Raw genomic sequence first — 144,179 nt, forward strand, 5'->3', positions numbered from 1 at the left:
CAGCAACCGGCCCTGCTGCAACCAAATCGACAAGCACAACCCAAAATCCCCCAAATCCAACGCAAATCCAACGCAAATCACCCGTCTATATCAAAAATCACCCACCTAAATCTCCATCCATCAGGAGACAAATGAGGCAAACTTCAGATCAAGAAAAAAACATCCAAATCTCGCGTCGTCGTCATCGGTGCTCGTCCTCCCATCTCCAACCCCATCGAACCCCGCTGCCCTGCTTACATTCCAAAATCCCACACCCAAATCTCCAATACTGACCACTACCCCAATCGCAGCCGCAAAAAGCACCAGAACTCAGCACTAAGCAGGGAGAGCAAACCACCGTTGTCCCAGCAGGGAGGCAAGCTGTCCGATGCCAGTCCTGCTCCCGGCGAGCAGCAGAACTTCCGAAACCCACAACAAAATCAAACAAGCGCAAAAACAGGGGAGCAAGCGGCGAACATAGGTACCTCAGAGCTCTAGCAATGGCAGACGACGAGCGAGCAACCGATTGATGAGGGCAGGTAGACGCATAGAGACAGGGAGGGGCGGAGCAGTGAGGTCGCCTCTCCTACCAGAAGAGCGTTGGAGGGGACAAGACGATGAGGAAATGGGGAAATCAGACTGATGCGACTTCCAATTTCAAGCAGTAACATTTCGAGTGGGCCCTACACAGCGACACATAGCGACCAGCACAGATCGGGCGTTCCATTCATCCTGCGGCCAGAAAATTCATGTGCCAACAAACCACAAAACACACATGTGTCCTATAGCATTTCTGAAAAAAAAAATAGATATAGCAAAATTTGTTTCAAGTTTTTTTCCCCGTAACAAACAGGGAGAGTTGCGTGCACGAAATACGATCACTGTCCCACACAAGTTCAGGTTGCTTCCACGCACAAAATTGTGCAGCTGGTTGCTTCCTCGCTCGGCTCCGCCACCAGCTGACAGCCAGTATCACTGGTAATGGCAACGGCGGCCACCCTGTTGCGCCTCCGCGCGCCGTCGGCCCAGCCTCTGATTTGCTCCGCGACATCGTCCGCAAAGACGGCGCTCTTGAACGAACTCCCCATCTGCAATGCATTATCATCAATTAGGTTGTGTGATTCAGATATCCACAGATCACTAGTTCATGGCTGCTCTTTCTGGCCGGCCAACTCACATGAGTGACGATGGCGTAGAGAGGGAGCGTGCTGTAGCTGCAGAGGACCTCCACGATGACACTGATGAGGAACAGAGAAAAGAGGCACAAAAGCAAGCGTTAGCTAGATCGCTGCACATTGATCTCGCAATCATGGATGACTGATAGTGATAGGAGGACAGATTAATAAGGTTCTTTACCATATGACAATTCTTGACACGCTGTATCCCGGTCCGTCCATCATGCAGGAGTTGACACCGAATGTCGCCTGCATAAAAACATAACCATGCGCCAAAATCCATCACCGACGCGAGAAACAAAAGAGTTACTCCATTGCATTGGTTGCCTGATGCTTGTGCTTACCAGCGTCCAGAAGAAGAAGGCGAACTCGAACGCGTTCTGGAAGAGGATGAAGTGGATGAGGATGAGCACCAGCCGGGGACTCCTGAACCAGAACAGGTCGTCTGAAGGGCTCATGACCATGCGCATGCCATTGCCACCCTCTTCGTCCTCGGCATCAGCAGCAGTGTGCTTCGTGGCGACCACGTAAGCCAACTTGTTTATGATGTGCTCCAGCTTTGCTCCGATCAGAAGCAGCAGCTGAAAATAGGACAGAAGTACTTCAGCATGCAGCAACAGTTGCAGCATCCAGAAGCTGCTTGTGCTTGGAATCGCACAGGTGGTACTTACAGCCAACGGGATTAGTGAGATCCAGAAGTTAGGAGTGCCATCCGAAACCCAAAAATTGATGTAAAATAAACGTCACCTTTTTGTGAATGTTATACACTTATACTAAGAAAACATAATACTGATAGGGACCAAGAAACTTTCTTTTTTTTTGGAAAATGATGGCAGGGACTCTGCCTTCCAATTAAGAGGGGAAGATACAGGACCAAGAAACATGTGAATCAATTAAATTATGGACAAGTAAGAAAATTTATCGTACCGGTGACATTGAGGAGCAGAAAGATCATCACAAATATCCAATGATACCATCTGCAGTAGAACAGATTGAAGGTATAGTTGTTAAATTGCCACTCAAGTCCTGAATAACAGCAGTCACATGATACCAACTTATATTACTTTATGCCAACTACTATCTTAAAATCTTTCTCGAGAGCTTTGATCAAGTCGTCGTAAAAGTTGAATTTTGGGTGGCCCCTCATGTGTTCCTGTTAATAACAATCAAGCGCAGATGACTAATAACAATCAAGCGCAGATGATTAAAAACAGTCAAGCATAATACAGAAAGAAGAGCGAACGATAATATGGCGTGAATGAATGCCATGTAGCATCATGATTACCAAGACGAAACCAAGCCTCATGGCATCATAGTCATCCTTTGTTAGTGATCTGTAAAACTGCTTGAAGAATGAACGCTGAAAGCCAAAACAAAAGTATATCACCTCTTGAAGTCCAAGCATTATATTCAACAGTAGTAATGTGCACAAAGAAGTAGGAGTAACATAGATGGGATGATCAGTGCTAGTGCAGACCATCCATATTATGACCATGGCGACTTTCTGGTGTCCCTTGCACCAGTCCTGTATGAACTTGATTTTCTGCACTCGGCTGGTCATCTTAGGAGCTGCAGTTGATTGATGCATGACATCAGTTAGTAATCTTAATGACTCTCTGAAGTAAAAAAAAAAAGGAATTCTGAATTTCTGATACGCAGGTTGGAATCGCTGTCCTACCACTGTCGCCCTCTTACTTGGATGGCGTTCTCCCAGTGCATCCACTTGCGCATCTGGACATATAAATCTTAGAGGAGCTGCAGGTTAACCTTGGAAAGATTCAGAAGGTTATGGAATAGGCTAGTAATAACCTGAAGAAGCCCCAGGAGCACGGTGATGGCGCTGAGAACAACATGAGTGATGGCCAGCACAAAAATGAAGACGTGGATCTGTTCCAACTCCAAGGCCGGAAGCGAGAGCAGTGGGACTTCTTCCTGAAAGGCCGAGGCATGTCAAAAGGCGGGCGGGTATGGGCCCAGAACTCTTTTCTCGGGCCTAAACTTGGAACTTGGAAGAGAACAAAGAAAGGCCATGGGCCCGTTTATTATACTGACGAAGCTGATGATGCTCATGTGAGCGTAACTGGATCATGATAATCTCGAGCTTATAGCATGCAAATCTGAACACTGAACAGCATGACGCGTATCCATTACTACCTTGTTTGAACAGTGCCCCGAGGCTGGCCCTCCTTGGAGCATCGTCCTCCTCGCGCCGGCGCCGGCGCCGGCGCCATCACGGGAGATGGAAAAGATGCTGCGGTGATGGTGTGCCGCCGCCGACGAGGCGCCCCGGCACGGTAACCAGCGTTCCATGAGGCTCTCGTCAATGCAGATGTCCTGGATCACGTCCTGGACTACCTCAAAGAGATTAACAAAAACAAGTTTGTTGGATCTAAGAGTTTAAAACTTATCTGAAATGATAAACAAATTCTACGTGACTCATTTTTGTGGTTGAGAAAAATCAAAATAAATATTGTTAGTTAATGCTCTTGGGAGCTCAAAAATCAAATTTGAAGTTAAGATAAGCTCTTTTCGTTAAGACGGCAAACACTTGAACTTACGTTTAAAGTACTATTTTTGGCTGATTTATTATGGACGAAATAATTAATTAATGCTTAAATATTTTGTTCCTATGGGTTAGTATGAAGTATGGACCATTGCATGAAATACTTGTGGGTTGGAGTTAATAGAGTTTAGGCCTTTTAAAAATTGTAACAAAAGTGTTAATGGCTGTTAGTTCTAACTGAACCTTAACTTTTCTAAGTATGGGAAAAGTAATAAGACAATATTATCTTGACATTTAATTTCTAACAAAAATGTTTAAACACTAGCCGCATGTTTTGGTATTGTTGATTGCATCAAAGTGAGTACTTGAGCATGACATAGGTGGTTGTTGTGTTGGGTGTCACGTTGCTCTCGTAAAAATTGCCCAAACTTCGTTAAAACACGCGGTGAACTATGTCGTTGACGTTCCGTTCATGAACTGGCACTTCAAGGATGAGCACAGGTTGGCATTTGTTTATCTCCCTCCATAACTGCTCTTTGATCTTGACTATTGCTTCGTTAGATAATCGGTAGTGTCGACTTTAGAGTAGTGAAATTGGTTGAGTTCCAGACGTGAGGATCAACAACTCTTGAGTCGCTTTAAAATGCGTATGCGACACCGGTGGCGGTAGATCGGCCTGAGTTCGTAGTCACCACGCGCACATGTTCCTGATGCCTGGCCGCTCCTGGCCACGATCGTGCTCATGGCCGGCCTTGCTGGCTGCCGGCTGCGCAGTCGGGCCAGGGGTTGGCCGCAGTCGCCTTCCGCGGCACCGAGCTGCTGCTACGCAGCCTTCGCTTGTGCGCTACCGTCCTGGACGTGCGTGGGCCAGACCGATGTCACGGCGGCCTTCGTCTAGCCGATGTGGCACTCTTTCCACCGCTCGAACCACCTACTCACCGAGCCGCTGCCTGCCTCCAGTAGTCAAGTCACACTAATGCCCTTGTCATGGTGTCACTGCCCTCCCTCGTGTCGTTTTGTTACACCGGCCCTACGAGACAGGCCCCCGCGCATGATCGCTGCTTCACTGCCGCCGCCCGCGTCCCATCATGGCGCTCCACGACAGCTCTCTCTCTCTCTCTCTCTGAGTCTTCCCCGTGCGGATGCCTCATTTCATTAACATAGCCTCGACCGAAACAAGTACAGCCTTGAAGAGCTGCCACCCCACCTGCCCTTGTCGTCGACGGAATTGCCCCGCTTCGCACGCCAAATACTTGTGGTTCGGGGCACCACACCTCAATTCGGCGTTTCAGTAGTTAGATAGAAAAGCCAGCTAGTAGCCCGACCCTCACCATGGCGCAACCGAGCACTACTAGCCGCCAATTTGGCGTTTTTCTCGCCACTAGCCAGGTTCGCCGTCGTGCTAGTAAAATTGGGGTAAGGTCCGAATGGGTTCAATTGTTTCTATCCACGAGCTTGCTTTGACCTCCTCTATCTGGTGCTAGCGCCATTTGGCCAGGGCGCCTGCCGGAGATGTGGTGACGCAAGGGTGTCCATCCTAGAGCACCGCTGCCCCGGCGGCTCGCACATGGCCAGGCCACCTCGGCACTCCTCCGCCTCAACCGTCACCGCAGCACAAATTTTGATGAGCTACTGGTGCTTACCCGCTATCTCTACCACCCCAATAGTATCTTAGGCCGCTGAAACAGTCACGCCGCCACACGATTCTGCCCGTCGTCGAGATCAGGCCTCGGTAGTGCATCGTTAAGCTACCAACCGCCGCCATCCTTGCGTATTTGGCCATAGAGCTTAGTTGACCCCTTGGTCTCACCAGAGCACCACTAGGTTGCCCAGCGAACCACCATATGCCATCGGTGAGCCGCGCCGTTGCGCACATGCGCCTAGGGGCATGCCATTGCAGAGACAAGTTTTTACTGGGTGGTAGGTGTGAAGCGTGTCTCTTCTGCAATAGTGCGCATAGTGCCACGTAATAACTTGTTAGACTGAGGACTCTTTTGCAAATGTGTCGGAGCGCTCGCGTAGCGGGCCAGTTAGGTTGGCCTGCTGGCGCACGGCCATGCTCTGCGTGGGTTGCAATGGGCTGCTGGGCCGAATGCTTGTCACCGGCCCTTTTTGTTTTCTAAAGCATTTTTCTAATTTAGTTTCTAAGCAAATTTGTAATTTCAATATCAATTTATGTACCTATTCAAAAATTTTGAAACTAATTTGTTAGGTTCCTAAAATCACGATCTATGTGCTAGTATGTTTTGTTCACATAGTTCCATAGTATTTTTAGGAGTTATCTAATTAAATTGAGATGCTTAATATTATTAAGATAGAAACTTATAGGAATTTTTATGATTAATCAGTGCTAGTGTTAATTCTGGAAATTTCATAATAACTTTCTAATATTACAAGGTGCTCGCTGTAATTTTTGTAGATCCATAATAATTAGTTTACTAAGATAGCTAAGGAGCCCTAGTTCGAATATATATATTAAATCAATGAAATAAAAAACACCTTGAGAGTTTAAAACTAAAATACTTGTTGGGAAATAACATCTTATTCGACAACGTGGACACTGTAGCCTAGTACGTTAGTCATTAGAGCTAGCTCAGTTAACTTGAGAGGCGTAATCGTATTTTAAGAGTTGCGGTTGTTGTTGATTAATTATGTCTCTGCGTTGCATCCACGTATATCATAATAGGAATAACAATGGATCACAGAGTCATCTGGAGTAGCAGAAAAGATGGTGCCTTGATGATCATGTCACCACATGATGGAATGCTAACTTTTGATTATATCTTAACCAGGCAAGCCCCGGTGCATAACCCCTATTATTCTGCACTTTTATTTTATGCTTGTGCATTAAGTTTTAAAGAGTTGAATGAAAACCACTTGCATATATATATCCTTACCCTATGAGTCCTACTAGTATGTTAGGATCGTGTAGATTGCTATGCTAAAGGATTCTGGTAGAAGTCGAGTGATTACCTGTCACTCACGAGAGATAGGAAAGATATTATTGTTGTTATTATATTACTATCCCATGGAATATATATGGAGGATAATTGGAGACCGGGCGGAATGTTACTTTGGATCTGGACTTGGTTAGGCATTCGAGCGAGGCTCAGATTGCGTTTGTTCCGCCTATGTCGATTGATGACCGTCCATTACTGTGGATGGTAGTTAGGTCACAGACTTATTATCCTGAGCACATACTTGCTTATGGGAGCGGAAAGGACTCATTACGCTCTTATCGGGGGTTCCAGCTCTTTCCGGACAGACTGATTGGAGGCGGGGAAAGATGGAGGTCTAAGCACAACACTGAGACTAGGTCTCAAGTGTGGGGGCTTGGAGTCCAAGTTTGACGAGGACTTGGACCCTTGATAGGAGTGGGACGAGTTGGTTCCATTTGTGTCTGGGGTACAAGCGGGGCGTGTGCTTTGGGGTACCCAGCTGGGATACATTGGTTCGTGAATCACCATTTCTTTGAGATGGTACCGACTTGGTTATGGTCTAGCATCGTAGTAAGAACTGGAATATGAAAGATGGTAAAATGGTTCTGATTGCTTACCGCCTTCTTGAAAGTAGCATAGGTGCTTACATAGAATGGTTAGTTAATGAACTAATGATGACTGCTAATAAAATTGAATATAAGGATGCACATTTGGTAATGCTTCCTACAGATGCAATAACCCACAAGCTAGATAGCCTTGCATATCCTTGGAGTCTTTTATTTTCCTCCTGTCAGGTAAGTCTTGCTAAGTACAATCGAGTACTCAGGGTTTTATTTCCCCTGTTGCAGGTGACCGATGGATGGTAGATGACTTTTGTGTGTGGAAACCTCCTGGTGGGCTCAGAGAGGATTCCTTCTATGCTACGATCGTAGTGTTTATTTATAACCCTCACTAAAAGTTTTTAGAAGAAAAGTTTTATGATCTGCCATCATATCTAGTTTATAAATGTTCACTATGTTAATTATTCACCATTAATCTTTATTTCCGTTGTAACTCTGATCATATGTCGTTCTCCACTGCAAGATAAAAATGTAAATCTAAAATGTATAAACTCTTTTACATGTAAAACTATCTTAATTCTGCTATTGCATTCAACTTGTTTAAGTACTCTAATGTTGTAATAAAGTGATGTAAGAAATGGTTAAGAATGTTGTAAGTTTTATTCTCTCATTTATGATTCTGATGGAAAAATATGGATTTTTGAGTTCTCCCTCGGGATGTGCTCCACAGAACTGCATAATTTTGTGTCCTTGCTTGGGTACTTAGTGTCTAGTAGAAGACAAGTACCCTTGAGAGAGCATTAGATTAGGCAGTTCTGCCATAGTCAACATCATCGGACCGCTACCACCAGCACCAGGTAATCTCCATTTTGCCGCCGTGGCCCTAGAATACTTCTCCAAGTGGATTGAAGCGAAAGCACTAGCAAGAATCACCTCAGGAACTCTGATAAGCTTTGTCTAGCAAAGAATCATATGTCGGTTTGGGGTACCAACCTACATAATAGTGGACAATGAGAAGCAGTTCGATTTCACCGAATTCAGAAATTTTTGTTCTGAGCTCAATATCAAGCTCGCCTTCGCTTCAGTCAACCATCCTTAGAGCAAAGGCGCCATTGAGAGGGCCAATGGCCTGGTCTTCACATCAATTTTCAAGGCACTCTTTGATGTCACGAAGGGAAAATGGGCCCAAGAGCTTGTGACATCGGTCTGGGGGCACAACATTTTGCGATCAAGAGCGACTGGCTTCACCTCCTTCTGACTGTTGTACGGCGAAGAGGCCATCACCCCAGAAGAGTTGAGGCTAGGGTCATTTCGAACGCAGAGAGAAGCCACAACTCCCATACAGCGATATGTCAAAATCGAAATGATAGAAGTATCCTAGCTTCACTGCCACCAACAACCTAGATGTATACCATGCAGAGACAAGAGCTTGGAGGGACAAGAAGGTAATCCAAAAGGACATCAACCTAGGCGATCTAGTCCTTATCCGCCATCCAGATAAGCAAGGAAAGCTACAATCACAGTGGTACGGCCCGTTAATCGTGGCAAGCATGATCAAACCAGGTACAATCAGCCGATGAACGATGAAGGGGTCAAAACAGACCATACATGGAACGCAGACAACATGCGTCGCTTTTATCCGTAGAACAATTTTTCAGTTTCCACAAACTTTCAATTCCAATGTAATTTCATCTTTTGCTTTTACTATTCGGAGATTGGCACTCTTTTTCCTCACAGGGGAAGCCCTTGTGAAAGGGTGTGAGGTTTTTTAATGAGGCAATCCTTTGTAACCCTTTCTTAATTAGCAAGTAAACTTATTCCCAAGAAAGCAAACTTCATCAAGTGTTGAAACAAGCCTGAATAGGACCTGGATATCGATAACTCTTTACAAAAAAAAGGTTGCTCCGTCTAGCATTCCACAATTAATTGTGGGAGTACTTTGCAACCATAAAAGCCCATGGGCTAGCATACATTTTGACTCTATGAAAGAGCGAGAGGGCGAAGTCAAAAGCCCATGGGCTAGCATACATTTCAACTCTCCGAAAGAGCGAAAGGGCGAAGTCAAAAGCCCATGGGCTAACATACATTCTAACTCTCCAAAAGAAGCGAGAGGGCGAAGTCAAAAGCCCATGGGCTAACATACATTTTGACTCTCCGAAAGAGTGAGAGGGCAAAGTCAAAAGCCCATGGGCAAGCATACATTTTGACTCACCGAAAGAGTGAGAGAGCAAAGTCAAAAGCCCATGGGCTAACATACATTCTGACTCTCTAAAAAGCGAGAGGGCAAAGTCAAAAGCCCAAGGGCTAATACACATCTCGGCTCTCCGAAAAAGCGAGAGGACGAAGTCAAAAGCCCACAGGCTAATTTGCATTTCGATCTTTCAAAAAACAGAAGCTGAAACAAAAAGGCCACAAGTACTCCTAAACACTACAAAGAAACGAGCTTTTTTAAAAAAGTCAAGACGCGTTCCTCGCCATCACGGAAACAAGAAGAGGTAATAAATAGCAAAATCTACCACAACCACCAAAAATTAATGAAAGTCAGCACACCTATCCCTATAAATAGCACACCTACAATTACCCTCGAACGCCAAGCATGAAACCAAGTGCATTCACTAGGGGAAAGACAGGGGTAGCCATCATCACTAGTAAAGCACCCAGCGCTTGGGATAAAAGGCTATACAAGAGCAAAAGCACGAAGTAGCAAAAGGGTGACAGCGTAAGAGAAAGCATAACAGCCAGGCAATATACTGTCCAAAACGAGCAAACACCCAATTTTCGTAGCGCACGGAGCTGGAAGACGATGCTGTAGAATGTGGATGATTCATAGCATCAAGCAAGCACAGGTGAGTAGTCGCGACTCAAAAGAGCAGTAGCTCTGCGCTAGGAAGTAGTAAGAAACAGCGAAGCATAATAATTTAGCGAATTCACCCAGCAACTCGGCTAACTCCCACCAACCCTCAATAAAGAATGACGAGGGTTAGCAGCGCGAAAGGAAGAAGGAAACATACCGATTGTACAATGTCTACCAATACACCTAGTACAAACAAGCAGGCGCCTATGTAAATCATTAAGCTTATAAGGAAAAACCCCTTAGCAAAAATTACATCACGCCAATGTAACCTTTTTGCACCCCTTCACCCTAAAAAGTTGGGGGACGGTGTCATTTCGAATCAAGTCATGCCGAGGGGCTAGCAATAGAGCCTCTCGTGCGTTCGCCTTTTTGCATCTCCTCGCCCTAAAAAGTTGGGGGGACGGCGTCATTTTGATCAAGTCACGCCGAGGGGCTTGCAACAGAGACTCTCGCGCGTTCACCCTTTGGCATCCCCTCACCCTAAAAAGTTGGGGGGACGGCGTCATTTCGATCAAATCACGCCGAGGGGCTAGCAACGGAGCCTCTAGTGCGTTCGCCTTTTCGCATCCCCTCACCCTAACAAGTTGGGGGGACGGCGTCATTTAGATCAAGTCACGCCGAGGGGCTAGCAATGGAGCCTCTCACGTGTTTGTCTTTTTGCATCTCCTCACCCTAAAAAGTTGGGGGGACGGCATCATTTCGATCAAGTCACGCCGAGGGGCTAGCAACGGAGCCTCTCTCGCATTCGCCATTTTGCATCCCCTTACCCTAAAAAGTTGAGGGGGACGGCATCATTTTGATTAAGTCACACCGAGGGGCTAGCAACTGAGCCTCTCGCACGTTCACCTTTTTGCATCCCTGAAAGCATCAAGATGCCCAAGAGGGGGGACGGGGTGAATTGGGCTAATTCTAAATTTCTTTGCAATAATTAAATCATATGGTTAGCCTAATTAACCCCTTGTGCCTAGAAAGTATTTCTAATTGTTCTACCGCACAAAAGACTTGCAACCTAAATTACAATCCTACTCTAGCATGGCAATTCTATGAATGTAAAGACAAGAATTGAATTGCTCAAAGTAAATGCTCAAAGTAAATAGAGAAGGAGGAATGCAGGTGATGTTTTGCCGAGGTATCGGAGAGTCGCCACTCCCCACTAGTCCTCGTTAGAGCACCCGAGCAAGGGTGTAGCTCCCCCTTGATCCGTGCAAGGATCAAGTGCTCTCTATGGGTTGATTCTTTGACACTCCATCGCGGTGAATCACCCACAACCGCTCACAACTTGAGTTGGGTCATCCACAAGCTCTCCGGATAATCACCAAGCTCCCAATCACCATCAAGCCGTCTAGGTGATGGCGATCACCAAAAGTAACAAGCACGAACTCTCACTTGACCATGACAAGCCTAATGAGAAGGGTGAATGCACACTTTGCTACTCTTGATCTCACTAATGAGGGCTCTCTTTAGGATTCTCAAATCTCAATCACCTCACTAGGACCTTGCTCTTCTTGGCAATCTCTAAGGTGTTTCTCAGCTGTTGGAATGAGCAAAAGTACCCACACACACGAGTGTAGGTTGTATTTATAACACGGGCTAAAAAACAAACCGTTATGTGCCTCTACAGGGTGACCAGACGCTCTAGTCAGTACACCCCAAACTCTAGTGGTTAAGTGTTGACCGGACAGCGTCCGGTCATGTTTTTCCCCTCACTGGAACCTTACTGTTGTCGACTGGATGCTGGACCCCTAGTGTCCGGTCACTTGCTGAGCAGCTGTTCGGTCAGTAGCCAGAACCTGATCAGCGTCCGGTCAGCATTGACCGGACATGTCCGATCAGGATTCTCCCTCTCTAGGACCTTATTGGAGTCGACTAGACGCTGGCCCTCAGCATCTGGTCACTTGACCTCTTAGTGTCCGGTCACTTCTAGATGCTTTCACCTTAGTCAAATGAACTGACCGGACCCTGAGCCAGCGTCCGGTCACACCAGAGCCAGCGTTCGGTCAGTATTTGACCCTCCATTCACTTCCAACTCTCTATCATATGTGAATGAAGTTTGCTCCATTGGATCAAAGGGCTATTTTGGAGCTACCTAGTGCTAGTTTTAACAAGTGTGCACCACACCTAACTCACTAGACTCACCAAGGTCAAGCTACCCATTCATACCCCTTAATAGTACGGCCAAAGGAAAAACAAAGTCCTAAACTACTCTAAGTGTCTCTCCAACTCCAATCGACACTTAGAACTAGTCCATCCTTAACCTTGTCATCCATCCTTTGAAAACCAAAACGATTTCCATCATAGGGGCATGACCACCTTGATTGCCCAATTCGATCGCCATTACCGTGACCTAACTTAATTGCCTCTACAAAACACACATTAGTCATAGTAATCATGTATTATCATTAATCACCGAAACCCAACTAGGGCCCTAGATGCTTTCAATCTTCCCATTTTTTGTGATTGATGACAATACTACCTCGAGTATGTCAAAGAGATGAGGTTTTTAGCATGCTTGGTTCATATAAGCTTTTGGCAATAAGAACAAAAGTGTTAGGCAAGCTTATATGACCCAAGCCAACATGATGTACTCAAAAGATATGAAATAAGCATGAGTACAAGTAATGAAGCTCATTTGCATCGGAGTAAAACACAGAAGCAAAGGCAAATGAGCATAGCACAAGTGATATGACATATAAATAATTCAAAGTAGAGAGCACACATGTCATATATCACGATCACGTAGATATCACTATCACATAAATATAGTTTAGTGTATAAATGTAAACACACGACGAATGCATAATAGTGTATCACATATAAAAACTCCAAATGTAAATAGATAAGCTAATAGAATAACTAAGCTCCCCCTAGTTATGTCACTCCCCCTAAGGCTATCATACTCGAACCCTCTCCTCCTTTGGCGTCAAACACCAAAACCTAAGGGTCGGTCAGCGGGGCTACAGCGGATGAGCCAGGCGCTGAGGTACGAGGAGCGAGGTGGAACTGGGTGCCATCATCATCTAATCCTGAGCTCTGAGCTATCTGACCCTCTATAGCTAGAAGTGATGCTAAAGCAGTCTAGGGTCAGATCAGGGACTGAAGCTGTTGTAGGCTATGCTGGTATAACTGAAGCAGCCGGCTCTGATGATGCCACTGAGGAAGGAAGCGTCTCTGTAGTCGCTATGATAGGTGCAGCTGTAGAAGGACCTAGAACATGTAGGTATGGAGGAGTAAGCTGCCCTATCAACTTGCTGAAGGTCGCTCCAAGACTCCTGGAGACTGAAGTGTCTAGCACTAGCAGCGACGATGTCTCAGCTAGTGTGAAGCCCATCTAAAGTGGTGTGAACTTGCGGGGCTATCACTAGAGAAGCGAACCACTAGGGACACCTGCTCTGTAGGTGAAGCATACTGTGCTGGTGGCTATCCCTAACTCTAAAGCCCACTAGGCTATAATGCTGGAGTCATCAAAGTGGTGGTAGGCTAACCAAGCTAGGGCGTAGGCTATGGCGGTGGAGCCCCAATTGCTTGTCACTACATGCTGCATGAATCCGAGAAGCTGCTGCTATATGAGAAGTTGTTGTTGATGCATGGCCTGCTGCTACTGCTGGATGGCCTGTTGTTGTCTCTAGGAACTCATCCTACCGAGTCTAAAACTGTGCGAAACATAGCAGCGATCTCCTAAACCTGTCGTGCCTGGTCCTGCCTCATCCGCTCAAGTATAGCAAGGAGAGTTGGATCTGTCTGCGGTGCAGGTGGAGCTAAACTAGAGCTACCTGGCCTCATGGTCATGTCGACATGCAGGCATCTGAGGAATAGGCTGGTAATCATCATCAAAGCTATCACTGGGGTCACTCACGACCATCCCCTCCTGCTGAGCAAGCTGCCTCCTCCTCTATAGCTGCAATACCCCTGATAATATCATCTGCTTGTGCTGTAGACTCTGGCACATCAGGACGATGATGTGGCTGGCTAGGTGTCTGTGGCATGCTGTGATGGATCATCTGAGTCATATTGTATGAAGGAAATTCCATCATAGCACCACTATACTCAGCAAGCATTCTCTGGTGGCCTCACAGTAACTGTCCTGTGAATAAGAAAAGTGATCCAGTAGGCATATGGCAGCTGCCTGTGACCTCTGAAGCCCTCTACAATAGCGTCCTCCATCTCTGATAGAAGAAGATCCTAGATGTCAAATACTGTCTGCTGCATTAGAGAGTTGATAAGCCACAACTGTATATGAGTCAAGCCCTCACGTGATACCCCCATCCTCGAAAGCAAAGTCCTCCTCATGATAGCCTCAAGCATGCGAGCAGTAGGAGTAAGATCACTAGGGGTTCCTGCGTGACTGCCTCGCCAAAGGGCTCTGTGAAACAGTGATGAACCAAGTATGTAGGGGGCACCATACCTGCCATGAGGGCGTCTGGGAGGCGTTGTCTGTCCATAGCAAACCTCATGTAACCTAACAGGCTGCTCCTGAAGCCTGAGTATCTCCCTGACCCTAGTGCTCATCAGCCAATAGTCTCTACCTCTGAATGCAAAGTGAATATAGTTATGCTGTAGGTCAATCTAGAGAGAAGCATAGAACTGACAAACCCAAGATGGAACATATAATTCGGTCCAGTCTAATCAAGTCTGTCAGCCCTAGCAGATATGCAAGGTACGGGCGAATGTGCTCTCCGGCTGCTGCAACAATAGACTCTATGTTACACACCCTTTGTGATCTGAATACTGCACCACTGTTAAGATAGGCATTATAGAAATCCTCCTGGAGTGGTGTGTAGAAGCCCTCTGATGGTCTCTCATCCCTCCTGGGTGGAAACCACACCTCAAAATCCACTGAACCTCAGCAGCTGTACCTGCTTGGCCGTGGCAGGCCCTCAGGTCAAGATGGGTCACTAGAGGCAGACCTTGTGGTCTAGGCGGTGGATGAGAACCCTCCTCTGAGTCTCTGGCCTTGGTGTAACTAGAGCATGGGTATGACCAGAGTGGCGTAACTGTGGCTGATGTGCCGGCTCTATCTCCTTGGCCTGCTCGGCCTGCTCACCCTCCTAAGTCTGCTTGTGCTAATTGTGCCTCCTGAGTCTGCTCTATTGCCTATGGCTACTGCTATGACTCCCCCTGAGGCTGACCCTCATCAATGGCAACATGCCGTCCTTCAATCATGAGAGTCCCAGCTAGACCACCATGAAGGTGCTCAACTCACTCAAGTGTAGCCCTCGCTTCTGGTGAAAGCTGATCTGCAATCTGGACTCTGTTGCGAGCACCTCCTCTCTCAGCATGCTCTGTGTCCTCTATAATTGCGGCAGCTCTTGCTGTCTCTACATCTGGATACTTGCGCTTCCTTACTACCATCATCTTTGTTGCCTTAGCCTTTTGGATCTATAGGCTGGCGAGGTGGGGGCCTTGGATCCTCGTCATCGGGACCACCTCCGACATTCTTTGTACTAGCCATCTGATGGATCTAAGAAGAATCAACTGCCACTAACAAAGATCAACTATCACTTTTGAGGCTTGGCCTCATTCCATACTCGTGAGCTTGGCCCCGAGTTAACTGACAGCTGCCACTGACACCTCAATGGCACTGACTCGCTGCACGATGGAATAGATAGGATATACAAATAATTTTAATTACTCATCTAGAGAAATGAAACCCTAATAGAGCAAGCAATTAGGTACGAAATTGAACCGCGGGCTTGCTACCTGACAAACTGGCGAAACAACAAGAAGAGGTATGAACGGGGAACCACCGGATCGGCTAGGGTTAGGGTTCTGGCTCGACAAAGATCGGCGACCGAGCAATGTAATGAGAGCACTCGAGCTTGGCTACAGCGAGGGTGGAGCTAGGGTTATGGCACTTAGTGGCTCTCCGGCAATGGATCAGTCAGCACTAGCACTAGTGCTACGTGAAGCTGGTGAAGGCACGACGCCATCAGCGCTGGAGCTCGGATGGCATAGCACGGGGACTTGGTGAGTGGTGGTGGATGGCGGCGCTAGATGACATGGCGGCATGGGGAGCTGCACATGCAGCGGACGCTTGGGCAGGTGCGGCGGAGCTTGCTATGCGGCAGATGGGATTGCGGCGGTGCTAGGCGCACGGGAGCACGGGGAGGCACTACGGCAGTGTGGGAAGGCGGCTCAGGAGAGCGAGGAGGTGCTATGGTGGCGTGGAGGCGGCGGCTGCTTGATGCTAAAGACGGTGGCTTAGGGCGACTGCGGTGAAGTCGACGGCTAGGGTTAGGCGCGGATGTGGAGCTAGGCATGATGGCACGATGGTTATAAAAGGGGTCCCCCATGGGATTGAATAGGAAACGGAGAAAGAGTTCTGATTACGCACGCTTCCTATTGACCGGACGCTCCGGTGCAGCGACCAGACGCTGCCACCCAGCATTCGGTCGATTTCAAAGAGGTCTAGTTCCTCTGGAATCATGACTGGACGCGTCCGGAGGACACCGACCGGACGCAGCCAGAGTCCGATCAATATAGCCTTCGTCTTCTCCACACGACTAGATGCTGAAATACAGAGTCCGATCACTCCTTCGCAGCAAGTTCACCTCCTATGAACTGACCAGACGCTGGACTTCAGAGTCTGGTGCAGCGTCCGGTCACTCTTTTTCCAGTAAATCTTCAAATTCCTTCGTGCTGCCTGTTCCCAATCAAGTCCCAACTTGAATAAGATCCAAATAAACACCAATTGGGACTAATGTGAGTGACCTCTCTCAAACCCTCAAGTTTTTCAAAATATTTTGCCTTAGGCTATAATTCTTTTTAAGAAAATAGGCAATAAGAGGGCAATTTGAAGACAAACGACAAAACAACATTTATGCGTATGCAATGCAATACTTGTAAGTAAATCTAGTTGCTTGTCAAGTTTGATCCAAGGTTAAGCTTCTTCACACACTTTTCGGCTGGTTATCTTAACCATGTTAGACAAGCCCTATATGCATTACGAAAGATTAAACATGTTATATTTTACAATGCAATGCAAGGGACAACACAAGCTCATCTTTTAGTGAAGTTGCTAAAATCAAGAACATTGAGCTCATTCCGCAATCTACAAAATGTTGCCTCATCTAGTGGTTTAGTGAAGATATCTGCTAATTGATCCTCGGTCCTTACACCTTCTAGTGATATATCATTCTTTGTAACATGATCTCTAAGAAAGTGATGGCGGATATCTATGTGCTTTGTGCGAGAGTGTTGAACCAGATTATTTGCAAGTTTTACCGCACTTTTATTATCACACAAAAGAGGTACCTTTTCTAGAACTACTCCATAGTCTAGCAAAGTTTGTTTCATGTAAAGTATTTGTGCACAACAAGCACCCACTGGCAATGTATTCTGCTTCGGCGGTGGACAAAGCCACACTATTTTATTTCTTGGAGGACCAAGACACAATTGATCTACCAAGCAAATGGCACCCTCTGGATGTGCTCTTTCTATCAACTTTGCAACTAGCATAATCCGAATCGGAATAGCCAACTAATTCAAATATAGCTCTTTTGGGATACCAAAGGCCAATGCTTGATGTGTGCTTAAGATACCTAAGGATTCTTTTTATGGCAATTAAATGAGTTTCCTTAGGATTAGCTTGAAATCTAGCACACATACACACACTAAACATGATGTCAGGCCTAGATGCGGTTAAATATAACAAGCTACCAATCATAGAGCGGTAGAGAGTTTGATCAACCTTGTTATCTCCCTCATCTAGGTCGAGATATCTATTAGTTGGCATTGGTGTCTTGATTGGCTTACATTCATCCATCTTGAATCTCTTGAGAAGATCTTTTGTATATTTCTCTTGAGAGATGAAGATCCCTTCTCTCATTTGCTTGACTTGAAAACCAAAAAAGAATGTAAGCTCTCCAATCATTGACATCTCGAACTCCTTCGACATCAATTCACCAAACTCTTTGCTTGAATCGTCATTTGATGATCCAAAGATGATATCATCAACATACACTTGACAAATGAAGATATGTCCATCAAGCTTCTTGGTGAATAGTGTGGTGTCGATCTTCCCAATGGTGAAGCCCTTCTCACTGAGGAAGTCCTGAAGGCGCTCATACTAAGCTCTTGGGGCTTGCTTAAGCCCATATAATGCCTTGGACAACCTATAAACATGATTAGGATATCTAGGGTCTTCAAACCCAGGAGGTTGATCAACATAGACTAGTTCATTAATAAAGCCATTTAAAAATGCACTTTTCACATCTATTTGATAAAGTTTCATTTCATGATGTGATGCATATGCAAGGAGGATATGGATGGCTTCTAATCTTGCAACCGGTGCAAAGGTCTCTCCAAAATCCAAACCTTCAACTTGAGAGAACCCCTTTGCAACTAGTCTTGCCTTGTTCCTCACAACAACACCTTGATCATCTTGCTTGTTTCAGAATACCCACTTTGTTCCAATGACTCTTGCACCTTTTGGCCGCTCTTCAAGAGTCCAAACTTCATTGTGGGTGAAGTTGTTCAACTCTTCATGCATTGCATTTATCCAATCCAGGATCTTGAAGAGCTTCTTCTACCTTAGTAGGCTCATAACAAGAGATAAAAGAGTGATGAGCAATAAATAAAGCAAGTTTTTGTGATCGAGTCATTACACCCTTTGATAGGACTCCCTATGATGAGATCTTGTGGATGATCTTGAAGTAAAGGTGTATTTTTTCTATTGACCACTTGAGGAGGAGGTTGTGGAGCATCAACATCTTGTGCTTGTACCACCATTTGTTCATGGGAGACATGAGTGTCTTCATTTTCTACTCTCCCATCTTTTTCACCATCTTGTGGCACACTTGATGAAGAAGGTGGATCAATCACTTGTACATCATCTTCATCATCTTTAGGCTTGATGTCTCCAACCAGAATGTTCTTCATAGCCTCCCTCAATGGTTCATCACCTACATCATCAAGATTCTCATGTGCTCCTTGGGAGCCGTTAGATTCATCAAATTCTACATCATATGTTTCTTCAACCAAGCTGGTGGCATGATTAAATACTCTATATGCTTTGGACTTTGATGAGTAACCAACAAGAAAACCAATATCACAATGTCTTTGAAACTTCCCTAGTGTCGATGTTTCACCACCGATAGCCTGCCACGGGGGTACCCAGGGCAGTTTGTTCGGGCTTCAGCGTATGTAGAACTCGACGGTTAACGCAAGAGACAGTCAATTTATCCTAGTTCAGGCCCTCAACCATGATCGAGTAATAGCACTACATCTAGTCAGTGTTAGCCTTTGCGTTGGATTGATTGTAAAGTGTTGCATTGTCTAAGTCTGTTCTCCAGGAACTCCACCCTCCTTTATATAGTCAGGAGGCCAGAGTCCTAGTCGGTTTACAATGAGAGTTTCTAGTAGGGTTATAGAATACTACTACTACTAAGATTACATGGAAAGAGTCCTAGTTAGACTAGATCTTCTTCCTTTCCTATGGGGTATCCCATGGGTCCCGTATTGACAAGCCCCCAAGCACTTCATGGTTGAGCTCAGGAAGCCTCATCTTGTTCCTTCAGGACTTGCCGAGCAGGAACAAGCATCGTCCGACTGCTTTCCTGAGTGAAACCGTGTATCGCTTCTTGGGATCTTCGAGTGGTGTGTGCTTTTTTGAATAAAAAGTACATCCATCTGGGTGTAGCCCCTAAGCCTCTTGCTATTTGGAACAAGGAGCTAGAGGGTCTTGTCTTGAAATTGTTCTGATTCTTCGTCGAAGGGCTCCCGAGCATATACCCGGGTTATTTACCAAAAAGAAGTTGGATATAGTTCGGTCCGGGTTCTTTTTGTCATGATGTCTTGAAGTGGTCTGACTTGAAGAAGTCTTCTTGGTGACGTGCACTTTTTCGAAGAAAAAAGTGCACTCACTGAGTGTAGCCCCTGAGCCTCTTGCTATTTGGAACAAAAAGTTAGAGGGTCTTGAATCTTATATTGTTTCAAAACTGCTGCCTTGAAGAAGTCTTTTGAGTGATGTGCGCTTTTTTTGAAAAAAAGTGCACTCACTGAGTGTAGCCCCTAAGCCTCTTGCTATTTAGAACAAAGAGTTGGAGGGTCTTGAATCTGAGTTTTTCAAAGAACTAAAAACCTCTCCTGTTGCAGCCCCCGAGCATATATCCGGGTTCTTTTATTCAGAAAGAACTCGGATGCAGGGTCTTAGCATATTCTCTGGTAGTCTGTTGTTATCAGATGTAGTTGTATGGTGGTGGTTGAGTGTAAATGTTGTTTGTTCATGAGTTGTACAGTGTTGGTATATCCTTTCGAATATGCTCGTCCTTGAGTACTGTTCCTTCACGCCTGAGTCCTGTTCCATTGAATTCTATCTTTTCACTGTGTCCTTTGTTAGGTTTGTTCCGTTGGTGCTTGTGGTCCATGTGCACCGCTTCTTTGGTTTATAAATACCCTCCTGGTGTGCTGTTTTGATTCATTGAGCATTTTGTTGTGTGGTCTGAAATCTCTGTAGTCATGAGTATGATAGTTTGTGAAGTAGAGCAGCCCCTGGGCGTATCTTGTAGTTCTTGTTTATCTTGTCATAGCTGGAGGGAGTCTTGTGATAGAGATTAGAGGTAGACTAATCTCGCAGCAGCATTGTACCAGGAGGTACGTGGTGATAGTTGGAGGAAGTCTTGTGATGTGGGATACGCTCCTTCATCTAGCAGTTCTGGGTAGATCCCCCTTGCCTATCCTGTGACTGTCCAGTGCAGATCAACGCCTGATCCGGTGTCACATCAGACTTGGGTAGATAGATGCCTGCAGGCCTTCCCTGGTCCATATTGTCCTACCGTGCTGCTGACTTCTGCCTCAGATGTACTATGTTCGTCCTTTGAAGAAAATAGTGTAGCCAAGTGCGGTTTGTTCTACCGAGTAGCAATTTGGAACACGTAGTCGTTCCAGAGCCTAGTTGTGTCCGGGTTCCTTTTTTCTACCTTGCTCGTCATAGTACCGAGTTTGTTGGGTCTTGTAAGATGTGTAATCTTGTATTTTTTGAAGCCATTTATAATGGAAAGAATCTTTTCTTCTGAGTTGTCATTCTTTTTTCTGCTGATGTCCTGGTTGTTTATGAGATTCCCGAGTTCTTTCTATAAGAACTGAGTTCTTGTGTTCCTTGTGAGGTAACCCTTCATTGCTTCATGGTTGATGAGTTCTTTTCGTAGCAATATAATAACTCTATCGTGGTGCTGGATGGATAAGTCTGAAATCTACCCGTTGAACTGTACCCTTGTGTACAAATGTGTCGTCCGTCATTTTAGCTGTGTTAGTTGTGTTGGGAAATGGACCGTTGCATTCTCATGCCATGTTTAAATGGGCCTAGTGGGCCGCATTTTTATTACTGTAAAAATCTATTTAAAGGACTTCTTTCTTCTTTTTATTTGCTGCCCTGCTTTTGCCTTGAAACCCTAGTCTTCAAAACTCCGCCGTCGCCATTGTCGCCATCATCTGAGCACCACCGTCTGAGCATCATCATTTCTTAGAGCTTTATTGCTTTTGCTAGTATATGGGTAGGAAGAAATCAGCGAGCAAGTCCCAGGCAACTTTTGTAGACAAGGAGGCATCGCTTTTTGTGATTGAAAATCAAGAATTCATGACCATGAGGGCTGCTTAGAAGATCTGGCCGGCTCTAACTATGACTGAGAATCAGTTGCGTGAGCTTGTCAGTGATTGCCTGATCCAGGACAAGGAGATTGCTGAATGGAGAGCTCTAGGCCAGCATCAGGTCCTAACTCCAGGCCCTGGTGAGATTGTTCTTTTTGTCTCCTTTATCCGTGCTGGACTTTGCCTTCCTGCTTTTGCTTTTCTTCATCGATTTCTCAGTTATTTTGGGATTAGCTTAAACCATCTTACTCCCAATGTTGTCCTTCATCTTTCTATTTTTGTTCATCTTTGTGAAACTTTTCTTGGAATTCCTTCTTCTGTTTCTCTCTTTCGTTACTTCTTCCATCTGAAGCCCCAACCCCACAGCGATGACACCCATGTTCTTGGTGGCTGTGGGATTCAGTTTCATCAGGGTCGTAAGAGTAAATGCTTTGATTATGACTTGGTTGATTCTGTGAGGGATTGGCGTGCCGACTGGTTTTATGCCACCAATATGATTCCTCCTCTTGCTGTTCATTCTGGTTCTAGTCCCATGGTTAATGACCGATGGGAAAAGAATTCCCTAATGGTGGATGAGCTCCAAGCAATCAAGCCTTTTCTTGAGAGGATATGTGCTTTGAAATAGCAAGGCTTGACCGGCTTCGAGATCGTTTCTAGTTTTCTTCGCCGCCGTGTCCAACCTCAGAAGGAGCAAGAGAATTACGGTTTTGAATACTCTAGGGCAGAGGACCCTTCTCGTATGGTCCCTGCCCTTGAGTTGACTAGTGAGGAGGTGCTTGAGCGCCTTCAGAAGTTGTTGAAAGGAGTAAGTGTCGTCCCGCATACTATCCCTGAGTATTGTGCTAACAACCTGCCTCCTCCTGTGAGTTGTTTTTTCTTATGCGGGTACTTTTCGTATTTCCTTTGTTGTCTCCACTTTTTGCTTAATCTTTCTCATCTAGTTGTTTTACTCTTTTATAGGAATTGGGGCGTAACTTTGTTGATCCAATCCCCCTTGATGACTGCCCTGCCATTGTGGAGACAGGGGAGAATCTTGCTGGGGCACCTTTAACCAGTAAGTTTCAAACCACCATGATGTTTCCTAGTGTTTCTTCTGCAGTTCTTGACACATATGTAGAGTATGTTCCTCATCTAGTTCCTCGAGCTCCTCGTAGTATCGGAAAAAGGGGGCGAGCGGATTGTTCTTCTTCTGGTTTGTCTACTACCAAGAAGTCTCGCTAATTGAGTACTTGTCTAGGTACTCAAGTTATAGGTAGCATGCTCCTAGGTGAGCATATTAATACGTTTTGTCTTTTTGTTATTTGTTTGTGCCTTTAACCGAGTACTTTTCTCCCTTTTCAGATGGCACTGTGGTTGGCTTGTTTGAGAGTGGGGAAGATGAGGGTGCCGATGCAGCCCTTGTCATGCGTCGGTGAGTTGTTTTCTTGTTTTTCTGTTGTTGAACACCTCTTTTTGTTCTAACTTTGACCCTGTTCTCTTGTAGTAAGCGGTCGTCGATCTCGAGTTCTTCTGGGGCTCCGATACTGACCATGCCACTCCTATCGCAGGGTGGTGGTAATATTTTGCTGCTATAGTTCCCCCTCTAAGGTCTTCTGTTGGTTTTATGAAGAAGAAGATAGCTGAGTGAGTGAATCCTCGTTCTGTTTCTTTGCTTTTGTTTTCCTTTTTTCTGATTCATATTCTTATCATCGAGTTTCCTTATCATCTTGCAGACCCTCACCTTCCCTTAACCATTAGTCGACCTCTTGTTAGTCTTTCGGTTTGCCCCGATGTACTGAGTCTTAGGATCCTGAATGTACGGTCGGTGAGGTGGCTGTGAGGGAGACAGGGTTCTCTGGTGATCACGTAGCTGCTGATTTGCTGGCTCCGGAGGTGACCGTGGTCATGGCAGTGGAGCCATCTGAGGAGGTGGCCAGGGCTTCCTAGGGTATGGCCCTAGTCTTGTCTTCTTTGCCTCGGCCGGCTTCTCCCTCTGCTCCTCTTGCTAGTGGTGTTCAACATTTGGATGATGATGTGGTGCAACAATTCGATGCTACTCATCGGTTGTCAGAGCTGACCGCTGCCTCAGGAACCTTTGCGACTTCTTTTGGGGAAAACTCCAGGTAAGTTTTTTCTAAAGTTCGTTCTTTGTATGTTCGTCTTTCTTCTATTCTTATGTCTTGTTTTTCTCTCTCTCCTTTGTTCAGTCTTTTTCTTGGGATCATACCAGCTTCTTTTTCTCATCTGAAATCGAGAAAAAGTTGTCTTCTGAGGTTAGTGCCCTAAAAATAGAGCTTGACCTCTGTCGGGCTAAGATGGAGACCGAGCGTCAAATGCACCAAAGGGAGGAAAAAGCTCTCCGTGCCCAGGTGGTTGAAGCAGAAAAGTGGAGGGATGCTGCTGTCTAGGAGGCCTTGAAGAATATGGAGGCCATGAAGAATGAGTGCAATGGTATTGCGGGTTCTTTTTGTTTCCTTTTGTATTCAAATTTCCCTTTCTGCTGACTTGTTTTTTGGTGTCTGGTCTAGCTCTCCAAGTTGAAAAATAGAAGCTCTCAGAGGGTATTAAGGAAATGAAGATACTTGCTCACAATAGTCACAACAGGGCTAAAGAGGTAATTACTTGTGCTGAAGAAGAACTCATGCTTGCCAAGTTGATTAGGCATAGAGCTGACAGGGATCTTGTGCAGGTCCAAAAAATGGTTAAAGTCTTGACTGGTAAGTTGGCGACGGCTACTGAGAATTGGAATGCTTTGTGGAAATCATTTCGGTCAGTAGCCGATCTTCTCCGGACTCCATCAGATGATGGTCAATCTTGGGCTCAGTTTATTCCCCAAGTTCTAACCCATTTCCAGGAGTTTATGAAGAGGTGCGCCCAACTATGTACCAGGAATGTTCTTGCCCAGGTCTGGGTTCTTGCTCCGGAGATGCCTTTGTCCAAGATTGCAGAGGAAGCCGAGAGTCAAGAATATCTAGATGCCATTGAAAAGGTGGAGCCTGAGGTCAAAGATTTAGCTAGGAGGATTGTAGATAATCTTAATATTGATATTTCTTCTCCTGATGATGATGCTTGATGTAATTGACCTTTGTACTCTAGCCTCTATAATAGGATATTATACTTCTTTTTGAATGAAGATCTTTTATTTTTTGATGTCTTCTTTGTCTTGATGTTTTCGCCTTATTTATTCTTTAAATGAGTTGTCCAAGTGATTGGAACTTTTTCTGAGTAGTTGCTTGTTGGTCATGTTGTTTATCCGTTGTAGGATCGCTCCTTGATAGGTCGAGCGTTTGTATGGCTTTTATCTGCGCCGTGTAATCAACTCGGTATATGCAGATCGTTGTCTTGTCAAATCTTCTTGATTTTGTCAAGTGCTTGTCAGGCTTTTGTCTGCACCGTGTAAACAACTCGGTATTTGTAGATCATTGTCTTGACAAACTTTCTTGATTTGTCGAGTGCTTGTCAGGCTACCATGTAAACAATTCATGGTAAGTAGATCTTTGTCTTTACAACCTTTTTGTTCTTGTTAGTACTAAAAAGACTTAGGACCAGCGATCTCAAGCATCTTCAGCTTCTTCTTTTTAGCCTTTTTGCTTAACTCGAGATGTGGCCAGCATCTGGCTCTTTCCCTGGTTGTAAAAACATCTTAGGATTAGTTCAGGGTGTTAGCTTATTAGCTACCCTCATCGGTGGGCTCAAGCATCTTTTCAGCTTTTTTGCTCTCGGCCGGTATGCTCAGGCATAGTTTCAGCCATTTTGTTTTTTTGGTTCGGGTGTTAGCTTATTAGCTACCCTCATCGGTGGGCTCAAGCATCTTTTCAGCTCTTTTGCTCTCGGCCGGTATGCTCAGGCATAATTTCAGCCATTTTGCTTTTTGGATCAGGTGTTAGCTTATTAGCTACCCTCATCGGCAGGCTCAAGCATCTTTTCAGCTCTTTTGCTCTCAGCCGGTATGCTCAGGCATAGTTTCAGCCATTTTGCTTTTTGGATCGGGTGTTAGCTTATTAGCTACCCTCATCGGTGGGCTCAAGCATCTTTTCAGCTCTTTTGCTCTCAGCCGGTATGCTCAAGAATAGTTTCAGTCATTTTGCATTTTGGTTCGGGTGTTAGCTTATTAGCTATCCTCATTGGCGGGCTCAAGCATCTTTTTAGCTCTTTTGCTCTCAGTCGGTATGCTCAGGCATAATTTCAGCCATTTTGCTTTTTGGTTTCGAGTGTTAGCTTATTAGCTACCCTCATCGGCGGGATCAAGCATCTTTTCAGCTCTTTTGCTCTCGGCCGGGATGCTCAGGCATAATTTCAGCTATTTTGCTTTTTGGTTCGGGTGTTAGCTTATTAGCTACCCTCATCGGCGGTGCTCAAGCATCTTTTCAGCTCTTTCGCTCTCGGCCGGTGTGTTTAGTGAAAACAACTCGGGAAAAGCCATAATAAGACATGTTGTCGAGGAACACCATCTTTATTGATCATGAATGTTTACATGCTTATTGAAAACAACTGGGGGAAAGGCATAATAAGACATTTGTTGTCGAGGAACACAATCTTTATTGATCATGAACGTTGATCTCTTGTGGCTTGTATATATATTCTTCCTTGAGTTCTTTTTCATGCGTAGAATCTTCTAAGTTGGCTAATGTGCCATGTATTGTTGACTTCTTTTCCTTCTTCAGCTATCAACTTGTGCGTGCCTGGTCCGGTGACTTTTGTGACAATAAAAGGACCTTCCCATGGACTGAGTAGTTTATGGCGTCTGTCAGTTTTTTGTATTCTTCTTAGTACTAGATCTCCGATTTGTAGTGATCGAGGCTGGGTATTCTTGTTGTAGTGACGTCTTAAACCTTGGAGGTATCTAGCTGATTGAAGGGTAGCATTTACTCTGACTTCTTTCGTACTGTCGAGTTCTAATCTCCGGGTGTGTTCTGCTTCTCCTTCATCATAATGTTCTATCCTTAGGTGACGTCCAGATCAAGTCGGTAGGTAGTACAGCTTCTAATCCATAAACTAGGAAGAAAGGTGAGTATCCGGTGGCTTTGCTTATTTGAGTCCGTAGCCCCCATACTACTTTGGGTAATTCTTCAACCCATTTGGATCCATAGTCCACTAGTTCTTTATACAATCTTAATTTTAATCCGGCTAGTATGAGTCCATTAGCCCTTTCTACCTATCCGTTGGCTTCTGGATGTACGACTAATGCATAATCTATGTCGAAAGCACAATCCTGTGCCCAACTTTAGAATTCTATAGCTGTAAAGGGAGAACCCAAATCTATGATGATTTGATTGGGCATGCCGAAGTGGTGCATAATGTCTTGGATGAACTCGACTGCTTTGGTTGCGCTGTATTTTGCGAGTGGTTTGTATTCAATCCACTTGGTGAACTTGTCAATTGCTACAAAGATGTACTCAAAACCGCCCTTTGCTTTCTTGAGAGGTCCTACTTGATCTGGCCCCCAGCAGGAGAAAGGCCAAGCAGGAGGGATGTAGATGAGATTATGAGCTGGTACATGAGCTTGTCTTGTGAACATTTGACAACCTTTGTATTTTCTGACGAGTTCTTCTGCATCTTTCAAAGCGGTTGGCCAGTAGAATCCGGTGCGGAATGCTTTACCGACTAGTGTTCTTGAAGCGGCATAATATCCATAGCAACCTGAGTGTATTTTATCTAAGATCTCTTTGCCTTCTTCAAATGAGACACATTTTAGGAGTACTCCTAATGATGCGGCTCTTCTATACAGCTTGTTCTCTACTAGGACGTAGTTCTTGCTTCTATGAACAACTCGGGTAGCCTCCGCTTTATCTGCTGGTAACTTATTCTCTTTGATATAATCGATAAAAACCTAGGTCCATGAGGTGGTGATTACCAAAATCTGGGTGCCTTTAGCTGGGAGTTCAGGGGTTATCTCACCGGGTTGTTCGATACAGGGAGTTGATAACTCCTCTATGAATACGCCGGGTGGGACCTTCGCCCTGTCCGATCTGAGCTTAGCGAGGACGTCTGCTGCAATATTGGAATCGCGCAGGACATGTAAAATTTCTAATCCTTGAAAATGTTTTTTGAGTTTTTGTATTTTAGCATAGTAAGCGCCTATGTTTTCTTTGGTGCAGTCCCAATCTTTGTTGACTTGGTTGATGACTACTACCGAATCTTCGTATACGAGTAATCGCTTGATTCCGAGGGTAATTGCTACTCGGAGCCCGTGGATGAGGGCTTCGTATTCTGCTTCATTGTTTGTAGCTTGCCATAATATCTGAAGGACATACTTGAGTTGTTTTCCATCTAGAGAAATGAAGAGAACGCCTGCACCGGCTCCGCCTAGCTTGAGCGATCCATCAAAGTACATCTTCCAATGGTCAAGGATGGTATTTGACATGGGTTGTTGAATTTCTGTCCACTCGGCAACAAAATCGGCAAGGGCTTGAGATTTAATTGCCTTCCATGGGGTGAAATCGATATTAAGAGCACCAAGTTCAACTGCCTACTTAGATATGCGCCCTGTTGCATCTCTATTGTGTAGGATGTCTCCGAGTGGGAAATCTGTCACCACGGTAATCTTGTGGCTTTCAAAATAGTGGCGAAGCTTGTGTGAACTGATCAGGAGGGCGTAGAGTAGTTTTTGCACATGCGGGTACTGGGTTTTTGATTCTGACAAAACTTTCTGATGTAGTATATGGGGCATTGTACTTTATATACGCGTCCTTCTTCTTCTCTTTCTATGACTATCGCTGTGCTAATCATAGTAGAAGTTGCCGCAATGTACAACATCATGTCTTCGTATTTCTTTAGAGGTGTGAGAACGGGCGAGGAGGTGAGGTATGCCTTAAGTCTTTTGAAAGCTTTGTTGGCTTCTTCTGTCCACTCAAACTTGTCCGTCTTCTTTAGTAGTTTAAAGAAAGGTAACCCTTTTTCATCGAGTCTTGATATGAAATGATTGAGGGCCGCCATGCATCCTATTAGTTTCTGCACATCTTTGGCACTTCAAGGACGGCCCATCTCTGTTATGGCTCGAATTTCCTTGGCGCTAGGCTTCGATTCCATGATGACTAACCAAGAATCTGAGTAGTTGTTCTAAAGGAACTCCGAATACACACTTGTTTGGGTTCAATTTCCACCTCCACCTTTTTAGGTTTTCGAAGGTTTGCTTTAAGTCTTCAATTAGTGTGTTCGGGTTCTTTGTTTTTACTACTACGTCATCCACGCATGTCTCTATGTTTTGTCGATCTGATCACCAAGGCATGTTTGGATAGCTCTTTGGTATGTGGCACCAGCATTCTTGAGTCCAAACGACATGGTCTTGTAGCAGTAGGCACCGAACGGAGTGATGAAAGATGTCTTGCTCTGGTCTTGTTCCTTTAATGTGATTTGGTGATATCATGAATAACAATCAAGAAAGGATAATAGGGTCGATCCTGCCGTTGAATCAACTATCTGATCAATGCGTGGTAGCCCGAATGGATCTTTCGGGCAGTGTTTGTTGAGATCTGTGTAGTCGACGCACATGCACCACTCGTTCGTATTCTTTTTTTTTTTGTACTAGAACTAGGTTTGCTAGCCAGTCTGGATGAAGGATTTCTCTGATAAATCTGGCTGCCATTAGCTTTGTGATTTCTTTTTTAATTGTTGCCTTCTTGTCAGGTGAGAATCATCAGTAGTCGTTGCTTCACAGGCTTGGAGCCTTCATTGATATCGATTATGTGCTCAGCCAACTCTCTCAGGACACCTGGCATGTCGGCCGGCTTACAAGAGAAGATATATTTATTGTCCTGAAGAAAGTTGGTGAGCGCGAGTTCCTATTTTGCCGAGAGGTGGGCGCTGATGGTTGTCGTCTTGGAGGGATCACCGGTGTCCAGGTTGATTTGCTTGACGTTGGCTTCTTTTGGTGGTGTGAGGATGCTGGGCTTTTTAGCCGGTATCTCTAGTTCTTCTGGGCTCATTTCTGCGGCAATAGTGGCTATTTCTTTTCTACCATTGGTGGTCTATGCTTTGGCTGCAATTTGAATTGCCTAAACGTCGCAGTCAAAAGCGCGCTTCAAATCACTTCGAAGGGAATGGACACTGTTAGGCCCTGGCATCTTAAGCAATAGGTACGGATAATGCGGTATCGCCATGAATTTTGCTAATGCTGGGCGCCCGAGGATTGCGTGATATGATGAATCAAAGTCTACAACTTCAAACTTGATGAACTATGTTCGGTAGTTTGAGGGAGTTCCAAAAGTAATCAGTAGAGTGATTTGTCTAAGTGGCAGGGCTGCCTTGCCGGGTACTATCCCATAAAAAGGGGTGTTCATTGGAGTAATCGTCCCGGCGAGTTGTAGTCCCATCTTCCTTAGCGTTTCTGAAAAAATGATGTTGAGTCCGGCTCCCCCATCGATTAGTACTTTTGTGATAGTCATACCAGCGATAGTTGGATCTAGAACCAGTGGGTAATGGCCTACGTTTCCTATGCTAGTCCATTGGTCTTCTCTTGAAAACTGGATTGGATACTGTGACCAATTGAGATATCTTGGAGTAGCCGGTTCTGCTACCATGATGGTTCGTAGAGCTAGATTTTCTTGATGTTTGCTTTTGGAATCTGGGGCCCCAGCGAAGATTACTGCTACTGTACCCCTGGATTTTTGGAATCCCTTGTCTTCATGGTTGTCTTCATCTTTTTTCTGATTGTCTTCTTTAGTGTTTACCTTATTATCTTTTCTTGTGTATCGATCATTGAATGTGTAGCAATTTCCGATGGTGTGATTTCCTTTAGGGTGCCAGATACAATGCATGTTTTCAATGTCGTCATACCTTCTGGGTTTGGAAAACTTCCTTGATTTGTCAGCCATCGCTACGGTGTTGTCAGGTGCATGTTTTCTTTCCTGATGTCTGATGTTTTGATGATTTTGCTTGTCCGGGTTGTCTCGGTTGTTTCTATCCGGGAACCTTTCTCGTGTCTTCTCCTCCGCAGTAATCATCTTTTCTACTATGCATCTGAATTCTTCATTGTTTCTCAGGTTTTCTTTGCAAAAGTCCTAAAATTGCCACCTGGACATGATTCCGTGAGAGAAAGCTTCGATTACTTCTCGTTCGGTGATGTCATGTACTTGAGCACGTAGTTCGCCAAATTGTCGATAGTAATTTATGAGACTTTCGCCTCCTTTCTGCATGAGGCCTTTTAATTCTGCGTGGGTGATGGGGTGCGTAATGATACCCATGAAATTTTCATAAAAAACTCTTTGTAAGTCCTCCCAATTTCTGATTGACCTTGGATTTAATTTGTCGAACCATTGGAGGGGCATGGTTTCTAGGGCCATGGGAAAAAATAAGGCCTTGATATCATTGTCTCCTCCGGCTAGTTCAATTGACTGTGTGTAAATCCTGAGCCACTGCCTTGGTTCGGTCTTGCCATCATATTTAGAGTGGTTGGATGGCTTGAACTTATGAGGTAGTCGTATTGAAGCAAGTTTGTTTGCAAAACAGGGGAATCTATCGTGCGTTCCAGCTTCTGTGTATTCTAATTCAGCACCTCCTTCTAGCCAACTGTTATCTTAGTGAGAGTAGTTCTGTAGGGCTGTCTGAATAGGTACTTTGCTTCTAGTCTTTCTTGGTTGTTCGACTCGGTAGTTTTGACTATGATCCCTTCTACTTTCTCTATTGTGACTTCCACTTGGTCTGAGTCTCTCGAAAGCAAACTTCCTTTGATTTTGATCTTCCTATCTATGAGACATTGACCTAGCAGGTAGTCTTGAGTGGGTCTCTCCATCAGTGTACCCTTAGTGCTATTGACTGGAGAAGGTCCCAGAGTTGTTCCTGTTTTTCACAGGGAAGTGATGTCGCTCTGAGTTCTTCTAGTGCTTCTCGGATTCTATTGTAGGGTGTATTCACCACGCATCTTTCTTCGACTTCTTGTTCTAATTTTCTTCTATTGTACTTGGCCAGATCTAACTCATATTTGACCCAAGCTTCCTTGCGCTGCCTAGCACGGCGTTGGCGTCCTTGTTTCAATTTGTTTCTTCTTTCTCTAGCTTGCTTCTGATTCTTGGTCTCACCATTGTGCCCCTGGATAAAGGGTGATATGTTGGACTTAGATTCATCCAATGACTTGATGTCGGGTGCTTCTAGGGGGACTAGTGGTGATCGAGGATGGTGAACCATGAATACTTCTCGTGCATGAATTGTTCTGTTATTGGCGTTGGTTTTCATACTATTGGAGTCGTTGATAACTTTAGTAGAGGCTTCAAGGTCGCAGATCGAGTCTCCTTCTTGGTAGGGTAGAATTGCTATCGTCGTCGTGCCAACTAGTCGGGTTCCGCTATCCTTAGGAACAAAACCTAGACAGTGGACGATGCAGTCTTGAGATGTTATAGTTAATACGAGACCTTCCTGAGCTCCTTTCGATGGCATTCTAAGCATCGAATCGAGGGATCCTTCGGGCCATGCCCGATAAGTTTTTGCCATGTTCTGGAGTCCGAACAGAAAAGGACCCAACTTCTTGAAAGGATTCTGAGTGTACTCCAAGTTGTATTCTTGATAGGCTAAAGCCGCGTTCTAGAACGCTACCGAAAAAGAACTTGGTTTCTCAAAAGAACTCAGGTAAGACTCCATCTCGGATGCGGAGCCTAAGTTTGAGTTGGATGCGCAAAGCCATGAAATCTGAGTTGGATCGGACATCACGAGCTACGCGAATCTTCCAGCGAGTTGATCTATCTTAGTCACCAAAATAGAAAGGTCTTCATAGTGATCCGAATCTTCAAGGAGATGGCTTTGGAGCTTACCATCATCGCCTACCTCGAAGATCCATGAACCGAAGATGAAGGTTGATCCCATCGAGAAGATCATGTTGTCGAGGTCCGTTGAGCTCTTAGATGCAAATTCACCGAAAGCCCCTACCTGGCGCGCCAGCTATCGATGTTTCACCACCGATAGCCTACCACGGGGGTATCCGGGGTAGTTTGTTCGGGCTTCAGCGTATGCAGAACTCGACGGTTAACGCAAGAGACAGTCGATTTATACTGGTTCGGGCCCTCGACCGTGATCGAGTAATAGCCCTACATCCAGTCAGCGTTAGCCTTTGCGTTGGACTGATTGTAAAGTGTTGCGTTGTCTAAGTCTATTCTCCAGGAACTCCGCCCTCCTTTATATAGTTAGGAGGCCCGAGTCCTAGTTGGTTTACAATGAGAGTTCCTAGTAGGATTACAGAATAATACTACTACTAAGATTACATGAAAAGAGTCCTAGTTAGACTAGATCTTCTTCCTTCCCTGTGGGGTATCCCGTGGGTCCCATATCGACACCTAGGTGTTGCCGCTTCTTGTAGATGTAGCATTTGCTACCAAACACCCTAAAGAAGGAGACGTCCGGTTTCTTCCCATTGAGCAACTCATAAGGTGTCTTGCCAAGGAACTTTTGAAGGAATAGGCGGTTGGATGCATAGCATGCGGTATTGATAGCTTCCGCCCATAGAGCTTTGGGGGTGTTGTACTCATCAAGCATTGTTCTTGCAAGAGTGATCAATGTCCGGTTCTTCCTCTCAACTACACCATTTTGTTGAGGAGTATATGTTGCGGAGACCTCATGTTTGATTTCAACTTCATCACAATAAGCTTCTATGTTTGTGTTGTCAAATTCCTTCCCATTGTCACTTCTAATCTTTTTGAGCTTCACTTTAAATTCATTTTGTGCTCTCTTGGCAAACTTCTTGAAGCAAGATGCAACTTCAGATTTGTCATGAAGGAAGAATACCTATGTATACCTTGAATAATCATCAACAATCACAAGACAATAAAGATTTCCTCCCAAACTCTTGTATGTTGTTGGTCCAAATAAGTCCATATGAAGGAGTTCTAGCACTCTTGTGGTTGACATAAAAGCTTTGGTTGGATGAGTATTTGCAACTTGCTTGTCGGCTTGACATGCACTACAAAGCTTGTCCTTCTCAAACTTCACATCCTTCAACCCTCTCACCAAATCATTTGTCATTAGCTTCTTGAGTGAGCTCATCCCAACATGAGCATGTCTTCTATGCCATAGCCACCCAAGAGTTGTTTTGGTGAATAGGCAAGTCTTCAAGTTAGCATCTTTGGAGGTGAAGTCCATTAGATATAGATTATTGTATCTAAATCCTTTGAATACCACTTGATCATCATCCTTCTTAGATACAACAACTTCCTTCTCGGTGAACAAGCATTGGAAGCCAAGATCACACAATTGTCCAACGGATAGCAAGTTGAAACGCAATGAAGCTACATATAGCACATTTGAGATGGAATGATCATTTGATATTGCCACTTTACCCAATCCTTTGACCTTGCCCTTTGAGTTATCTCCAAATGTGATTCTTTCTTATCCATCTACTTCTTCATCTAGTGAGGTGAACATATGAGGATCACCGGTCATATGTTGTGTGCAACCACTATCAATAACCAATGACTTCCACCGGTCTTGTAGTTCACCTACATACAAGAGATTAAGCTTTAGGAACCTAAACTTGTTGAGGGCCCTTCACCTTCTCAACAAGTGACTTAGCAACCCAAATTTTCTTAGGCCTATTCTTGTTGGGAGGTCCTAAGAACATCACTTTCATCTTTCCACTAGAATCCTTTCTAAGCATGTAGTGAGCATTGAAGGTAAAAGGTCTATCATGCTTGGGCAAGGGTTGTGGTGGTGGAGTTTGACACTCATGAGCAAAGTGGCCTTCTTGTCCACACTCAAAACACTTCTTTGGCTTTGGCTTTTGTTGTTGTTGAGCTTGAGCCTTCTTCTCTTTGTTTGCCATGTACCCAATGCCACTTCTATCCATCTTCATGACGATGTTCATTAGTAGCTCACTTTGAAGATACTTGCCTCTTGTGAACTTGCTCAATCCAATCTTGAGATGCTCTTTCTCCAACTTAAGCTTCTTGTTTTCTTCCTTAAGAGCATCATTGTTCTTCTCTTCCTTGAGCTTCTTGTTTTCTTCTTTGAGCTTCTCATTTTCAAGCATCAACTCACCATCATGATCAAGAGTTTCTAGCACAATGGTGTTGTAGCTTTTGATCTCTTCAAGATCTTTCTTGAGCTTTGCATTGTCATTCTTGAGCTTGACAAACTCATCATAATCATCGGCCTCAACCACTTGCTTGCCCTTGCTACTAGAACTTTGCTCAATGCTCTCAATAATCAAGTCATCACATGATGTAGCTATATCAATCTTAACAACATTGTTAGTAGCATCATGTGACTCATTGGATAAGAATTCTTGAGCAATAACAAGATTATCATGATTAACCTTAAGAGTAGTATATTCTTCTCTTAGCTTGCTGTGGCTAGTGATGAGCTCATTATGTGTCATCTCAAGTTTATCATGTTTTTCTTTAAGCTCTTTCTTAGAAGATTTGAGCTCCTTGAGTTTGGATGATATAGCATCATTTGCTTCTCTAAGCTCAACACTAGCCTTTTTCGCTATATCACATTTGGCTAAAAGAGAATCATTTTTAGCTTCTAGCTTTTCATTTTTAGCTCTAGTTATTATAATGATCTTGGTGTATTGTTTTAGCAACCTAGCAAGATCATCATAAGAAGGTGATTAATATTCATCATCATCACTATCGCTATCATCATCACTAGCATGCTCATCATCACTACTATCATCATCATTAGATACCTTGCGGTCACCCTTGGCCATAAGGCATAGGTGTGTAGAGGATGATGGCGGTGGTGGCGGTGAAGATGATGAAGAGTCAATAACAATGGCGGCCACCTTCTCATTGTCACTATCATCATCGGATGAGGCACTAGATGAATCAATGTCTGTGAGCCAATCACCGACAATGTATGCCTTTCCACTCTTCTTCTTCTTGTGGAAGTCCTTCTTCTTGCCATCTCTCTTCTTGTATGGCTTGTTCTTCTTCTTCTCTTCTTCTTCTTCATTACTTGAGTCATCTTTCTTGCCCTTGTACTTGTCTTTCTTGGGCTTAGTGCATTGGTGTGTAAGATGACCAAGTTCTCCACAATTGAAGCAATCCATCTCAAAGATTGGCTTTCTTCTAGAGCTAGTGAAGAACTTCTTCTTCTTACCATCAAACTTGATGCCACTCTTGTTGAGCTTCTTTAGCATCTTGGCGGTCTTTTTCACCATGAGAGCTAGACTTTCATCATCACTTGAGCTCTCATACTCAAGTCTTGCTTTGCCCTTCTCTTGGCTAGCTTTGAATGCTAAGTCCTTATCTTTCTTCTTGGTAGAGGATGAGCCATCTTGTGGCGTGATGTGCATGTACATCTCATGAGCATTGATCTTTCCCAAGATTTGTGTCGGTGTAGTGTTGGAAAGATCACCTTGATGTAGCACGGTCACAATATGCCCATATTTGTCAATGGGGAGGACACTCAAGATCTTTCTTACAACATCGGATGGTTGCATTTGAGTGAGTCCAATCCCATTGACTTCCTCTATAAGAACATTCAAACGTGAATACATTTCATTAGCACATTCTTTAGGAAGTATTTCAAAAGAGTTGAGCTTTTTCATGACAAGATGATAGCGTTCCTCACACTCACTCTTAGTTCCTTCATGGAGCGCACAAACATCCGACCATAGTGCATGGGCGTCTTTGTGGTTTCTCACCCGATTGAACACATCTTTGCAAAGGCCTCTAAAAATGGTGTTTCGAGCCTTTGCATTCCACTTCTCGTAATTTACCTCATCGCCTTGTAGGTGAGTAGCATCCCGAGGTTTTGGGAAGCCTTGTGAGATAGCTCTAAGTATACCAACATCTAGAGCTTCTAGATACGCCTCCATGCGAATTTTCCAATAAGGAAAATCATCTCCCTCAAAGATAGGAGGAGGTCCATCCCCGTGAGACATCTTGCTCTAGGCGGTTAAGCCTAAATACATGAGCATGAGGCTCCAATACCAATTGAAAGGATCAAGATGCCCAAGAGAGGGGGTGAATTGGGCTAATTCCAAATTTCTTTGCAATAATTAAATCCTATGGTTAGCCCAATTAACCCCTTGTGCCTAGAAAGTGTTTCTAATTGTTCTACCGCACAAAAGACTTGCAACCTAAGTTCCAATCCTACTCTAGCATGATAATTCTATGAATATAAAGACAAGAATTGAATTGCTCAAAGTAAATAGAGAAGGAGGAACGCGGCGATGTTTTGCCGAGGTATTAGAGGGTCGCACCTCCCCACTAGTCCTCGTTGGAGCACCCACGCAAGGGTGTAGCTCTCCCTTGATCCGTGCAAGGATTAAGTGCTCTCTACGGGTTGATTCTTCAACACTCTGTCGTGGTGAATCTCCCACAACTGCTCACAACTTGAGTTGGGTCATCCACAAGCTCTCTGGACGATCACCAAGCTCCCAATCACCACCAAGCCATCTAGGTGATGGCGATCACCTAGAGTAACAAGCACGAACTCTCACTTGACCACGACAAGCCTAATGAGAAGGGTGGATGCACACTTTGCTACTCTTGATCTCACTAATGAGGGCTCTCTTTGGGATTCTCAAATCTCAATCACCTCACTAGGACCTTGCTCTTCTTGGCACTCTCTAAGGTGTTTCTCAGCTGTTGGAATGAGCAAAAGTACCCACACACACGAGTGGAGGTTGTATTTATAACACGGGCTGAAAAACGAACTGTTATGTGCCTCTACGGGGTGACCAGACGCTCCGGTCATGTTGACCGGATGCTCTGGTTAGTACACCCCGAACTCTAGTGGTTAAGTGTTGACCTGAACGCTGGCCAGCTCCCGGTCATGTTTTCCCCTCACTAGAACCTTACTGTTGTCGACCGGATGCTCAGACACGTCTGATCAGCATTGACCGAACACGTCCGATCAGGATTCTTCCTCTCTGGGACCTTACTGGAGTCGACCAGATGCTGGCCCTCAGCGTCTAGTCACTTGACCTCTCAGCATCCGGTCACTTCCAGATGCTTTCACCTTGGTCAAATGAACTGACCGGACCCTAAGCCAGTGTCCGGTCACACCAGAGCCAGCGTCCGGTCAGTATTTGACCCTCTATTCACTTCCAACTCTCGATCATATGTGAATGAAGTTTGCTCCATTGGATCAAAGGGTTGTTTTGGAGCTACCTAGTGCTAGTTTTAACAAGTGTGCACCACACCTAACTCACTAGACTCACCTAGGTCAAGCTACCCGTTCATACCCCCCTTAATAGTACGGCCAAAGGAAAAACAAAGTCCTAAACTACTCTAAGTGTCTCTCCAACTCCAATCGACACTTAGAACTAGTCCATCCTTAACCTTGTCATCCATCCTTTGAAAATCAAAATGATTTCCATCGTAGGGTCATGACCACCTTGATTGCCCAATCGATCGCCATTACTGTGACCTAACTTAATTGCCTCTACAAAACACACGTTAGTCACAGTAATCATGTATTGTCATTAATCACCGAAACCCAACTAGGGGCCTAGATGCTTTCAATCCCCTCGCCCTAAAAACTTGGGGGTGTCGACAGAATATCGTCGGCAGTCCTTCGAGGGGTATCCCATGAAGGTAGATTGATGGACAGAGAGGCGTGTAATCAAGAACAAGATGGCAACAAAGACATACGAGTTAGACAGGTTCAGGTTGTCAGTATGATGTAATACCCTACTCATGTGGTCTGTTGGTTTGTATTAGCTATTGTATGATATTGTGTGTGTTTGGAGGGGGTCCCTGCCCGCCTTATATAGTCCGGGGGGCAGGGTTACAAGTCGGTTAGATTTGAGAGATAACCAAAAAGTACTAACAGATTATAGGAATCTTGGGATCATACATATCCTAAAAAATCTCGTAGTATCTTTAGGATATCTTCCCGATGTCTTGTGGGAGGCGCCGAGCAGAGTCATGCTCCGCAAGGCTTCATCTTGTGGGTTGGGCCACCCCTAGGGGCGCAGCCCATGTGGTCTGCCATGGGTATCCGGGGTCGTACCCCCCACAGCTAGTCCCCGAGTGCCTTGTACCCGTTGTGCAACGCCGTCTTGAGCTTGTCCAAGCAGGTGCGAACAAAGCCGAGCAGTCAAACTCATGGTCCAACCACCGTGATGAGTTGGCGAGCAGTTGTGAGCAGTTGCCGAGCAGCGTGAACCATCGCCGAGCAACGTGAACCATTGTCGAGCAGCATGAACCATTGTCGAGCAGTGTAACCCAAGTACGGCTTGCCATAATAAGGGTGTAAGGAGCTCAAGTTCATAATCGAAAATTTCTTCACAGTGGACCAAGTGTGCCCACTTAGAGTCTGACCACAAGAAAGGGAAATAGTCTTCTTTAGCTTCAAGAGGCGTGGAGTCTTCTAGATTAAAGCAAACACATTAACTGCAAGGTGAAGTGTGCCCACTTAGTCCCGAACCTGACAGTAGATGACGTAGTCATGTGGTGCCAGGGTCTAAAGTAGAAAATAGTAAAAGACTAGCCGAGCAGGCAGGCAGTCCCTAGGCATAGCCTCGAGATGAGAAAAGCACATTCACCATAAGGTGAAGTGTGTCCACTTAGTCCCTAAGCCTGACAGTAGGTGACGTGGTGCCAGGGTCAGAAATAGCAGTCTGAAAGCTTGCCGACGTCGTCTGACATGCGTGTATCAAGACCCCAGACGTGTTGCCCAAGATCAGTACCCTAATCCGAACAGCATGGAGCAGCTTGATAGCACACCGATGAGATGTAGCAAGATCTGACCACCAAGGGAGTCCTCAGCGTAGCTGGCGTTGTCTGAGCACTGAGGAGTCCCTAGCATAGCTAGCGATGTCCGAGCACCGAGGAGTCTCCAGCGTAGCTGGTGATGTTTGAGCACCGAGGAGTCCCCGACGTAGCTGGCGATGTCCGAGCACCGAGGAGTCCCCGGCGCAGCTAGCGATGTTCGAGCACCGAGGAGTCCACGGCGTAGCTGGCGATGTCAGAGCACCGAGGAGTCCCCGGCGTAGCTGGCGATGAAGCACGAGCGACGAACGGTCCGGACAACTGGTCGGCGGCGAAGTGAGCATCGAGTAGAAGTGACCGGCGAACAGTCCGATCAACTGGTCGGCGACGAAGTCCATGAACCTAGCGGTCCGACCAGTTGATCGGTGGAGAAGTCCGAGCACCAGGTGGTCCGATCACCTGGACGATGATCCTGCAATACAAATATGTAGAACGGGTAGTACATGATGTAAAAATATATGAACTCCGAAGAAAAATCAGCAATGGCGATGAAATAGCGTATACAGCTCGGGGCGATCAATTGGTGTGAAGATGTATTTATATTTAATATAAACCACCCGACTAGTTAGTGTGTAGCTGAGTCTCCAGCCCTAGCTAGCCCGTTAACCATAACAGTGGACCGCGGAGCCCGTGTGAGTGTAGGAAGAACAAAGCGTCGCTAAGGAGCTGCTGCCGACCACCCATAACGTAGAGGGCAGACGCTCATGCACGTGTAGGGAGGAGCCGAAGACAGGGCCGTCTCTAGAGGCGTCCTGAGCATGAACATGACTGTTCGGGGGTTCGGAAAATCGTTTGGAGAGCAAACATAAAGAAAACAGTTCAGAGAAACATTATGGCGATTAACGAAGATTGGAGAATATTTAAAAAATATTAAATCGTGACTTAGCTTTAGACAGAACGCCTGGTCGGCGAGGGAGCAGGCGGTGAATTGTCAGCGAAGGTGACCCCGGAGGCAGGTTCTGAGATCGGATCTGCAGTCGCAGGTGTTGGGGTGATCGACGCAGAATCGATCTGCGCTGGCTCGATGAGCTCTCCGACTCCATCAGCGTTGGTGATCCACGAGATCGATCCGACCGTGAAGATCTGGCTGAGCTGCGGGAGGGACGAAGAGCCTGCAGAATGTACCATCTTGTTCGATATAGAAACAGCACGCACTCCCCTATCTAGCACGCTAACTATTGATAGAATATTGTCGGCAGTCCTCCGAGAGGTATCCCACGAAGGTAGATTGATCGGCAAAGAGGCATGTAATAAAGAACAAGAAGGCAACAGAGACACACGAGTTAGACAGGTTCAGGCCGTTAGTATAACGTAATACCCTACTCCTGTGGTCTGTTGGTTTGTATTAGTTATTGTATAATATTGCATGTGTTTGGAGGGGGTCCCTACCCGTCTTATATAGTCCGGGGGCTAGGGTTACAAGTCGGTTAGATCTAAGAGATAACCGGAAAGTAATAACAGATTACAGAAATCTTGGGATCATACGTATCCTAACAGATCTCATAGTATCTTCAGGATATTTTTTCGATGTCTTGCGGGAGGCGCCGAGCAGAGTCGTGCTCCGTAAGGCTTCATCTTGTGGGCTGGGCCACCCCTGGGGGCGCAGCCCATGTGGTATGCCATGGGTATCTGGGGTCGTACCCTCCACAGGGGGGACGGCGTCATTTCGATTAACTCACGCCGAGGGGCTAGCAACTGAGCCTCTCGCGCATTCGCCTTTTTGCATCACATCGCCCTAAAAGGTTGGGGGAGGACGTCATTTCGATTAAACCACACCAAGCTTCTCACGCGTCTGACTCCCCACATCCCTGGTAAGAGGATCTCGTTCAAGCAACTTCGGAAAGGCAATGGCGAAACATTTCACTAAGCGTCGTCTCCGTAGTAACCCATAGAGGCATGGAGTGCTCCGTCAGCGAAAAAGGTGGTACCACTCAGTAAATACCGTCAAATACGCAGTGCGACGTTCGTATTTCAAACTTCACCCACCTCACCTAACAAAAATAAAAGCCCCGACACTGGCACAAGCCCTATAAAAAGGCGCCCAAGCCTCGAGGGCATCCAAATCATAGGAATCTGGAGAGCATATATGTGGGGAGGAGCAAGAGCAAAACAGTATAGCGCAATGAAGGCGAATGAGCAGGGGTCAGGAATTAAGAGCGATAGCTACTTACTGGCCTTTTCGCCAATGGAGTAAGAGGCTGCACAAGCATAGGATAAAGGGCTGTAACGATGCGATATTGCAAGAGACCACGTAAGAGCGAGAGCACAAGCAATCTGAGAGAGACAAGCACATGATTATTGCCATGCGCCAAGCCCATGCATCACCAAGCGAGCCAAAAGTGACCCACAGCGAAAAGGGCAGGATGGGAGATACCGCAAGAGAAAACGTAATGTCCCCCATTCTACCAGAAACACTGTTTGCAGCTTCACAGCTCCATCCATCCTCGATCGAGAAGCTGCAATGGTTCAAGACGTGCAAAGCCACTATAATGTGGTGTCAATAGTTCGCCATCATCGAAAGGGCAAGGTACAGTTACCCGCTCCTCAAGATCTCAAAGCGCAGGGCTTTTCGCTCAGGCAAAGGAGTCGGCCCAAGAAACAGCGAACAGCGACTCTATCAATACACCTATTCGTCAGATACCTCACAGTACATTCATCGAATGACGCTATGTAATAAAAGCAAAAAAGTACCCATAGAAGAAAGAAAAAGAGCGAACTCCTTCAAATTAACTCCGCCTGCTCAAGCAGCTTTAATTTGCAGTTTCGCGCAAGTACAAAGCGTTTGTGACGCTCCCGTCGGAGTCAAAACACAACAATCGAGCACGTATACTCCGGTGGAAACGAATCCCTCAAAACTCATTCTTTCTCACGCATCCTGTCATATTGCATCAATATAAAAGACGACAATCGCGAGTTTGGAAATTTCTGCCGATGGCGCCTCCACGAAGCGCCACCGACGACGAAGTCCCCACACCTAATCATCAGGGGCCAAACTTCAGCGGGGTGCGCAGGCTCCGCGCCCTATGCACAAGCATAATTTAGCCAACAAATGTATCAAACCTTACATCCAACAAGTCCAACTCCAACAAACAAAAGTATCTCCATCCCCCAAACAGAATGTCAAAGGTTTTCGAAATCTAAACAAGACCTAAGCATCTACCCGGTCTTCGGCACTGGCGCGCGCCGCCCTAGCAGCAGGACCTTTCGGGCGCCGGGCTTGGAGAAGCACCGTCACCATCAGCTGCAGCCTTAGTAGCTTCTCGATGGCGTTTCTCCTCCAGGAACGCTAGCACAGTTTATTTAATCGCCTTCTTCTCTTCAGTGCTCTGATAAAGTAAGAACAAGGCATCAAAAGCTATTCAGTCGAATCAGAAAGGGGACGGTGTCACGAAAGGTACAGCATGAGCGAAAACGTAGCAGTCATGATACCTGACCACGGCTACAAGCGCCTTGCATTATCGCCATCTCATTCCCCCCGGCGGCCAGAACTCTTCGAAGAATCTTTTGCCCAGGGCCTTGGCCTCCGACGGGGTTCGCCAGTAATAGTTAGACTCTTTGATGGCCAGCCCAGACAGATGAGTGCACCCGGCGACGGCGTCGACCAAACTGTGCCCTATCGCCTTAAAAGCGGTGATAGCGTCGAAGTCATGCCCCGACATCATATGGCCATCCAGGGCGTCCATTTCGCCCTAGAGCCAAACCATGAACTCATCCATGGTGCACTCCCCGGGGAACTCGGTGTCGGCACCAGCACCGCGCAGGCATTCGCGGTAGCGTTCCATCACTTCCCGGGAGCGAGAGGTAAAAGCATCCAGCTCCTTCTGATGCGCCTCTCGCTCCCTCTCAAGCTCTCTCTTGGCCTTAGCCGAGGCCTTGTCGGCCTCCTTTCGCGCAGTGCATTCGTCCTCCAGCTTCTTCTCTAGGGTGGAGATTTTCTCCTCAAGCTCCTTAATACGCCGGTCCTTCTCAAGCTTTTCAGCCTCAAGCTTCTGGCGAATAGCCCCGCCTTAGCGATAGAGGCTACTACTCAGCACCATAGCCTGCAGAGAACAAGAAAAAGTCATGACCCAAGCAAAGCGAAGTAAAACCAAAACCGGCAAAAATGGCGGGGAGGCGAAAGGCACTCACACTAGCAAGATGAAAGGAGGCGGCCTCTACCAGAGCTGAGTCCTCGACCTGCAAGAGGTCTCGCTCCATCTCAGGTGCGACCAGCGCCTTTTGGCAGTGCTCAGCAAATTTCGAGGCGTCGGAGTTTTCGCCTGGTAATATCCCAATCTGGCGAAAGTCAAAGCCGCAGGCCAGGTTCGCCTCCAACGGTCCACCTAAAGAACGAGCAATTGGATAAGACTCCTCCCTCGCAGGGTCCATCTCACCCGACGAACTTAACCCTGAATAGAAATGGGGCTCACCGTAGTCCCCCTCCTTTGCACCCAAAATCAAAGGGCCGTGGCCCACAAGCAACCCTTTCGCCAAGCTAGGTAAAGATGGTAATGGGCCCCAATACCCAATACCTGACGGGTATTTGATCCATTAGGGGACGAGAAAGGGATCATATCTTTACCTGCGGGCATCTAAATGGACAAAAATCCATCCCCGACGGGTATAGCGGGTACGGGAATGTTCCCTGTTTACCCGTCCCCGTTACCCGTTGGGGAACCCGACTATGCACAAAGAAGCTCAACATAGGTATTTTGGCCCAAATCTGAACAACCATATATATAGTTTGTGTGTTCTAGGAACCCTAGTTCAATTTTTCCTCACCATCTCCGCCAGCAGCACAAGCACGCCTGCCTCACGAGCGCTCGTGCCCCTCGCTTCCTCAGTTCGGTCTCTCTGCCACCTTTGCTCGTCCTCCTCGCAACCTCGCTCCTTCTCCTCGGCATCTCCGAGACTCCGACATTTATACCCGGGTGAAGAAGAAACGTCTCCGATTGCAAAGCTGCGACCCCAAGTGTCCTTCTTTATCGGGTATGTAGTACCCGTCGGGTATCTGTTATCCGACCAATGCCCGATGGGTACGGGGATGGGCAAGAATCTATACCCGAGACAGTTAACGAGGACGGGGACGAAATGAATTCTCCGTAGTGGGGAAGAGAATGTTCCGACGATACCTGACAGGTACATCCCCGTTGCCATCCTTAAAGCTAGGAGTTAGCCGGACTGCCTCTTGATAAAAACAGCTCTTACCTGTCTCAAGCCCCTGACCATCAGAACGTTTCGTCAGTTCAACTTCCTTCTCGCGCCCTTCCTGGCTGCCTCTTTTCGCCTTCTCAATATGGGAAGACGTTTGCTTGCGTTTTTTGAGCCATCGTCGCGGGGGCACTACCTCAGCCAACTTTTTCCGTGACGGCCAAATCCGTCAGGGAAGGTACTAAAAACCGTCAGGGAAAACTTTTTCTGACAGGTACCGTCAGGGATGGCCCGTCAGGGATGAACTGACAGGGAAAGTCCACCTTCCCTGACGGAAAACCGTCACGGAATGGTTCCTGACGGTTACTGCCGTCAGGAGAGAGTTTTCCCGTCGACTTTTTTGTTTCCGTCAGGAGAGAGTTTTCCCGTTGGTTACCATACCGTCAGGAAAGGTTTAAACTTACCCTGTCAGTTACAGTACCGTCTGGGAAGGTTGAAACTTACCCTGCCGGCCATCTCCCGTCAGGGAAGGATCAAACCTTCTGCCAGCCAACCACCATCAGGGAAATCACAATTTTAATATCGATAAAAGCTCATTCAACTATTCAAATCATTGATTAGTCGATCCTTTTAATTTAACTATGCATCCACACACCAACCAACATTAAATGTTACACTCAACTGTTTGATACATATAATTATTATTGAAGTCGTTTATACAATGTCAGCAAATCTTATGCTACATTCTAAAGGCCTTGCAAAATAAAGCAAACCCAAGTTGGAATGCTATAGTTCATGCAACCAACATGTAGAAAATAGAAGTTTAATTCCTACTTCCTACAAGCCCTTTGACAGCAATACACATTATCTACTACACATCCATTCATCTCCATATCCTACATTCAAAACAAGATAAAAATAACCATTAGCAAGAGATCATGTCACAATGCTTATGAAAAACTTGTGCTTTGTTCCTCATGAGTAAGTTAGCAATGTCTTTCTTGGTTAGTAAAGCTCTCTTTACAAGCAAAAAACATCTACTAGATCGCAGGTACATGAACAAGTGATAATGGCATGATTGCATCAAAGTAGACACCTGGTGACTAGGAATTCATGAAAAAATGTGTTGTCTACTAAAAGCACCCCCCTAGTTAGAAATAAATAACAGAGCTCAACAATCACAAAACAAGGAGTTACCTCAGCAGCTAACTAGACTTCACATATATTACTAAAAGTTCAGTCCCAAATATATTAGTTACATACTTGCTGATCACAATCCAATTCCACATGAGATGCATACATAAGGCAGCTTGTTAAAAGTTCCTGTAGGACAAAAGTTTAACTGGCTAGATCTCACAAGTTATTTAGCTAAATGCCTGAATCACATATGAGATTTCAGCAATGCTACTTCATCTAAGCAAAACTATCTTTAGAAACAAAAGTGAACATGATAATATTTTTAGAACCAAAATTGCTCAGATTTCTATGCAGGAGTACTTGCCAAATGTAAATTCACAAAGGTGCATGAAAATGTTAACACAATTTATTCCTATATGTATGTATTAGGCACAGCTCAGTGAGGACAAATAGACTACATATCTGTTCTGCGAATCAATGAAAAATGCAGCTGCCCAATAAAAATCCAGTGCTTATTGTTCAAATCAGTGTTCTAGCACCTCTACAGATGGGTAAATAAATTGCCTAAAACAATCTAAAAGTATTTTGTACTTCTACCAATCTAGACAGCTCCTTGCCGCAGGGAAAGAACTAGTCTGGGGCAACACAAAGTCATTTTCTTAGAGGGTTGCATTGTGGTCATCCTTGAAGTAAGAGAAGAAGTTAGTAGTCACAAAGAGAAATAAAAAGACTTAGGACTTAGGCTAAAAATTATATAGATATTCTGCTTGTGCCAATGAATGCCTTAACGATCATGAGTACTACAGTTTAGAGAAACAAAACAGTACCTTCATCAAAATAAAGCAGAATGTACTGCCAAGTCTGGATGAAAACTGGCCACATGAATCTGTGTGGCAATATTACCAAGCAGCAATATATCAAACTTAAAGCATAAAGCTAGAGTGAATTAATGTGAAACCAAAAAAATGTAAGAACAATTAAAAACCATGATCCTGCTTCCATATATGCATGATAACAGTCTGTACTGGCATACAAGACAGATTAATTGTAACAAGCACATAATAGATTAATTCCCTAGCCAGTGTTCATGTGTACCATAGATAAACAAAGCCATGAAAGAAATATCTACAATGGTTTGGACAATCTAAAACACTGATGGATATGCTCCTTTTCAGAATAAGAAACGTGCTGTTCTATGTTGGACAAAAATAATCAGTATGTACAACGAAGCATATGGAGCTTCTTCCCTAAAAAAAGTATATGGAGCTTCTTGTAGTTCAGAAAACTTCAACAAGATAGTGCACTAGTATAGAACCTATCTTTAAAACCACAATGTTCAGATTTAAAATATTGGCTGGATAGCAAAAAAGAGGATGTAGCGTAACAAATTAGATCGAAAATTAGTTGTAGAAAGGCATTATCTATTCAAACAATAAAAATACTTGCAACTATCTTCAAACTATGCAGATCTAGCCTTTTCAAACAAGGCATATTAAGACAATAAGCAAGCTTTTAGGTGGTACATATTTAACTTTTCCCTCACGTATATGGTCAGATACTTAACTGTTGAATAAGGAACATTGGAGATAGATCTCGCGGGGGTTGTGGTGCCTCCATATCATGGATCCGCCGGATCCCGGCATCTTCCTCCATGTGCAAGTATCTTGTGCGCGGCTGCAACGCCATGGACCTACGCGGGGAGGAGCAGGGGCTCACCTTGCTGGATCCCACCATAGAGATGCGAGGGGAGGACTGGAGGAGCAGGGGCTCACCTCGCTGGATCTAGGGGGAGTGAAGCCGCTGTGGACCTTGCCTGTGTTGTGCCACCCTTCGTTGGAACCTCGCCGTCTCATGGCTGATGGATCTGCCACATCCGGAACCTCTTCCATGACCGGCGCAGTGACGCATGACCCTGTGTGGAAGCAAATTAAAGGGAGAAGGCGTGAGAGGGAACAGAGAGAGGGAGCAAGGGGCTTACCTCGGACACGCATCGGCTGCGGCATCGCCTGCGTTGCGTTGTGCTCCGCCCGTCCATCGCCGTCTTTCGGAGAGAGAGAGAGAGAGAGGGGGGAGAGGGCAAAGAAATTGGGAGATAGGAAGAGTCCGCCCAGGTGAAAGGATAAGGGTAGGGGATTTTTTTCACTTGCGCGGGGTGCGCGGCCGCCGTGGCCCCTTTGCGCGCCATTCTTTTCGTCCCCTCTCTCTGACACGTGAGCCATACCAACGCTGAAAGCGCGCGGGTCTGATTTTTCGGGGGCGCCTAAGTGTCCCTGATGGTGCGGATGCCTTCCGCTTCGGTTTTGCTCCACACGTCAGAGAAGGAGCAGCGCCCGTGACGGGAGGTCCGGACGGACGGGAGTACTCCACGCCGCAGGGAAAGAATTGGTCTGCGGTAGTGGGGGCTGGCCTCTTTGGCGCAACCTTAGGGAGCGATGGCATCAAAGATAAAGGATGTCACAGCAACAGGCCTTTTCAGCGCCATTCGTCCGGATGTCGAGGTACCCTGAAGCGAACTGAAAACAAAATCAAATACAAATCAGAAATGCAGCAACAAGCATCAGTCAGAAAACATGATCGGAAATGAAAGCTTTTTCGAGTCAAAGATGGAAACAAGGCCCGAACCCTCACGTACCCCTCCTGCGTTAGTCGTGCCACTATCGCGGTCCGAGCCTCTAAGAGTAAATTTCTGGCTCTTTTTCGAAGGCCTCGCCATCTCGCGACCCAGTCGCACGTCACCGGGCTCCGAGGCCTTGCGCTTCCTGACAGCGCACCTCTACCCCTTTTCCTTGACAGGGCCCTTCTCCTTCACAAGGATAGGTTGTTTGCATTTCGCCTTTTCGGCAGCATCATCCTTCGGTTTTGCCAGCAAAGGGCGATCTTCATACTCAACCCCATCAAATCGAACATGCAATTGATACGTCTCTGAGAGCCCAAGCTAGTAATCTTGGCTTCCTCCTCCTTTTCCAAGTATGGGCCACAAATTCCAATTAATAGCTTTCCCCTCGACAAACTCGACGAAAACCTGGTCATTTAAAAATTGTTCAGGTCACGCTTTGTCAAGGGTGGGGCCGCGATAATCACCACGTGGAACTATATCCCGAAAGCGGGTGTAGGTCTGCAACGGCCTCCGCCCCAAAGCCACCCAATCTTCAACCAGGTCCCGGCTTATTTGAAACTGGGACCTCAGCGCGAAAGCATCTCCACTAAGGGCTTCTTCTTCGGTGGTCTTGGAGAAGATCGGTAGGCGATTGCCCTCCCATTCGGCAAGAGTAGAGACAAGCGGAGAGGCCTGTTCCCAGCTATGCCTTGGCTTCTTGCACATCGCATCGGGGCAAACTCGGTGGTAAAACCAATACTTGGTCCACTAGGGCCACTTGTTCCGGTAGGTGGGTACAAGGTCGATAGTGCCCCGTGTCTTCTTTGGGACGAAGTTAAACGCACCGAACTCGAGAGGCAGCTTCTTTCCAACAATGGGGTCCCAGACCTCGCCCCTTCAGCGTTGCGTCTCGTAAAATCATATAAAGGTATCGGCATTAGGTGCATGGCCCAGCATCTTCATGGCCATAGCGAAAACGCTTAGCCGGGCGAACCCATTAGGGGTCAACTGATGCAATTGGATCTCAAATCGCCTCAACACTTCGCTGACAAGCCTGTTCGTTTGGCTGTGGCTTATCGTAAACGATCGTAAATTTTCAGCCGGAACAGTATTTTTCTCTCACACAAACCAACCGGCAGTACTTCTTCACGAACCAGCAATGATACGAACCAGCCAACCGAACAGTCTGAAAGCCTTCCAAAGGAAAATCCAAGCCCGCAATGAAGTAGTCGCAAAAAAACACAGCCTCGTAAGGTCTTGGTTTCAGTATCACCTCATCGCCAGGAGGGCGGAAGGAACTAGGAGTAAGAGGCCTTAAATAATCCCTGTTCACATACTCTTGGATCAAATTGTGGGTCACTTTCGACCAACCGAGATAAAATGAACAGTTAGTAGGCAGCACGATCAGCGGGGTCCCCTCAGAATCGACAATGGAGACGTGTTCCGATTGGTCAGAAACTGACAGGCGAGGCAGATCATCCCCCTCATTGCCTTTTCGCCCTGTCGACTCGGTGCTGTCCTCCGCAGCAGCAACATCCTCCCCAGCAGATCGTCTTTCGACGTCATCGGCAGGTGAACCTTGAACCTTTCGCTCAACTCGGGAGCTAGTAGAGCTGCCGCTTTCGCTCGAAGATTCAGAAGGCGTGGACGCAGTCGAAGAGCTCTCAACCGAGGGCGCCATCTAAAGTGGAGGCAAAATTAACAAAGAGAAAAACGAAAGAGAAACAAAAACATGCGCAACAAAAAACGCGAATAGTGGAAGTAAAGGGGATAAAGAAAAACATAAAGAAGTTACCTCAAGCGAAAAGGCAGGACGAGGCCAGCAAAGCAACCGGAAGGAAACGTGTCACCACTCGCCAAAGAGCGAAAAAGACAAGTAGGCAGGAACTCTGAGTAAGAAGCAAAGGACGGCATGGCCTCTCCAAATGATGGGCGGGGTATTTATAGATGCCCCCGGGCACTCCCAACCGTCGCGCAAGCGCGAATCCCCAAACAGCGTGGATTCTGAAAACCAAGCCAACGGCCAAAAGCGACGGTTTGCCTAAAAAAATGCGACCAAAAAGTGTCGCGAAAGCGATGGCAGGAACCAAGAAAAAAACCAGCACATCCTTTCGCACCTCAAGGGGACGGCGCAGGAGGATCGACAAAGGAGTCCTAGAAAGTGAAACAAGGCCATCGCTGCCGCCGCCGCAGGAGGAAAAAGGGGTATCCTGTAAATTCAAGGGGAGGACTTGCATTCTGATAATACTGAATCAATTCAATATTATGAATATTGGATCTATCAAATCAATTCATGGTTGATAGTGGAATAATATAACATAGGAAGATCTCTTATCCATACCCCTTGTGGATTGGAAATTTGAAAAGGATATTAAAAGAAAACAATTGCTTAATTATAGTATTGATTTCGGAGTTTGTATATTTTGTGGTAACTGTGTTGAATACTGTCCCACAAATTGTTTATCAATGACTGAAGAATATGAACTTTCTACTTATGATCGTTATGAATTGAATTACACCTCCAGGCCCAGCGGCCATGGCTGGTGGTCGGGACCACCGGCTCACGACGAGGGCAGTTGAAGCCCAGGAGAGGCGTAGGATGAAAAGACCAAGCACTACTGGAAACTCACATTCTTCCGTGCGTGCGAAAACGCACAGAAAAATGCGAATACCGTCAGAAAAATATTTTTCTGACGGTGAACGCTCAGAAAAATACACACAGAAATATGATGTCAGAAAAATTAATATTTTCTGTGTGTTCACCGTCAAAAAAATATTTTTCTGTGCGTAGTACACTCACAGAAAAATGTGACAGCCCAGATTAAATATATTTTTAGTGTGTGTGAAACCACACAGAAAAAAGTAAAAACCCGCCAGAAAAATAATTTTTCTGTCGTTATCATCCCGACAGAGTTGTAGCTGCCCACTCACAGAGAAAAGCTTATTTTTCTGACGGGCACGGCTAACGCACAGAAATATAATATTTTCTGACGGGCATTTACAAAGCACCGTCAGAAAAAACACACTTAAACATGCAGAAAAATTAGATACAATAATTATTTAGGAACAGTACCAACATCATATTAAAATAGAGATTGTCCATACAATAATTTCATTACTGCATAATAAATAGCACACATGTAAACATCCAAATGTTCAACACATTCATTCATAGCATCCAGGCTATAAGTAGATGATGTCCAAATGGTTCGGCATCGATACATTCAAAGCATTATCATCTCATCTCAGTAGTTCAAGTTTTAGCTGAGATGCATCATCGGGTAAAACTAAAGCTAACGGATAAGAGGCAGCTACTAGTTCATGTGCATAAGCACAACTCTACAAAAGAAACTACCACCACATCCATGTTTTGCAACTAAACCATCAGATTATCGATGCATGATCTCCATTGTTGTCGGAACCTTGATTGTTGCCAATGTTTACAGCATGGAGATCCTCATTGGTGTGGCAAACATCATTAGCATTGTTGTCAGATTCTGAGGCAGCATGAGAAGAACCAGTTGCCTAAATGTGAACAAAGTTACAACAGTAAGTGGAATTGTCTCCAAACAATATAACACTTTTAGCAAAGCTTCTAAATTGGACAAGGTTACAGGAGTAAGTAAAATTGGACAAAGTTTAAAGTGTTCCAACTGTAGGTTTTCAAGGAGGTGTGAAACATTACAAACCAACATAAGGCCACTTCCTCATTGCAATAGCCATACAAATTCACTGCAGTAGCTATACAACAATCAAGATGAGGCCACTTCCTCACTGCTGTACTCTGTGTTGCCATTCTAAATAGGACCCCACAAAATACTAATCAGTTTGTAGTTCCTTTCCATCTTAAAATCTCTAAGTCATGGATCTGACAGCTAGAAAACATATTGATTGTGGAATGAAGATATACTCACAATTGCTTGCGTAGCGGACAAATGTCGTAACGCTTCTTCTGGCACAGCCCTTCCTGTCTCCCGATAAAGATTCTACAAGTGTATTGCAAGCATAGATACTTCATATCAACTATTAGATAATTCACATATAATATTGGTGAAGTATTTACAAGAGCATAGCACATACCAGTACCAAGCCTACAAGAACGTTGCTTTGCTGCAGTGCATTGTCCTTGTCACGATTCTCTTGTTCTAGCCTTCCATTTGCACGACGTAGCTCTTCCATTTCACGAGATATGTTTTGCGTAGTCGCTGAATTTGATGGACGGACGCTTCTTTCCCTTCCGGCTGCCCTCACATCTGAATACTTAACCGCACCATGTGCTATGGCAAGACGCCCATGCTTTCTCGGGGCACCACTAGACACATCATATAGTGCCTTCTCATTTAAATATTGTTGTTGCTCAACCTCATGCCCATCCACTTCCATGTCTGCACCGTCTCCATCCTCTTCGTTTGCACATTCTATCCTCTTAACAGCAGCAAAGTAGTCATCCTACAAAGACCAGAACAAGGAAACATGTTCTAGAGATGTACAAATAGCCAAAATATGCTAACTTTGTATTCTGAATTTTTTGGACAGCAGCAAGAAAGTCACTTCAATAAATCATAACTAGAGATCCAGATCACAGAAAAATATGTTCTTTAACATTTTGAAAATCTTAAGAAGTTCTCCACATCTTTCTAGTTATAACATAGACTTGATTCTTAAGTTAACAGGGTGAAAAATGTAACTCCCAAACCTGATGACCTGAAGTCATGAAATTTTTCAGCACACATGTCACATACATACCATGAGTTTCTGTGCTTTCTGGTTACTGACTGGACCACATCTACCAGTGCTATCCAAGCTTTTCATGCCAGATTTCATCGCAGCAAATGTATTAATAGGGGTTGCTTTCTGTGGTCCAAAGTTAGCTTCCTAAAAAATAGTAAATTTTCCAATGAGATATGAATATACAATAGGCTACTAAGTTTCTACAAAGAGATGAAAGAATATACACATGCATACCAATACTTGTTGTGTCTCTGTGAATGGTCTAGATCCTCCTCGGTTTTGAGAAATATCTTCATTACTTGAGCGAGATGTTTGCCCTCTCTTACGTTTTACCTTGTAATCATCTGAGCACCAATAAGCACAAAGGAGGGGCCACACCTCATCACTGAACCCCTCAAGCTTTCCTTGCTTGTATTGCTCATACTCGAGGTCAATGTGGCATGCTACGGCCTTTTTTATGGCTAAGTGTTTTATTTCCCAGTAGTACTTCTTGACAGCATCAACACGGACTTGATACATCATGTTCCTCACCCTTCTCTTCAAACAAGCTTCTAGAACACAGTCAGCAGCTTGTTGATCTCCTTCTGGAACTTGGAACAAACGCTGCACGTGTACAGAACCATGAACATAGGTTTCAGATTGCATAGATGTTGCTCAGAAATTTCAGATTGAACATATCTTACCCAAAATTCGGAAACCACTTTTTCTCCCCTTGTCATTCCCGTAGCTTCAGGATTTTTATGAAAATAATCAGACCAATCTAGAGCTGGGCGCTTGAATTCATCACCGTTCTCATCCACCTCCACAATCACACCTGGATATTCTCTTCTAACTATGACCCCAAGCTGAGTAGTGTATTTGTAAGGTGCCGGGAAGTAAATATAACTGAATTGCCTGTGAATAAATATTATATAGTAACAGGTCAGCACAATCATTAGATCAGTCAATCATAAATATTTTATGAACCTTGCTGCTATGTTGCTTCCTCCATCCATACTTGTGGAAACCTTGTACTTTTGGATGGAGGATGGACAGGTGGGTGTGCTTGCTTATTAAGTGTGTTAGTGCTAATGCATGGTCTGGATATATGATTGGATTGTTGGGTCCATGTGGAAGGCTAAGTCTTGTGGACTCATGCATACATACATCCTGTGATATACTATGTAGGTTGTATGTATGCACAATAAACTCCTGATAACAGCATGCTGTTGCTAGCAAGATCTCAGGTGCAGAGTCAAATACTAGCAGCAGCAGCAGCATAATAAAGGCATTATTAGTTACATGCTTAGTGTCCATTCTACAATCTTCTGACGCTGCAATTTAGCCATACTAAAAATATCACACAGGAAGGATCTGCTCATGAGTCTCCTCCCCAACCACCCTGTGCTTCATATTCTTTTAGATAGATACAAAAACAACAAATTGGACCTTTAGTTTGCTTGTACTTAAACCACTGCAGCAAAACAAATCAGGCTGCAGGAACCTATCAGTGAAGTGAAGAAACTAAAAAAATAAATGGCAAATTGGACAACAAATTGGACCTTTAGTTTGCTATGAGAGAGAGAATTGCTATGCAAAGAGAGAATTGCTGCAAGAATATACTCACTCGTCACCACTTGGTTTAAGAGCCACTTTAAAACCACGTGCAGGTAGTTTAAATTTTGTTCGGGACCCTGCCTTCCTTCCTCTTTTTTTGGGTGCCTCTATTGGGGGAGCTTCAACAATTGTTGTCGTTTGTGCGGCATTGCCTGCAGTTGCAGTTCCAGAACCTTCATTTGTTTGGGCTACACTGCTGTTGGCTACACGGCGTGTGTGTCGAATGGAACCGCCTGCACTTTCAGAGCCATCATTCCTTTCAGCGGGACGATAACGACTGGGTACACGTTTGTTGCGTGTACTGACCATCTGCAGTTAATATAATATGTTAGAACCATCTTAAAACAAATAGTGCATCAAACAACAAATTATTGGAGGGGCAGCAAACTAGGAAACTGTGATATTAATTGTTATATCAAACAACAAACTGCAGTTGATATAATATGCATTAGATAAAGGATTGGAGACAAAACAACATGAATTCAGATTTAGTAATACTCAAGCACACATGCACACATGCAAACTGCTACATTAATAATACTGGATTGTTTGTTGCATATTCAAAAATAGTTACATAGGATCTTATGCATAACAAATATCATAACTAAAACATATATTTTGGACTGCATATTCAAAAATCATTTGGATCATAAGTTTCTTCATCTTCTTCATCTATTGCTTCATCATCCACTTCAATTTCCTCCTCTTCCTCAATAGCTTCTTCATCATATTCCTCATCGATAACAACTTGTTTCTGTATTGCTTCCAAGTCTTTTGGGTTAGTAACAAGATCTGATTCCGTTGCAAGTATGGAGTCCAAGGCATCACTCAAATCAATGACGAAGGTTCCATCCAAACCATCAGCTTGGTACACATCCTGCACTACCCCTTCCATATTCATAGATTCACTACTGCTTTCATTCATAGGCACACATCCATGTGGAGCAACATGGTAGACAACCCACCATGGAGACAACTCCTTGTTCTTACACGGGTATGACAAATAGTACACTTGAGTAACCTGACTAGCCATCACAAATGGGTCAAAATTTGATAATCCTAATGTATGATTGATCTCTACCAAGCCTAGATCTTCAGTACGCCTTAATCCATTGGGTGTTGGATCGAACCAGGAGCAACAAAACAGCACCAACTCTAGTTTCAGGCTGCCTTCCCACTCAATTTTAATTATGTCTTCTATGATTCCATAAGACTCTAGAGCATTGTCTGATTCATCAAAAGAAGTAACATAAACACCACTATTGGTGGTTGTTAACCCTACTCTTCCACTCTCATATTTGTTTGAACGGAATCTATAGCCATTGACATCATAGCACCCATAGGACCTAACTCGAGGGCAGTAACCATAGGACATTTGGCTCAGAGCATTGTGCATGCTAGCTGATTTCAAGCACTGAAAAACACAAATTATGCGATAAGTTTTTTATCATAATTCAAACTGTTGGAACAGAACCAAGGTTGAAGTGTATGAGAAAATTACTTGCTCTTTGAACCAATCAAAAAAATTTGGACCAGATTGTATACCACGGCTATTTTTCCAACCATTTAACCTTAAATCACGACGTTGCTGTTCTGTGGGAGCTATATGACTCTTCCACTGTTCATTATCAAAGTGTCTACATGAACAAAATTCTTGTTATGCCTAGATAATAAAAAAAATTAGAACAGAACAGTAATGATGTTTCTTGCAGAACATACAGGAAGAAAGAATCCATCTCCGGCATGTTTGTCGATATGTATAGAAAAGCAACCTTGTACTCCTTGTTTGAGAGCTCACGAATACCTCTAGGGCTCATGCAACGACCCGGGCATTTAAAAATATCAAGGTCACATGTACTTTGAAATGAAGATGCACAATCATCATAGCGAGGCACCTTATTTCTCACAGATGGAGCATGTGGTCTAAAATATAGACTTAGTGTATTTGCAGCCTCTTCAACAAGAAATGCCTCAACAATGCCAGCCTCAACACGAGCCTTATTTCTTACTTTTTTCCTAAGTTTTTGGATACACCTACGATGAGAGAGCAACGTATTACAGATAGCAACTTACGGTCAGTGACATAAATAAACTAGTTATTTCAATATTTCTAGATTTACCTCTCATATGGATAGCACCAACGTGCTAGGACAGGACCACCTAATCGTGCTTCATAAGGCAGATGTACGATGAGATGTTGCATAACATTAAAGAAACCAAGAGGAAATATCTTCTCCATTTTGCAAAGAAGCACTGCAACATTCTCTTCCATAGAGCGGACAACATCTTTTCTAAGCTCTTTGGCACACAATTGCCGATAGAAGAAACTAAGCTCAGCCAAACAACGCCACACATTATCTGGCAAAAACCCATGAAACACTACAGCGAGCAACCTTTCCATAAAGATGTGATAATCATGACTTTTTAGTCCAAAAACTTTCTTTTGCTGCAGATTCACACCACGCTTCAGATTGGATGCATATGAGTCAGGGAACTTCAAATCTTTGAACCATTGCAGGATGGTTGGCTTAACATCTTTGTGAACGCTAAATGGACCTCTAGGCCTATTCCACTACCCATTGCTCTTTTGCACCAAATGCATGGAAGGACGATTACATATAATAGCCAAATCTAGCCTAGCTTTCACATTATCTTTGCTCTTTTCAGCTATGTCAAAACATGTGTTCCATATGGCTTCACCCATATTCTTTTCATTATGCATCACATCAATATTGTGTGGAAGTAGCAACTTGTGGAAATATGGAAGCTGCCTAAAACAAAGTGCATGTGTCCAATTGTGCGATTTACCATAGGTTAGTGTATCACCAGCAAACTGGTTCACATGGGCTTGCACTTCCTCCCCTGTTAAGTACCTAGGAGCCTCATCAAACACCATGGTGTTCTTGCGAAAAGCATTAGCGTCATATCTAAATGGATGATCTTTAGGCAAGAAACGCCTATGGGTATCAAACCAGCAAGCCTTACGACCATTAGGGAGTAGGAATCCTCGACAACCACACCCATATGGGCATGACAACCTACCATGGGTGCTCCAGCCTGCAAAGTCCCCATAAGCCATAAAGTCATGTACTGACCAAAAGTAGATTCCTCTCATTGTAAACTCTTCCTTCAACGAAGCATCCCACGTTGTGACCCCATTCCATAGTTCTTGAAATTCATCAACTAAGGGCTGCATTAAAATGTTCAATTTTCTACCAGGATGCTCCGGACTAGGAATAACAAGGGCGAGAAAAATATACTCAGACCTTAACAGTGTGCCATGAGGGAGGTTCAGTGGGGTCACAAAGACTGGCCAACATGAGTAAGGCGCAGCATTCACATCAAATGGTTGGAAACCATCTGTTGCTACTACAAGGCGCACATTTCTTTTTTCCTTTGCAAATTCTGGATAGTCCACATTAAATTGTTGCCAAGCCTCTCCATCACAAGGGTGCACCATCTTACCACTTGTTGTGGGACTATATGATCTCATTAACTTGGCTGTGTCCCCATGTAGATATAGCCTTTGCAGCCTATCTGTGATTGGAAGATAGCGCAAAACTTTGCGTGCAACCTTTGTTCGCCCTTCCTTATACCGATTTTCAGCACAAAAATCATATTTTTCTTTTTCCTTGTTATCTTTGTAGAATAGCATGCAATTGTTATAGCAAACATCAATTTTGATATATTGCATACCAAGACCCTCTAATAATTTCCTAGATTGGTAGAAGTCATTAGGTAACTTGGAGTCAAGAGGAAGGAGTTCATGTACTATGCCTAGTATATCATCATATTCTGCGACGGACATGTTGTACCGAGACTTCACAGCAATCAAGCGAGCTATGGCTGACAAGCGTGAGTGTGTGGTTCTATCATGCACTAACTCATCTGCACTAGCAACCATCCTATAAAAAGCTTTGGCATAGGCTGTTGGTTCAGCATCCAGTATAGGTGGATGGTGCCCAGCAAGGTCAACCAATATTTGATCCATCTGATCAACTTCATCAGTGCCCTCTCTATTGCCCACACCATCATATCCATCATGTGAAATAAGCCCCTCATCATGCTCAGTCCAAGTTTCATAGTCTTCCTTAAAACCATACCAACACAAATGCATCTCTACAGTGAATCTTATATGTCTAAAGTAGTTTCGACATTGTGCACAAGGACACTTAATAGTATCATTTTTAGCTACACCAGGAATTGAAAATGCAATGCAATATTCAAGAATCCATTGCTTCCATCAACCCATTCATTTGAGGGAGCTTTGCCACGTTGCCAACCATTATACATCCATGTTCAGTTTGACATATTAACTAATTTTGTTTCAAATATTAATATATTAGATACCACAACAAAGGAAGCTCAATTATTTTTAGAGCAAGAAGGGACATTCTAAACTCAAACAAGTGGGCACACAAGTAGAATTTAGCATAACAACATACAACAATTTTATGTAGTGAAGAAATAAGTGTACCTTGAGTCTCAATCAGAGGTCCTCAACAATTCTTTAGTCTTGAAAGTAGTACACAGCAAATCCAATAGGAAGCTTCAGTCCTTGCCGCCCAAAGACTTCACTGCAGCACTCCTTCATTATCCCAAAATCTTCAATGCAGCACTCCGCTTAGCACAAAATCTTCACTGCACCAAGGACACGCAAATAAATAGATGTCACAACAATGACAACTGCATTATTTTGGATGAAAGGACAAATATTCCGAAAATCATACAAGTAGACACTCAAATAAACCGTAGAATAACAGGACATCATATTCCAAAAATCATACAAGTAGACACTCAAATACAACTGCATTATGATTCAATCTCATTTGTTGTACGGCGTTTCCTAAAAAAAAAGGTCGTACAACGTGGCCGTGGGTTAGGCGCAAGTGCACAACTGAGCAATATATGTATCATATATATCTTAGTTGTTATGCTTATGCACTGCTTTTAATTGTATTTATCTCACATATATCATACACTAGCTCATTTATTCTCAAATTGGCATATTAGTTCTTTTATATCTCTTGCATATGTTGAATTAATGAATTATATATTATGTCACTACAAACTGCTACTGGACATAAGAAAACATCCACCTAAAATTTCTAGCGAGCTCCGTCACTGGACATATCAATACATCCACAGCAGCACAGCTCAAAGATTTTATTTGTCAGCTAAACATTTTCACCTAGAACACTTCAGTCTTCAGTCTTCAACATCCAACAGATTATAAAGCTCAAATCAAAAAATTTCCACACAAATCTAAGCTCTCAGGAACCCTACCGCTACGGAGCCTGCATCTAAATCCTCTTACGCGACGAGACGAGTCTCACTTACCAGGACAGCGTGGATCGACGGGTGACCGGAGCCGAGCTCACCTGAAGGTTGTAGCACGGGACCCCAGCGGACCTAGGCCAGAGCACGGGAGAGGGCGCGGCCGCCGGCGAGCTAGGTAGAGGGAGGGCGCTCAATCAGTGGCAGTGGCCGGCGGGGAGCTTGGAGAGGCGCGGATCTAGAGGCGAGGAACTTCGGGAGACGTTGAATCGGCCGACGGCATGGTTGCGGAGGTCCTGCGGCGGCGCTACGGCGGGGCGTGCGAAGCGGCGGCGGCTGGGTGTGTGCCGCAGCGGCGGCGGGGCGTGTGCCGCGGCGGGGCGTGCGGAGCAGCGGCAGCGGGGCGTGCGGCGCTGCGGTGGCGGCGGCGGGGCGGGCGGCGCGCGTGCGTGACGAGCCGCGAGCGGGCGCCGCTTGCGTGCGGGCGGGTGTGTGGCGGAGTTGGGGGCGGGCGTGTGCGTGTTGGGGGCGGCGGGCAGCAGGTTAGGGTTAGGAGTCTTTTGCTTTTTTTTATTCATTAATGTATTTTCATTTCGTGACAACGCGCCAACACCGAAACGAAGAGCGCGTACGCCAAAATGAGAGCGCGAACCCCAAATCCTAGTGGTCGTTTCAATTTTTCTGTGCGTGTGTATGTTTTTTCTGTGTGTTTTCAAAAAAACCGACAGAATAATATAAATTTTACTGTGCGTGAACATAATTTTTCTGTGCGTATCGAGACCACCGACAGAATAATTGATATTTTTCTGTGAGTGTGAAGTTTTTCCGTGTGTATATTTCCACGCACAGAAAAAACATATCATTTTTCTGTGTGTTATTGTATTTGTCTGACGGGATTATTTGAAACGCACAGAATAATTTTAATTTTTCTGTGCGTATCGCCAAAAACGCACAGAAAAAATAATCACACACAGAAGAAAATGAGTTTCCAGTAGTGAAGGTGCCCTCAGCGAAAGGGAATATCCCCTCGGATCAGGGTAGTTGTAGGGGCATTTGTGTCCATGTTAATGTTACGGACGAGTATAAATAGTGCCCCCGCCGGGGTTGTAAAGAGAGGAACTCGTCTCCTGGTTAATGAGATCAGGTTAAGCCGCTTCCAGTGGCCTTTTCGCCAGGTTGTTCTTTGTGCCTTTGGCGTTTGTTGTTCTTCGTGCCTTCGACACTTTCTAAGGTTATGGCCTAGAACAACAAGCGCTAAGTTAACATTTTGGTTCAAGGGTTTTCTCTACGGCCCTTCGAAAGTACCAAGAGATGTCACAATTTACAACTTTTATTCAACCATTTTTTTAGGACGGCAAGAATTTTGCTATAAGTTTATTAGACTAGAGAAAACCAAAAGAGTAGTACAAAACAGCTAGTTCAACCTGACCGCCGTTCCAGGTCCCAAAGGAAAAATAAAGAAATTATAAAGAATTGGAATACTGTAAATTTCCTATGAAGCTCTGTGAAAAGTATCAAGAGATGTCACAATTTATAACTAGAGAGGTACCATTTATAGTAGCTAATATACCAAATTCATTAAATTATAATTTTGATACAACCTTTTTTTAAGACAGCAAGAATTTTTCCATAAGTTTTATTAGACGCGAGAAAACCAATAGAGATCCAATGCTCACAACCCTTTTGGACAAAGGAAAAATAGAGGAATTATAAAGAACTAAAATAATCTAGAAAAAAAATTCCTATGAAGCTGTTTCGGATTTGATTCCATAAATTCTATGAAATTCCTATGGATAGCTTGTTTTATACGAATTTTTGAGAAATTACCAAGATGTTCAACCTCGTGGTTTCCTCTGTATCATCAAATCTCTTTGTTGGTCCATCAAACGTTCGATCTTGTAATTTTCTGTATTTTGTCAATCCAAAGGATCGGACCCTTTAATACGCAAGGCTTTTTACTGAATCCTATACATTTTCCTGTGACTTTAACTGGTTCCAGGAACATTCCTATTCGGTTCTTGTGAGATTCGTGCGTTAGGACCCAAAATTTTCTAGACTTTGTCTACTTAATGTGGTAATTTCTAGATCTTGGGAATTAACGTTGGTTTTTTTTTTGTTTGCCAAATACTAATAAGATACTAGATGAATCATGTTTGAGGAAGAAGATACATAGACGAATTGTTATGATAGAATGGACTCACCTGTAGAAGTCCCAGGAGGACGGTGGCGGCGCTGAGAATGACTTGAGTGATGGCTAGGACGAAAGATGAAAATGTGTACCTGCTCCAACGCGTGAAGTGATAGCAACGGGACTTTTCCCTGAAACACACAAAAAAAAACAATTGATTATGCGCTAAATTATGCACTAAATTACTTGAGCATGCAGTTGAGTTATTGCATATGGTGACTCTCCAGTCAGAAATATCCTAGCGAATATATGCATCGTCTTTTGAAAAAAAATCTTTCAAACTTTAATCCGTATATCAATCATGATATAATATTTTTCTCTTATGATAAAACAGCATCAGCCGACCTATCAACCGCAGAACTGAACGGCTCGATAGACTACGCGCTTTTAGTCCCACATCGTGTAGCGATGGTAGGGGAGCACAACATATAAGGCGGAAGAAGCCATCACCTATCAGGCTAGTCTTTTGGGTTGAGTAAGGCCCCAAGGTCTTATATGTTGTCAGCTTCGGTGGACCTGGGACCTGTGGGAGCGAGCCAGGCCGGCTGTAAGCCAGCTCCAAGATCGTGAATTCGGTGGTCATCACCGGTTCCAACAATGGTAGAGAAGGCCCAAAGGCCTTATATGTTGTCAGCTTCGGTGGACCTGGGACCTGTGGGAGCGCAGGCTCGTGGTAACGAGCCAGGCCGGCTGTAAGTCAGCTCCAAGATCGTGAACTCGGTGGTCACCACCGGTTCCAAGAATTGGTATCAGAGCCGGTACCCGAGGTCAGAAAAAGCTAAACCCGATAAAAAAATCTCGAGCGTCACATATGGCGGGGGCAGCCCGATGTGTGACTAAGGGGGAGATTGTTGGGGTTTAGTCCCACATCGTGTAGCGATGGTGGGGGATCACAACATATAAGGCGGGAGAACCCTCACCTATCAGGCTAGTCTTTTGGATTGAGTAAGGCCCCAAGGTCTTATATGGTCTTATATATTGTCAGGTCCGGTGGACCTGGGACCTGTGGGAGCGCAGGCTCGTGGTCCACCGACGACTGCAGAGGAGGAGACGCCGTGATGAGCCGTCGCCGTCGCCGAGGTGGTGGCGCTGGCGCCCCGGCACGGCAGCCAGTGCTCCATGAGGCTCTCGTCGATGCAGATCTTCTGTATCAACTCCTGGAAGACGACGAGGAGTAGCGAGACGAACCCCAGCAGCATGAGCTCCACAAATTGACGGAGATGAGCCACCGTTACAGCCTTACAGGCAAGCATATCGAGATGCACAAACGCAGAGCACACGATCGACGATGACCACCACCAAACTAACCTTCTTTGAGCTTCAGCAGCGCCTCGTACAGGGTCTTTCTCCGGCGCTGCAGTGCCTGCGCTCGCGACACGTGCGCGGATCGGACTCGTCAGCTTCCATTGCCGGCGGTGCTGCGTGGATATACATGTGGAGCTGTTCAAGGAGGGCGGTTGGGTTCGTTTCGTTCCTCACCTTGCCTAGGTGATGAAGCGCGCGCTCGAAGACGAAGGAGATGAGGACGATGACGGAGCACACGGTCGCCACGATCCATGTCGGCGTGTCCTCCAGCGCCGCCTCCGACATGGCCGACGTCGAAGAACTTGTTGACGCCGAAAATCAACACGGGAGTCGCCGATGACTTGATTGCTTCACTTTCGTAGAAATGCCACTTATCAACAGAACTCCCTCTACAGCTACTGCCCTGAAAGGCTGAAATGAAGTGTGGTAGCTGAACACAGCTGAGCTCTTCAGTGTTGCATTGCTGCAGTCTCTTGTTCATACATATGCACAGGCGGCCGGGTGCTTGAGCCACTCATCAACCGGCTGCTTTTCACACCCGATCCCAGAGCTCGCATACGATTCTTTTCGCTGTTCTTTTTTTCAAGATGCTTTATCTGTGTATTAGTATGCTCCATACAGTATTTTAACGAACACTGCCTAAAGATATAATGTGAGAGTAGACCTAAAATAATTTGAAGATTTTAATAATAATTTATATAAAAGCGGCTGTACTGTGTGGACCGTTGCTTAGATAATTGACATGAGTGCACGATTATATTCATGAAACCACACTTTTTTTTCTTCAATTCAATCCTTGTGTCTTTGCGCTGCATGCCAGCACAGCGATTACTTCAAGTGCAAGCTAAGGATGTAATGCATGCAAGCTAGGAGCACATAGGTTGTATTTGGAACTTTGGATGTTCGTGTTACGGGAAAGAAAAAAATTCTATGCGGCAGAGCCCAGCGTGCGACACCGCTCAAACCTCTAAAAATTTTCAAATTTTTTTTTAAAAATATTTAGAGTCTAATAAAAATACAAAAAATATTTCTAATGTACCCAGAAGGACTGAGGACCGGCCACAACTCACAAGATTCATTTTTCACTTGTTTTGAATAAGTGCCGACACCCGGTATTTAAACCCACAAACCTCTCTTTTGCGCGATCCCTCCCCTACCACCACCGCATTACACAGTCACTTGTATCTAGTTTTACGATGCTATCTATTTATATTAATATGTACGAATCTTATAATTAATATTTTAACTCATAAACAATCTTAAATGAGAAAACTTTCAACTACAAAGTTTTAGATCTCGTCGAGCACTACAACTTTGATATAGAACATTTCTCCATCCAAGGCCATTTGAAAATTTCAAAAATTTGAAATTCAAAATCTGAGACTTAACTTATATATTTGAAACACTAAATGATCTCAAACAAAAATTGTATCAACTACAGAGTTTTAGATCTCGTCGAACTCTACAATTTTAATATAAATTTTGTCATCATCTGACTTCATTTAAAAAAGATATGAATTTATTTGTGTTGTAGCTATTTTTAAGGACAATTGACTTAGTCAACCGTCCTTAAAAATTGATTTTTAGAGGTTGTTGACTTAATAAAACTGTCTCTAAAAATCACTCATTTTCAGAGACGGTTGACATAAGCAACTGTTCTTGAAAATAATATTTTCAGAGGTGGTTCTCTTAACGAAACCGCCCCTAAAAATTAATTTCTAGCAACGGTTGTATAGCTACAGTGTCTCCCGTGAAGGTTAGCGATGGCATGCTAAGATAATTATTTCTGTTAGGAAATAGAGGCGTCTCTAAAAATCATTTCGGTACTAGTGGGCAACGCTCAATGAGGATTACATATGGTTGGAGAAGTTTCAAAGCAAGCGTTATGTTCATTTGGCTTATAAGCAGTACTTTTTCAGCAATGTATAATATTTTTTTCTCACAATAAATCAGTCAATAGTACTTTTAGCTATGACTTATCAGCCAAGCAAACAAGGCAAAGAATATTCAAGGACTGCTGGGAACTGAATGACTGCTCAAATCCCTCCACGCTTTCTAGCAGTTTTATGTTCAATTTATTGGAGAAGCCGAGAAGGTAGTGGACGGAGGAGGTGGTCACGTAGTTGAAGATCGGTGAATCTGAACATGTTTGGATCCTCGGTGGGGTGAGTGCATAGGATGTGAAAGAGTTTGATGACGTGGCAGTATGAGAAGCAAGATAAATACATTTCAATATCCCTCGGGAAGGAAAGGAATCAACGGTGAATGGGTCTGTATTTGATTACACCGTATCTGATTCGGCCCTGCTAGCGTCCGGATGTCTTGACGGGACGTCCGCGATAGCAGTCCGTTTTCGCACGTCCACACGTGGGCCCGTGTCGCCCGGATGTCACTCGACCATGCCTGCGTCACCCGTGCCCACGTGGGGTGCTGCGACGCGCGCCCCCTCCCGCTTTCCATGCGTATCTTAGGTGTAACACCCGGTATACTTTTGAAACATCTAGATACAACACTTGCAACATAAAAAAAACAAAAGAAACACTTGAAACATGCGCCTGAAACATATAAAAATACTTGAAAGATATTGCAAACATACGTGTGGCAGAACCGCCCGAAATAACGCCCTTACGGAGGTGTTCGTCTTCCACCAGACACTAAGCACCCCGTAAGCAAGCTACAACGGCGGTTTTCGTCGGGCACACCCCAAGGGAGAGCCCAAAATATCCATATTTTTCCTCAAGGATCCAATAATGAGAACGAGTTACAATATTTAATCCATTACATACATCCAGAGTTCTTAAAAATTACATTATTACATTTCCAAAGTCAGAGTGCGGAATATTAAACAACGGAATTAAAAATAAACATCTATCGATAATAAACAAGGATCCGTCTGTGCCCACCAGAAGAATCCTTCACACAACGGTATTCCTCAAGCATTACCTGCAACAGGGATAAATAAACCCTGAGTACACAATGTACTCGCAAAGACTTATCTGACTAGTGGGATTAATTCCCCGACTCCAAGGAATATGATAAGTTTTATGGGTTGCTGGGTTCCCTTTTTTGCAGAAACCAACACTAATAGTGAGTCCTTATTTATATTATTATTAGCAGCCATGATTAATTTATTCTCTAACCATTCTATGTAAGCACATGTTCAACTTTCAAGCAAGAGTTGAGCAATCAGTTCCATTTTCTCACATTTCATCTTTCAGTTCTTACTACGGTGCTAGACCCCAAACAAGTTGTACCGGATCGCTCGGCGATTCGTGAATCAATGCCCCCAGCTGGGTACCCTAAAAACACACGCCCCGCTTGTATCCCAGGCACAAGCAGGATCAACCCATCACCCTCCTATCACGGGGTCCAGGTCCCCGTCCAAACATGGACTCCATGCCCCCGCTCCTAAGTACTGGACTTAGTGCGGTGCAAGGATCTCCACCATCCCCGCCTCCAATCAGTTGGTCCGGAAAGAGCCAGAACCCACGACAAGAGAGCAACAAGTCTTCCCTGCGTTCATACCCAAGTATGTGCTCGGGATAATAAATTTGTGACTTGCCTAGTGACTTATGCAACGGCCGGTCCTTAACCGACACGGATAGAAAAAAAGTATAACCAAGTTATACCCTATTGGCCATAGGACACAACCTCTTACACCCACCGATACCCAAACCATATCTCTGTCCGGTCACTAGTTTTCTTTCCACCATTTTATCATGAGTGATCATAACTATCACCTATTATGAGTAACGACAGGTTACTCACGCTACCAAAATTCTGAGCATAGCAGCTACTCGACCTACACTAGTAGGGCTCATAGCTAGATATTTTTATGCATGTAGTTTCCATAAAATGTCTGTAACGTAAATGCACATCATATGTATATTCATTAATCATTCAAAAATAGGGGATATGCACCGGGGCTTGCCTTGGACAGGCGGTGGGTCAACAAAGTCAACATCAAATGGCTCCAGGGCTCCCTCCTGTACAAGAATCTCCTTCTCGTACTCCTCAATGACCTCCTCGTAGTCCTATTCGTTCACAGGCACGAACTCTACCAACTCATGATCTACATGCATGAAATGATGATGCAACACTTAATAATACGGCAATAATAACTCTTAAAATAAAAATACATCTATCTAGCTACTGAACTAGCTCTACCGACTAAGATGCTAAGTTACCTATTGTTACCACTAACAAGTATGAAGCATAGCATATATTATCTTAGCAACTAAAGGTATTCTTACTTTTAATACCAATTTACTCTATATATGATTCAATAGGGAGTACTAGCTACTCTATTTATCAACCTACTCTAGGGCTATAAAAATTACAGTGAGTGCATAATAATCTAATGAGCCTACTGTAAAAATTTCAATACTAAAGCTATCATCGATTTACCATAAAAATTCCTACAAATATTAAGCTAACTAATACTAAACTTTCTAAATTGAATTTATGAATCTATTGCCATCATAGATAACTGTAAACTAACTACACCAACAGATAGATAGCATTTTTGTGAACCTAACAAATTTTGTTTCACTATTTTTGGACATCTATAGAATTTATTATTATTTTTCAAAGTTCAGCTCAAAACTAAATTGAATAAACATTGCTAATTTCACTGGGGATTGAAAAAACAAATTCCTCACCGTGGCCCGCGAGCGAGCGGCTCGGCCCACCCCAGCGCCCCGTGCGCGCACGCGCAGCACACCGGCGCGGCCCATGCGCGACAGCGGCCCAACGTGGGGAGACCCACACGCGCGCCGGTGATTATGCAAAAGAGACCCTAGCTTTCAACTAAATGAACCTACAGTCCCTTCAACTATTTTCCTCTCTCACTAACGCTCTCACTAACCCCCTGGCTTGCTTCGAATTCACATTTCAAAGTCCCTGGCCGGAACTTAACAGAGGTCGCGGCAACACCGGCGCCGGTGAATTCATCTAGCCCAGCGCTACCCTCACTACCTAGACTTCATGCCTAGAGTACTGATAACATTCTAGAGGTCCTAGATGTACCGGTTCTACTCCCAATCAAACTGGACATGGACACAGCAGCAACACCACGTCCACCGGCGGTGGCCATGCGCTCCAGCGAGCCTCGGCCCTAACCAACTCAGCCATCTACCCTAGGAGCAGGAGGGCCTCACCAGAGACATGACAGACGGGCTAGACAAAGTCACGAGGCTTAGCAAGGTGGTTGGCCATATGCGCGGGGTTGCTCCGGTTCACGCCGACTACGGTGAAGGCATTCCCGACGACTTGCTACTCCGTCGGCGAAACCGCTGCACGGGTGAGTCAACCAAGTCAAGGAGACGCAATTGCATCGCTCAATTGAGACAAAGGATCAAGGAGCGATGCCCTAGCCAAGCACCCGCCTCAACAACCATGGCGGACCGCTGCGCGGAGAATGCCCCGTATTACCTCACTGTAGGATGAAAGCTCGTTGGGTCGACTCCAATCGCGAGATAACTACCAGGGCTAGTTGGGTGCATAGTTAATTGGACAGAGGTAGACTATGCAAGGCCAATTAGATGGACGACGGTGTTCGGACTTAAGGGGGTCGACGGTGGGGAAAACTCCAATTGAAGCCCCGACACCGTATGGCTGCAACAGTGGCATGCTTGGCGTGAAGCTAGACTCCAACTCGACCTCTAGACATGCGCAATTACAAGGATGGGGCCAGCTTTGTGGGTTGGTCTTGGCGCGGCTCGGTCGGCCGGCGTGACGCCATTCAAGGCGACGTGATGGAGAGCGTGGCGTGGTGCGGTCACTAAAAGGGAGAGGACGACAACGCAACGGGTGAAGGCTCCACGTGCAACCGTAGAGCCATGACTTTCAAGACGACGGCGGCCATGCCACGCGATGGCATAGCAGGTGTGCGCAGCAGCGGCAGCGACATCGCAACGCAAGTGACATGACAACACAATGAAGAGGCACACGCGAGTGCCGACGACGTCGGTAGTGGAAACAGAGCGGCCAGGCTGATGCGACGATGGTGGCAGGTCGGTCAAGCGAACGCGACAGTGGTGGTAGGACGGCCAGGCCTGCCGGTGCGACACGCTTGCGTGCATGAGTGTGAGCGTGAGCGCGTACCAAGGCGCGGCAATGGGGAGGCAGTGGACCGCAGCGTGGAGCCAGCGGCATGCCCCGCCAGGAGGGTGGCACGCGTGCGGCGTTCGTGCACGTGCGTGTCGGCGAACCAGCGCAGCGCATCGAGCCAAAGCAGAGGGTGACCACGTCCAAATGTAGCAACCGACGGTAATGTGCCATGCACGGTTTTTAAAGCGCCCAAAAAATTCAACCCGATGATCCAATTGCTAAACCACCTATTTTATGCTCGAGATGGTATGTCCAACTACTAAAACCGAACATGAAATTACACTACCTCTTAATCCAATTCGCCTACAAAAATTGCCAAACCTAGCCTCGTCAAAGCGTTGTCCAACTTAGGAATTTCGGCTAAGTCTTAAACAGTTTCGCGTCGAATGTGATTTCCACGCTATTAAGTAAGCTATCTAACAAATTCCGTTCTCGACCGTAAGTATTTCACCGCCACCTACGAAGCTTACACTATAAACTTTATTAAAGTTTTGTATATGCGTTCTATAGCATTCTCGTTCAATAAAAATTCATTTAGAACCCTAAGTGACATAATGCGACATGAACTATAACATTCGTTTCGCGTTTCCGATGAACGTTTCGAGTCACAGAAATTGATTTACACATTATATTTCATACATTTACACATAAGTATGATGCTCATACAGTGTTTTAGCAAAAGACTGTACAGTGTAACATCGAGGGTGTTACAATACGCAACATCCAGATAAACACTTCCAACTTATGTGTGGAACATATGCAACATCCAGATAAGACGCTTGCAACATACGTCTAGAAAACAGACTGGGGACATGCGCTTGCAACATACTTGTACAACCATTGCAACATATGCAACATCACAATCTAATTTTAAAAAATTCATATGAAACACTTGCAACATACCTCTAAAACATTTGAAACATTTAAAATATATGCTTAAACATGCATCGTATCGCGATGCGGCCTCCTCCGCCGTTTGCATAGGGTGCCGCAGCCGTAGCAGAAGGCAAGGCCAGAGGGCTTTCGTGTCAGGGCTCGGCGCTTCTCCTTGCGCTAGCGGCACCTATTGGCATCATCGAGCATGAGCACACATGCAACGGCTTCAGTGGCCAGCTGGCGAACACAGCGCGCGCGTGGCAATGGTCACATCATCAGGCGGGGCGAGCGACGGAGCACGCGGCTGGAGCAGCGGTAGGAGCAGGAGCAGGAGCAACGTGGGGTGATCGTCAACAGCGAAGTAGAGCAGAGCTGGGGAGCGGGCAGACGACACGATGGAGGCATCCGTGGCAGTGGGGAGCGCTGTGACAACCGATGCGAGACGGGGAATGTCGCTTTGTATTTTTTTATTAGTGAAGGAATGAAGGTTGATAGGAGGCATGTTGAGCCACTTGGATGAAGCGTCCGGGACAGGAGGCCTCACCAGAGTATTTCCATGGCTTTCCATTCTCTTCCATAATCCCTAATAATCTGATAATGTTACATAGTATTCACGAACCAAACGCCACGGGAAAAAAAGAATGAACCAGTTTCGTGGGCCGCTCTCCCTTGCGAACCACCGGAGTCATCATGCGCGTGCACCTTCAGAAAAAGAAGGAATCGACCCAATAGCCCAGGAAGAATCGCTCTCCTAAATTGATGAAATTCACCACAAGTGTTTTCTTCTCCCGTTCACCGCACCTGGCCGGAGACCGAGACACGCCATTGTTTGGGACCACTGCCGCCCTATTCCCAGCTGCCCAGGCCTCGTCGGGCTCGAGCCCTTTGCCGGCGATGAGCACTCACCACAGCAGGTATGCCTGCCCCTTCTGTTCCCTTCCGTGCGAAACTGAGCGCCCGAACGGCCGAACCCTAATTTAAGCTATTTGGCTATCTGTATTCGATCGGATATGATCTAATCACAAGTGTATGCATGTATTATGCCTACTAACTTGGTTTTTTTGGTAAAATTGTTGGGTGTACACCCATGACCTTGCCCCCCTGCTGCGTGCTAGAGTAGCCGATTGGATTTTGTTGGTAGTGGAGCTGCCAGTTCAAGTCTTTTTCATGTCTTTCTGCTACTTTAATTTGGCTAGATGTGGTTTAGGGTGCTTGATTATGGCTTAGGTTTAGGAATTTTTGTGAAAATCAGGGTGATTATCCCCTGTACTGATGTCTGGTGGTTAGATATCTCCTATGATTCCCGGGATAATTGAAGCATTCCTGTTTTGTGGGACGTTGATTCATTGGTCTTACTATCTTTTAATTCTAACTAGTAGTATATGTTTATCTGTCAAGGCAGTGTTGAAATTTCCTATGACTCAAAGTATTAAGTGACGTGTTTCGATTTAGTGATCTCTCGATGATAATTTATGTGCTTTCGTGTCAAACTTCCACTTACAGGAACTAGATAATTGATCTTCGCTAAATTGATAATTTCTTGCAAGCATCAAACCGGGTTATGCTCTTCTTCTTTCTGAGTGTGTAACTTTGTTGCTGCCAATTTTATTATGATTTAAGGTTGTTAATGGAATGTATGCTTGTTTTTCCAGATGTTGCATTATTTAGTCTGATGTGTAATTAAAGGATTCCCCCCTTTTGTTCTGGATGATTCTTAGCTCATTTTCTAACAGTACCGTAATGTTTGTTATGTTGGTATGTAGGGAGTAACCTTGTCTTCTTCAATGGAATCATCATACCTTCCTGCGACAACTGAGTCATTAGCCAAGGCTCAAGAGGCTAAGGATGCCACAGAGTCCATTGCAATCCTTTACCGTGTCATTCAGGACCCATCTTCTTCTGCTGATGCACTGAGAACAAAAGAAGTTGCAATTACAAATCTTACAAACTACCTCACTAAAGAGAACAGAGCTGAGGAGCTGCGTAATCTTTTGACCCAGCTCAGGCCATTTTTTGCAGTTATTCCCAAGGCTAAGACTGCAAAAATTGTCCGTGGAATAATTGATGCTGTCGGTAAGATACCTGGAACATCTGATCTTCAGATTTCACTCTGCAAGGAAATGGTGGAATGGACCCGTGCAGAGAAGCGTACTTTCCTCCGGCAGCGTGTGGAGGCGAGGTTGGCGGCTCTCCTGTTAGAGAATCAGGAGTATACTGAAGCACTTACCCTCCTTACTAGTCTTATCAAGGAAGTCAGGAGGCTTGATGACAAGTTACTTCTTGTGGACATTGACCTTCTGGAAAGCAAACTCCACTTCTCCCTGAGAAATCTGCCAAAGGCCAAAGCCTCCCTAACTGCTGCTAGAACAGCAGCAAATGCCATTTATGTTCCACCTGCCCAGCAAGGCACTATTGATCTCCAGAGTGGAATCCTCCATGCTGAAGAAAAGGATTACAAGACTGCTTACAGCTACTTCTTTGAAGCATTTGAAGCTTTCAGTGCACTGGAGGACCCAAAGGCCATCTTCAGCCTGAAGTACATGCTGTTGTGCAAGATAATGGTTAACCAAGCTGATGATGTTGCAAGGATAATCTCATCTAAGGCTGGCCTAAAATATCTAGGTCCTGATGTTGATGCTATGAAGGCTGTTGCTGATGCATACTCTAAAAGATCTCTCAAGTATTTTGAAACTGCCCTTCGCGATTACAAGTCCCAGCTGGAGGAGGACCCTATTGTCCACAGGCATCTTTCTTCTCTGTATGATACGCTCTTGGAGCAGAACCTCTGCAGGTTGATTGAGCCCTATTCAAGGGTGGAGATTGCGCATATAGCGAAGATGATTGAATTGCCGATTGACCATGTTGAGAAGAAGCTGCCGCAGATGATCCTCGACAAGAAATTTGCTGGGACTCTAGATCAAGGTGCTGGCTGCCTCATTATCTTTGAGGATCCCAAGACGGAGGATATCTTCCCTGCCACTCTCGAAACCATTTCGAATGTCGGGAAGGTTGTGGACAGCCTTTACGTGAGGTCGGCCAAGATCATGGCTTAAAAGCAGCTAGTCTTACCTGTTTGCTCTGATTTCATTTTCAGTTCTGTCGATGTCCTCAGACATTTAGTCCTTCATCAATATTTGACAGTTTATTGTGCATGTTTGCCTCTCAATTTAGTTTAACAAAACATACTCTTGCTTGCTACATACTGCTAGGAACAAGACAGTTTGCTGTTTCTGCGTGGTGGAAGTACTGTGAACACTCGCTGGTCCCAGGCATAAATTATACTTAGGCCCTGTTTGGTTCTTTAGGCACTCCTAAAATTCTGTTACATCGAATGTTTGGATACATGCATGGAGTATTAAATATAGACTAATTATGAAACTAATTGCACAACTTGCGACTAATTTGCGAGACGAATCTTTTAAGCCTAATTAGTTTATGATTTGACAACATTGTGCTACAGTAAACATGCGCTAATGATAGACTAATTATGTTTAAAAAATCATCTTACAAATTAGCCTCCATCTATATAATTGGTTTTGTAATTAATCTATATTTGATGCTCCTTACTAGTATATAAGCTAAACTAAAGAACCAAATACCCCTTACTGTGCTACTACGATATTATTGGCCCAATGTCGGGCTGCCTTACTCTTTACCGCTACAGGCTCATATGACCAATGGCTGACTATTTTGATGGTTGAGTCGGATGGATGTTATTGTGTGTGTTAATTAATCTACTACAGTACTGAGTAGAGGATGTTAGTGTTCCTGCTCATGCTGACAGTTACCGATTAGCGATTACTGTTTGAACTGTCAGGCCATGCCCATCAGTGGCGTAGTGCCACACCAAAAGCAGAAGTACCGACTAACGCAACGGTTGTTTCATTGTGCTGAAGAAAACCATCACGCTGAAAGAATTAGCAGGGAATGCCACATATGCGTAACTGATCAAGTGGAGGACGTGATGAATGATCAACTTTGTGTTGCTGTGAACTGTTGATAGCAGCAGACAATGTCCTAGAACAATTAACACTGAATTATTTCATGAAATGTTTAAGAATCTTCTAAATAAATTTTACCACAATTTCGCGGGTACTCTCACCCCGTCTGCAGTAGTATATCTTTCTGGACAGCGTGACAACAATTAATTTCACGGCCAGATAAAGCTTGACAGCAAATCAAAGAAAGAACCCAACAACAAACGCATTACCAAATGAAACGGCGCCCCGACAGGGAGGGAGATGCTCAGGTCATGTCATGGGTTTCTCGAGCAGCGCCGACACGTACCACTCGTTCCTCTCGGCGCCGAGGTCGAGCTTCCGGCCGGCCTTCCACCGGATCCGGCGGAAGCCGACGCGGTCGAAGATGGGCACGTAGGTGGTGTTGAGCTGCGGGCCGAGGCAGAAGAAGTGGTCGAGCCAGAAGACGCCGCCGGGCCTGAGCACCCGGTAGATGTCGAAGAGCGTGGACTCGAGCACGGCGTCGGGCACCCAGTTGCTGAGCACGTTCATGGAGTGCACGATGTCCAGCACGCCGTCCGCGAAGGGGAGCCGCTGCATGAGCGTCAGCTGCAGCGGCACGAGGCCCCGGGAGGCCACGAAGCGGTTGAAGGGCGCGTCCAGGTCCAGCGTCGTGGTCACCACCGTCACGTTCCGCTCCCGCATGCGCGCCGCCAATGTGCCCGTGCCGCCGCCGATGTCCAGCCCGATCCACACCGTGCCGGGCGGCCGGGACCGCAGCACGCTGTCGACGCTGAACCCCGGCCCACCGTTGTCGATCTGCCACCGCCGCCGCTCCTTGTAAAGTAATATGACAAACGTGATTGCCTCATCACAAATACGTGTTAGCATATATATAGATGTACAAACTTACATTATAAGAAATTCGGTTGAACTAAATATGGATCTAACAAACTAAACCTATCTCAACCGAACATAAGATTTACATGCACACACAACCACGTTTATTGACGTGTTATACTTGTGTGTCACGTTTACAAAGATTGCTACATATCTTAACACCCCTGCTCAATCTATGTTTGTCTTCTCTACAAGATTTAGATTGTTCTTGAATTCTTCAAATTTCCTTTGCGGCAGAGCCTTGGTAAAGTCGTCTGCAACTTGATCTTCTGTTGGTATAAACCTCACCTCTAGTTGTTTTCTTGCAATCCTCTCTCGGACAAAATGGAAGTCAATTTCTATATGTTTAGCTCTGGCATGAAATACTGGATTCGCAGACAAATACGTAGCCCCTAAATTATCACACCAGAGGCGAGGTCTAGACTTCAATTTTACTCCAAGCTCACCAAGCAACTGCTCCACCCATATCATCTCGGCTGTAGCGTTGGCCATAGATTTGTATTTGGTTTCTGTGCTGGACCTTGACACCATGGGTTGCTTCCTACCACTCCATGAGATAACATTTGATCCAAGAAACACAACAAAGCCTCCTGTGGATCTTCGGTCATCTCTACAGCCTGCCCAATCTGCATCTGAAAACGCGCTCACCACCAATGGAGACCGCTTGCAAATCAGCAAGCCAACATTCTCTGAGAACTTTAGATATCTAACAATTCTTTTAACTGTCGTCCAATGTGCTATAGTTGGTGAGTCTAGATATTGACAGAGCAAATGCCAAATCTGGACGAGTAAGAGTGACATATTGCAGTGCTCCGACTATGCTTCTGTACCTAGGACAATCCTCAGGCCCGAGTGGATCACCATCATACCGTGACACTTTCTCTGTTGACGACATAGGAGTACAAACAGGCTTGCACTTCAACATGCCCATCCTAGTCAAAATATCCCTAGCATACTTCCTCTGAGTCAAGAGCAGATCACCACTTGGTTTCTTTTCTACTTCAATGCCCAGAAAGTAATGCAAGTCACCGAGATCCTTCAGTGCAAAGTCTTCTCTCAGAGCTTTCAGCAACACATTCACAGCATCTTGAGAGGAACTAGTAACAATAATGTCATCAACATATATATCTCCACACTACCTTTCCTGTAAATGAAGAGAGATGCATCTGACTTCGAAGGAACAAAACCAAGGTCAACAAGCTTTGTACTTAGCCGAGAGTACCAAGCTCTTGGAGCTTGTTTAAGATCATAAATGGCTTTCTTGAGTCTGCAAACAAATGATGGAAATTTGTCACTTTCAAACCCAGGTGGTTGTCTCATATAAACCTCCTCTTCCAGAACACCATGAAGAAACGTGTTCTGAACATCTAGCTGCCTAAGGCACCATCCCCTTGCCACTGCTAATGACAATACTAATCTCACTATTGCAATTTTGACTACTGGACTAAATGTATCCTCATAGTCAATTCCATACCTCTGTTTGAAACCTTTAGCCACTAAGCGTGCCTTGTAACAATCTATTTGTCCATCGGCTCTTCTCTTGATTTTGTACACCCACTTACAGTCAATGAGATTCTTCCCTTGAGGCGGTGGAACCAGACTCCAAGTGCCATTGCGTTGCAGCGCATCATACTCCTCTTTCATGGCATTTTTTCATTTTGACGACTTCAGTGCTTCATCAACAAAGGTCGGTTCACCTACTGCACAGAGATTTGCATATCGAACAGTCCCGTCAGTGTATACTTTGGGCTTAGTAATACCACTTTGCAGTCGTGTATGAGGACAGGTTGCAGGTTGCTCCGGTTCAGCCTCATCAGATTCCGCAGCTGATAATTCTGGCGTAGATGATCCGGATGCAGCCACAGAAGATCCAGTGGAAGACGACATCCGGGGCACTGTGGAAGACGACAACGACGGTGATCCTGTCCCCCCACGTGGCGAGCCGGGAGACGCCCCGACCACCTCGGACACGGGCGCAGACGGAGTCGGAGGATCACCTCCGGGATTTGCGACGGGATCGGATGCGCCAGCCGGATCCGTAGCCTGTTCGTCCGGTATTTCATGTACATCCTACACTTCATCGTTTTCCTGCATTTCAATATGACCACTCGAACCAGCGGGATTAGTAATAAAAGGCACATGGTAATCTACACCCCCAGAGCAAGCAGGAGCTATATTGACAGGAAGGAGGGAGATTTCGTTTCTTAGCCGAGCTCCGGCATTAGAATGCATGGAGGCAAACGGAAAGGCCTCTTCATAAAAAACTACATCTCGCGATATGTAGATACGACCTGTGGTCGGCTCAAGGCACTTGAAGCCCTTGTGAAGAGAGCTGTAGCCTAGGAAGACACATCTTGTGGAACGGAAGGATAATTTCTTGGTGTTGTAAGGTCTCAAATTAGGCCAGCATGCACAGCCAAAGACTCGTAGAGAGTTGTAGTGAGGTTTCTCTTTCAACAAGAGCTCAACTGGTGTTTGATTATCAAGAACTCTGGATGGCAGGATGTTTATGAGGTATGTGGCTGTAAGAAAAGCTTGATCCCAGAATTTGAGAGGCATTGATGCTTGGGCTAAGAGAGAAAGACCTACTTCTACAATGTGCCGGTGTTTTCGCTCAGCTCTCCCATTCTGCTGATGAGTATGAGGACAAGAAACTCTATGAGCGATTCCTAGTTGATTAAAGAAGGAATTCAATCTCTCATACTCACCTCCCCAATCGGTTTGCATGTGAATAATTTTTCTGTTGTATTTTCTCTCAACATGACTCTGAAAATTCTTGAAGACATGAAAGACTTCAGACTTGTGTTTGAGGAGATAGATCCACGTATATCTACTGTAATCATCGATAAAGGAAACGTAATACGTGTAATTCCCAACAGATATAGGAGCAGGACCCCAAACATCAGAATGTATCAAATCGAGGGGAGCACAACTTTTATTTTCCAAGCTAGAATAAGGAAATTGATGACACTTTGCCTTTTGACAAGAGTCACACACCGACTCAACATGATGACTAGTAGACCTTGGAAGCAAATTGTTTCTAATAACTCTCTCAACAACAGGAAGCGACGCATGACCCAGATGACTATGCCATATCCATGTGGATGGCCGACTAACACCACACGCCTGCTTGTGGTGGTGTGCTCCAACCTCTTGAGGCCTCAAAGGGTAGAGACCACCCTCACACCTGCCTCGATGGATTGTTTTCTTCGTGTCTTGATCCTTGATGAAAAAATGGTGAGGGTGAAATTCAACATAAGTATTATTGTCTGAAGTAAGACGATGGATCAATACTAGATTTTTGTTGGCACTTGGAACATGGAGGACATTTTGTAGATGGAGATTTTTATTTGGGGTATGTAGAATTGCATGGCCAATATTACTAATCGGCATACCTGAGCCACTTGCAGTGTGGACTTGATCAGCACCCTTGTACTTGTCCTTGACTGTCAGTTTCTCCAATTCAGCGGTGATGTGGTCAGTCGCCCCACTATCGACGTACCAATTGGTGTCGTAGCCGTAGTTGGTGGTCGCAGATCCAGCAGACTTGGTATAAGGCTGGAAGTCCTCCTCAAAGCGGTGCCAGCACACATCGACCTCATGTCCTTTCTTCTTGCACACTTGGCAGATTGGTTTGGACGACGCCGGTGCACCTCTCTTCAGAGGTAGAGGAGAGTTGGCATTGCCGCGCCCACCTTGGCCACAACCAATACCACCACCGCAACCACGGCCGCGGAAACCCCCATGCCCGCGTGAAGCAGCATTGACAGATGAATTTTGCCCGGCGTTGTAGTTCTCCTGGAGCATCTGAAGCCTTGTGTCATAGGCGAGTAGCTGAGCGTACAGATCGCTCAGGGATATAGGCGTCGCACGTGCCAGGACTGACGACACGAGGGGATTGCAGTCGAAGTCGAGTCCAGCCAAGATGAATGTCACCAGCTCTTCATCTGGTACTGGCCTCCCGACGGCGGCGAGTTCATCACCGATCGCCTTCACCTTGGCGTAGTATGCAACAGCGGTCTGGCTGCCCTTCTTGGAGGTCGCCAACTGCATGCGCAAGTTGGTCACCCGTGCATGGGACTGCGCCGAGAACATGTCCCCGAGCGCTGCCCAGACAGCCACCGAGGTGGTCTTGGTCGTCACTTGCGCCAAAACCTCCCTCGACAGGGAGTTGTTGATGTGGGACAGGAGCTGCTGGTCCTCCTTGAACCACTTTTCATACTCAGGATTGCTGGCGGTGATCTTCGTCTTATCATCCTTCACCAGATCGATGGTCTTGGGCGGGGCGGCGTTGGTTCCATCTAGGTAACCTTCAAATTGTGCCGCCCTAATGCCAGGCATGATTTGTGCCTACCATAGAAGGAAGTTCTCCCTCGTGAGCTTCTCAGAGATTGCTGGGCCGAAGGGTGAATGATGGGAGTGGTTGGAGGAAGAGGATGACACCATTGCTAGGGTTTATGGAAGGTAGGCTCTGGTACCATGTAAAGTAATATGGCAAACGTGATTGCCTATCTTGGCTCATCACGGATACGTGTTAGCATATATATAGATGTACAAACTTGCATTATAAGGAATTCAGTTGAACTAAATATGGATCTAACAAACTAAACCTATCTCAACCGAACATAAGATTTACATGCACACAACCACGTTTATTGACTGTGTGTCACGTTTACAAAGATTGCTACATATCTTAACACTCCTTCCCTTCCAGGTCGAAGTTGCAGAAGTAGGACCCGCCCCTGGTGCGCGCGCGCTGCACGAGGCAGGTGTAGTTCTTGCACGTGTACGGCGCCCAGCGCACGGTGGTGTCCGGCGGGACGGACCACAGGCTCCGCGGGAGCGGCGCGGGCTCCACGTACCTCGCCGGCTCCCTCGGCCTGCAGCGGCGGCGGGGCAGCGGCTCGCACCCCTTGAGCGCCAGCTGCAGCGCGAGCGCGTCGTCGTCGGGGCACTCGCCGCTGACGTTGTACGTCATGTACTGCGCCAGCTCCTCCTGGAAGTTGCGGCAGGCGAACCCCAGCCCCGGGAACAGCTCGTCGGTGCCGAAGTTGGCGTGGAAGCCGAGCGGCAGCCGGTGGGGCTCGATGGCGAGCTTGAGCTCGCCCTGGGGCTCCTCGGGCCAGCCGCCGAAGTCCCTCGCCTCCGGCGTGTCCCCGTGCACGGCGCCGAGGCCCGCGAGCACGGACTCGAGGAGGTACGACGACGCGTTGCACTGCGCCCGCAGCGCCGCGAGCTCCGCGCGGGCCCCGGCGAGCGCGGCGCGCGTGGCGTTGAGGTCCCGCAGCAGCGCGGCCGAGTCCCACAGGTGGATCCTCGCCGCGGACGCCGGGATGTGCACGGACAGCGACGCGCCGGAGAAGAGGTAGACGGAGACGTGGTGGCGATGACGACCAGCAGGATTTTGAGCTTGGCGCGCCGAGGCGCCGGCCGCGCCGCGGGCCGGTGCCCGTGGCCATTGGCGGTACCACCCATCCCCTCGTCGATACTGTGCTGGTGCGATGAGTGGCCCCGGTGCTTGGCCGCGTACATGGCGGCCGCGCGCGCGCGCCGGCTAGCGGCGACAGCTAGCTAGCAGCGATGATCGATCAGTTCACTATACGCCGATCAACAATTCGACATGCGGGATGGTTTTTCCAGATGTGAAGTGCAGCTGTGCTACGCGTGTGTTTGACTTTGGATATGTGTTTGCATGTGTTCGTGGATTGCAGATTACACATCGTCTTGCTTTGCTTTGCGAGGAGAAAAGCGCACAATTTTGCTTCGCAAGTCAAAGCTGTGCTACGCTCTTGTCCATGAGTAGCTATCGCTCGGGGAGCGAGCTGCGTGGCCGACTTGTGGGCCCTCCAGCGCAGCGATTACGCGTCCTCGGGCACTGCTCTGCGGCATAGAAAAGGGAACTTTGCCATTGTTGGGGGTTAAAGAGTGAAGGCACGAATGGATGGGGCATGGGGGTGAGTGGGTGACTGACTGATCTTGAAGAAGCAAGAGTACATAACATTGGCAGTTCATTTCTCCGAAGTCCGAAGTTGCTCGAGTCGGGCAATACAAGAACCGTCTGTATCTTACCAAGAAATTGTAGCAGTGATGCAGTATATAGCGCTCTGTTCGCTTGTCTTATAAGCCATACTTTTTTAGTCAATGAACAGTATTTTTCTCTCACAGCAAATCAGCCAACAGTATTTTCAGTCATGGCTTATCAGCCAAACGAACAGGGCATAGGTGAGTGAGCGTCATCCTCCATTGAGATTATTATTTTATTATTAATTGTTATTAAACCTAGACTAGGAACAGCCAAAAAGACATTGGTCGGGAAGAGAGAGAGAGGAACATAGAACGGGCTACCACTATGTGCGTCCAATTGATTTTAGCAGGCCAACATCTCAGCAGCCCATGTACAAAACAAAACAAAAGAGAGACACACCGGCTTCTAAAACTGGTAGCCCAGAAACCTTCCGCAACAGCCCGTTCTGCTCGACGATTCTATCCGGAGGAAACAAAACAAAAATAATAGAGGAAATTATTTCCTGGTCTAAAAAAAATGTTGCTTAGTTTCTTGATTTTTTTCTCGAACTATTTTGACCCTAAAATGAATTCCTTTTGGTTTCATGGCCCTTCCGTTAGTTTGATGGGCTAACGGCGTTAAGTGATACGCGAATTACTCTTTTACCCTTGGCGTAGAAAGTAACAATTCAACAACCTACAGGTGTGCTATATAGTTTGTTTAGGTGGCCTACTATCAATAATTTCCTAAAATAAGGTATGATATTTTTTGAAACATAGAATCATTATTTTTATAATATATTTGCATGTGACAACATCACACCGTTAGCCTATCAAACTAGAGAAAAAAGGCCAAGAAACACCATTAGCTTATAGTACACCGGAGGGTTTGAGCGTCCATGTAAAACTCATTGACTCTAAGGACGTTGCTAAGACGTGTTGTAATGAACTTTTTCTCTACCTTAATACAGAGACGTACAAACATTTTAGGTGATCGAGAAAAAAGGTAAAAAAAAACTAAGCAGCACTTTTTTTAAATAGCCATGGTTTTCTCAAAATAATAATATCTCCAGGAAGACTAGTGGCCCAGGAGAGATGGCAGACGTGCGGCTGAGAGCCTGAGCGCACTGATGTTCATTTGGCAGGGCCCCAGCGAGAGCTATGGCCCGGGCCCACCCGTCCTCGTCTCGCCCCCTCATTTTGGATTGGACTACCTGATCCCTGTACTCTCTTGTGGGCGGTTCTGATCGCCGTGATGTCGAGAGGAGATTCCCACGGCGCTGGGATGCGAGGATAAGCAGCGGCCACCGCGCAGCGCTGTCTCCCCGGCAACGGGCAGCCACCTTAATTTCCTTGGTTGGAGTTTTTTTCCCCCCCTATTTTGGAACTCGGCTGGGGTACTGTGGTCTACTGGTCTTTATCGGAGGATGAATGCGATGTTGCTAGGCAGAAGGGTCCTAGTCCAATCTCAATGAAAATCCTTCGTGGGATGAAGAATGATAAGAACAAGGAGGATGAATGTGATGTTGCTAGGCGGAAGGGTCCTAGTCCACTCCAATCGATGAAAAATCATCGTGGGATGATAAGAACAACTAGACGAGGAACAACGGCAGGTAAATACTGATTATCACAGCTCGGTGAATCCTGGTAAAATTGTTTTTCCATTTGAATTTCTGTGGCACTCGTCAGCGCGCTTGTGCCTACAAGGTACTCCGTCAACATTAAGCACACCTTAAGATAGTCCCTCTGAAATACGAGGTATACAAGCATTTAAAATTTATTCTAAATAAATTATAAGAAATTAGTAGTACATGTGAAGTAACCATTATTCAGTTCAAAATATAGTATTCACATGTATACCATTAATGTCTATCAATCATCTAAATATAGTAATCACAATCTATTTTAATGATCAAGGAAATGTTGCTTTTGCATACGACATTTGCTTTACCTCTCATAAGATGTTTTAGAATTCTTATTAGAATATGTTTATTTCAGGACAGGAAAGATGGAGTAAAATTTAAGATCACCAGTTTGAAAGACAATTGTTTGTAAAGTTTTCTCCTAGCTATCAGCCGCTTATGTAATAGGGTGTTGCTAGGTGAAATGGTACACTCTGATATGAAAACATGACAATAACATTCAGTGCCAATGAGCATGATAGATAAATACTGGTTACCGCACAGCGCTGTCTCCCCAGCAATATACGGCACCCACCTTAATTTCCTTGGCTGGAGATTTCTTTTCTTTTCTTTTTTTGTAACTCGCCTGGGGTAACTGTGGTCTACTGGTCTTTGTCGGAGGATGAACGCGATGTTGCTAGGCGGAGGCTCCTAGCCCAATCAATGAAAATCCTTCGTGGGATGATTAGAACAAGACGAGGGACGACGGCAGGTAAACATTGATTATCACACCTCTGTAAATCCTGATAAAATTGTTTCCATTTGAATTTCTGTGGCACTCGTCAGCGTTAAGATAGTACACCTTAAGATAGTACAAGGTATACAAGCATTTAAAATTTATTCTAAATTATAGTAATAAATTACATGTGAAGTAACCACTAACTCAGTTTAAAAATAGTGTATTCCATTATTGTCTATCAATCATCTGAATATAGTAATCATGCGAACCGGCGCAGCGGGCGCTCCCGGTCGTGCTAGTACTAATATGTATTCCCTCCGTTCCTAGATTTTTAAAGAAAATTCCAAAATATAGGTACATATCAGCTCCCACGTCGATTAGTTTAGAAATCTTCCTACCATACATAGCACATGCCCCAACTAATCCCTTAGATTTAGGAAACAATCTGATTGGGATAGAGAAGATGACCTGATTATTCTTTTTTTCCTCGGTCTCACATCCTTCTCCAAATCGTGCGTTAATATTAGTACTAAAAACTATATGGCTTATATTAAGGAACGGAGGGAATATTAGATATAATGCTTATTAGGATTTTTTTTTTGTATTTCAGGACAGGACAGACGGAGTAACAATTAAGATCACCAGTTTGAAAGACAATTGTTTGTAAAGTTTTCTCCTAGTATCACCCGCTTATGTAATGGGGGTGTTGCTAGGTGAAGAGGTCCACTCTCATATGAAAATCCATCTCCGAATGATAATAATTCAGTGCCAATGAGCATGCTAGATAAATACAGGTTATCTCACCTCAAAACTAAAATAGAGAACTTTCCTTTCTATGTACCTTGAGTTTTTTTTTAAAAAAAAATATATGGCAATCGTTGTTTGGTCATACTCCGTAAATCCTTAAATTTTTAGATAAGATTTTATGAAACTATTGTAACTTTAACTCTTATGTAGAGTCTTCTTGATAGGACTAGATGCCCTACCGGTGTTACTGCGTGGCGAGCAATGCCCTCGCAAGGGAGCCGGTCGCCGTCGGCCATGGTGACACAGAGCTGCTCACCGCCCGTCGGGGCGAGCCGTAGGCGGCGCATCGTCGCGCCATGGAGGAAGTTGTGCGTGGAGCTGGTGTCGAGTAGCGCCAACAGCCGCTCCCCTTTAACCATCATTGGGAGTAGCATCGTATTGTCCGTGCGCATCCCTGCAAGTGCGTGTAGAGAGACCACGAAAGCATTAGCGGCCACAGGCTCCTGGGCGTCCGGAGCCGCGGGGTTGGCGAAGTCATCCATCGCCGCGGCATCCCCCAGCCCGTCATCGATGTAGTCGTCCAATTCGATGTAGAAGAGCCATGGGCACACGTGGCCGCGGACGTAGGGCTCATCGCAGTTGAAGCAAAGCCCTTGTCGACGCCGCTCCAGTTGCTCGTCCGGCGTGAGGCGGCGGAACTGGCGCACCGGGGGCGCCCCGTTCGCCGCTGCTGGTCCGCCCCCTAGGGGCATAGGGGCTCCAGCTAGAGGAGCACCCGCGCCTGGCACGCGTGGGGGAAGGCCAGGCCGCTGAGGAGGTCGGGCTGCAGAGGCGCTGTAGGCATGGCCGCTGCGCGACGCTCGAATGCCCGGGCTAAATACATGGCGGTCTGAAAAGGTCGGGTGGATCCCGCATCTCGACGTCGACCTTGATGTGCTTGGGGAGGCCACCCACAAACAGTTCCGCCTTCTGGCGAGGATTGAGGTCGCGAGCATGGCAGAGCACGGCATTATAGCGGTCCGAATACTCTTGGACCGATGACTGGAAGGGTAGCCGGGCGAGCTCGGCCAGCCGTGTGCCGTGCGTTGGCACAGGTCGCGGAAGCGTTCCCAGGTTGGCATGCCTTCATCTTGTTTCAGCGCATAGTACCAAGTTTGAGCAGCGCCGCGAAGGTGGTACGAAGCTAGCCATGTGCGATCCGAAGCCAATGTTCGCTGGCCGCGGAAAAACTGCTCGCAGTGGTTGAGCCAATTGAGCGGATCAACGGCGCCGTCGAACGTCGAGAACTCCAGCTTGTACAATTTGGGAGGGGCATGGGCGCCGTTGGGAGCAGCGGCAGACGAGTCCTCCGCGTATAGGGCGCCACCGGAGTACCCGCCTCCACCGTAGACGAGGGTACCGTCTGTCCCTCCATAGCCGATGCCGCTGGTCGGGGGCGGCTGGCGCGCCCCGGAGGACGCCGCGACCGCGGCTGCTGACGGTGTAGGGGTCGTGGGCATTGTGTTGATGGGCGGAGTCATCAAGCCCATCGCCCACGACGGGATGGGAGACGGCGAGGCCGGCCACCGTAGCAAGTGGAGGGGCACCCCCGTCCCGCTGGTTTGGGGCATGCCGTAGGGGAAGATCACCTGCGGCCACGACGGCTGTGGAGGTGGTGGTGGTGCCGGCTGTTGTGGAGGGGAAGGTGGTGGGATGAGGGCAGCCAGGGTCGCCTACATGGCTGCCATGCCGCGGGCAATCGCAGCCACGTCGGCGGCCAAAGATTCCAACGTCAGGGGCGCTCCCGAGGATGTGGACGACAACCCCGAAGCGGCCGACGGCGCTGGCGCTGATGGCAGGGACAGGGAGGCGGAGGTGGACGGCGGCTGCGTGGATGTGGATGGAGGACCTGACATCTTTGATACCAGACTAATAGGACTAGATGGCCTACCGGTGTTACTGCATAGGTTATAGGGGTGGAAGAGAGGAGGACGTGGTCTGTATTCTTGACGTCGGCGAGGGGCCGTGGCGGCGAGAGCGTGGCGGCTGCTGCTACAGCCTAGAATTCCCGCAGTGCTACAATAGCGGCGGCACTGTTCACGCGAAACATAGCAGGAGGTGGCTAGGGTTTGGAAATCCCGGTTCCCTTCAGGAAGCCGGAAACAATTCTTGTTTCTGCTTAATTATAACTGATACAGGGTTCTCTTTTTATAGAGACCCTTAAGAAAATATCCTAACCGAATCAATCTAACATATCTCTTTCCTAAAAAAACCAAACCAATCTAATCTTTACACGCTACGGTACCGCGTGCTACAGTACCACATGGCCCCTGGGCCGGCTCCACTTGCCAAAACATGGCCTACACCTTGTATAATGAGTGCCGGTCATAACACTTCTACAAGATACTCCTATTTTTATTTTACAATAGGTTATGTCTCAACAACATTTTTCTATTTTTAAAATATTTGCTAACTCTGCATTAGAGACTATACAATTTTCTTTTAAAAAAACATCAAGTGTTTTCTTATATTCTAATAAGGCACTACTTTATAAACATTTTATTACAGCTCATGCTGCGAGGGAGCTAAGGAAACGGGGCGTAGTTTGACTATATTTGTTTATTTGCCGGCAACGCGCTGGTTGATAGTGATACCTGATCCCACACGGGTGGGGCCTTCCGAAGCACACGTTGGTTGTGTGGCTCACTGGCACTGCGCCACTCAGCAACGACGCAAACCGCATCCCCTGCGCGCCCACGGCGGCTCGGCGCTCCTCGCCCGCCCATCGCCGTCGGGGACGAGCACCTATACCTAGTAGCCGTATAAAGGCGGCAGGGCCTAGCCCCACGGGACTGCACAAGCTAGTGGAGGCTTTCCCCCTAGATTCTCTCTCGCGCGCGTCCGCTTTCCCTTCTCCTGGCCATGGCCCACGAGCGGGAGCCGCTCCTGCAGCAACGACAGACCGGCGCCGGCAATGCCGGCGCTCTGCCGTCGCTGGCTAGGACCGTGCTCAAGTTCCTGATGTGGGCGGTGTTCCTCACCTGGGCCGCGGGGATCTTCCTGTACCCGACCAAGCCCGTGCAGGCAAGTGTTCAAGAAGTGGGTCGGGCTCACCAGGGAGTCCATGTTCGGCATGGCCGGTACGGTCTCGACGAGAAATTCTCCTCCTTTTCACCTCACTCTGAAATTAAAGCAGGTTAGAGTAAGTAACTGGGGTTCTTTCCCCTTTTCTTCTTGTGTTCCTAAATTCTTGCAGGGGGTATTTTCCTGACCTTCAGCGCGCCCATTCTGATCATTGCGCTTCTGGCATATGTGTACATCTCCTTCTTCCGGAGTGAGCATGTGGTGGAGTAAGTTCCTATCCCCCGTCTTCTACTACTAGTTTTCAGAATTTAGAAGACTACTTCCTGAATTGTGGGAACTGGGTAGTTTAGTATGTTATTTAGTTCTGAGAGGGTGACCAGCTGGCACTGAAAATTCAGAGTCACAGATGTTGACTATTTTATAACTAGTATAGTACTTGAATTCTTTTGATAACTTGAACAAGATTAGGCATGTTAGTCCAATTATTTAGGTGTTATTTCAATTACATAGTTGCTCTTAATTGGCTACAGAACCAGCACAGGACGATAGGTTCAGATTCGAACATTATAAGTTCAGGATAATCTGAACATTTTGAGTTCAGAGCAGAGCCTTGCATAATGTTACACAGATTTATTTAATAGTTGCCTGCTCCTGCTTCTTGTTCATGTCCATTATTCATCTCTACTTTTACTTGTGTGCCAGAAAAAAGAAGCTGCGGTCACTGAGTTTCAGGCTCTGGACTATCCCTGTTCTCGTAGACGGCCCCTTTGGAGTTGTCTCTGCAGTTGAGTTCATCGGAATTGTCTTGTTTATAAGCTTTTGTTGTCTACTCAATGACCTATTATGCCGTGGAGAGCGTGAGCCTTGTCTCAAAATTTGACCTTCCATCAATGACTGAGAGGTATGTTCTATAATGAAGGACTGTTTGACTGAAACCCACTTTTCTTTCTTTTTTATAATATATAAAAAAACAGATTTAAAGCCTGCAAAGTCAGCAGTGTTTCTCGTTTATTTAGAATATAACAGTGTCATACACGCCAGTAAACTATCTAGGCTGTTCATAGGAAAATCTTTATGTAGATGATTATATATCTACTGCAGTGTTAGTGTTGCTGCTTAAGTTGTAGAAAACGTGCACAAATAGTTCATCGATGTAAAGATCCTCTGTATGAAGTTATTTATATTACGATACTTCTGTCTAATCTACCTTGTAATGATTCGTACACAATCAAATTCTTCTTGTCTGCAGGTACTGTAGATTTAGCCTCATAGGCAATCACTGCAGAACTTGTGTACTTGTCTTAATTACTCATACCACTGTTGAAAATTAAACAACAGGATTTTAGTCAGTATCATGAATTAGTTTGATATCTGAGCAATAAAGTTCTAAGGTACTATAAATTTTTCCTTGCAGTGAATTGATCCTGGATGTCATTGGCGCCCGTTTAGGAGCGGTTGGGTTGTTCTGCATGCTCTTCCTCTTCCTGCCAGTCGCGAGAGGCTCAGTTCTCCTCCGGCTTATTGATATTCCATTTGAGCATGCTACAAGATACCACGTCTGGTTGGGGCATCTCACGATGGCTCTCTTTACATTGCATGGCTTGTGCTATGTGATCTCATGGTCCATGGAAGGGCGCCTCCGTGAAGAAGTAAGTGCAAAGTGATTTAGACCCACTCAGGGTTAATGATTTGCGACAATTAAGGAAAACACTGTCTACTAAATCACACAATTGAAAATTTTGAAGGGTAAACACTGAATTAGAATTATTCTCGATCTGTGATCAAAGATGGCTTAATTTTTGGTTGACGGCATATAGTAATTTGTTGCTACACGTGTCATTTATCTCAGAACACTAGTAACAAGCCATGTTGGCCTTTGTTTTTCTATAGATGAGAGAATGGAAGGAAATTGGAGTAGCAAACCTGCCTGGTGTGATCAGCTTGGCAGCCGGCCTACTTATGTGGGTGACGTCACTTCAACCAGTGAGGAAGAGGTTCTTTGAGCTCTTCTTCTACACCCACCAGCTATACGTCATCTTCATCGTGTTCTTGGCATTCCATGTCGGAGATTTCATCTTCAGTATTTCGGCTGGGGCTGTGTTCCTCTTCATGCTAGACCGCTTTTTAAGGTTCTGGCAGTCAAGGGCCAAAGTTGACATCATTTCAGCCACCTGCCGCCCGTGTGGGACGGTGGAGCTAGTATTCTCCAAACCACCAGGTAGAGAGCCAATTCCCTTTGCTCTGTATTAATCACTGTTCCATTTCTGTTGTCGCAGTGAACAATTGCCTCTTGTGTTCTACAGGCCTCCGCTACAATGCTTTGAGTTTCATCTTCATTCAAGTGCGCGAGCTATCGTTCTTGCAGTGGCATCCGTTCAGTGTATCTTCAAGTCCCATGGATGGGAAATACCACATGTCAGTTCTCATAAAAGTACTCGGTACATGGACTGAAAAACTGAGGAGCATCATCACCGATGTCCAGGAGAAGAACAGGGGTGACTCTGAGTTGCAATGCGGACGCATGACAGCCTGTGTGGAAGGCCCGTATGGGCATGAATCACCCTACCACTTGACGTGAGTTCTCACTTGATCCGAATACTCCCTAGCAGTTGATGCCACTGGATAAATTTTAAGTTCATGACTTCTGCTTGATACGTGTTCAGGTACGAGAATCTCATCTTGGTGGCAGGAGGCATTGGAATATCGCCGTTCTTGGCGATCTTGAGCGACATAATCCACAGGATCGAGGAGGGCAAGCAATGCATGCCCAAGAACGTGCTGGTCCTTTGGTCAGTTAAGAAGTCCAAGGAGCTTTCTCTCTTGTCTGCTGTTGATGCTCAGACCATCAGTTCATCTGTCTCGGACAGGTTGCAACTGGATATCCAGGCATTCGTGACTCAAGAATCCCTGCCCCCATTGGTAAGAACAAGCCATCAGTTAACAGCTCTTAAAGAATCTTCTTCTCCCTTTTCATATACAACCGCAGAAGTAGTAGCTCACTGTTCCACACTTGGAAATTGGAATTGTAGGAGGACGGCATCGTCGGGGACGACCAGAAAGTCCCTGGCATGTTCGTCAAGAACGGTTCGACCATGTCTGGGCTGGTCGGCACCGGGGACAACTTCTGGGCGGCCATGTACTTCCTGGCGTCCACGCTCGGCTTCCTCCTGGCGTACACCCTTGTGCAGGTGTACTACGTGAAGCCGCACAACATGATGGCGTGGTGGTACCGGGGCCTCCTGTTCATGCTATGCATGGTTGCCGGCGTCGCCCTACCCGGCGGGCTCGTGGTTCTCCTGTGGCATCTGTCCGAGAAGCAGAGGTTGGAGGGCGACAAGTGGGACGCCGCCGCCGCTACCCAGTCACCGCGCGCCGAGCAGACAGGGCCGGCGGGTGGTGGTGACGACGACGCTGTTCCCAGCGTCAGCCTCACCGCCCTGCGGACGACCCGGTACGGGTGCCGGCCGAACTTCAAAGGTAACTGACTGTTCACACATGCAGCATGCAGCCCTGAACTGCAGCTGATCGAGACGAGCGAACTAACGGCTGATCGAGTTGTTTGTGGACTAATTTCAGCGGAGTTCGCGGCGTTCGCGAAGCGCGCCGGGGACGCGGCGGACGTGGGCGTGCTGGTGTGCGGACCGCAGGGGCTGCAGACGAGCGTGGCGAGGGAGTGCAGGGCGCGGAACCTCCGCCGCGGCGGCGGCGCGGTCTTCCATTTCAACAGCCACAGCTTCGACCTCTAAACGAACTCTAAGCACACACGTCTCGATCGGTCGGTTCAACGAGCACGTACATCAATACATGTTTTTTTTTACAACTACATCAATACATGTTGCACAGCGCGCGCGCACACACGGTAGTTGGATATACATGTAGATCCTGTATGATATCATGTATACGTATATACTAGCAAACATGCCCGTGTGTTGCAACGGGAGAAAAAAAAAGAGTATTAAACACTAATGAAAAACGAATATTACATATCTATTTGGTTTTCCCTTCCTATAAAATTTGCATCTAAATTTTTTATGATGACTATGACATCTATATCAATTAAAGTACAACCTTGATATTTTTCTCCCATTGTAAGCTCCAAAAAAATTGTACTCATAAATTTAAGCTTCAATTTTCATAATGTCCATGTGTTGGTGAGTTAAATATTGAGTTTTGTGATTCCTTTTGAGGACCCGTAAAAATAAAAGTCAACAAAGAGTTAGGGGGACGTTTGGATCCCTTGCCGGCCCTTGCCTGGCTTGGCTGGGCAAACACAGGGACGTTTGATTGGCTTGCTCGCTGCTTCGGTTCTTGTGTTGTCAAACCTTTTCTTCACCAGGTCTAGCAAGCCAAATCCACTCTCCAGCCCTGGCAAAACTAGCTTCGCTGGGCAAGGCAAAGCGAGTCTATCCATTAATGAGACCTCTCTCGATTTTTACATGTCAGCTCTCATTGTTTTATCGAAAATTGTACTGATATATATGTATAGTTTGGAGATATATTTCTTTTAATTAGGTTGGATGACAAACTGCTCAAGATTTGAGCCTACGGTTTAATTAGTTGAACCATCAGCTGATCTAGGTTCTAATAGTAATAAATTTTATTTTGGAAATCAAAATTACATCAATAATTTAGTGGTGAAATATTTATGTATCATGGAAAGATTGTTATAATATTTTAAATACCCATAATAATGTATTTATATTTTATTTTTAAAGTTTATAAGAAAAAATGGGATAAAAAAAGAAGAAAATAAAAAAAATCAACTTTAGACGGAAAAAACATACACGCGAGATAAAAAAACATGGAAAAGGACAGGAAACGTTGGACGGGAGAACGGGCGTTTATTAATTTGCACCAACGCGGAACGGATGGTTAGCGAACATGGAAAAGAAGAGGGTTTCCGCGTGGGGCCGCCACACACCAGATTCACATCTTCGTGCTTATCTATTCCCGTTTTCCCTTGCGTTTTTTTTTCGACGAGGGGAGATTCCCCGTTTTCATTCATATGAACGGAAATACAGAAAGTTTAGATGTTTGCAGAAGCATCAGAAAGCAAGGGGACAGACTACGCTTGACCAGCCCGCGCAAGAGGAGAGGAGACTAGACAAAGTAAAAGGAGCATACCTTTTTTGAAAGAAAAAAGTCTATTTTTGTCCTCTAATTATGGTTATAGTTTTGTTTTAGCCCTCTAACTCAAAAACCAGACACACGCAGTCCCTTAACTCCCAAAACCAGTTAAAATTGGCCATCGCGCCCATTCGAAAGCGGTTTCCGCACAGTAAACCCGCCACGACCCCGCCTGTCAGGCCTTTCCCTCTCACCGCCAGGTTGGGACCACCTGTCATCCCCCTCCCTCTCTTCACGGCCCCGCCTGTCAGGCCTTTCCCCAACCTCCCGCCCTGTACGGCTGCGCGCTCGCGCGTGTGGGTGCGTGTGCCGGGGAGTGGCGCAGGGGCGCCCGTGGCCTGCCTCGGCAGTGCCCGGAGACGGGGGTCGCCGGAGCTTTCGGCAGTGGCGCAAGCGGCGGCGCCATGGGTGGGATTGGGGAGACCTCAGGGGCGCTCTTCTCTGTTTGACCAAGCAGAGCTCGCCTGCCGCCATAAAGTGTGCATGACGTTAGACTGCCATCATCAAGCTAACAAGAGCAAAGCAGAGCACGGCCGCCTGCTGCTTGCTTCGTTGTGCGTGCGCGTTGGGAGGGAAGGGGTGCCGAGCGTGCGCTGCAGCCTGCTCGACGAGCTAGGCATGGAACCAGAGAGAGTCGTGGAGGGATGGGGATGCTCACCGTGTGATCTGTTTGGTCGGAGAACTGGTGGAGGTGGTGCGGTGGTGACCGTCCGTGGCAATGGCTACAGCGGCAAGTTGCTCGATTGTGCTGCTGGCTTGGCATAGAAAGGGAAGGGAGGATGGAGACAAGGAAGCACATGTCGCGTCGTAGAGGAACTCGGCCGAGCTAGTGCCGAACGGAGCGGCCGGGTCCGGGCTGGTCTGCAGCGATCGTGCGCTGCTACTCCTCCGTCGACCCGCGCTGCCTCTTCCTCGGTGGTAAACTGGTTATGGCGTCGGCCACGGACCCCATGCAGGTCGTGGTGAGCCCTTGAGTTCTCCCCAATCCCGCCCATGGCGACCCCCGTCTCCGAGCACTGCCGAGGCAGGCCACGGGCGCCCCTACGCCCCACCCCGGCGCACGCACCCACGCACGAGCACGCAGCCATATAGGGCGGGAGGTTGGGGAAAGGCCTGACAGGCGGGGCCCGCGAAGAGAGGGAGGGGGATGACAGGTGGTCCCAACCTAGCGGTGAGAGGGAAAGGCCTGATAGGCGGGGTCGTGGCGGGTTTACTGTGCAGAAACCGTTTTCGAATGGGCGCGAGGGCCAATTTTAACTGGTTTTGAGAGTTAAGGGACTACGCGTGTCTGGTTTTCAAGTTAGAGGGTTAGAACAAAACTGCAGCCATAGTTGGAGGGCCAAAAATGGATATTTTTTCCTTTTTGAAACTCTATCCTGACAAGCAGCGCTTGACCATCCAGCGCAAGAGGAGCCATCAGAACAAACACAGGCTAAACTGGAAACTACTTGAATAATCGTACCAGTCCTCAAACAGAAAACGATACCTCGAAAAGTGATCCGGCAACACTAATCCAACCAACAAGCTTCTATCACAACCTTGCACCATCCTCATCATACAGTTTTCCCTTGAGTTGATTCAGGACATGGTGTCAATGGGATAGGTTGGGACTCTTGACTCCACGGTTGTAAACGGGATGGGTTGGGACTCGGATAAAACAAACTAATCGAGCGGGCTGACTGGATGGGGACGTAGCAAAAGCTGCAAACAAAGAAACTCTTTAGCGACCGTGTGGATAGGATTTTTTAGGCATGAGTATAGACAGGATCCAATATGGATTGCAATCGGACTCTGTATCGATACTTGCTAGATAAGATATATTCAAACTCGTAGGAGCGCGTGTCATATAAGTCGTGACAGAAGAGGGGAGGTAAAAAACTCTCCATTATTTGGTAGTTAGATGGACAAAAAAATAGACGTACCAAAGAATAGGTGGAAAAAAGTTTTATCTCTTTATTATTAGGTATAGATGTATAGCTGATAATTACTACATTCACTACTATACTCGCACCTTTCATAGCCACGTCGTAACCCATATCGTAGTCCAATTTCGGCCTCGGCAGTAAGCGTTCGACAGTGATGGTTATAGCCTTCACCGTCGGCATCTGGGACCGACTACGGTGTACACTAACACCGCCGATTGGCTTATGACCCATCCGTGATTAGGTCCTTACTTCAGTCGTGTTGGAGCTCGAGCCAGGTGAGGATGTACACTAACATCATCGTATTAGCAAATGATCTAACTGTGTCGAGGCTATCAAAATCGTCGTGTGGGTATATCAACCACATGTGTAGTGGTTACCAGCAACGTTGCCATGTACTTCAACCCGACTGTCAGCGGTGCAGGTTCACTGTCGGTTCGACAGCTGAGACGCCTGTGTAGAGGTTAACACCACCATCGCTGCAGCGTATGATACGCCGGTGCAAAGTCATGGTCACCGTCGCCTTGCACCACAATCCACCTTTGATGATCGTTTAGTCGGTGTCGGGTTACTAAATGATTCGGTGGTGATACTGTGGCAGAACCACCCAAATTATATGGCCCATGTGCATCTGTTATTGTCCTAAAGACCTCTGACTGCTGCACACGAGAGCCAGATAACTCCAGTAATCTATCAGGTGTCCTCAGAAAACCCCGAATCATCCATATTTTACAACTCATACAGGATCAACACGCAGTTACCACAACATTACAACACTTGGTACAAAAATAACTTACATCGGAGTGCGGAAGATTCATAGAATTAGATTACAAGATATGTTTAAGTCAAAACTTAACTTAAGTTTTAAAAGATGAGTAGAACTACAGAAGCAACTTAGGTGAGGCACCTAAGGTAGAAGAGACAACCACATCATGTCGAGCCCACCGACAAACCTCGATTATCAACACAAGTTAGAACCTACAACAGGGATTAACAAACCCTGAGTACTTGAGGGTACTCAACAAGTTTTACCCGACTAAAAGAAAAGACTCCAAGGGTATGTAGGCTTAAAGAAAAGTTTAAAGCAAGAATAACTTTTGCAGAAAACTTACTATGAGTGGATCCTTACTTTCAATGTTTTAGCTTCGTATTAAGTTATTAGTAGTTTCTAGTTTGCACCTGATCTAGCTCAATCACTTCATTACTCATCTCATCTCATTTCATCTTATATCCATAAGTAACCATGTTTCATTGATTAACTATGATGTATGGTCAGAGGGTCGAGTCTCCATAATCGAGGAGCACGATGGTTCGAATTGATTTGGCCTAGCTAGGGTTTCCTTACCACATGACATATGCAGGTCGTATACCTACATATATCAACCCTAACTCGGATCCTCCAAAATGAAAATGGGTTCGCGCCACCCGAGAATATAGTACTCCACCTCCCTGCGCTGACCCAGCGATTTCATAGGATGGGTACACGATACTCTCGCCATCTCTCCACTCCTAGTGCGTGGTTGTCCTTTCTCATAATGGAATAGCCGAGGTAAGGCTTACCGAAGTATGTGGCCAATACTGCAAAGTCTCTGAAAGCATCTAGGCCCCTAAGTGGATTTTGGTGATTAATGTTAATACAAGATTACTATGACTAACGCGTGTTTTGCAGAGGCAATTAAGTTAGGTCATGGTAATGGAGATCGATTGGGCAATCGAGGTTGTCATGCCCCTACGATGGAAATCGTTTCAATTTTCAAAGGATGGACGACAAGGTTAAGGATAACTAGTTCTAAGTGTCAATTGAAGTTGGAGAGACACTTAGAGTAGTTTAGGACTTTGTTTTTCCTTTGGCCGTACTATTAAGGGGGGTATGAACGGGTAGCTTGACCTAGTTGAGTCTAGTGAGTTAGGTGTGGTGCACACTTGTTAAAACTAGCTCTAGGTAGCTCCTATGAATGCCTAAGATCCTTTGGAGCAAACTTCATTCACACATGATCAAGAGTTGGAAGTGAATGGAGGGTCAAATACTGACCGGACGCTGGCTCCGGTGCGACTGGACGCTGGTCGTAGGGTCCAGTCAGTTCATTTGACCGTGAAGAACAAGTCTGGTGTGACCGGATGCTGGAAGGTCGTGTGATCGGATGCTGAGGGCCAGCGTCCGGTCGACTCCAGTAAGGGTCCAGACTTGAGAAAGTGCGACCGGACGCGTCCGGTCAGTGGTGACCGGACCCTGAGTATCCAGCGTCCGGTCGTTTACAGTAAGCATCCAAGAGCGATCGGACGCGTCCGATCGGTACTGACCAGACCCTGACAGCGTCCGGTCATCACTTGAAAACTATTCGTGGGTTGAACTGACCGAAGCGTCCGATCAAAATGATCGGAGCGTCCGGTCATCCCGCAGAAGCTCATAACAGTTTGTTTTTCAGGCTGCCTTATAAATAGAAGCTCCACTCATGAGTGGAGCTACTTTTGCTTATTCCAACAGCTGAGAAACACGTTTGTGAGTGCAAAGAAGAGCAAGGTCCTAGTGAGGTGTTTGTGATTTGAGAATCCAAGAGTGAAACCTCATTAGTGAATCAAGAGTAGACAAGTGTGCATCCATCTTCTCATTAGGCTTCGCGTGGTCAAGTGAGAGTTCATGCTTGTTACTCTTGGTGATCGCCATCACCTAGACGGCTTGGTGGTGATTGGGAGCTTGGTGATCACCCGGCGGAGCTTGTGGGTGACCCAACTCAAGTTGTGAGCGGCTTTGGGTGATTCACCGTGACGAAGTGTCGAAGAATCAACCCGTAGAGAGCACTTGATCCTTGCGCAGATCAAGGGGGAGCTACACCCTTACGCGGGTGCTCCAACGAGGACTAGTGGGGAGTGGCGACTCTCCGATACCTCGGCAAAACATCGCCGCGTTCCTTTCTCTCCCTATTTACTTTGAGCAATTCAATACTTGTTTTACATTCATAGAATTGCCATGCTAGAGTAAGTTTGGAACATAGGGTGCAAGTCATTTGTGCGTTGATTTAATAGAAACACTTTTCTAGGCACAAGGGGTTAATTGGGCTATCCGTAGGATTTGATTATTGCAAGAAAATTTAGAATTAGCCCAATTCACCCCCCCTCTTGGGCATCTTGATCCTTTCAGTCTCAACCACACATATGCCTACAATGAACGGTCCTCAATCGACACAGGCAGAAGCACTACATAGAGACTCCATTCTCGATGCAAGCCACCCACCCGGTCTTAATTTAACATTATCATAACCATGGTATTCACAACTGAAAGCTCTAGTTTGGTTTTGGTTAATTGATGAAACCTAAAGTGCTAACCTAGTTTATCAAAGTGATTATGAGATAGGTAGCACTACTCCAAGTGATAAAGCAATGGCGAAGACCATGACAATGGTGATGGCATGGTGATGATCAAATGCTTAAACTTGGAAAAGAAGAAAGAGAAAAACAAAAGGCTCAAGGCAAAGGTAAAATTGTAGGAGCCATTTTATTTCGGTGATCAAGACACTTAGCGAGTGTGATCACATTTAGGATCGATAGCCATACTATTAAGAGGGGTGGAACTTGTATCAAAATACGGTTATCAAAGTGCCACTAGATGCTCTAACTCATTGCATATGCATTTAGGATCTAGTGGAGTGCTAACACCCTTGAAAAATGTTTGTGAAAATATGCTAACACATGTGCACAAGGAGATACACTTGGTGGTTGACACATTTGAGCAAGGGTGAAGAAGATAGAGTTGAAAAGGAATTAGTCACGTTGTTTACAGAGTGACCGGACGCATCCGGTATGGTGACCGAACACGTCTGGTATTTGGCGATGAACTCAGCGACTGGACGCGTCCGGTCACCACACCAGACACATCTGGTGTGAATCAGCAAACGCAATGCTCGGCAGTTCAGTTGATCAGATGCTAGCAGCGTCTGGTCCGGTGTGACCGGACACGTCCGGTCGTCGGTGGGTGCTTACTGTACTCGACTGGACACTAAGGCTCAGCGTTCGGTCGGTTTTTAACTGACGTGTCCGATCGGCCCTAGAGGCTTACTGGACTCGACCGGACGCAGCGGCTCAGCGTCTAGTCGTTTGTGTTTGTGCGTCCGGTATGAGCGTCCGGTCATCGGCAGAATGGGCAGCAATAGCTAGGTTGGTTTGAACTAGACACGTGGCAGTCTGGGAGCTACCAGACACATCCGGTAGGCTGATCGGACGCATCCGGTATTCATGGTCGGAGTGTCTGGTGCTGCGTCCGGTGCATTGTGGCCGAAGCGTCCGGTCGATGCGTAGTCAGCCAAATAATTGAGCCAACGGCTCTATTTCATGGGGGCTTCTATTTAAGCCCCATGGCCAGCTCAAGCTCACCTTCTTGCACATTTTTCATAGACATAGCAACCTTGTGAGCTTGGCCAAAGCCCTCCCACTCATCTCCATCATTAATCCATCATCTTTGTGAGATTGGGAGAGAATCCAAGTGCATAGCTTGAGTGATTGTATCTAGAGGCACTTGGTATTCGTGTTGTGCTGCGGGTTTCGCTTGTTACTCTTGGTGGTTGCCACCACCTAGATGGCTCGGTGCAGCGATGGAAGATCGACACGAGTTTGTGATTGTTCATGGCTGTCTCCAGTGATTGTGAGGGGAGTTGTACCTTCCTCGGCGGAGTGCCAAAAGGTAACTCTAGTAAATTGCTCGTGTCATTGAGTTACCTCACTCGTGGGTAGGTTCTTGCGGTGTCCAATCATGTGGACGAGGTTTGTGAAACACCTCTTAGCCGCCGAACCACCAAGTGTTGGTCGACACAACGGGTACTAGCGTGTTGGCAAGAACGTGAACCTCAGGAGAAAATTCGGTTGCCTCTTGCCATTTGATATTCTCCTGGTGATTGGTTTCATATTCATCTTGTGATTGGTTCTTTCCTCTACATGGCGGTATAACCATCCTACTCACTCGTTTATATTCTTGCAAACTAGTTGTAGCAAGCTCTTTAGTGTAATTAGATTTGAGAGCTTGCTTTGCTATTTAAGTTTGCTTAGTAGAGCTCTTAGTGAGTAGTATCATAGCAAGTTGTGTGTCTAGCTATCATTGCAACTAGAATTGTTGGATAGGTGGCTTGCAACCCTTGTAGAGCTAGAGCAAGTTTGCATTTCACTATTTGTCATACTAATCAAATTGCTCTAGTTCATTTGTAGAATTTTAAATAGGCTATTCACCCCCCCCTCTAGCCATATTAGGACCTTTCAAGTGGTATCAGAGTCGTGGTCACCATTTGATTGAAGGCTTAACAACCTCAGTGTCAAATTATGGCTCAAGTTGTGTTCAACCATGTGGGGGGTAAACCACCGTTCTTTGATGGCACATGCTATGATTATTGGAAGAGAAAGATAAGGATGTATCTTGGTTCAATCAATGATCAAGTATGGGAAATGACCGAGAATGACTATGCTATCATTGATCCCGATGATCCAACCAACCAAGATAAGATCAATAAGCAATGCAATACAATGGCTCTCAACACCATATACAATGCCATTGATTCCAAGGTGTTTGAGCAAATCAAGGATTGTGAAAGAGCAAATAAGGTGTGGAAGAGATTGGAGGAAACATATGAAGGCATACCGACGGTGAAGAGTGCCAAGTTGTATATCCTCAAGGATAAATTGACAAGCTTCAAGATGAAGGAAGATGAGAGCATTCTAGAGATGTTCCATCGTTTGCAAGTGATTGTCAATGATTTGAAGGCATTGGGAGAGAAGATCAAGGATGATGATGTCTCTCATCGGTTCTTGATGTGCCTACCTCCAAGATTTGAGATGTTGAGATTGCTCATCATAAGAGGAGGATTGAAGGAGATTACCCCCAACCAAGTACTAGGTGATGTCATGACCCAAGAGACATACCATGTGGAAAGGGAGGGGGATGACAAGGATGACAAGAAGGAAGAAGAAGACAAGAAGAAGAAGAGTATAGCATTCAAGGCTAGCTCATCATCATCCAAGAACAAGGGCAAGTCCAAGAAAGAATCAAGCGATGATGATGATCTTAGTGATATTGATGATGAAGCTATGGCCCTATTTGTCCGCAAGATGGGAAAATTCATGAAGAAGAAGGGCTATGGTGCAAGAAAGAGAAGAGATCACACCAAGAGCAAAGAGTATGTAAGAAGATGCTACAATTGCAAGAGCCCCGATCATATTGTAGTAAATTGTCCCTACAATAGTGATAATAATGAAGATGAGAAGAAGAAGCACAAGAAAGATAAGAAGGAAAAGAAGGAGAAGAGAATGACCTTCCAAAAGAAGAAGAAATGTGGAGGCTATGTAGTCACTTGGGATAGTGATGGTTCCTCGGATGGTGATAGCTCTAGTGATGATGACAAGAAATCTATCAAGAGAGCACTAGCAAGCATCGCCATCAACAAGAAGCTCTCCATCTTCGACACTCCATTGACATGTCTCATGGCAAAGCCTACCAAGGTAATATATGATGAAAGTGATGATGATGAATGTGAAAGTGACTCTTGTAGGAATGATAATGATGATGATGAGGATGAGGAGTACACCAAGGAGGAACTCTTGGACATGTGTGAGCAAGTGCACGCTTGCAATGAGATGAAGAGAAAGGAGTGCAAAGAATTGCGCAAGAAAGTAAAATTTCTTGAGCAATCCTTTGATGAGCTCAATGCTACTCATGAGAGGCTAATGGAAGCCCATGAGAAGCTTGGCAAAGCTCACTCTAAGCTTGAAAAGGCTCACTCCTCTCTTATTGAGCAAGTCAAAGTGGAGAAAGCCAAGAAGGAGCAAGTGATCATATCATGTTATGTGGGACTAACATATGATCTTATTGATGAATCTATTTTTGTTGCTCCCACTAACACTTCTTATAGCACTACTACTTCCATTTCACCCTTGAGTAATGGTCTCACTTGTGGAAACTCACTAAAAGTGGAATATGAGACCCTCAAGAAGGAGGTGAATGAGCTCACTCGTGTCTTAGGCAATGCCTATGGTGGAGATGCCCGCTTGCTAAAGTGCTTGGGTAGCCAAAGGTTTTCTCTAAACAAAGAGGGATTAGGCTATACCCCCAAGAAAGGCAAAGCGGCCTTTGTCACTCCCAAAGTTAGCTTTGTGAAGGGCAATGGTCGGTTTTGCAATAGATGCAAGCAAGTTGGGCATATAGAGCAAAATTGCAAGATTAACAAGAACAAGCTACCTAATGTATCCTCAATTAAATTTGATTCTTGTTACTTGCTTTTCAAGGGTGCCAATGGTGTGAAGGCTAAGTTCATTGGTACACCAATTGTGGGCCCAAAGAAGAAGGCCATTTGGGTACCAAAGACCTTGTTAACTAACCTTCAAGGACCCAAGCAAGTTTGGGTACCTGAAATGAATTAATCCTCTTTTATAGGTCAATTATAAAGCCAGAGGAAGGCATTGGGTGCTTGATAGTGGGTGCATACAACACATGACCGGTGATCCAAGAATGTTCAATTCAATCAATGAAAACAAGAGCAATGGGATTGATAGTATCACATTTGGTGACAATGGCCAAGGCAAGGTCAAAGGGCTTGGTAAGATTGCAATATCCAATGACTTGAGCATTTCCAATGTGCTACTAGTAGAGAGCTTAAACTTCAACCTATTATTGGTAGCTCAATTTTGTGATCTTAGTTTCAAGTGCATATTTGGTGTGGATGATGTAGAGATCATAAGTGTAGATGGCTCTAACTTGATATTCAAAGGATTTAGATATGAGAATCTATACTTAGTTGATTTCAATGCTAGAGAAGCTCAATTGTCAACATGTTTGATCACTATGTCTAGCATGGGTTGGTTATGGCATAGAAGGCTTGGTCATGTTGGAATGAAACAATTGAACAAGTTGATTAAGCATGACTTAGTTAGAGGCTTGAAAGATGTCACATTTGAAAAAGAAAAGCTATGTAGTGCATGTCAAGCCAGAAAGCAAGTTGGTAACACACATCCTAAAAAGAGCATGATGAGCACATATAAGGCATTTGAGTTAATGCACATGGACTTGTTTGGACCAACCACATACACTAGCATTGGTGGAAACAAATATGGATTTGTGATTGTGGATGATTTCACTAAATACACATGGGTGTTGTTTCTTGTTGACAAGAGTGATGTGTTTGCAACATTCAAATCATTTGTCAAAGGCATTCACAAATTCATTTGAAACAACAATCAAGAAAGTTAGAAGTGACAATGGAAGTGAGTTCAAGAACACTAGAATTGATGAGTTATGTGATGAATTTGGAATTAGACATCAATTCTCGGCCAAGTATACTCCTCAATCAAATGGGTTAGTTGAAAGAAAGAATAGAACCTTAATTGATATGGCAAGATCAATGTTGAGTGAGTACAATGTGAGTCATTCATTTTGGGCTGAAGTAATCAATATGGCTTGCTACTATAGCAATTGACTCTATTGTCACCCCATGATGGAGAAAACACCTTATGAGCTATTGAATGAAAGAAAGCCCAACATAGCATACTTCCAGGTTTTTGGTTGTAAATGCTATATATTGAAGAAAGGCACTAGATTGAGTAAGTTTGAAAAGAAATGTGATGAATGTTTCTTGCTTGGTTACTCCACTACTAGCAAGGCTTATAGAGTTTGGAATTTGGCTAGTGGTACTCTTGAGGAGGTTCATAATGTGGAATTTGATGAAACCAATGGTTCCCAAGAAGAAGATGAGAATCTAGATGATGTAAGAGGCACTCAATTGGTCAATACAATGAAGAACATGGACATTAGTAATATAAGGCCTAGAGAGGTGGTTGATGTTGAAGATGACAAGAACCAAGTGCTCTCTAACTCAAATGTGCAAGCTTGTGGTTCACATGATCAAATCCAAGCAAGCACTAGTGATGGCAATGTGCAAGATCAACAAATGGCTAGTTCATCATCTCAACCAAGTGATCAATCAAATGCAAGCAATCAAGTGCAAGTGCTTTAACCAACCAATGTTGCAAGAGATCATCCATTGGACACTATCATTGGTGATATTTCAAGAGGTGTGCAAACAAGATCAAGATTGGCTTTATTTTATGAGCATTTCTTATTTGTGTCATCTATTGAACCTAAGAAGATAGATGAAGCTTTGAATTATGTTGATTGGGTCAATGCTATGCATGAAGAGCTAAACAACTTCACAAGAAACCAAGTATGGGATTTAGTTGAGAGGCCTAAGGATCATAATGTGATTGGAACCAAGTGGGTCTTTCGGAACAAGCAAGATCAAGATGGGATAGTAATAAGGAACAAAGCAAGATTAGTGGCTCATGGTTACATTCAAGTTGAAAGTCTTGACTTTGGAGAAACATATGCCCTGGTTGCAAGATTGGAAGCAATTAGGATCTTGTTAGCTTATGCTTGTGCCCACAACATCAAGTTGTACCAAATGGATGTGAAGAGTGCATTTCTCAATGGGTACATCAATGAGCTTGTATATGTTGAGCAACCTCCCGGTTTTGAGGATGAAAAGAATCTCAACCATGTGTACAAGTTGATAAAGGTTTTGTACAGATTAAAACAAGCACCTAGAGCATGGTATGAGAGATTGAGAGATTTCCTACTCTCTAAGGGATTCAAGATGGGAAAGGTTGACACCACTCTCTTCACCAAGAAGCTTGGAAATGGCTTGTTTATAATGCAAATCTATGTTGATGATATCATTTTTGGATCAACAAATGAAGAATTTTGTGAGGAGTTTGGCAAGATGATGGCAAGTGAGTTTGAGATGTCTATGATTGGAGAGCTTAGTTACTTCCTTGGTCTTCAAATCAAGCAAATAAAGAATGGCACATTTGTGAGTTAAGGCAAGTATATCAAGGACATGCTCAAGAAGTTTGAAATGGATGATAGTAAAGCTATTAGTACACCAATGGGGACTAGTGGAAGCTTAGATAGTGATGCTAGTGGCAACATGGTGGATCAAAAGATGTATCGATCCATGATTAGAAGTCTACTCTATATGACCGCATCAAGGCCGGATGTGATGTTTAGTGTATGCATGTGTGCTAGATTTCAAGCCTCACCAAGAGAAAGTCATTTGAAGGCAACTAAGAGAATATTGAGATACTTAAAGCATACACAACATGTTGGATTATGGTATCCCAAAGGAGCAAGATTCGAGTTGATTGGATATTCGGATTCTGATTATACGGGATGCAAAGTTGAGAGAAAGAGCACATCGGGCACATGTCAACTATTGGGAAGATCACTTGTGTCTTGGTCATCAAAGAAGCAAAATAGTGTAGCACTTTCAACCGCCGAAGCAGAGTACATTTCGTCCAGTAGTTGTTATGCTCAATTACTTTGGATGAAGGCTACCTTGAGTGACTTTGGAATCAAGTTCAAGCAAGTGCCATTGCTATGTGACAATGAAAGTGCCGTAAAGCTCACCAACAACCCGGATCAACACTCAAGAACAAAGCATATAGATGTCCGTCATCACTTCATAAGAGATCACCAACAAAAAGGGGATATTTGCATAGAGAGTGTGGGCACCGAAGATCAACTTGCCGACATATTCACCAAGCCACTTGATGAGAAGAGGTTTTGCAAGCTAAGGAATGAATTGAGCATACTTCACTTCTCCAATATGTGTTGATGCACCCCCACTATATGACATGCCTCTCCTTCGAGCAAAGCAAGGTAAAGTTGATTGACATGTCATCCATTCATTGCTAAAGACTTGTTTAGTGCATCTAGTCATTCCTATCATGTCCTAGGCTCATTCATGAAAATCAAATGAATTTGATGCTTGTATGTTACCACTATTGCTTGTATGTTTGAAATGATCTAGTGGTAGCATATGACATGTTTGTGGGTTTGTAAACCTAGTGTTTGATCTATAAAATGAGCTATAAGTGTCTCACTCAACATGGTACAAGATAACCCTTCTTTGGAGGTGTGAAGAAGCTTGTCCTTAGATCAAACCGAGTTAAACATCTTTTGCAAGTAATCTAGATTGAACCAAATTGAAAAATGATCCTCATTTCACATGGTTTCACCCCAACCTATCTATAATTTGAACCTATCTATACCTTACGCCTTTGTGGTCATTGATGACAAAGGGGGAGAGAAACAAAGATAAGTGATAGGGGGAGAAATAGTGTAGAGAGATAAGATATGACAAAGGTAGGGGATCAATTGATCAATTAAAATCTTGAGCACACAAGTAGGGGGAGCAAGCTCATGAACTTGTATGGTGCATTTGAATGTGCATTTCATATGTTTGCTTGCATGGCACGAGTTTTAAATTTCAACATCCATGCTTGTATGGTGTATGCTAATTGTAATTTGCATGATGAAATGTAAATCTAGCATGTATAGGTCATCTAATGATTTCATTCCCATGTATTTACAAGTGGTATCTAGCTATCAAGTGGTATCTAGCTAAAGCAACTAGACTTATGTTCATCATATAGAAACTAGACCCTTACTTGTAATATTGATCTCATGGGGTATTCTAGTTTTTATGTATGTCTAGTTACTAATGGTGCTAAGGATGGTATAATGGTGCACTCCGATTGGTATCACGCTTCAAAGGTCCATCTCTTATACCTTAGCATCATTTGGTAGAATTTGTCTCCTATATTTCCTATCTAAGCATATGTGCAAAGCTACAATCCAAACTCTTAGCACATATGTAGGGGGAGCAATTGCTACCATATGGAGTTCATGAAACTTGTCCATATCCTTTACACATGGTAAATATGCTTGGGCAAGCAACATGAATTCAATTGAATCTTATTGCATATCTTTGTATAAGGGTTGTCATCAATTACCAAAAAGGGGGAGATTGAAAGCTCTAGTTTGGTTTTGGTTAATTGATGAAACCTAAAGTGCTAACCTAGTTTATCAAAGTGATCATGAGATAGGTAGCACTATTCCAAGTGATGAAGCAATGACGAAGATCATGACAATGGTGATGGCATGGTTATGATCAAAGGCTTGAACTTGGAAAAGAAGAAAGAGAAAAACAAAAGGCTCAAGGCAAAGGTATAAAATGTAGGAGCTATTTTGTTTTAGTGATCAAGACACTTAGTGAGTGTGATCATATTTAGGATAGATAGCCATACTATTAAGAGGAGTGAAACTCGTATCGAAATGTGGTTATCAAAGTGCCACTAGATGCTCTAATTCATTGCATATGCATTTAGGATCTAGTGGAGTACTAACACCCTTGAAAAAATTTGTGAAAATATGCTAACACATGTGCACAAGGTGATACACTTGGTGGTTGGCACATTCGAGCAAGGGTGAAGGAGATAGAAATGAAAAAGGGTTAGTCTCACTGTTTCACAACTGACCGGATGCTGGTCTCAGGGGGACCGGCACGTCCGGTCAGGCGTGGCAGTGATAACCTAGCGTCGGTCATGTGACCGGATGTTGGGCCTCTGACTAACCAGATGCTAGAAGGCAATGTTTGGTTAGAGCTGACATAGCTGCACAAATGTCAGGGTAACTGACCAGACACTGGATGAGTCCGGTCAAGTACCACCGGACACGTCCGATCAAGTTTTGCCATCTTTAGGAGCTTATTGGAAATGACCAGACTCTGGGTGTTTAGCGTCCGGTCACTTATGGCATAGCATCTGGTCATGTCATGACCATTGAGATCAGATGACTCCTGTTGAACATAGGATGACACGTGGCCACCATCGAGTGATCGGACACTGAGCCCTGCGTCTGGTCAGTAGGACCGGAGCGTTCGGTCACCCCGATCAGTGCCCAGTGAAGGGGTACAACGGCTCTATTTTGTGGGGGCTTCGATTTAAGCCCCATGGCCGGCTCAAGCTCACTCTCTTGCACATTTTCATTGACATAGCAATCTTGTGAGCTTAGCCAAAGCACTCCCACTCATCTCCATCATTGATCCATCATCTTTGTGAGATTGGGAGAGAATCTAAGTGCATTGCTTGAGTGATTGAATCTAGAGGCACTTGGTATTCGTGTTGTGCTGTGGATTTCACTTATTACTTTTGGTGGTTGCCACCACCTAGATGGCTTGGTGCAGCAGTGGAGGATCGGCACGAGTTGGTGATTGTTCATGGCCGCCTTTGGTGATTGTGAGGGGAGTTGTACCTTCCCTGGCAGAGTGCCAAAAGGTAACTCTAGTGAATTGCTCATGTCATTGAGTTACCTCACTTGTGAGTAGGTTCTTGCGGTGTCCAATTGTGTGGATGAGGTTTGTGAAACACCTCTTAGCCGCCGAACCACCAAGTGTCGGTCGAAACAACGGGGACGTAGCGTGTTGGCAAGCACGTGAACCTTGGGATAAAATCGGTTGTCTCTTGTTATTTGCATTCTTTTGGTGATTGGCGTAATCTTCATCTTGTGATTGGTTCATTCCTCTACATGGTGGTATAATGACCCTACTCACTCATTTATATTCTTGCAAACTAGTTGTGACAAGCTCTTTAGTGTAATTAGAATTGAGAGCTTGCTTTGTTGTTTTAAGTTCATCTAGTGAAGCTCTTTAGAGTAGCAAGTTTGAGAGCTCTTAGTGAGTAGTAACATTGTAAGTTGTGTGCCTAGTAATCATTGCAACTAGAATTGTTGGATAGGTGGCTTGCAACCCTTATAAAGCTAGAGCAAGTTTGCATTTTGCTATTTATCATACTAATCAAATTGCTCTAGTTGATTTGTAGAATTTTAAATAGGCTATTCACCCCCCCCCCTCTAGCCATATTAGGACCTTTCAGGTGGTTGAGGAAGGTCAAAGGTGATGAAGTGGGCTTGGTAGTGAATGTGACATGGAAGAACGAGATATGTACACGGTGCCTCCAACAGGCTATGTTTGTGTTGGAGGACTTTGCTAGGTGGCCAGCGTCGGGTCAGTCTAGTCCTCTGCCTCCTCTGGCCATGCCGGTGCGTCGCCAGGACGAACATCAGTGTAGAGGCGAAGGCTGTGGTGTCCACATAGGATGGGAAGGTTGGGGGGAGTGGGCTATGTTCTACAGCGTGGAGTGTAGGATCCGCTATGAGTGTGATAGGTTCTTCAAATCAGTGTGGTAGATTCTGTGCAGATCAATGTTGATATGTATATATCTGGATGATGGGGATTTGTATGATAAACTCTTTTTTTTGTACGATAAACGTTCATTCTCCTTAATACAATGATATGCAAGTACGATTCCTTTCCAAACTCGTTACATTTACCTTCCTTCTCATATGATGCGGTTCAGATTCCCTTGCACATGTTTTCAATTTCTTAATACAAGTCATTCAAGTCATCTCCACTAAGACTGTCTCCAATGGATGACCCATATGGAGACCCAAACCCAAAATGGGTCGTGGATGGTACTATATCAGCCTCCAACAGAATACCTATATACGAGACCCATTTTGGGTTACAGCAGAGGCACAGCCCAAATATAAGTAGCCTCTCTCCTAGAGACTCATTTATAGAAAGGGTTCTCTTTTGGGTCCTATTGCTAGAGAATACCAAAAAATGGGTATTGAACCGTTTACCTGTAGCGCTACCCAAACATGGAATGGGTATTGTATTTTGGGTGATGTTGCTGGAGATAGTCTAAACACGAGCGGGAAAGGCAATAGTCAAGGTCCATGACATCCATAGCCACCCACGTGAGTCACGGGCGATGGAGCAGGGAAGACGACGTGGACCATTTGATTCCCTGCACTTTGCGATCTAACACTAACGCTGAATCACCGTATAAAACGGCGACGGGAGCTACAATAATGACAATTTGCAAATAAACCAAGGCAAATACTTCCACCCCAGCACCATCTCAATGAGGTGCTTTAGCTCACATCTATGCAGCCAAGGCAAATACTATGACACTTCAAAAAATGGAGTAACAAGCATCACAATCATTCAGTTATTGATTGTTTTTAAGGTAAAAACTATATATAAATGACAAAGTAACAATCATCATAGCAATTTCATTGATAACTTTAGTTACATTCTAGTTGTACAATAACAAAGAGCTATCAAAGACTACTGGGTGTATAATAACAAAGTCCTGTCAAGTGTTGGTACATCCCATAGTAGAGTCTAGAGACAGGCAGTGCAAGCTAAGGATGAGGCAGCACCTCGTAAAACTTCCACTAGCATCTACACCTCTCATGGTTATGAGAGAGAGAGAGAGCAAGAAGAGGAGCATCTCAGTGGGGCACTTTACTTTCCCTGTTGCACCTCTCACGATCGAGAGAGAGAGAGAGAGAGCAAGAGGAGCATCTCCACCTCTCATGGTCATGGGCATGTGCATTCCTGCATTGGATGACTAATTGTCAACATGTAAGTTTAGCAGAAGGAAAAATGAAGGAAACCATTTTTTGTCCACCTTTCTTGTGTAGTAACTTCCTTGTCAATTAGGATATGGTGGTGCTCACATCTCATGGTCGCGAGGAGGGCATGGAAGAGAAGCACCGCCATCATCACTGTTGCTCCAGAGGAAGGAGGATCACCAGGGCTCCGGGATGGTGAATTGGCACAAGAAATGTGCAGGGCAAACTAGGGATACCAAAGTGCATTGAGTACCCCTTGGCTTGCCCAAATAAGCGAAACCCCTTAATCGCAAAACTTCCACTAGTACCTAGATCGAGCAGCCCCCGCTGCACCTAGATGCTGGTTGAAAGGTCCTAATATGGTTAGAGGGAGGTGAATAGCCTATTTAAAATCTACAAGATCACTAGAGCAATTTGATTAGTATAACAAATGGTGAAATACAAACTTGCTCTAGCTCTACAAGGGTTGCAAGCCACCTATCCAACAATTCTAGTTGCTATGATCACTAGGCACACAAGAGGCTAAGTCACTACTCAATAAGAGCTCTCACACTAGATGAACTTAAACTACAAAGCAAGCTCTCAATTCTAGCTACACAAAAGAGCTTGCTACAACTAGTTTGCAGGAATATAAATAAGTGAGTAGAGTGATTATACCACCGCATAAAGGAGTAAACCAATCACAAGATGAATACCAATTCAATCATGAGAGAATATCAAAGGGCAAGAGACAATCAATTTTTCTCTTGAGGTTCACATGCTTGCTGGCACGCTAGTCCCCATTGTGTCAACCATCACTTGGTGGTTCGGCGGCTAAGAGGAGTTGCACGAACATCATCCACAAATTGGACACCGCAATAACCTACCCACAAGTGAGGTAACTTAATGACACGAGCAATCCACTAGAGTTACCTTTTGACTCTCCACCGGGAGAAGGTACAAGACCCCTCACAATCACTAGGAGATGGCCATGAACAATCACCAACTTGTGTCAATCCTCCTCTACTTCTCCAAGCCATCTAGGTGGTGGCAACCACCTAAGAGAAAAAAGAAATCCACAGCCACAACGATCCCCAAGTGCCACTAGATGCAATCACTCAAGAAAATGCACTTGGAATCACTCCCAATCTTACTATGATGATGAATCAGTGATGGAGACAAGTGGAAGGTGTTTGCTTAGGCTCACAAGGATGTCAAGTACATTAAAGTGCCAAGGGAGTGAGCCTTAAGCCTGGCCCACCCCTTTAAATAGAGCCCAAGAGCTCAAAGAGTCGTTGACCATCATAGGCATGACCGAACTCGCCTGACCTAGACTCACCCCAACATCCGATCGGCTACGTTCGATTGGCCATGGTTGTCCACATGTCGTGCCTTTGAATTCTACATGTTCAATCTCAACGGTCATCTCTCAGTCACGCGATACATTAAGTAATGACCGGACTTGATGCTCGAAAGATCGGACCCTAAACCACTGAGAGTCAGATCAAGTCCAGAGAGCATCTAGAGCCAGCTTTCTCTGACTAGACGTGTCAAGTCAGAGGTGACCTGACGTGCCCCAGCATTTGGTCCTCTTTCTTCTTCTCTACGCGCGCTCGCGAAGTCGATGTCACCATACGTCAGCGTTGACTGGACTCAGCCCCTTGCGCGTCCGATCGCGCTAAGTCGCCAGCCACCAACAAGTGACCAGACACATCGGTGGCAGCGTCCGATCGCACCTTGGTCCTCTCGGCCAGCCTTGCCACCTCGCCTATAAATGACCGGACGCGTCGGGGTGACTCTAGTCACCTCGTGGCTAGCGTCCGGTCGTGGACTTCCACCTCCTTTTCTTTTTCTAAGTCCACAATCGCTTCACCCTTGCTTCCAACTTGCTAACCACAAAGTATAGAACTTGTGTGCACATGTGTTAGCATTTTTAAAGCATTTTACAAGGGTCAAAGTTAGCACACTAGGTTCCTAAATGCATATGCAAGAATCATGTCACCTAGTGGCACTCGATAAACCATTTAGCTAAAGATTTCCCCTCTTTATAGTACGGCTATCGATCCTAAGTCACTCACACCCTCTATGATGTTTTGAGTGCAAAACAAAAACCTATCATATACCTTTGCCTAGATCTTCTTGGTTTTTATTTTTCTCTTTCTTCTTTTCCAAGTTGAGCTTGATTATCATCAACACATGTCCACCTTCATCACCATGGACCTCATCTTGCTCAATCACTTGGATTGGACCACCTTTCCTAATTCACACACTTAGATCAAAGGTTAGTCCTAGGTTTCATCAATTATTCAAAACCAAACTAGGGCTTTCACAGGTAGTACCCAATCTTGAAGGCCTTCTCCTAATGTCGCTGCTGCCGCCAAACAGGTTGGAGAAGGAGCACCACTGACGATGAAGAAAATATAGATCGTTGGCTCAAGAGCTTTGTCTGTATCTATCTATGGCAGAACCACCTAAAATAACATGCTTCCGGAGGCGCTCGTCTTTCACTAGACACTAAGCACCTCAAAAGGGAGCTATATCAGATAGTTTCGTCGAGCACACCCTAAGGGAGAACTCGAAATAATCCACGTTTTACATCCAGAATCCAATAATGAGTACAAGCTTACAATACTTAGTCCATTTTCATACAACTAGAGTTCTTGAAAATTATTTATTACAATACCAGAGTTTAGAGTACGATAATTAAATAGCGGAATAAAAATAAACATCTAGCAAAAATGATACAAAGGATCCATCTGTGCTCACCAGAAGAATCCTCTATACAAGAGCTACTCCTCAAGCTGCACCTATAACAGGGGTAAAATAAACCCTGAGTACACAATGTACTCGCAAGACTTACCCGACTAGTGGGAATAGTTTTCCTGACTCTAAGGAGTATGAAAGGCAATATGGGTTTGTTGTTTTCTTTTTGTTTACGAAAAGCATTACTAATAGTTCATCCTTATAGTCATGTTTTATTAGCAGTCATGATTACTTCATTAGCTAACCATTCTAGGTAAGCACCTATTCTAGTTTCAAGAAAGGGTTGAGCAATCAGAACCATTTCTCCATCTTTCATCTTTTAGTTCTTACTATGATGCTAGACCATAGCCAAGTCGTACCGTCTTATAGAAACTATGATTCATGAACCAATGTATCCTAGTTGGGTACCCCAAAACACACACCCCATTTGTACCCTAGGCCCAAACAAGACTAACCCATTCCACTCCTGTCATAGGGTCCTAGGTCCTCATCCAAACTTGGACTCCAAGCCCTCACACTTGAGACCCAGTCTCAATATGGTGCTTAGACCTCCACCTTTTCCCTGCCTCCAATTAGTCGGTTTAGAAAGAGCTAGAACCCTACGACAAGAGCGTAATGAGCCTTCCTGCTCCCATAAGCATGTGCTTAGGATAATAAGTCTATGACCTGACTACCATCCACAGCAACGGATGGTCCTTAATCGACACCACCAATATCCATACCATATCCCTAGCCCGGTCTCCTATTTTTCTTTTCATCATTTTATCATGAGAGTAAATATAATAATCACTTATTATGAGTAACGGCAGGTTACTCACGCTACCGAAAACCTAAGCTGAGCAGCTACCTGAACCTGCACTAGTAAGACTCTTAGGACAGATATATTTATGCATGTGGTTTCCATAAAATTCATGTAACATAAATTCACATTACATATATAAACAGTGATTATCCAAAAATATGGGGTTATGCACCGAGGTAGGTGCGGTGTCAGCTGAGTTAGTCAGTGGTGGCTCCGAGACCTTCTCCTACATGAGAATCTCCTCCTCGTACTCCTTGATGATCTCCTCAAACTCGTGATCACCGGTGGTCTCGATCTCCGACAACTCGTTCTCTACATGCATGCGATGATGATGTAACACTTAGCATTTAAGCAATAGCAACTCCTAAACTAAGAATATGCATACTAAGCTACTAAGCTAGCTCTAATGACTAAGGTACTAAGCTAACTATCATCTTTACCAAGCAAAGTGTTGGGTTCAACTAACAAACACATAGCTTTACAAATAAAGGATATATCTTTATTTCCACTAATGATTTAATGCATATTCAAAACAAAGAGCATTTAACTACCCTAATGCTTAGTCTATTCTAAAGCTACAAAAATTATAGTGAGCACATAATAATACAATGAAGCTACCATAAAAATTTCAGGACTAGAGCTATCACCAATTTACCACAAAAATTCCTATAATATTTAACCTCACAATATTAAGCACTCTCAAATGATTTAATAGCTCTTGATATCAACATGCATATATATTAACTAAATACACCAACAAATAGAGCACAATTTTAGGAACCTAACAAAATTTGTTTCATAATTTTTGGACACCTACATGATTTATATGATTTACCAAAGATCAGCTCAAAAATTAAATTAGAAAACTAATTCTAATTCCTTAGTAAAATAAAAATGAAACCTCCCGCACGGCCCATACGTGTAGCCTGCATGACACAGCGCGCGCGTAGTGGCCCACGGTGCGGCCCACTGCGAGGATGGCCTGCAGCGTGAGACGGCCCACAGCGGGGAATCTCGCGCACGCTGGCAATTTTGCAAAAGAGACCTCAAACTTCTCCTGAATTATGACTAAGTACTAACACTATTTCTCTCTCTCTCTCTCTCAAACCTTCTCACTTAACCCCCTAGCTTTCCTGGAATTCCCCCTTGCGCACCGACGACAACTCAGTGCATGGCGGCGCGACGAGCAGTGGCACTGGGCGCCTACGCCAACCACCTGAGTCCTACATGGACCCACCTAACAGGTCGAATCACCATCTCTGACCCAAGCGACTACGTTAAGCGATGGCGAGTGGTGGCGGGACGCTGCTGGATCGAGGTGCAGCGATGTGCGACCGTCCATAATGGCGGCACAAGCTGCCCCGGTGATCTAGAGCACCTAAGAACCTAACTGGCTAGCGAGGGAGCATCAGTAGACTACCAGTGGACCTAGCCGAGGTGATGTTTGGGGTGGAGGAAGGCAGAGGAGGGCTGGTCATGTGTGGCCGAGCCATGCGGCGACATATCACGGTGGCACGGTTGTGTCAGTGATGATGGGGAGGTGGTAGTGGTTCCACTAACAGTGCGCAAAGTGGAGAGGAAGGCAAGGCAAAGCTATTGGTGCAAGTGAATTGGATTGGGAGGGACGGTAGGAGGGCTGCCCTCATCCATGGCCGGACGTGGCCTTATCGGCACTGACAGCGGGAGAAACTCCAAATTGGAGCTTGGCCTTGCACGGTTCAAGACTGGGTAGGGTCGAGCAGTGAGAGGATGTGATGTTGAAACCATGGATGCACTGAATTTAATGGAGGTGATCGATCGTAGGGTAATTTGATGGTGTGTCTCGATGGCGACAGCAGAGGGAAGAAAGAGAGAGATAGGGTGCGGTAGGTGGGCTCGGCTCATCCTCTCCTTGGCTGGGATGTGGTCAACATGATCATGGACGCCCACACAGTAGGTGCTAGTAGACAGGTGCGTGTGTTCTCGATCGGTGTGGCCCACGAGCCGCAGTGCCATTAATGGACATGGCAACAACGAGCCCTACCATGTATGCACGATAGAGGCGGCATCGCACTAGGGCCGGCAGTGGCACAGAGATGTAGAGTGAGGCACGGACATGACGGTGAGGCAATGGCACTGACATTGGCTGTGGCATAGCGCGGGGCGGTAGTGCGGTAGGGTCGACAGCAGCACTGCCTAGCTGCACAAGCAGCAGCAGCGACTTCGCACATTAGGAGCCAATGGCAGGCCAAGCACAGCCAAGCCAGAGCAGCCGTGGCCGGCCATGCATGGCAGCACACGTTCGTGTGGGACAGCTAGCTTGGTGACGCTGAACGCCCAAGCATGGTGATCGTGCCCACACGGCCAACCAGCCCAAAACCATGTCATGCACAAATTTTAAAGCGCCTATAAAAATTAAATGGTTGCTTCTAGACCTTAACCATCTTTACCATACTCAAGATGGCATATGAGACTACCATATCAAGCTATAACACTACACCACCCCTTAACCCAATCTCTCAAAATACTTTGCTAAATATAGCAATGTCTAGCTGTTGATAACTTGGAAATTTTCTAAGTTTTTGAGCTAAACTTGATTTCAATTTACAATTTCTAGGCTAGTAGAAATATTATTTAGTAATATAATTTTTTGACAGCAAGTATTTTACTGTCATCTACAAAGTTTGTACTTCAAACTTTATTTAAGTATCACACACATGTTCTATAGTATTTTTTATTAATAAAAATTAGTTTTCAACCCTACTTGATATACATGAGCTATTGCATCAACTTTTATTTAACATTTTTAATGATCATTTTCAGTTATAAGAAATTTATCTACACATTCTATCATATGTATTAACACATAAACATGATGCTCATGACATGTTTTAGTAAATAATTTAGGGTGTAACACCGAGGGTGTTACACTATCTGTATCTAAGGAGGAATGAGTGTGTGGATTGCCAAGAAGCGCATCTAGCCCCTGCTTAAATAGGTCAACCGTAAAGATGGAGAAGCAGAGCGGAGCAGTTAATATAAGCATCAGGGAAGATGAAAGTAACGGTGATGCAACTGTGTTATGGGTAGTTGGGAAATAGGGGAAATAACTCACACTGAATTTACTACCATCGGTACACCAAACGGTCGTGTAGGGCGGTGGCCATAACGCCTATCCCTAGTCAGCTCGGTGTTCCAAATGATGGTGGAATTCAACCCCACTACCACCGCCGCATTGATGGTTTTCAACTGCCGGTTTTCATCTTTAGGAGGCCTCCCTATCGGTCCAACCGACGGTAGAAGTATCACACCAACACTTTTATCGCTACAGCAGTGAAAGTGGCGATAGAGATAAGTCAATCTATAATAGTGATTAGTAAGTTATAAGAGACATATAAATCTATATGCGTGTAGGTGTTGCATATGCATGCATGATAGAAGCATGAAGGTTAAAGGCTGACAAATCACGTGAAATCATGTCATGTTTCGCGTCTAATGCGTGAATTTGTATTTTTCTTGTGGGTCTCTGAGTCTGTCAAGGTATACTATGTTGCATTGCAAGATTTAGTAGTGAAAAGATTTATCTTTAGCTACGTTTGGGATTCCTAGTGAAAAGATTTATCTTTGGGTGCGTTTGGGATTCCTGGGTAAAAAATGTTTTGCAGGGCTAAGACCTTTACAAATAAAATTTTCCTTTTGATTTAAAAAGAGGTGTTTTTAACAAAGAATAACTTGTTGTAGAGGGGTTGGAAATGTGAAACTAAGTGCAACTTCTGTGGTTTGAACAAATAATCTAACGCTTCTTCTTTGATTGTCATATGGCAAGCTTTTGTAAAATCTAGTTTTCATTATTTTTAATATTCAACCACCAGACGACGGTGCAGTTCGCTTGTTTGATTTTTATAGTTAGGGCTAATTTGGAAACTCAAATCCCCTTAGGATCCCTGACTTTTTCTAGGGTGAGAAATCCATGAGAAAATAATTTGAATAATTATTTAGTTTTTCATGGAGGGTTTTCCATCTCTGGATGTGCCTCCCCTTCTTCCAAATTAGCCCAAGAGTTTTGCTCCAAGGTTTAGAAACCAAGTGATAGTGGGCATGGCGGCAATGTGCTAGGCATTATGATTGAGTAGAGGCGATTCTATGTTCAACGGAACAATATAACACCTTGCGCTTATTTTTTGGTGTGGGGGTGGGGTGGGGGAGTAGGAGGATGTATTCATGCAAATGGTTATTATTGTCTAAAGATTAAGAGAGAGTGACACAAAGGTGTCATCGTTTGGAAATCATGGCGATCAAAGTCTTCAAAAAATTAGGATAGTAACAATAAAAATTATCTAAAGAAAGTTTTCCTTTGCAAAAACAAATTCTCAATCCCTTTTCCCACAAATGATGTAGTCGTGCTGGTAGGAGGATGCCACCAGTGTCATTGCCACATGGTGCCACCCTGTGTTGCTTGCACTAGCCAGGAGACCACCTTGCATTCATCGGATGGTCAGAATACCACAAGTGCTCACGATAACCATAGCTCTCATAGTTGTCTAACACTCTCAGACACAAAGATCACTCTATATGTGTATCTCTCATGTCAACACAGGGGCGGATCCTAGGGCCCGGGCTGCCTGGGCTGCAGCCCGGGGCGAGTCCATGTAGCCCCTTTAACATATGTGGTGTTTAGCCTAAAAAACTATGATCTTAATTAGACAAAAGGAGGCCTAGGAAGCAAGATCAGACTATGTTGAATGTGAATCAGCAGCTTAGCCTAGGGGCGCAGCCCCGTTCTGGATCCGCCCCTGTGTCAACACACATGTCCCTAACACACTACATCTCTCACTTGATCCTCACTTTCTTCTCCCTGAGCTCCATACACACTTTCACTGCACTAATGACCAAAAGCCACCAGAGAAGCCTAGCTAGGATTTGGGGAGTATTTATAGCCCAAACCTTAGGAGCGAGAGTCAGTTGCCAATTATTGGAAAAGGTGCTACAATGGTCATCCGAGAAATAGCCTGATCGAACAATTTACAAACCTTCGCTGGATAGTCCGGTGCGTGCATTTACTAGAGTACACCTCTGTAGGGGGACTATGACGCCTAAGAGGGGGGTGAATTAGGCAACTTAAAAATCTACTTCTAAATTATGGCCTCTTTTTCTAACCCTAGCAAAACATATGCAATAGATAAACTATCTAAATGTGCAACTACGGTTTTGCTAGTGTGTTGCTATCTCTACCACAAAAGGAGTAATACAATCAATGTAAATGTGGAAGCTAAAGAGCAAGGTAGAGATATGCAAACTCCCGTCGATGACTCCAGTATTTTTACCGAGGTATCGAGAAGCGCGCAAGCTTCCCCCTAGTCCTCGTTGGAGCCCCTCGCAAGGAATCCCTCGCAAGGGCTAAGCTCCCGGTCAGGTAACTTCATGGATAGCCTCGGGCCATCTCCATGCACAAGTGGGTCTCCGACGTGCCTTCCGGCAAGCCTCTCCTGGATGCTCCCCGCCGTCTTCACTATCAAGCTTCCGGATGAAATGCCGTGGGTCTTGTTCCCTGTGGTACATGGTGGCGGCCACACCACAAACACGGTTGGTGTGATCTCGCAAGACTACAAGTCCCTCTGATGTACAACAATGGTGCGCGCAAGCACCGAGTGATAGGAGGTATGCAAACCTCACTAAACACTAGGCCTAAACCTAGAGCAAGCTCATAAGCGGTGATCTATTCAACCTAAGCACTTCGCAAAGCACCTACGCTAATCACCTAATAAAAAACTAAGCACTATGGAAGTGGAGATCACTAAAATGGTGTATCAACACCCTTGATATGTTTCCTCAGCTCCACACTTACCATTTGGCCAGGTTGGGGGTTGTATTTATAAGCCCCACTGAGAAAGTAGCCTGTTGGGGACGAAGTCCAGCTTTTCTGCTACTCACCAGACGCTGATCACGTCCTGATCGGACATGTCCGGTTGCATTTTCGCTACTCTGGAACCTCTCTCTACTCGATTGGACTGCTATTGTCCTACGTCTGGTCGATTTGCCTCCAGCATCTGGTCAATGCTGAGTGTGTTGCTGGGCAGATGAAAAGTGCCATCGGCGCATCTAGTCAATTCACTTGTTCAGTGTCCAGTCACTGCTGCTGACACCTGTTGTTGCCGAGCCACTGATCAGAGCGTTCGGTCACTTTCTTCTAGCATCCGGTCACCTCTGTGAGCTCGTTTCTTCACGATCTTGTATGCGGCTTGGTTCCTATCTTCGTGCTTGGACTTTGCTTGATATCTTGGGTCTTCTCTTGTGCTCCTAAGGTCTTGCTTAAGGTGTTGATCATCGGATCATCACTGTCGCCTTCGTCCAAGTCACGTCTTGCACCCTATTGAACTACAAAACAATCACTTTCAAATTCATTAGTCCAATTTGGTTGTGTTGGTCATCAAACACCAAAATCCAAAGTAAATGGGCCTAGGGTCCATTTTCCTTACAATCTCCCCCTTTTTGGTGATTGATGACAACACGACCAAAGCAAGCAAATAATAGAATTTTGAAATTTAAAAACTACCTACTTGCTAGGATGCAATGCAAGGGGCAAGATTATATGATGCTAAAAGATACTACTTGTAAGACTACATAAAAACTTATCTTGCCCTTGCAAATGTCCCCATGTGGTATTATGGATTTAAGCCTTGCTTCCTATAAATTCTCCCCTTTTTGTAGGCTGTTCCATAATCCACTATCCTCCCTTTCTCGGACCATTACCACTTGTAGACCATTATTATGATCTAGCTTTTTGGCCCTACAAAGCCATGCTTGCTTTTGGTCCTCTAAATTCTCCCCCTTTGGAATTAAACACCAAAAAGGAAGACATTAGTAGCACAAGGGAGGGTCAAACTTTGTGGTCCTTTGTGTGTAGAGTGAAATAGGTCACAAAATTTGACTCTCATATTATATAGATTAAGCTCCCCCTAACTATATGCATACATATGGTAGAAAGCAAAGCATATGCATAATTGACAAATTATTGCTCAAGGGAATTTAGTTTATATAATGCATGGAGAAAGCATATAAATATCAATATGAAATCAACATGATGATATTGGTTTAGAAATACCACATGTAGAAACCAATTTGATTTCTACCACTTGCAATAGGTGGTGGATATTTGAAGTATGATGCTTAAATCCAGGAAACTCTATTTTCCTTGCAATAAGACTACTACACACATGATAAGCTTGAAAAAGTGTTAGTCTCAAAGCATCCAACTTGTAGAGTAACCTCTCCCTAAATTTGTGCACACAAGTATGGAATACTTGTAGGAAACATGCACATTAATTTTAGAATAAAAAATACCACATGAAAGATGACATCGCATGAATGTGAGAGTCATTTTCGAAAGCGATATTTGGGAGAGATTATCTATAATTTGGACTTTGGCACATATTAGATGAACAATTGAAAGGCAAGCTATGTGTCGTGCTCCTAAACAATTTTAAACCATGTAGAATTGCTCTAAGGAATAAGAATGAAACCGAGCAAGCCTACCATAAGAGATACCTAGTGTATGCATGACAAAAGATATAAGAATGCAAATGCAAACCTAGGCATGAAGAGTAACTAGATGCTAAAAGATACCAATTGTAGGAAAATTAAATCTAATACCATTTGAAGAAAATTGAATCTAGTTACCTAACATGGGAAGGGGAATTTGGGTCCATAGTATTCACTAACCCACTTGGCAATGATTTTGTCCATCATGATGCACCCCATGAAATGCATCCATACTTTGCCAAGTCTCCAAATTCCCTGAAGTCCATTGGACTTCTCACTTCCCTTTTAGGATCCAAACCTTCTTGGTGCTCTTCATATTGGAAATGATTTCCTTTGGCACCCAAAAGCGTTTCACCCCATTATTGGCTTGCTTGTTCACCTTGATGGCCACCACCTTGTCATTTTTCTTCTTCTTCAAGAGATAAGGTGTGGAGGCCTTCTTGTCCACCTTGTTGGTGTAGGTGTTGGAGAGCTTGCTTATTTGCTTCTTCTCCTTCTTCTTTGCTCCTCCCCCATTGTTCACCTTGCACTCATAGGACTTGTGGCACACGTAGCAAACCATGGTTTGTCCTTCATCAAGCTTCTTCACTCCCTTGATGGTGTTATCTTGATGAAGTTGGGCTTGCTTCGTCTTGCCTTTCACTTGAGTCAAGTCCTTGGTGAGGCGAGCTACTTCTTGCTTGAGTTGCTCATTCTCCTTTGCAACCTCTTGTGTGCATGTATCTACAACAACTTTCTCAACACAAACTTGGTTGCACAAAGATGAGTCTAAACATAAATCATTACAAGAAGTAGAGGCATCCTTTTTAGACATGTTAAAGGTAGAGCTTTTCTTTTTAGATGCCTTGGTGGGGGTAGTACTAACGGCTTCAAGATTAGCAACTCTATTAGTTAGCTCATCACAATGTTTGCACACAGGTTTCCATTTTAGCAAGCAAACTTTTATAAGCATCTTGTGAGTTAGCTAACTTTTCTTTTAATTTTTCATTTTTATTTACAAGTTGCCCATCATTGATTGTGCATGCATTTGTTGTTGCACTAGCCTCAAGTTGCTCAATTTTAGTAGATAGTTCAACATTGAGATTAGCAAAGTTCTCATATTTTTCAAGCAAAGTTTTATATGCTTCTTGTGAACTATCTAGCTTTTCTTTTAATTTTTGAGCTTCTTTTGTTGACTAGTGCAAACTTTAGCATAATTAAGATTTTGTTGCATAATTTTATCATAAGAAGGCATTTCATCATCACTCTCACTCTCACTAGAGGATGAGCTTTCATTACCTCGTGCCATAAGGCACACACGAGAAGAGCTTGATGATGAATCCTTGCACCCCGCCTCTTGCGATGGTCTTCTTCTTCACTTGAAGAATCATCCCATGTCCTTATTGATGCGAGGGCTTGTTTTTTGCATGCCTTTCTTCTTTGTCTTGGGTCTGGGCTTGTTTGGACAAACTTCCACAAAGTGCCCCAACTCGTCCGCATCCATAGCATCCACTCTTTCTTTGCTCATTTCTTTGATTGGTGAACATTAGATCTTGGATTTGGATGGGCACACCCTTAACATTGAGCTTTTGGATCATCTTCTCCACCTTGTTGATTAGTTTGATTGATTCTTCATCAAGGTCAGAGGTGGAGGAGGAAGATTGATCATCACTTGAATCTTCATCATCATTATCATCCTCATCTTCTTCCTTATCTTCACTTGAGGAGCTTGGGCTTGAGCTTGTCTCAACTTGCTTGCCCTTCATCTTCTTTTTCTCAGCTACATGCGAGAGCTTTGCCTTTGCTTGATGAAGAAGCTTCTTCTTGACCCATCTTTCGTGACATTTCAAATGCCACTATCTTGCCTAATGACTATGGCATGGGTCCATAGTGCTCAAGTCCTCCATGTTGTGAAGGATGGTGATGATGCTTGCATATTTCTTTTAGTGGTAGCATGGAGATGATCTTCCTCATGATGTCCGTATCATCCAACTTTGTTAATCCTATAGAATGGAGCTCATTGATAATTAGATTCAAACGAGAATACATATCACGAACAAGCTCATCGTCATTCATTTCGAAGGAATCATAATTTTGTTTAGCTAGACAATGTTTTTGCTCACGGACATTACTTATGCCAGTCATGTAGCTCTTGGAGTTTTAACCATATTTCATGTGCCGTATTTAAAGTGAACACTTGGTTAAACATATCCAAGCTAAATGATTCAAACAAGCAACTCTTAGCTCTAGCATTGAAATGTATTTTCTTTTCTTCACTCTTTGTGGGTTTATCGGGATTCTTAATGGATTTCATCCCGTCAATGAGTGACTCTCCAAACTCTCAAATCAACCGCCTCAAAGTAGCAAGCCATTCTAGCTCTATAATAGGGGAAGTTAGTACCGTCAAAGTACGGAGGCCTAGAGGTATCCATTCCAACCACTCTAAATAGTGTCGACTCAACAACTGGTTAAGCCAAAGGTCCAAATTGAGCCAACCGGATCTAATACCACTTGTAGGGGGACCATGATGCCTAAGAGGGGGGTGAATTAGGCAACTTAAAAATCTACTTCTAAATTATGGCCTCTTTTTCTAACCCTAGCAAAACCCATGCAATAGATGAACTATCTAAATGTGCAACTACGGTTTTGCTAGTGTGTTGCTATCTCTACCGCAAAAGGAGTAATACAATCAATGTAAATGCGGAAGCTAAAGAGCAAGGTAGAAATATGCAAACTCCCATGTCGACTGACTCTGGTATTTTTACTGAGGTATCGAGAAGCGCGCAAGCTTCCCCCTAGTCCTCATTGGAAGCCCCTCGTAAGGAATCCCTCACAAGGGCCAAGCTCCTGGTCAGGTAACTCTATGGATATCCTTGGGCCTTCCCCACACACAAGTGGGTCTCTGATGTGCCTTCTGGCAAGCCTCTCCTGGATGCTCCTCGCCTGTCTTCACTATCAAGCTTCCAGCTGAAATGCCGTGGGCCTTGTTCCCTCCGGTACACGGTGGCGGCCACACCACAAACGCGGTTGGTGTGATATCGCAAAACTACAAGCCCTCCGATGTACAACAATGGTGCGCGCAAGCACCGAGTGATAAGAGGTATGCAAACCTCACTGAACACTAGGCCTAAACCTAGAGCAAGCGCATAAGCGGTGGTCTAATCAAGCTAAGCACTTCGCAAAGCACCTACGCTAATCACCTAATAAAACACTAAGCATTATACAAGTGGAAATCACTAAAATGGTGTATCAACACCCTTGATATGTTTCCTCAGCTCCACACTTACCATTTGGCCAGTTGGGGGTTGTATTTATAAGCCCCACTGAGAAATGAATCATTGGGGACAAAGTCCCGCTTTTCTGCTACTGACCGGATGCTAATCACGACCTGACCGGATGCGTCCGATCGTCCGGACTGTTAGAGCCGCAATCAACTAATCGGATGCTGCCAGCATCCGGTCACATGCCACCGGACATGTCTGGTCACATTTTCAACGCTCTAGAACCTCTCTGTACTCGATCGGACGCTGTTGTCCTACATCCGGTCGATTTGCCACCAGCGTCTAGTCAATGTTGAGTGTGTTGCCGGGCTAATAAATAGTGACATTGGTGCATCCAGTCAATTCACTTGTTCAGCGTTCGATCTCTACTGCTGACGCCTATTTGTTGCCTGAGCCACTGATCAGAGAGTCCGAACACTTTCTTCCAGCATCCTGTCCAGCGTTCGGTCACCTCTGTGAACTCGTTTCTTCATGATCTTGCGTGCTGGCTTGGTTCCTATCTTCGTGCTTGGACTTTGCTTGATATCTTGGGTCTTCTCTTGTGCTCCTAAGGTCTTGCTTAAGGTGTTGATCATTGGATCATCACATCGCCTTCGTCCAAGTCATGTCTTGCACCCTATTGTACTACAAAACAATCACTTGCAAATTCATTAGTCCAATTTGGTTGTGTTGGTCATCAAACACCAAAATCCAAAGTAAATGGGCCTAGGGTCCATTTTCCTTACAACCTCCAATAGCTACTTCTGACACTTCCAACAGCTAGCTGATGTCACTTGTCCAATGTTTGCCCGATGAACACCAAGTACCACAAGCTGCACACATTTGCACAATCAACCTTCAACATTCAACACGCCTCTAGCAATTTCCAGTGATCACAACTCCATTTGATCGGACTGACCTGCTGTGTTGTCTTCAACAATACCCTTCACACAAAAGCACTCACTGGACACATTTACATTTTGTCTGATGAGTTCATTTATGTCAGCACTAGATTACTTGATGTTTGCACTTTCCTCCTTTAACTTCTCCATGCGTACTCTGATTAAGGTGAAATTTGTTTTCGTTGGATTCCTCTAGACCATTTGTTCATCAAGTTTACACCACCATGCATACTGAAATTTTGGTACGAGATTTGCACACTCAAATTCCCTTCTTCACAATACCTAACTCTTGAAAGGTCTTCAATCTTGAGTCCTCACTTGCAACACTTGACTCATCCATGATCCTTGCCCTTAATCTTAAGTCATAGATAGCTTTGCTTTACTCTTGATTGTTACCTAACTCTTGAAAGGTCTTCAATCTTGAGTTCTTGGTTGTCTTGCCATAAACTATTAGGAATATCTTCATTTTCATGCATTGTGGCATAATCATTACATTTGATTCTCCAAACCATACATTAGCCACACATATCAAGTTATCCTTATGCATTGTGGCATAACGTTACACTTGATCCCTAAACCATACATTAGCCACATGTTGGTGTTTCGAATAAACACCAACTAGTAAATTTATATTTGTTGCGCGTTAGGCCCGGATGGTGCGCTAAAGGACACAAGATTTATACTGGTTTGGGTAGAATGTCTCTACATCTAGTTTGTTGTTGCTTGTGTTATTAGCACTGAAAAAGGTTTGTAGTAGGGGGTACAAATGGTCAAAAGAGGGACAGGTCCCAAGTCTCTAATGGAAAGGTCGAAAGGATGCCAAGAGCTCGGTTGCTGCTTAGCTGTGTGTGTGTGATATGTGTCAAATTGATCTATCCCTTTAGTGGGGTGCCCTACCCTCCCTTTTATAGACCAAGGGGAGCAGGGATTACAAATGGGAGAAAGAGGGAAAACCAAAGGTAGAGAAGATTCTTCGAAGGTGCCAGGTCTTTCTTTTCCCTTGAGCGTGCCCTGCAGACATGGCAAACGGTGCTAGGGATAGCATGTTCATTGATTCTGATAGGGCCATGCTTTGGCCTCGTTCAGCAAGTGGTCACATCCCATCCTACTGTAACACATCTGGTGTTTTGACCTAGCACTAAATCTTGACATGTCATCATATGCATTGCAAAGCATTCATAAAGTAGAAAAATTTTGAATGCATTCACTAAATAAGCTTTATTTCATAACTTGTTATTTTATGTGATGTAATGTGATTCAAAACTCTAAATAAAGATCATGACCACAAGGGTCAAATTTCATGTGATCATGTGAGACCATGTGTCAATTGACTCAAATAACCCTAATGGGCCATGTGAATGGTCAAAAATCATAGTTAAGTACAAAAAGGTAAACAAATCAAATTTGAATTCAAATTCAAACCATAAAAGTCCTTTTTGCCCCTTCTGTCTATTTCAAAATCCATTTGGAATTTGGGGGTGTGACAAAAAGCAAAGTTGAAGCTTATTTTATAAGGATCAACTTTGGTATTCAAAGTTTTTAAAGTTCACATATAAAATTTGGAGTAATTTTGAAATGATTCAAATGCTCACATTCACCCCAAATCCAAATTTCAAAATGGAGGCAGAATTTGAAAATGTTCATTTAAGCAAAGTTGTAGAACTTTGAAATTTTGGGCAACTTTTATTTTTGGAGATTTTCAACTTCTTTAGAAATTTTGAGAGTAATTTGTAAAATGAACTCAGTGGCAATTCTGTAATTCTTGTGAACAGTACCACGACCACCGCCCCACCGCCGGCGTCCTTTCTCCGGCCTTCCAGATACGCCCGTGGCTGCCCTCGGCTTTCGCGCTAGCATGGGATGCTCCCTGCATGTCGTCCCCTCGCTCTCTTGGCCGCGCTATAAAGCTCCGACGCCGTCATCAGCTTTCTTTTCTCTCCTCTATTTCTCGACGCCACCGCCTCAGCTTCGACGAGCATCCCCTCGCCTCCTCAGCGCAAGCCAATCCCGACAAAGTAGTGTCCTAGTTCCGCCTGCTCCTTGCGCCTCCAACCGACCTATTGTTATAGCTTGATTTCGTCGAGAACTCGCTTGTCCACGTTCTTCTTCCTCACGGCCGGCCGGACCACCGTCGTGTTCGCCTCACCGTGACCAGAGCTCCACGGTCTGTCTCTGCTCGTGCTTGGTATGCCGTCAGCTCCACCTTGTTCCCATGATGCTCTATGACCTGTTGCTTGCTCGTTTTGCCCACTGCAGTCGCTGGAACACCGCCGTCGGCGAAGTCTGCTCCGCCGTGACCGCTGTCACCGTCGACCCGCGTCACCGTAGCTTCTCCGTTCTCGTTCTTTGCTTCAACACGTTCGAGGTGAGCTGCTGATCCTTTCTAAGCCTTTTGTTTGATCTCTACCGACCTTGTTTCGCCGACGTAGTGCTGCCGTGCCACCACGTCCGCCATAGCCGGTGTAGTGCTCGGTTCTGGCCGCGTAGGGTTTCGGTTGTGCCACCAATCATTGCGCCTTGTTGTAGTGATCACCGTGGTGCCTTTGCCTTCACCGTTAGACTCACCGTCGGTGAGTTAGCATCAGTCAGCGCCGTCATCGTCACGGTCAAAGCCGAAGGTTAAGGATGACAAGTGGGTCCCATATGTCAGCGACTGTGTAGTTCAAATGGGATTTTTCTATTTTCAGAAATGGATGAATAGTGTCTATTTTTGTTATTTTTGTGTAGATTTATTTAGAGCTCCAAAAATTATGAAAATTTTTGTGTGACCTCTCTGTGATGAATATTATTTAGGAAAAATATGAAATATTGATTTACAATACTTTTTGAATGTGATGAAAATTGCTCAATTAATTGATAAATGTAATTTCCATGATTTTTGTAGGCCACTGTATAGCTCCAAAAATTATGAAATTTGTTTTGGTACACTAATTTGTCATGAGGATGCTTAAATAAAATTTTTAGGCCATTTGGAACAAGTTCATTTTGAGCTTAATTCCAAATTTAATTCAAAAATGGATAAAAGCAAACCCTAAGTGTTAGTTTAGGGTTTGATCTTGTTTTGGTCATGTTTTGTGACCAGTAGGGTTTCAAGATCAATTTGGTCAAGTCACTTGTATGGTCCTTGATGGTAGAATTGCAAGTTGGTTTTGTTGGCTTGCAACTATACCGTGAAGGAAAGTTGTACTCAAGGTGTTATTATATTTCATGCACCATGAAAGCATCATGTTTACATTATCATCATGTTGAAGCATATGTTATTATTTCATGTAGAATCCAAGAGTGAACCAATCCTAGTTGAGCAAGTTGTGGAAGAATCCCCGGTTGTCTCGGGATTTGATATTTGTGATACTGATTCCAGGAACCCGAGATCAGTCAACGAAGGCAAGCCCCAGTTTATGCATTAAACCATTACCTTGTTTACTTTGAAAAGTTTATCACCTATGTTACCTATTGCATTAAGTTGATTTGTTCAAATGTTACCTACTTGATGCATTGCCTACCTTGTTAATTGTTTACCATCCTTGAAGATGATTTCATTTACAAAGGCATAGAGTGCTTAGTATGCTTTATGGTAGGCTTTCAAAGTAAAAGTTTCGATACAATCAAAGATGGCATACTGGCCAAAGAAAGAAAGAAGATAGAATGAACTAGAGACTAGTCGGGTGACTTATCTTGAATGTTGGGTAATGTTGCCGACTATGTCGCTTAAAGGCCACTCATTGTGGATCTTCTGAATGAGACACTTTGTAGTACTGGTCACATACTCCGGTAAGCCTACTTCGGCTAATCCGATACTAAGACGAATGCCCACGCACTAGGAGTGGAGAGATGGCGAGAGTAGTGTGTACCCTCGTGGCTAGAATGTGGCTGGATTGGAGGTGTGATGTGCTCTCGGGTGGCGTGGAGATGGCTTAGTATAGGAGGATCTAGTAGCGAGGTTGATATATGCAAGATTAAGTTCTACATATGTCATGTGATAAGGAATCCCCAGCTGGGACTTGAATCAATTCGAATTGTCGGTGCTCCGTGGATATGGAGACTCGTTTCATTACAGAAGCAATGCAGGACTGGTGAATTACTAAAATTTTGAGAAAAGGAATGGAATGAAAAGGATTGGAACATGGGATATGAACACTTAGTTTGAGATAATGAACTAAGAAGACTTAGGGGTAAAAACTTGAAAATAGGATCAAGAATAGTAAGCTTTTGGCAAAGAACTTTTGAATCCTGCTACATCCTTACCTTGCCCCAACACCTGCATCTCTAAAGTCTTTCACTCCCCTTTTACGTCGGGTCAGTCTTGTTGAGTACTTTTGTACTCAGGGTTTGTTAACCCTTGTTGCAGGTGAGTCACATGCAGCAGGCTTGTTTTGGTCCCTGCTGCATGTTAGTGTTCGAAGTCGATGACGATGAGGAATGATGAATGGCCTTTGGACAAGGCACTAGTTTGTATGAAAAATAAAGTTAATGTAATATTATCCTACTACTATGGTTGTATGACACTTATGGTTTTATAAGTTTGAAACAGCTGGTTTGTAAACTATGTTATCGTAAGACTTCTGCTATATTTTACTCTGATGTATATATTTGAATAAATTGTTGTAATCTGCAATGTCTCTGATTGAGATCCTGTTCGAAAAAGATTCGTGGATGATTCGGGTTTTCCGAGGACACCCGACAGACCTGTTAAGTTGTTGGGAACTCGTGTACGCTATCAGAGGTCTGTTGAGACAATGATAGATGCACATGGGCCCAATTTTTTAGGAGGTTCTGCCATAGCTACTCTGGCGGATGGTGTGGCGTGCTAGGGTGCCGAGCCGTGACCCTATGGACAGCAGACGGGGAAGTGACCATACGTCTATTACTATAGATGATGTGAGTTCCCTCCTGGATTATAGTGGTTGTCGCATGCTTATGTTAGGATCCGCGTCCGAGGGCTGATGGCGGCGCCCACAACACTGTAAGACAAAAGTCAGCGCCTACAACATTGTTTAGGCTCTGTCATGCCTAGAAGGGCTTAAAGCGCCTGTCCCGTCGTATCCTGATGATACTTTCCAACAGGAGTGCGTGGCATGGTCCTCGGTACTACGGTTGACTCGAATGTCCTGTCTTACACTGTGCTCATCATTATGAAGGAGTAGGGTGTAGCCATCGGATGAGGCGGAGCCAGGCCTCGGATGTCGGGCGAGGCGGAGCCAGTCCTCCGCCATCGGGCGAGGCGGCGGCTGTCCCTAGGACATCGGGCGAGGCAGAGCCTACCCTTAGTCATTGGGTGAGGTGAAGCCCAACCCTCAGGGGTCAGGTGAGGCGAGGCCAGTCCCCAGTCATCGGGCGAGGCAGAGCTAGTCCCTGGTCATCGGGCGAGGCAGAGTCTAGCCCTCGGGGGTCGGGCGAGGCAGGAGTCCAACCATCGAGGGTCGGACAAGGTGAAGTCTAGCCCTCAGGGGTCGAGCGAGGCAGAGCCAACCCTCAGGGGCTGGGCGAGGCATGGCCAACCTTTGGTCGTATGTACAAGAAGTGCAGTTGCGTTCTTGTCTGTTTGGAAGCATAAACGTTTGATGGTTATTAGCCCTACCTCATTGGGTACCCCAGTATTAGGTCCCTGACACCACACAAACCAAGTTATCCTCAATTCCTTTTATCATCATAATTTGAGGACACTTCTTGTTCATGCTTTATGACCCAACATAAGACCCATTAATCCAAACACACACGTTAGTCATAAAAAAGCAAAGTTGTCATTAACCACTAAAACCACTTACCTGAGGGGCCTAAAAGCTCACACTATCCTCGTGGTGTCACCAGTCCATAGGTATGACCAAATCTTTCATGTGGGTGCGCTCACGTTGCCCATCGAGTTGATGACGATGGACAAGGAACCGAATATTGTCAACTAATTTGTAGATGTCAGTTTGGGATTCTACGAAGTCATACAACGTCTACATTATGGTCCGGTAAATCTACACCATGATACATGTTAATGCATAATCAAAATTTGAATTATATTTTTTATTTGAATTTTCATGTGCATGTCTTGATGGTCAAGTGAGACGTTGAAGTTGAGGAAATGTTGTTTGTAGTTTGTACAGTAGGGTGCGCTGTGATTCACGTTGTTGAAAGCTCTAGTTTGTTTTGGCTAATTGATAAACCCTAAGTGCTAACCTAGTTTATCAAAGTGATTATGAGATAGGTAGCACTATTCTAAGTGGTGAAGCAAATGAAGATCATGACATGATGATGGTGATTCCATGGTGATGATCAAGTGTTTAGACTTGGAAAAGGAGAAAGGAAAACAAAAGGCTCAAGACAAAGGTATAAGTGGTAAGAGCCTTTTCGTTTTGGTGATCAAGACACTTAGCGAGTGTGATCACATTTAGGTTCGATAGCCGTACTATTAAGAGGGCTGAAACTCGTATCAAAATACGATTATCAAAGTGCCACTAGATGCTCTAACTCATTGCATGTGCATTTAGGATCTAGTGGAGTGCTAACACCCTTGAAAATGTTTTGTGAAAATATGCTAACACATATGCACAAAGGTGATACATATTGTGTTTAGCACTTGGGAGCAAGGGTTTGAAACTCCACCGACGGAGTGTTCGCCCATAGAGTGCGGACAGTCCAACGGTGCCACCAGCGCCCTATACAGAAAAGATAGGGTTTCACAGAGTGCACTGGATGCTGGTCACGCAGTGACCAGACGCTGGGGTCCTGCGTCCGGTCAGTAACAACAGTGAGCGCGCAGTCTCGGTCTTGTGATCGAACGTTGACGCGAAGTGTGACCAGACGCTCAGAGCTTGTGTCCGGTCAGTGCAAACATACGCTAACGTGGTGGCACACAGAGGAGATGGTGTGTGACTGAACACTGGGTGAGTCCGGTCATGAATGTAACCTTACTGGAAACGACCGGACACTAGGGTCCTACGTCTGGTCACTTCGAAGCAGCGCGTCCGGTCACAACTTAAATGTACTAATGACCATTGAGATCGGGAGATCAACGTTTGAAGTAGGGTCCAGCATCCGGTCGATCTGACCAGCGCGTCCGATCGCCCCATTTTTCGTGGAGGCTTCTATTTAAGCCCCATGGCCAGCTCAAGCTCACTCTCTTGGCCATTTGCATTGACATAGCAGCCTTGTAAGCTTAGCCAATGCCCTCCCACTTATCTCTGTCATTGATCCATCATCATTGTGAGATTGGAAGAGAATCTAAGTGCATTACTTGAGTGATTGCATCTAGAGGCACTTGGTATTCGTGTTTCGCTGCGGGATTCACTTGTTTCTCTTGGTGGTTGCCGCCACCTAGATGGCTTGAAGCAGCGAGGATCATCGAGCGGAGGTTGGTGATTGTCTTTGGCTCCGATCGTGGTGATTGTGAGGGATCTTGTGCCTTCCCTGTCGGAGCGCCGAAAGGTACCTCTAGTAGATTACTCGTGTCATTGGGTTACCTCACTTGTGGGTAGGTTTTTGCGATATCCAATTATGTGGACAAGGTTATGTGGATAGGTGGCTTGCAACCCTTGTAGAGCTAGAGCAAGTTTGCATTTCGCTATTTATTATACTAATTAAATTGCTCTAGTTGGTTTATAGATTTTTAAATATTCACCCCCTCTAGCCATATTAGGACCTTTCAGTTGTGGTTTCCAAGAATTTGTCATAGCCTGCATCCTTCGTTCATCTTTGCCTAATTGGTCCAATTTTAGGCATGTTCGGCTGGTATTAAAGCCGGCTGAAGCTGATTTGTTGTGAGAGAAAAATATTGTAGATTCTAGCTGATAAGCTGGCTGATAAGTTCAAACGAACATGCCCTTAGATTTTAGGAGACCATATCAGATTCAAATAATTCAAATATTTGAAATGATTGTAGAAAAACATATATTAATTAGTTTTCACATTTTTTGAGTTAAAACAAAAATTAATATTCTAGAAAAAAATTGGATATTTTTTTTTTACTATTGTTTTATAACTTTTGACAAAGTTTAATGATCCTGAACTACCGCGAAAGTCTGATTGACTTTCTTATGATTCACGTGGCATCATGCCAACTAAAACGGCTCTCAAAACCGTCGAGAAAGGTAAATTAGATGTGTTGAAAGGCTATAAAAACATAAAAATTTAGTTTTCTAATTTATAAACGCAAATCAGACTTTTGTAACAGTTGAGGGCATATAGACATTTTCCACCAATCTGTGTTAAATCATCAATATTTACGAAAACATGAATTTTTTTCTGAGGGCACTAGCGCTCGGACGTCCGGCGCCCACAACGTGTTCAGACACAGCTCCAGTCCACAGTTAATCAAACCGTGGGCGGCGTCGTGGCCCACCAACGGAACCATCTCAGCATCTCACGTAAAATAGGAAATTAAAGGGGACCGAAGTGCTACCTACCTGCGTAACGGAACTTGGAAGGGGGCAGCGTGCGCTCGCGTCCGCGCTGCACTCCCCCGATGCGTCCCGTCCGCCGACTCTCAGCACACCCCCTTCGTCGCCCTCGCTGCGCCCCCTCCACAGTCTGAGAAGGATGTAAGGCAACAGAAGGCGAGGCAGCAGAAAGCGAGGAGGGAGATGTTCCGATGAAACATTTAAAATATCTGTCTAAAACACTTGCAAAAACACTTAAAAACACTTGAAAACAATTGCAACACATGTGCAATATCTAGATAAAACGCTTACAACATATGTGTAAAACATATGCAATATCCGGATAAACACACTTGCAACATACGTCTGAAAAAACAAATGAAACATTAGAAACAGACGTTTGCAATATACGTATACAACCTTTGCAACATATGCACCATTCTGATATACTTTTGCAACATCCATATGAAACCCTTGCAACATACCTCTGATACATATGAAACACTTGAAATATATGTTTGCAACTTTTAGCGTAAGCGCAATGCCACCTTACTGTTTGGACGAATGGAGCTCATCGTTGTGGAGCACGACACCGGCGCGGAGCTCGATGCCATGGAGTGCGCGAAGGTCACCGGTGCGGAGCTCGTCGCCGGCACGGGCCTCTACAGTGGCCACGACAGGTGGATGGACCCCTAGCTCAAATGGCAAAACCAAGTCGAGTTCTAAGGTAGTAAGCACACCAGCTCAACATAACATTCTTTGTTTCTTTCTCATATTTGCACAAGTTTCTGATGATGCATTTTCCCTTCAACTCCTGCCATTCAAGAAACCCAATTCTAACAGCAAGCCAGCAAAGCAGCCTCCGCCAAAGCAAGGAGCAACAGATCATCAAAGAAGATTGAGGTGACAAGGATCCAGTGGGCTGTCCGGGTATGGCAAGGCATAGCCTAAGCCCAGCCCAAAAACATATATTTCAAGTGTTTCATATGTATCAGAGGTATGTTGCAAGGGTTTCGTATGGATGTTGCAAAAGTATATCAGAATGCTGCATATGTTGCAAAGGTTGTATACGTATGTTGCAAACGTCTGTTTCCAATGTTTCCTTTTTATTTTTTCAGACGTATGTTGCAAGTGTGTTTATCCGGATGTTGTATATGTTTTACACATATATTGTCAGTGTTTTATCTTGATGTTGCACATGTGTTGCAATTGTTTTCAAGTGTTTTTAAGTGTTTTTGTAAGTGTTTCAGACACATATTTTAAATGTTTCATCGGAACATCTCCCTTCTCGCTTTCTGCTGCCTCGCCTTGGTGTCTCGAGTACGGGCGAGCGTCTCGGGTGGGGGAGCACAACACAGAGCGGCGCGAGCGACATGGGCGTGTGGATGAGGAGAGCCACGAGGTCAGTCACGCGAGCGACGCAAGGCAGTGGACGAGGACGAGGCACGGGAGGGACGGGAAGTCACGGGTTGGACGGCCGAGCCACGTCCTTATCAATTTTTTTTTAGCAAACGAAAACATGAGCTGTAGTAAACGATGACAACGAATCTGGCCTAGTAGTACGGTCCGGCTTAACTAACGTGCGGGACCCGAGAAGCGTCTAACCAAGGGCCAACTCGAAAGTCGAGCCTGCGTCTTAGAGAGGCAAGTCCTCCCCCCCCCCCCCCCGCCCCGCGGGAAGTGGCCGTTCCTGCTGAGGAAGTTCCTCCAGAACTACCAGAGCCAGCACTGGGAATAAACTTTGCTCGTGGTGGAATGCCAGAGAAAGATTGGCTCTCGCTGGTACCTGTGCACAATGATGCATGGTTGATTGCTGTGACATTTTAACTTGGGGCTCGCTTCGGATTTGATAAAGACGCCAGGTCTGGTCATAGTTTCCACTCCAATGTCTTTAATTTCTTTGTTAAAGTTTACCCTTTCAATTTGATATTTCCATGTGTCTAATATATTTGCTTCAGAGAATTCTTCCTTTGCTTGCCAACATGCCTTTTTTTTCTTGAACACATGTTACGAATGGAGCTCATCATTGTGGAGCACGACACCGGCGCGGAGCTCGATGCCATGGAGTGCGCGAAGGTCGCCGGTGCGGAGCTCGTCGCCGGCACGGGCCTCTACAGTGGCCACGACAGGTGGATGGACCCCTAGCTCAAATGGCAAAACCAAGTCGAGTTCTAAGGTAAGCACATCAGCTCAACATAACATTCTTTGTTTCTTGCTCATATTTGCACAAGTTTCTGATGATGCATTTTCCCTTCAACTCCTGCCATTCAAGAAACCCAATTCTAACAGCAAGCCAGCAAAGCAGCCTCCGCCAAAGTAGGAGCAACAGATCATTAAAGAAGATGGAGGTGACAAGGATCCAGTGGGCTGTCCTGGTATGGCAAGGCATAGCCTAAGCCCAGCCCAACAAGAGACATACCCATCTGTAAAAAAACAAACCGTGTGAGCAGGCCAGCACCCGTCTCCTCTATGTGACTCCGCGTCGCACAGCGTTGGCGCGTTGTCCCCGCCACTGCCCCGCCACCCCGCCCCCCGGACGCCCAGCACGGCGGCACTCGACCACCCCTGCCGGCTACAACAAGGCGCAGCCCGCAGCCACGCAGCGCCGCGGCCAGTGGCCGCCCCACGCTGGGCGCCTTGGCCAGAGGTGGGAGGCGCTAAGCGCCCTGTCATGTTGTCCCCCACAGCCCCACCCCACTAACCAACTCCCTCTGTGCGCCAGCGGCCAGCACATCCTCCGGCGACCAGCATTCCTTCCCTCCAGCTGAAGCAAACTAGCAAAGGTATCAGGTATGGGTATCAGTCAAAAGAAATTTCCCCAAAAATCTCTAACCCTAACTTCCATCTGTTTTAATTTATGTATTTAGTTGTTGTTCAATTTCTCCTCAAATTAGTTGATTAGTTAAACTTATACAATATGTGCTTGTGATTTGTGAACTATGAAGAGAGATGGGGACATTGTATCTATGTTCCAGAAACATGCTGCAAAGAAACGTGCTTCTTCAACTCCTGTTGTGGAAGAGGAAGAGATATTAATTGAAGAAATTGTTGATCCTTCTATGGAACCAGCTGAAGACGTGACTGCTGCTGTAGAACCAACTCTTGTGCCTTCTGTGACTGATGTGTTGCCACCAACACCCCCACAGCCACATTCAGGTTATGATGTTGATCGTCTTTCACATGATCCAGGTGAAAGGTTGCCCATTGCAAGTTATCATGCTAATGATCAAGATGCAGTTAGGAGGTCTAATGGATGGGATCAATTCCTTCAAAATGTCACTTTGTTTTGCAATAAACATGGTGGCAGAGTTCTTGATATGAAGGCTAATTATGTGCCTTATGGAAGATCAAGAAGGTTTGTCCAAGATCAAACAAATGATGATCACTTTAGAAGAGAGGTATACATTGGGGTTATTGATAAAATCAGTCATGAGCTTGACAATCGGTTTGATGAGGTTAATCTGGAGTTGCTTTCTTGTATGTCTGCCCTCAACCCTTTCAATTCATTTGCATCATTTGATACACAGAAGGTACGTCGACTTGCTGAATTCTATCCTAAGGACATATTTGGCTCCGAATTGCTAAGGCTTGAATTGTAACTTGATACCTATATTAATGTCATGAGACAAGATGATAGATTTAGTGGTCTAGAAAAGCTTGTTGACCTCTCAGTTAAGCTAGTGAAAACAAATAGGCACAAAGTTTACGATTTGGTTTATTTGCTTATCAAATTGGTATTGCTTCTACCGGTGGCGACGACAAGTGTTGAGAGGGCATTTTCTGGAATCGATTTTGTCAAAACCAAGCGGACAAACAAGATGACTGATAGTCTCTTGGATGATTGCCTTGTCACGTTCATTGAGAGACATTTTTGATGAAGTAGATGAAGATGACATAATTAAGACTTTCATGTCCATTAGAAAGCGTAGGCCCAAAAAGTAGTGTTGTAATCTTATTTGGTCAAGTTTCTATCATGCATATTCTAAACTATTAGTGTGCTATTTGAACTATTTGTATCTTCATTTTAGACTTATTATGCTATTTAATAGTTGTGTATCGAATTGTGAGGCAATTTTTATGATACTCTACTGAATTGTATAATGGATTTTACTGGTTTGCATATAAAAATTTTGGTTCGGCATACCCTACACAAAAATCCTAGCTCCGCCACTGGTCGGTCTTTTACATTACTCGATTGGATTGCTCTTATGGCGCTCGGTGAAGTTCCAGTGCGCCTTGTTGTGGTAGGATTTTGTGGTGTATGGTTAATCGATTGCTGATGCTTGGTTCTGCGTGTCTGCATGATGTCTAATCACTAGTTAGGTCAACCGTAGTGAGGGTGTGGAGATTAGGCTAAGTCTTGCAAAATTTGGGACGCTTGTAGGGCGACGCAGCTTTTCTATTCGTTATCTGACTTTTATTCATCGTTAATCTGAGTTAGAGGATGCTAGCGCCTAGTTTCACTTGCAGTTATGCTTACTGCAATCAGGAAAAAAATGGGTCCAGTTGACCACAGGGTGTGGTAGAATGCACAGGCCTTTTTACCTGGCTGCAGAATATTCCAAATTCTCTTGAATTGTCGCTTTGCTGAAAGATATTATGTACTTGTTACTTGTTCTGTCCGTGCTGGCAAAATCCACTTCTATATGCTTGCTTGCTTGCTTTAATTAATCAACCTACTACTTAATTCTTACACACTATAAGTGTCATTTTGTGTTATCAAAGCTATGTTGTCTTCTCGGTGGCCATAATGCTGATTTGAAGTGGCCTTTCTTTTGCCAGAGAAGGAGAACTTGTGCCTCTATGGACTATCTAATGAAACCTGGGAAGTGACCGTTCCTGCTGAGGAAGTTCCTCCAGAACTACCAGAGCCAGCACTGGGAATAAACTTTGCTCGTGATGGAATGCCAGAGAAAGATTGACTCTCGCTGGTAGCTGTGCACAGTGATGCATGGTTGATTGCTGTGGCATTTTACTTTGGGGCTCGCTTCGGATTTGATAAAGACGCCAGGTCTTGTCATAGTTTCCACTCCAATGCCTTTAATTTCTTTGTTAAAGTTTACCCTTTTAATTTGATATTTCCATGTGTCTAATATATTTGCTTTAGAGAATTCTTCCTTTGCTTGCCAACATGCCTTTTTTTTTTCTTGAACACATGTTACGATGCCTCTCAGGCTGTCAATGTCAGTCAGAAACATTTTTCTATTAGCAACATATCAGATGCAAACCAACCAACCTATGAAAACTTGAAAACTACCAATCAGGACCACCAGATGTTGATCCAATGGATGGGGTGAGGGGGCTTAAGCGCAAAAAAAAAAAGGCCGGCAGGTGGGGGGCTTAAGCGTAAAAAAATCCCACCTCTCACCCCATCCATTGGATCAGCATCTAGTGGTCTTGATCGGTAGTTTCCAAGTTTACACAGGTTGGCTGGTTTACACCTGATACGTTGCCTTTTCTATAACTTGTTTGTTGGTTCGAGTTGGATTAGATCTGTGAGTCTAGGGCATTACCAATAATTGGAAAGGCTAGTTGGTGGATCAACATGCCTGCATTAACCCTAAACTAGAAAACTGCCAAGGTGCTGACCAATTCATTCTGCACAAATATGTATTACTGAATCTGGAGTTTGCCTATGATATTTGTAGAATGGTGCACAAGCATGATACATACACATATGATCCCATTCCCATCCAGGGAAATGATTGTCACTGTTTTGTTTGCTTCTGGTTATTGGGAAATCTGACAATGGTCTTCGTCATTGGATGTTGAATTGCAGGAGACGGCTCTACATGATAATCAATAACCATCCCACTGTATTTGAAGTTGTGGCAGGAAGTGGGAAGAAGCAACCAAAAGCCCCCAGCTCAAATGGCAAAACCAAGTCGAGTTCTAAGGTAAGCACATCAGCTCAACATAACATTCTTTGTTTCTTGCTCATATTTGCACAAGTTTCTGATGATGCATTTTCCCTTCAACTCCTGCCATCCAAGAAACCCAATTCTAACAGCAAGCCAGCAAAGCAGCCTCCGCCAAAGCAGGAGCAACAGATCATCAAAGAAGATGGAGGCGACAAGGATCAAGCTTACCTGTGCGTACCATGTGGAGGGAGGTATTCTAATGAAGAATTCTGGATTGGCTGTGACATTTGCGAGAAGTGGTACCATGGTGACTGTGTCTGCATCACACCTGCCAAGGCAGACTACATCAAGCCCTTGTTTAGTTCTCCAAAAGTGCACTATACAAAAAGAAGATTTCCCGTCACATCAAACTTGCGGTACATGCATTGAGTACTAAATGTAGACGAAATCAAAAACTAATTGCACAGTTTGCTTTAACTTTGCGAGACGAATCTTTTGAGCCTAATTAGTCGATGTTTGGACAATAATTCACAAATACAAACGAAATGCTACAGTGAAGAATCGTGCGCTATGCAAAGTTTGCAGCAAACTTTGCCGAACTAAACACGCCCCCAAGCAGTACAAGTGCCCCGCTTGCAGCAACAAGAGGAGCAGAGAGTGAGCATGGGTCGCCGTCGCCCCTGGCTGATGTAGTTAGGATAGTAAGCAATTCGGCTGGGGAGGGTTGGCGTTTCCTGCTGTTTCGGCAGCACCTGGGCCACCAGTCGCTTCCATCTCATTGGTCGTAGTCGTTGTTACTCCTGCTTAGTAGAGGAGTACTGTTTAGTAGGCTCGTAACCTCAGCTGCTCTTGTAACTAGTGTTAATGGATTCTTAAACGTCAAAAGTCTCCCCGAATGTAGTCGTTTCTGGTAAATGGTAATGAACTGATGACCCATTTGTTGCGTGCCGTTATCTCGATGTCATTCCATTGGTCCAAGTCATAGAGATGCCTGGTCGTTTCAGAAACCATGCTCCTTCCATTTTTTAATATTATTTTAGCAAATATTTTGTACGGAGCAATAGAACATATAGCCTACACATGTGTTCGTAGGTCTTAGAATTGGACTCTATGACTACTCCTTACATCATATGTTCCAATATGTCCTAGAATCAGACTCTATATGTAGCTGGACATGATGGTGCCCGGAGACATGATGGTGCAGTGGTGCACGGTGACGGAGCTAGACATGATGCTTGCATGAGCATGGAAAATGAGTTTGGATCACATGTGGGTCAACTCTATTATATCCAATTCATCAAGTAAACCCAACTAGAATTCTTATGCTCGAGGTAGTGGATAGATACACTTAGCGGAAGAGTGGTGGGGTCAAAATCTAGAAATGAAAATTTTCTTTTTCAATATTAGAAAATAGGTATGAATATACTCTCTCCATTGTGAAATATAAGGGATTCAAGTTTATCCTAAGTTAAACTATGTAAACTTTTATCAAGGTTATAGAAAAAGAAAAAAAAAGTAGTTACAACATTGAATTAGCATCATTGAATATATTATGAAATATATTTTCATAATTTACATCTTTGGCGTAATATATATTAATACTCTTCTATACAAATTTGGTCAAACTTTGCATAGTTTGGCTTAGGACAAACTTGGATGCCTTATATTCTATTATATTCTAGGACGGAGGTAGTAGATATTTTCTTTCTGGAACAATATTTCACTTCCAGTAGCTTGATCTGGCATTGTCCGTTCATTGCACTCGAGGGGGGAAAGGAGCCTAATTTGAAAAAAGTTCTTACCTAGCCTGTGCTTGGGAGTTGCTATGTTTCACGTGTCTAAATTTTTAGAATTTTCAAGCAACAATCTTACATAAGTAACTCTTACAATTAAAAGAATTTATAATTGTTTTTATAGTCAAATAATGATAAAATTATATATAGTTTGGAAAAAAAAATCAAACATCTAAAATATAAGATAAGTGATAAAGTATTAAATAACGGACATTAAATTTGATTACTTCTACATATCAAAATACTCCATTATCGTGGGCTCGTGGCCCAGTTTTGACCTAAAATTCGACTAAAGTCCCCCAACGCCAACAAATGCTCAGTCACGTCCGGATGATGGAAACACCGCTTCTTGAGTTGTTGTTCACCTCAAGAACGATTTATTTATGAATTATAGCCAAAAGTAGCTAGGAAGTAAGCACCTGTCTGGTTATAAACCAACACACAAGCATCTATGTACTTCCTCCGTCTCATAATAGATCTTCAGTCATTTAAAATTTGTCTCAATTAGTTATTTATTCTTTTTTCTTAAAACACCTTTCTCTTTTCTCGTACGTCTATCTCTGTCTTTCCCCTTCCTGTTCCTTGTGCATTTCATGTTTTTCACTTCTCATTAATTCCCGTGCCTAGAGTTAGATCTATTTAATGTCGTGGGTCTGGGTAATTTCATGTCGTGGGTCTAGGTTATATAACCTTAGGGCACCCGCAATGGGTGATTTATAACAGCACTCCCAATGCAACAACTATGGTGGTTTCTATAGATATTAATTGCAATACTACGTAGGCAATTTACTAATATGACAAGTGATTTAATGAGGAGAGAGAGTAAAAATTCAAAAAACCAAATCGAACTAAGAAACTAAGTCTTCACGAATATCGATGGATAAGAAACTACTCGGAGCCCATTGGAAGAGCAAACATGATTTCTATCACTACTTATGTCCTATATTATAGAAAATCTTGCACTGGGAAGGATAGTTTCTTAGTACGATGTCCTATGCTATAGAAACTGCTGATAGTTTCTTGCATTGGGAGTGCCCTAAGCTAGCTCTAAGTATTTTTTTTATATTTTAATAGAAGAGAGAGAAAAGCTAGCTCTTCGATCAAAAGCTAGTCTCATACACACATTACAAGATCATGTGAGAGTGTCATGTGGGGTTATTCATGTTATAAGCTATATGCTAAGAGTTGGTACTATTGAATAAGTTGGCTTAGAGCTAGTAACTATTTCCTCCATTCCAAATTATAAAGACGTTTGACTTTTTTAACTCCAAGTTTGACCACTCGTCTTATTTAAAAAATTTATGTAAACATAGTCAAATTTAAGCCATTCTTGAAGAACTTTTATTAATAAAGCAAGCTATGACAAAAGAAGTGATATTTTGCATAAATTTTTGAATAAGACGAGTGATGTGTAAAAAAAATCAAACGTCTTATAATTTGAGACCGTTGCAGGTGCCCATGGGACAAAGGAAGTTGCATTTTTAGCGCATGGTTAAAATACACCAAGCACCTTTATTTCTTAGCTCCGCCATCGTGCACCATCATGTCTAGCTCCGTCACCGTGCTCATACTTAGGCACACATGTCTAAAAGTGAAGCCTATGATCAAAGCTTATGCACCGGACATCAGACATCCCATCGATCAAACGGCTAGCTGTGCAATGTTCCAGTACGCCGACGATACGCTTCTAGTGCTGAAGGGAGACCCGGGAGCGGTTCAGAAGCTCAAGACAATATTAGATCTTTTCGCTGCTGCAACTGGCCTTACGATCAACTACAATAAGAGTTCGACAGTACCAATTCATATGGATGAAGTCTTGATCAATCAATGCATTGCTTCTTTGGGTTGTAAGAGAGAATCATTCCCGCAGAATTATCTGGGCTTGCCTCTGTCAGTCAACAAACTTCCAAACTCAGTCTTCCAAACTTATATTGACAGAATTCAGAGATCGCCTTCATCTTGACAGGCCAGTCTATTGAATACAATGGGCAGGGTTGTTCTTATCAACTCGGTTTTGGACAGCAAGCTTGTCTACTTTATGTCATCCATGCAGGTCCCCCCCGGGGTGCTGCATCAGATCGATAAGCTTAGAAGGGCCTTCCTGTGGGCCGGCGAACAGAACACCATTTCCTCCGAGTGCCTAGTTGCATGGGAAAATGTTTGCACAATAAAGGACCTCGGAGGATTGGGAATTAAAGATCTTGGAACTCACAACATCTGCCTCCTTATCAAACTAATTCATAGATTATACTGTGCAAACTCGTCAGCTTGGGCATTCTGGATTCGGCAGAGAACAAACTTGGCATGCCTAAAGGGGAATTGCGTGGTCACCACTAGGAGGTGTTTGTTAGGATTGATCTCCCACCAGTTAGGCCCAACGGTCTAACTGGGCCTTGTCCTCGCGCCCTGATCGGGGGCGCCCAACCCTACATGGTTGGTGGGCCCCCATCGCACAGCGCTATAAAGGAAAGGTGGGGGCCGGGGCTCGCAGTACGAGGTTCACCGCGCCGCCAATCACCCCACCGACATCCTAACCCTAGACCCGATCGAAAGAAGGGGCGCTGCCAGAGACAGGAAGCACCACCGACGCCGGCAACGCCACCGAGACGCACACGCCGCCGCCGAGGATGCCACAGCGCCGACTCCCTCTCCACCGAACGTCGCTGCCGGCGCGCAGATGGCGTCCGTCAACGAAACCGCGGCCAGAGCTTCAACAACTACGGCATTCGATGGTTTGCAACCTATCACCCCTCTCTCTCTCTCTCTGTGAAACCCGAACACATATTACTACTATGCTAAGTATCCCGATCCGATGAATATACCTAAAACGAAACCTAACAATGGTACCGGAGCCACGGTTCGACAAGAAATCAGATCGGCTAAGTGAAACCGACCGATCTGATGCGGATCGGGAAAGAAAGTAGAAAACCGAACCCTAAGACCTAACCCTAATTCCCAAAATCAAAACTGAACAAGGGATTGAAGAAGGGGAAAAGGGAGGGTCGGATTCTAAGAACCCTAGATGCAAATTCGAAAGAGAGAAAAGGGGGAGAAGAAAGAAGAAGGGTCGAACCCTAACCCTAATCCCATTTTTTTTCCATTCGGATGAACGAAAAGAAAGAAATAAAAGGCAAAGAAAACAAATCGGCAAGAACAAACCCTAACCCGAATCGGCAAGAACAAACCCTAAACCTAACCCTAGTTTTTCCCCATTCGGATAAACCCGAAAAGAACAACTCAAAGAAAGAAAGGGGAAAGAAGGGGTAGGGTTAGGGTGCGTCGGATGAACTCTCACCGGCGCGGAAGAAGAAGAGCCGAACCGGTTTTTCGCCGGCGCCGGAGAAGAAGCCGAGCCGGGGCACGGGCTCGCCGGGCTCGGCCAAGGGAGCGCCGCGGCCAGGCCGCTCGACGGCGGCGTGCT

General features: G+C 44.9%; 3 protein-coding genes, 3 long non-coding RNA genes and 2 pseudogenes across 8 annotated transcripts; 3 read left to right on the forward strand and 5 right to left on the reverse strand.

The window, feature by feature from the left end:
* Window positions 1-875: 875 nt before the first annotated feature.
* Window positions 876-63,640, reverse strand: LOC136491908 (MLO-like protein 1). Its single transcript, XM_066488111.1, has 16 exons — window positions 63,355-63,640; window positions 63,186-63,238; window positions 62,906-63,081; window positions 12,020-12,029; window positions 3,309-3,357; window positions 2,964-3,086; window positions 2,849-2,885; window positions 2,632-2,738; window positions 2,440-2,514; window positions 2,219-2,307; window positions 2,070-2,131; window positions 1,826-1,854; window positions 1,499-1,735; window positions 1,336-1,403; window positions 1,157-1,217; window positions 876-1,067 (listed from the first exon to the last, which is right to left on the reverse strand). The coding sequence occupies exons 1-16, from the start codon at window positions 63,463-63,465 to the stop codon at window positions 876-878; spliced, it is 1,479 nt and encodes a 492-aa protein (XP_066344208.1). The 5' UTR covers window positions 63,466-63,640.
* LOC136493110 (uncharacterized) lies at window positions 42,228-44,541 on the reverse strand. 2 transcript variants are annotated; one of them, XR_010768303.1, is made up of 4 exons: window positions 44,408-44,541; window positions 43,349-43,542; window positions 42,650-43,260; window positions 42,228-42,546 (listed from the first exon to the last, which is right to left on the reverse strand). It is a non-coding gene; the product is annotated as an uncharacterized lncRNA (long non-coding RNA). The 2 variants fall into 2 exon arrangements; XR_010768304.1 differs by lacking the exon at window positions 44,408-44,541 and adding an exon at window positions 43,630-43,736.
* On the reverse strand, window positions 45,068-47,563 carry LOC136493111 (uncharacterized). The gene is made up of 3 exons (XR_010768305.1): window positions 47,466-47,563; window positions 47,260-47,399; window positions 45,068-47,177 (listed from the first exon to the last, which is right to left on the reverse strand). It is a non-coding gene; the product is annotated as an uncharacterized lncRNA (long non-coding RNA).
* LOC136493807 (uncharacterized) lies at window positions 51,468-53,079 on the reverse strand. The gene is made up of 4 exons (XM_066489948.1): window positions 53,049-53,079; window positions 52,830-52,958; window positions 52,164-52,532; window positions 51,468-51,608 (listed from the first exon to the last, which is right to left on the reverse strand). Exons 2-4 carry the CDS (start codon window positions 52,905-52,907, stop codon window positions 51,468-51,470), a joined length of 588 nt encoding a protein of 195 aa, XP_066346045.1. The 5' UTR covers window positions 52,908-52,958; window positions 53,049-53,079.
* A 7,257-nt stretch (window positions 63,641-70,897) lies between the features above and the next one.
* Window positions 70,898-73,317, forward strand: LOC136493978 (26S proteasome non-ATPase regulatory subunit 11 homolog). 2 transcript variants are annotated; one of them, XM_066490107.1, is made up of 3 exons: window positions 70,898-71,081; window positions 71,671-71,725; window positions 71,931-73,317. In XM_066490107.1, the coding sequence occupies exon 3, from the start codon at window positions 71,952-71,954 to the stop codon at window positions 73,218-73,220; it is 1,269 nt and encodes a 422-aa protein (XP_066346204.1). In that variant the 5' UTR covers window positions 70,898-71,081; window positions 71,671-71,725; window positions 71,931-71,951; the 3' UTR covers window positions 73,221-73,317. The 2 variants fall into 2 exon arrangements, with proteins under 2 accessions (XP_066346204.1, XP_066346205.1); XM_066490108.1 differs by lacking the exon at window positions 71,671-71,725 and having other exon boundaries at window positions 70,899-71,081.
* Window positions 73,318-74,417: 1,100 nt separating this feature from the next.
* LOC136490872 (probable methyltransferase At1g29790) lies at window positions 74,418-80,673 on the reverse strand (annotated as a pseudogene).
* Window positions 80,674-82,216: 1,543 nt separating this feature from the next.
* On the forward strand, window positions 82,217-84,134 carry LOC136492648 (uncharacterized). Its single transcript, XR_010768142.1, has 3 exons — window positions 82,217-82,642; window positions 83,028-83,423; window positions 84,001-84,134. It is a non-coding gene; the product is annotated as an uncharacterized lncRNA (long non-coding RNA).
* Window positions 84,135-86,953: 2,819 nt separating this feature from the next.
* On the forward strand, window positions 86,954-91,188 carry LOC136490624 (ferric reduction oxidase 7, chloroplastic-like; annotated as a pseudogene).
* The last annotated feature ends 52,991 nt before the right edge of the window (window positions 91,189-144,179 follow it).

Source organism: Miscanthus floridulus, chromosome 11 (genome assembly GCF_019320115.1).
Source record: "Miscanthus floridulus cultivar M001 chromosome 11, ASM1932011v1, whole genome shotgun sequence".
NCBI classification, from domain to species: domain Eukaryota; kingdom Viridiplantae; phylum Streptophyta; class Magnoliopsida; order Poales; family Poaceae; genus Miscanthus; species Miscanthus floridulus.

Coding starts and splice junctions, on each gene's coding strand:
- LOC136493978 (XM_066490107.1), top strand. CDS start 71,952: ATGGAATCATCATACCTTCCTGCGACAACTGAGTCATTAGCCAAGGCT.
- LOC136493807 (XM_066489948.1), bottom strand. CDS start 52,907: ATGAAATCTGGCATGAAAAGCTTGGATAGCACTGGTAGATGTGGTCCA. Junction 52,533..52,829: donor AGAAAGCACAGAAACTCATG/GTATGTATGTGA, acceptor TGGTCTTTGTAG/GATGACTACTTTGCTGCTGT. Junction 51,609..52,163: donor TTCTTGTAGGCTTGGTACTG/GTATGTGCTATG, acceptor GTTCACATTTAG/GCAACTGGTTCTTCTCATGC.
- LOC136491908 (XM_066488111.1), bottom strand. CDS start 63,465: ATGTCGGAGGCGGCGCTGGAGGACACGCCGACATGGATCGTGGCGACC. Junction 2,308..2,439: donor TGAGGCTTGGTTTCGTCTTG/GTAATCATGATG, acceptor TGTTATTAACAG/GAACACATGAGGGGCCACCC. Junction 1,068..1,156: donor TCTACGCCATCGTCACTCAT/GTGAGTTGGCCG, acceptor AATGCATTGCAG/ATGGGGAGTTCGTTCAAGAG.